At 40.8% G+C, this 109218-nt stretch overlaps 2 protein-coding genes across 5 annotated transcripts; one reads left to right on the forward strand and one right to left on the reverse strand.

The window, feature by feature from the left end:
- The first annotated feature begins 328 nt into the window (after positions 1-328).
- daw1 (dynein assembly factor with WDR repeat domains 1) lies at positions 329-7752 on the forward strand. The gene is made up of 13 exons (XM_058634191.1): positions 329-777; positions 883-955; positions 1562-1706; positions 2196-2254; positions 2674-2796; positions 2937-3036; positions 3218-3325; positions 3873-3979; positions 4047-4149; positions 4959-5073; positions 5157-5233; positions 6668-6830; positions 7011-7752. Exons 1-13 carry the CDS (start codon positions 738-740, stop codon positions 7043-7045), a joined length of 1248 nt encoding a protein of 415 aa, XP_058490174.1. The 5' UTR covers positions 329-737; the 3' UTR covers positions 7046-7752.
- An 82-nt stretch (positions 7753-7834) lies between these two features.
- sphkap (SPHK1 interactor, AKAP domain containing) lies at positions 7835-97159 on the reverse strand. 4 transcript variants are annotated; one of them, XM_058634186.1, is made up of 13 exons: positions 97052-97159; positions 52915-53009; positions 32613-32715; positions 30938-31048; positions 20252-20299; positions 19742-19882; positions 18846-19110; positions 14604-17976; positions 13300-13461; positions 11796-11879; positions 10964-11013; positions 10358-10542; positions 7835-8826 (listed from the first exon to the last, which is right to left on the reverse strand). In XM_058634186.1, exons 1-13 carry the CDS (start codon positions 97076-97078, stop codon positions 8674-8676), a joined length of 4797 nt encoding a protein of 1598 aa, XP_058490169.1. In that variant the 5' UTR covers positions 97079-97159; the 3' UTR covers positions 7835-8673. The 4 variants fall into 4 exon arrangements, with proteins under 4 accessions (XP_058490169.1, XP_058490170.1, XP_058490173.1 ...); XM_058634187.1 differs by lacking the exon at positions 97052-97159 and adding an exon at positions 88116-88198; XM_058634190.1 differs by lacking the exon at positions 13300-13461.
- Positions 97160-109218: the final 12059 nt, after the last annotated feature.

Raw genomic sequence — 109218 nt, forward strand, 5'->3', positions numbered from 1 at the left:
ATACAAGCCTTACAATCTGTCATAGATTATATTAGACAGATTATATTAGACATAAAACACAAGGTAATGATTAAACACTGATTCCATTTTCCTGCATTTAAGCATTATGGGGATTTCTTTGGAAATGATATAAGGTGTAAACACCACTTTAATATGTACAGCTGTTTAACTGCCTGTTAATCTAAATACCTAAGTAGCTAATCTAATCACAGGCCACGTGGCTTGTAAATATGGTCAAGCCAACCTGCTAAAGGGGGGAAAGATGATTTTTGAATGTGTCATGGTTGTTGGTGCTAGACTGGCTGGTCTAAGTGAACTGCTGATCTACTCTGGGATTTTCTGATCTATGATTTTCAGACAATGTTTGAAAATAGGAAATAACCAGTGCGTGGCAGTTTACTGGGAGATTGATGCCATTCTAGCCCCTTCACGGTGGTGATCTACTGTACATAATACAGATATAACCAGACATTGGTTTAGTGAAGGGCTTTAGATACATATTAGATTACATACTTATGCACACGGCATATTGTACATTATAAACTTACTCACAGATCAAACTGCAACTCTATCACAAGATTGAAGCAAAACGGCTTCAAATGCTTCCAGCATTCCAGCGCTGAGTTGTTTCCCTAACACGCATGCGTGAATACGCGCGCCTACGCACTGCGCTTCTGTCGCCGTGGCAACTCTTTGTTGACAGGTGACACGAGGACGGTTGTGAAGGAAATTAAACGATGAAACTTAAGCGGTTCCTTCTCCGATATTATCCCCCAGGTAATACACTCACTCTGCGTCACTTTTCATTCTAATGGGATTCGTTTGTATGGGAATGTTTTTAACTCTTTGTCCTGCGTTTACTGTGTTACTGTTTTCACTCAGGTATAATCCTTGAATATGAGAAAGGAGGATATCTAAGGACCAAATCAATCGACCTTTTGGATTTGACTCCAAAGTGCGTGAGTTGTATTAGGGTAATATTAACAACAGCATTAATGTGACCCACTAACCAACTCATAACCAACATAACCAATTGTAAATATTGTATTGTATTGTAAGTAGGCTCTTATATTTTATATTATTTATATTTTATTATAAAAGCCAAATTGCAGCCTATAGACAGACAGGACATGTATCATGTTTTGGTGTGAACTGTTACTGATACACACAACCACAAAGCCATCAGCTCAGTGTTGTGGCTGCTCTTACTGTGAGGGTAATACTTAAAGTTGTACAGTAGTTCCTTTACATCATTTACCATGTATGTCTAATGTTTTATATTATATTATGTTTTTTATACATTTTATTGGCAGCCTACTTTAATTCAATTATCTTCTATTTTATATCCCATAACAAGCTCTATGGTGAAAGGCTTGATTGAATCCCATGCCTATATTAATCGGTCTATGCCCTTTGACTTAGTATGTGCTTAAATCATCATAACAATCTATTTTTTCATCATCATCATCATCATCATTATCATTATCATTGGTAATATTTTCAGCTGCTAGTATCCCATAGCGGCTTAAAAGTGTAAATCTTGCATTTTCCCACCGTGCAGGACAAATCCAGACGAGCTGGTGGCAGAGATCAGACGATCAGAGGCTCTGATCACAGAGTCCCGGGCTGATCAGGTCAAACAGCTGATCATTCGACTTCAGGAGAAACAGGGTCAGCAGGACCACCACAAATTCTGTTTCTTCAAGGTCAGACCGTCTAGACACAATTAAATTGTATACTGGTACCAGTACCACATTTTTGACACATCCACGTTTGCTCTAATTCAGTGACTACAACTATTATGGGATGGAACTGTTCTTCATTCCACACAGGGGCATATTTAGCATGATGACATTTGGGGCTTTATCAATATCTATATCACAGTAGCTTGTGGAGTTTTGCTCTGTATTGTTGTTGGGAAATGTACAGTAATATCTCTGAAGAGGCACTAGAGAGTAGCAATGATAAGGTAACGAGTGCAGTAATAACAATAGGTGCTTAAAACACAACATCTAATTTATGAAGTTAAATCCTGCGGAGAATCGTTTTTCTTTTTACTCAATGAAGAAAGAAAGTCGCTGCACCACTGCTGGACCAATGATATCATACCCAGATTAATATATATGGACATTTCATGGGTAATCCTAAATTCAAATCTATCTTCCTATCTCTCTCTGGACTTTTTTTTTTTGCAGGAACTTAAGGCACACATACTGCCACTGACAAATGTTGCCTTTGACAAATCAGGATCAAGGTAGGTTTATGTGCAGCACTTAAAGGACTATACTTCACCACTTTGCATTTAGCTTTGTATTACTACAATAGCTGTAGTATTTTTGAAAAATTCTGCTTCCCAACCTCAGTTTCCCCTGAGTCATCTATTCTTTTCTTTGTTACGTGCCCACCAGTGACACTTGGTCCTGTTAGCATAACTGGGAATGAGGTCCTGTCCCTGTACGAGTGGGTCTAAAAAGGGTGGAATTATTAGCTTTGCAGTTTCAAGCCTCAGACCAAGTGTCACTGGTGGGCACGTAACAAAAAAAAAAGAATGAAGATATTTCTTGAATCAGGGGAAACTGAGGTTGGGAAGCACAATTTTTCAAAAATACTCCCCAGTATTCCTTTGAAAGAGTTCAGGCAGGTTTCTGATGAGGCCTCTCTCTCACTCTGCAGGTTTATAACTGGCAGCTACGACAGGACGTGTAGAGTCTGGGACACGGCCTCACGCACAGAGCTGCACGCACTAGAGGGACACAGAAATGTGGTGTACGCCATCGCGTTCAACAACCCCTATGGGTAAAGCTTCAGCAGCACCTTTAATGACACGTTAGGACTCTGTCACTCTGTTTGACACTGAACTATTTGGACACGCAAGCGAGCATTTAAACCTCGCGGTTTACTCTCTCTCTCTCTCTCTCTCCTTTTTTATACGACAGAGATAAAATTGCCACCGGCTCTTTTGATAAGACCTGCAAACTATGGTGTGCGGGGACGGGCAAATGTTTTTACACCTTTCGTGGACACACGGCAGAGATAGTATGTATAACTGTCTGTGTTACAGGTTTTTATTTTAGCTTGACTGAGCATTCGAATTGCACTGTGACATTTGGGTGTTATGTTCCGTGCCGTCGGAGACATAAATAAGTTGCTGCCAAATATTTTGGCTTTAGAATCCATAATCGCTAGTAACTGTAAAAGAGAGTTTTGTGTTGTGTAGGTGTGCCTGGCATTCAACCCCCAGAGTACACTGGTAGCTACAGGCAGTATGGACGCCACTGCCAAGCTGTGGGATGTGGAGACTGGAGAGGAGGTGGCCACTCTCACTGTGAGTTTTTTAATAGCTTCTTATTTGCCAGTGCCTCTCGTGTTCGCTTTCCTGGTATCAGGGTTCACGTCCATTCATTATGGAGACAGTAATTACTTCTTAATGTAATTATTGCAAATTCCCAGTGTCTTTACCACTTCATACAGTGCAGAGTATACAGCCACGGTCTTATGGGGAATGTCAATGTTAGACTCATAATAACTCGGAGTGAGTCCTCGTGATGTGGAGACAACTCTTCTCAGCTTTGTCTTTTAGCACTTCACACCAAGTGGAGAGTCACTTAGTGCAGAATCTAAAGCGTGGATTCATTTCTATTTATTTCACGCCTGTATGTTTATTGTCCCCGCAGCCTTCAATAGGGGGGGCTTAAGTGTGTCCATCCATCCATCTGTGATTGTATTCTCTTGCAGTGTAGAACATGAAAGTACATTTGGATTCGTCTTATTTCGGATGCTTTCCCTTTGTGATGTGCATTTCCATATATCATGGGGCACAGGCGGAGAAGGAAGTGAGAACATGTGGGGTAATGTCCTCTCTTGCTATCCAGGGCCACACTGCAGAGGTCCTGTCCGTGTGCTTTAACACGGTTGGAAATCAACTCGTCACTGGCTCCTTTGACCACACGGTCGCCATATGGGACGTTGCTTCAGGAAGGTGAGACAGCATCACTGTATATACTGGATGTATAAAGCGTAATACTTTACGTTCCTTCTCTTCTCAGACGTGTTCACACATTGATCGGCCACAGTGGAGAAATCAGCAATGTCCAGTTTAACTGGGACTGTTCCCTCATCGTCACGGGCTCCATGGACAAAACCTGCAAGGTAAACTATTGTCTGCCCGGAGACCCAAAAACAAACCTAGATGTGACCAAGTTATATCAGTTGACACATGGTGGAATAGTGGCTAGCACTGTTGCCTTGCAGCAAAAAGACACGGGGCTTTGCGGCGTGTTGTGTGCGTGGGTTTTCTCTGGGTTCTCCGGTTTCCTCCCCCAGTCCAAAAAACATTCCGAAGTGAATTGGACACAATAAATTGACTTTGAATGTGAGCGTGGATTGTTGTTTGTCGCTGTGTGTTTGTGCTGTGACGGACGGGCTATCTGTCCAGGCTGTAACGACGTCTTTCACGCCCCATGTCAGCAGGTGGCCCTGCGACCCTCTTGGGGGATAAAGCGGTGGACGATGAATTAACCTATTGCCATAGATAGTTGTGTGACATGGATGTCTCCTCTTCTTGTTCATATTCAGTCTCCTCCGTTTCCTGTCTCCTCCTACTTCTTGTCTCCAAGGTTGCATCATTTACAGAGCGAGAGAGAGAGAGAGAGAAAAAAAACTGAAATCCTAATTCTTTAATTATGCCAAGATGAGTCATGTTCACATGAAAGAATTATCCACCTCACCGCCTTTCTCTCGGGGGCATATGGTTAAAATAAAGTCCTCTATAAGACAGCTACCACCAGTATCAGTGTCAGAACATGCAAGCACATTTGTCTCATGAGACTATGTATGTGTCTATATTGACGTGTGTGTCTACAGTACGTTTGTCCCAGTTTTGTGCTCGTGTGATTCTTACTAGAATGCAGGAATGAGTGCTATTCTGTCACTTAATTGTTATGATTATGTATTTGCAGCTGTGGGAGGCCGCCACTGGCAAATGTGTGGCCACGCTTGTCGGGCACAAAGAAGAGGTGCTGGATGTGTGTTTTGATTTAAGCGGTCAGCTCATTGCCACTGCCTCCGCTGATGGTGAGACTTTTCTGATTTTTCCTCTTTTCTTTCTTGTTTGCTTCCCTGCGTGTATTTGAACGACCTGCACTTGTCTCTGTCAGGCACAGCACGAGTGTTTAGTGCAATGACACGGGAATGTCTCATCGTCCTAGTTGGCCATGATGGAGAGATCTCAAAGGTAAATATCACTGGACTGAAAATGGATATTCACCCATATTCTGTGAGAATTGGATTTAAATCTAACCACACGTCCTCAAAACAACGTTTTACTTTTCCATCACTCGTGTGTGTGTGTGTGTGTGTGTGTGTGTGTTTAACGCCGCATAGATTTTGTTGTGTAATGGCAGTGATTTGACCCATTTACTGTTTACGAGGACACAGAGTGTGTTTTCCTGCAAGTTGATGCTCAGAGGCTTTCTGTGTATGAGCGGCTGAGGAGCTATCGCTGTTTACTGTAGCACATCAGGCCGTTAGTAATAAATAGGCTGGATCAGGGATGATTCCAGGGGATTATGACACTAATCTCTCTTTAACAGGACACACTCTCCCTCCCCTTCCTGCTTCTTAACCACGAGCATGTTTATTTTTCCACTGGTCTTTTCCTCTTTTTCACTTCTTGCCGTTTATCTGCCTCTCATCCCCACCCCTGGGCCCTAATTGAATTTTTCCTCTTCATATGTTGCATTGCTGTCTTTTGCTTTTTTTAAATTGAGGTTATTATTATTATATTATAATATGCTAGAGTATTAGGGCCACAAAAAAAACCCCAAAAAACCCAGAATGAATTCAGAGATTAAAGTCAGAATTCCTGCTGTTTTCTTTTATTTATTTATTTATTTACTTATTTATTTATTTTTTACATGTGGCCATAATACTGTTCCGTAACATTAAAAAGACTTATCTTCTTTGCAAATATTTTATTTGGAATTTTCTGGGGGCAAACAAAATAGTTAATGTGATGGCAGATAAAACCACTTTGAGGATACTTATTTATTGTAACTTTTGCAGCGTGCCTCCATCCATCCATAATATATAGAAAATGAGGGTGGTTTTTGTGTATGTTATGGAAGCTATATGTTATAGCTTTAATTGTGTTTGTTTAAACATTGTCCCTGGTATGTTTCAGCTTCATCAACTATGTCAGTCTGTTTTCTCCTTTGCTTTTTTGATCTTCCACTCATCTCGTCTATGTCAGCGTCTTCCCTCTTCATTTCCTGACTGGATTTTTGGTTTAGAATTTTAATAAAAGCTTACTTTATTTTCATGGCCATCTAGAGCCAGCTTTATTTAATCATCCTTGTCCTCACTGTGGGGATATGAAAGCAGGGATGAAACGATAAACCCAAGCTCTAACACAATCAGCTTCAGCCATGATTTCCATACATAATACTCACTGGAAAAGCTGGTCACTAAGGTGCGTCACCTGTGTCTTTAAACCCATTCATTACTGAACGTGGAATGACATTTTGTGGAAATAATGCTGCAGTTCCCCTTAACTTTGTAATGTGGGACATTTTCTGACATTATCTCTGACTCAGCACTCTCTCTGGCCGCTCTTGTATCACACCTCTGAATAAGACTTTATCACCTCTCACTATAACTGTCTTGGTAGGTCTGTTTCAGCCCGCAGGGCAGCAGGGTCCTGACTGCCAGCTCAGACAAGACGGCTCGCCTGTGGGACGTTCAGTCTGGAGTCTGCCTACAAGTCCTGGCGGGGCACACTGACGAGATCTTCTCCTGCGCCTTTAACTACGAGGGCGACACCATCATTACTGGTACATATGCTCCTTCTCTTATTTATGCTTGTTTTATTCCACCACGTTAACCGATTTCCTCTCACTGTCTTTTAATGTTAAATTCCTTAGTTCATGTTACAGTTGGGTGGTTAAATGAATCTGATGCTCGATCACGTCGTCCTGTGCAAACCATCTGTTTGCATTTGTGCTTCCCTGCAGGCAGCAAGGATAACACATGCCGGATCTGGTACTGACTCTCGACCTAGCGGAGGTTTCACACCGACAAAGATGTACCCACCATGAATCTGTCTGTGTATTAAAAAAAAAACGAAAGGTTATTTCAACATTAGTCTTTCTGTAGTCTTACTGAGTTTGTTTGATGCTTCACTGGATCTGTATTAACCATATAGTGTGTCTCGCCTTTCATTTACTGCTAACAGGATGCAACATTGGCTTCATTAGTTTGGATTCTTCAACATCTTTGGCTTTGATATTTACGCTGTTTAGATGATAATCACACAGTGGGAATTTACACACATACAGAATTTTTGTCGCAGTTCAATACAACATGTACAGTTACGGTATGAATGGTATGAAAGCCATTAAACATTATCTTGGTCCCAACCGATCATTGATTTCCATGTTTCATGAGCACGTTAACAGTTTTGTTTCCACTGCGATTGCCGACCACTTTCTCCTCCACATGAGCCGACACAGGGCGCGAGGCGGGGTACACCCTGGACAGATCGCCAGTCCATCACAGGGACAACAACACACAGCTACAAACAAACATTCACACCTACGGGCTAGTTAGAGGGTTCAATTTACCTAATCCCCATATTGCATGTTTTTGGAGTGTGGGAGGAAGCCGGAGAACCCGGAGAAAACCCAAGCTCACACAGGGAGAACATGCAAACTCCATGCAGAAAGGCCCTTGTTCCAACCGGGTCGCGAACCCGGGTCTTCTTGCTGCAAAGGCAAAAGCGCTCTGTGTTAATTACCCTTTGTGGTAACTGCTGAGGAACGATCCAAGGGTGCTCATATTTCACGTCACACAAATTTATTGATGTCAAAAGATAAATACATTCAGTTCTACCTTGACGTATTTTACAGTTGATTTGTGTGCTTTCCCACACTACACTACAATACCACTAAGTAGAGAGAGAGAGAGAGGGAGAACCAGACCAAAATTCACATACAAACATTACAAACCTTACTCCGTCTTTCTGACACACAGTAGTAAAAGCTAAAGGGAGCAGCTCCACTTGTGCTACAGTTCCAAATCTACAGTATGTACAGTACTGCTATCCAAAAATAAACAGTTCTCAACTAACATGAACAAGATAAACATCCTCGGAGCTGAAAGTCAACGTCCACTGACCACAACGAAGAACGTTAAGCAAAATGTGCAGTGAGAAGAAAGTGAGCACGTCTGCTCTGACATTTCAACTGCCTCCATTTTTACAACAGAAGGTTTGAGTGTGGGTGGAGCAGTGGGGAGAACTGAAGAGAAAATTTAAATATATTTATATACATATTTATATGTTCTGGAGCAGTTAAAACCTGCTGACTATAATCTTAGGAAGGCCAGTTTATTCCTGATAGGAACGACTCACCTGTACACCCACAGTTTGTCACGCTACAAGTGAATCTGAGAACAAAACCATGCTTTTTTTTTTTTAAAGGGAGATTGGTCCATTTATGGCTGTGGACAGACAGCACAGAGCAGTGTGAACATCTCAAACACGCTGATCACATTGTGCTTTCAGTTTGCAGCTGGCGACGCTTGGTGTGATGACACAGGGGAAGTCAAACACTTAGTAACATGTCAGCAGTGCAAGTGGATGAGTTTTTGTTTGCAGCATGGGGACGCTTGTCTGGCCTACAGCGTCTCCAAGAGCCAATCAAATAGGCTGGACAGAGACCTGCCCTCATCTTCCTCTTTCTTTTGGAGCTGACAGAACTGGACCACTGTGCCGAACAAGTCCGCGACCCGCCACCCTTTCTGAGACATGAGATGGACCACTCTCTGGAACTGAGACAACACACGATTAATATTTTCCCCAATGAAATTACAGATACGTGACAAATTAAAGGAAGTCTGTAATGCTGGACTCACACGTGCGCAGTCGGAGGCGTCAACTCAAATATTTTCATTGACTTTGAACGGAGCACTATCGAGCCAAACTGACTTGTGGGTCCATAGTCAAGGGTGCATCCTCCAAGTGTGCAGCCGAAAAGGTGTCAGCTGCACATTTGAAGGAGACGGAAGTCAGGTGCTGTGAGAAATGAGACGAGACCAATTCTCCTTCTTCTTCTCCGAATAAACTCCGGCAGGCTGCACACCCAGAGATTAAATGCTGCCCTCCACAGTTTGAAGTCCGGAATCACAGTTCATCATACTAGCCTGCTGAGTTAACCACTAATAGTAGTATTCTTTAGTTAGTGATTTGTTTCAGTCAGTTCTAGTTTTGTGTTATACCAGGTTTCATTTATTTTTGATGGATATTATTGTATGTAATAGTAGACGCTGACAAGGCATCAACACTGAAGTCTGCGTGTGATGCATCTCAGGCTGAGAGACAATCATGGACAAGTCATTTTCTCTCTTCATTCCAAAAACAAATGTTACTAACCTGGAATATGATTTTCCACACATTTGTTAAATAAACCTGGTTAAGCTTCTTCTTCTTGCAAATCTTTAAACCACAAATGTAATGATCTAATTATATCTGCTTTTTGAATTGTTATTATTTTAGAGTTGATTTATTTATTCATTGTTTGCATTTGTTTCCGTCTCCAGGCTCCACCAAGCCCTTATTCTGTGTTGCTACAAAAACATGTATTTGTGTTGTGTGGTTTACAAAAAAACCAAAAAGAAAAAAAGCTTCTTCTTCTTGATGTTGAAAGGTGCATTGCCGTGTCTTTTATTGCTCTGCTGCTGGTGCGTAAAGAATTCTGGGATATGGTCGGCCGTGAAGGATACACCAGAAGTAACCTTCACGGACGGACGATGATTCCTGTGACAATTGGGACATCCCACGACACGGTGCTGTGATGCACTATGACAACAACTGGACGACAAACGCACACTTGTTGTGCTAGGGAAGTTGAACAAATGTTCAACTTCCCTAGCATCAGCTCAAACCCCAGCCAATCAAATCAAATGGAGCTCTGGGAGAGGTTGTTGTCTCAGTGACTTGATGTTTTTGTCACAAACGTGCTGGTCAATCTTGTCTGTGATTCCATTCCGTGGAAGTATAATGACAAGTATATTTGCGCTAAGCTTTGCGGTGTTTTTTTTTTTTTTTTTGGAAATTTCTAGATATCACATCGGTCTAGGAGTTACGGTAATGAGAAGTACGCATGCCAAATCCTGTCGGCGACAAAATGCACACCTGTGAGTCCAGCATAAGGCAAATCTAAATAGACAATACAAATTGAACTGAAGTGATATAATCTCACTACTGGGTGGCAAACAGTATCAACGCAAAGGTTAAAAATTAGAAATGAGCAGCAACAAGAATGTGATCAATAGAGGTCTACTTTCAACTTTCTCCATCTACCTTTGCAGCCCTCTTCTCTTTGGACTTCATGAAGCACAGCGCAGGAAGGCCCAGCTCAGAGGCAGCGATCCACTGCAGGGCCAACCTCAGCTCAGCGTCCACACAGCCGGGCTCCAGGTCACAGTTTACCACCAACAGCTCCCTAAGTTTTCCGCCGCCGCCTGCCTTTCTCCCTGAGCTGCTCTCTGAAAGATCAAAAGGTAACAGGTAACATACTGAACCAGGTAGCTCACCCTGTGTAACACACCTCGAACTTTAACAGTGTTTTTAACAGTCACTTTTTTTTAACGCTTGCACGGTCAGCAAGCTCAGTGTTGCTTTGGGATGCTCTTCATTGGATTCTAAGTCAATAAAAAGGTAAAAGTGTTTGGTGAGAAACTTCTGATTTCTTTTATTAAGAATTCATGGCTTTCTTTAATTCATAGAGCAGGGTCGTCTCTGTTCAAGCACATACAGTACATTTCAGGGATTAATCACACAAACCCAGTCCTGTACCGCAAGTCACTCAAGAGCTCCTAAAGAATAGAAGGAAGTTGAAGCCAAACTAATAAATAACTGGCAAGTTGATAACATTGAGACGACATGAGAATCCATCACTGCACTTACCAAACACACTCTCTTTGGTTCCTGCCAGATGGCCTTTCTCTGTCTCCTCACTGTGAAGAGGAATCGAAATCCAGCAGGAAGTTACAGTAACATACAGCAACACTTCACGCAATATTTCAACACTTTATGACATGAGCCTTCCTTTCTGTTCAGGGGTTACTCTAGATGAGAAATATGACAATACTTTCAGGTCTGATATAAAGCTGCTGACAAGAGCTGGTTTGTCCTGATCTCTGCGTAAAGCCTGGAAAAGACTAATCTGCCTGTAAAGTAAGACGTTGCGGTGTTCGTGTCAGACAGTTTGGACAGCTATCAATAAATAAAGTTATCTGGCAAAAGAAAGAAAGAAAATCCAAAGTAATATAAGACGACTACGCCACATCTAAATCACCTAGACAGGTTGGTAAGTGACAGGTAGGCCAGTTAATTTATCTGTTCAATCCACTGATTGTTTTTTTATTTCTGTAGTTTGACAGCCATCAGATTTTTTTTTTCCCTTTTGAAATAAATGTACAGCATATAGAGAATAGATTAAAGGAATTGCAGTAGACAGCAGACGTATCCATGTGTCCTAAACAGAACTAATATTTCCTGTTGGGATATCAGAAAAAGTGTAATTGGCTGTAATATGATGTCATGTAAGTATAAGTCGAGCAGCCTGTCACACTGCCTGCCTTCGGACTACTGTGCTCAGTGAGAGAACATGTGAAGAACCAATATAGTCTCTGTCATATACAACTAAAACGGTTGATTATGATCATCAGAGACAACAGAGACAAACTATCTTCGCAAGCCGAAAGCCACATCACACGTCACTGCCTGTGACAGTTACCTGATTAATGTGCTCTGAGTGGGGACATCAGAAAACGTATCCAGGTCTGCGAGACCTAGGCTGGATGCGCTGCTTGTTCCGGTCCTATAATCCAATAAAAAAACAAGAGGCGTCATTTGCATGTTCTCTAAAGACACAGACATGGTTGCCGACTTGTGAAGAGAACAATAACCAGGCGCAGCGATGCAGATCATGTTGTTCGTTAGCTGGTGATTAACATATAAATAGCAGCTGCAGCAGAATCGGGTGCTCAGGGTGGAAGAGCCGGTGATTTTTGCCTGGCAGCGAGGCTGTCCGAGTATGACAATGAGGAGAGTTGGAGGCAGTTTAGGAAGTGTAGGGTGGACACAGGCAGAGCCAGCAGCCAGGCCCTCACGTCACCACATGGATCAGGGATGAGGTGGGCTTTAAGTAAGCAGGTAGATGGAAAGGTTGCAAGGGGCAGCAAGTGTTGCGGTGGTGCAGACAGCAACTCTTGCATTTAATTAAGCAATAAGCTGGTATTTCCTATCGCTGCCACACTGGACATATAGAGCCCCCTAGTCCCCCCCCCCCCCCCCCGTCCTTGTTAAGCTACATGTCAACACCTACAAAACAAAAAACCAAGTTAAAGCTGTAACTTTTGGTGTTCTTGTTGTTGTTGATGTTAATATTGTGCCTCTGTTTGGTCTTACTGAATAGAAATCGTTTAACATTATTTATATACTGCATCCTTGTCAAGCAATACTATCAGACAAGTTGTAGTATACACCAGGCGCGGGAAAAAGCGTTTAGTCCATCAAACTGCCGAATTCACTTCTAAAACATGGGCACTTCTTTCTGTTTTCATTCATACGAGAACATGTTGGCAGCCATCTCACTTTACTAGCCTTTATACACCACAGGAATGTCGGTGGGCGATATGAGATCTAAGCGGCGTTATACTGAGAAACACAGAACAAACAATGACTACATTCATTGCCGGTAACATTCAAACAACTTATGCTTTGAATGTAACAGACATTTATTGAAAAGTTACGCACTACAGTTTTAAACATGCAAGATAAAAGGCCAACAATAATATTAGGTCTGACGTTATTATTAAAGAAAAGAGAAATAAGGTACGTTTGTTTAAAAATAGTGAGCACAAAGCAGTGACTCCACACTATTTGGGGAAGGTTAGTTTACTTGGGTAAATCAAATGAAAATTGAATGAAGCAGACAATGGTGCAGCAAATGTTCTGGACAAGAGGGCTCTTGAAGCAAGTGAGTATGGCCCTGCTCCTCTGCAGCCCACCTCTGCAGGTGCATGGGGGTGCAGGCAAAGTCTGGCCCTCTATGTGAGCTATGGAGAGGGATCAGTGGAGTGACACCTCTGCCATACACTGCTTTAGCAGGAGTGGTTATTGCAGCAGGGAATACATTGGCATTAGCAAAGAGGAGCACAAATGTCAGTAGCGATGGGCCAATGAGAGTGCGGTGAGCGTGGTAGTGTTAGCAGTATCAAGGCTAGATGTTTACTGACCCCTCACTTAGCTGGATAAAACTACTGGTCTCCTCATGGGGGTCATCCTCAGGAGTTATATGGGACCAGCTCCCCATGCTCTCTTCACTGCTAGCACTCATAGAACGCTTGTCCCTCTTCACTACTGCAGCCACTGCCCCAGCTGGCCTGTCCCTCTCACTGCTGGGGAAAGCAAACCGCAAGATGGTGGGATTGACCCATAGATTGTATGTGCACAGTGTCAGATAATTGCTTGACTTTTAACAATGTTGTTTTAATAATCATCCTCAGAAAATGTAACTTAGTTCAAAATAAAATGCATGACACAAATGGTGGGCCTTTGGAATCTGAAATAGCTGCACTATGTAAAAAGAAAGCAAATTCATTTCAATTATCTTTAATGCAATAGTAAAACTGCAATCTCCAGAGCCACTGCTTAATTTCCGTTGTTTTGTTTTTTTCCAGGAAACTGATTAAATTAATTTATAATCAGATGACTATGCCATCCTCAACAATTCCAGAGGGAAATCAGGTGATATTGACTAGTTGAGTGATTGAGTTCCAAGGGACAAAGATGCACACCACTTGTTTCTGGATTACATTTATTGCTAAAAGTGCAGGGAATATAAAGGAGTGTGTGTGCAAATGTCCTGAGGCTTGGGAATCCTTTAGCTCTTTACCTCTCATTCACTATTGTGCAAGTATTCCTCAATGCCTTTTTTCTTAAACTTTCACACTGCCCTCTTTTGCACATTAGCAACTCTTTTCACAAATATTTTCAGAGGGTTAATTTGATTTAAGTGACATGCACCATGCTCTGAGATTGCTCCAATTATCTTTACCCCAGAATATCCATTTAAATGTCTTCTGGCAGACCCAAACATTTTGCTTTAGTTGTGTAATTACAATATAGATACCAATACATGCCCCACAGTAGCTAAAACATAAAGGAATTAAAAGCTACAATAGATTAGTTGTTCCCTGTAAATACGTACTATGTGTGCTTGCCACTAAAATAGCTTTAGTGTGACTGGAGAGTTGCAGGGCCTGGAATTCATTTGTTTATCTTAAAAACTATCCATGTCATCCTTCATTTTTTTTCTCTTATTGTGGTCAGATTAGTTTGCACACCCCATGGCCAAGCAGAAGGGAGTTGGGCTTGTAACAGGAGCGTTGCCGGTTCGAATCCCTGCCAGGTAAAGGGCTGGGGTACCCTTGACAATGGTAAATTGGACACTCTAAATTGACCCCAACCACAGGGGGCATATGAAATTTATTTTTGAATGAGGAGTCGGATTCTCACAAATAACTGAGCACTGTAATACCTGCTGCCATTGTCTGCATCTCTTGCTGTATGCTTGGGGGCGGACGTATCTTGGGGGATTTCCTGTGGTCTTCCATTAGGCCTTTCATGGTTTAAAAGATCCTCCTCCTCCTTCTGATCTCCCTCAATGTGTATCAGTGGTACGTCTCTGGGGCCCCTCATGTGTGTGGCGCTGAGGTCGCAACTCCCAGATCCTACTCCAATACCACTTTGCTCCTGGCTGGACCTACTGCGACTACAACTTAGGTGAGATTGTTTGAACCCCCTCCTCCTTTCACCAACAGGTAGTGGGTGTGACCCACACATGCCCCCAGCTACATCTTGCTGGCTCCCAAGTGCAGACTTGCCAATATCTACTATGTCAGCTGCCAGGCGATTGGCAAAATGCTGCACATGAGGCTGGTATTCACCTGCAGCCTCCACTTCAATACTGTCCTCTGCATCAGCTATGATCTTGTTCTTTCTCATCAAAGACTCAATGGAGCTGGTCCAGGTCTCATGAATGAGCATATCAGTAATCTGGTCAGTCCTACCCCTTTTGTAGAGGCAGGAGTCTGACTTACACAGTCCCATGGCTGACACCGAGTTAGCGGGGTAGATATTTAGCGTGTCACCATGCACGTTTCGTGCAAATCCATCAAAAGAGTTGGCTTTAATGGGAGAGTTGACTGTCAGCCGTGAGTCGGAGGAGCGCCGGTCTGGAACAGAAGACTGTCGTATGCAGAATGGTGTCCGCGGAGAAGGGGGAAACAGGCTGTTGCTCCATTCCTTAGTCTTGGCAATGCCATACTCTTTATTTTCCTTATCCATGTCCTGAAGCATAAACCTGTAGAACTCCTCTGTGATGCTCTCTGTGCTGGACTGTTTGGAAAGACAGGATGAGGTCCTGACATTAAGGTGACCATTTTTCTTTGATGCAGCCTGTTGCACAGCTGCAGCTAGAATGTTGCTAGCATTTTTCCCTGCATAGTAGTCCAACAGAAGGTCAAAACCCCTGCCCTCAGTCTCCATCTGGTTTACCATGAATCGTGAGAACTCATCAGTGATGCTCTCACAGCTGGATTGCTTAGAGATTGAGCTACCACGACTCAGGTTCTGACCTAACCGACTGCCAGGTCCCAGTGTGTTGGGAGTGCCTGAGGGGTCTGCATCTTCTTCTGGAATGCTCTCGTAACTAGATGCCTTCCCACGACTCCATCTTTCACACTGCAACCTGCTGCGTGGCTGGCCTGTTTTAGAAGTATCTACCACATTAAGCTCAGGGCAGTTCATGATCCTGGCTGTGACTTCTGAGGCAAAAAGGGCAAATGGGTCCTGTGGTTCGTCAGGATTGACTGACTCGTCCACCACCCGGTTTACAAGCCGCTCCATCAGCTCTGGTTGCTCCTCTGTTTTCTTCTTGATCTCACTGAGGCGTGGTGCCCGATGTTTCTTGGAGGCAGCATTGTTGTTCTGAACCTCTTTTCTCCTGAGCACTGTGCGGCAGGCTGGAATTAAATACGTTTCTGGCCCTTCAGTGGATTCCCCTTTGAGGGCACAGAACCACGGTTGTTTACCAGTGGAGTTCTCCAGGCAGATGGCTGCCAGCTCTGTGGCCATTGACACCACTGTAGCAGCCAAATCGTCTGCGTAGCAGGTGATAGGTGTCCTAGATTCTGAGTCCATTCTAAAAGACAGCAGAGAACTGCAAGAGTTGAGGGAAGACTGGGGTGTGAATGAGCCCTGTCTGTTGTCACTTCCTGTGATCAGGCGTCCCCTTCTCTCTGTGTTGTGAACTGGGATTTCGCTCAAGGGTTCTCTGATGGCACCACTGCCCTGCTGGATCTGCTGGTAGTCAGAGAATCCCCTGGTCACCAAGGACGTGGATTTTGATTGAGTTTGTCTGCATGATGGCTGCTGCCGTTGCTCTTTACCATATGCTATAGAGGAAGTTCCAGTGAGATCACTTTCCTCAAGCATATATTTCTCCTTCAGTCCAGGAACCATGGTTAGTTTATCTGTGCTCTGCACTGTACCACTGTGGCTGTCACTCTTACTGGGCTGGCTATGGTCAACTAAGTACTGCAATTGACGGAACTGATCCTTATTCTCTTTTGTCGTTGCAGAATCCAGAGAACAATTACTATCCTCTTGAGTCTCAAATGAGCCTTGGTCACATTTAGAGATGTGACTGATTTTCTTCTGTGTGAGATAAAGGATATCAAAAAGCAAATTGTTAACACTGTCCTGCAGACAGACCTGGAGGCTAAGTGCATCTTTTCCAGTCCCCTCCAGTTCTTTCTTCTTTTGTGCTTTCTCTAAAGCATGCTTAAATAGACTGTCTGCAACTTCATTTATTAAGTCATCCACCTCTCTTTCATCCGTGCAAGATTTTTTGGGGCAAGTAATGCCATCTACTATCTTGTTATGAGTGGCCTCCAACAGGTGAGCTACACTCTTATAGCCTTGTGGCTGAGTCAGCACTTCTGCTGCTTCCTTGTGTAGGACCTCAGCGATGTTGGCACGAAATGCTTCAACACTGATGCCCTCTGCCACACTGCAGTGCAGTGTAAAGGCTGCTGAGGCTTCAGCAGCAGACATCAGACATCGAGGTGCTGTGAAGACTTCAGCAGAATGTGCGTCACAATCGGCACTCTCTCCTGGATCCACTTGTATATCCACAGCAGCTACAGCACCAGCTACCTGAGCCATGCCACACATGGCTGAGGAGAGGGAGAAGTCACCTCTTTCCTCTGGGTCTTGCACCTCCTCCTCCTCTGTTTCCTCCTCTGAAGCGGAGTCCATGACAAGCTGTTCTGTCAGTTGTGGGGTGGTAATGGTGCCAATGACACTGGCAGCACAGGCCAAAGCCACCTCCACATGTTTGGATGTAGAGGTGTGGGGAATATAAGTGTGTGCTCCATTCTCTGACATCTCTCTGGGTTTGGCTGTGGTATCCTGGTGGGGCACGTGAGGCAACTGAGTCTCTGGCCATTCTGCAGTGCCATCTGAAGTGTCTGGGCTTTGAACTATAACAATCTTGGGGAGTTCAAAAGAGCAGGCGCGTTGCTGGAAACGATCTTTGGTCTGTGAGGAACAAGTGAAGTTGGCTGGGCGACTTGCAAGGGACACACTTACAGCAGCCTCAGAGACAAAGGAGGTCTCATCTTGAGAGAGGCGTATGAAGGCGTCTTGCAGTACTGATTCAGCCAAATTGGTGGCATAGTGACCAGCTGATTCCTTAGTATGGAGGCTTGCAAGGTGATGGCCTTCACCTTTCACCTCAACCTCCCTGGACTGATGATGGGCCAGCTGCCCCCTCTGACATGCAAGTCCGACACAGTGTTTCTGAGCAACCTCCACCAAAGTCTCTGCCGGGTCACCACTCTCTGGCTCTGTGAAAAGAAAAGAAAAGAAAAGAAAAGAAAAGAAGACAAAATTAAAAATGTTCACTCTGATTAGAAAGTGGCTCCATCACTTTCCGAAGGAGGAGCAGAAAGAGATTATTACTCCGTTTTACACATCACTGAGCTTGGTTATGTCTTGTTTGTCCCATTCAATTTCCCCTTGGACAAAATTTCAGATAATTATTTTCATCAAACTCATCATTCATCACTCGTGCGAAACAGTGGCAATAAATTAATAATGTACTTCTCACACATTACACAGTCGCAGTCACCAGTGTAGTAGGGTGACCGTCACTTCCACTGCTGTTACCATTTGAAAGGCTAAGACCTAACCGATGGTGTCAAGATCCAGAGAGTGGTACCCAATGGATTTGGATACGTGTTCCTGTTAAAGGTAGCATTAAAAATGAATCCTCTACTTTTTCACAAAAACACTGAGGATATTCAGGAAGTCCATTGTGTTCACATGATGTGCAGATGTGGGAGGAACTCTTTGGAATTAAACAGTTAAGCCCTGTATTACTGTACAGTGGGTCACAAAAAGTTTAGATAATATCCATTAGGATAATGTACAAAATTAAAATACAGGGACACATTTGCAAGTAAAAATCGGTCCCTGTTACTTTTATTGAAATAAAATAAAATCTTGACTATCTAACAACTCTTTATCCAATAAAGAGCCAGAAAACCATAAAAAGGTCGTACTCTTTGGTTGTGAAATTAGACAGATTAAATGCCACCTCAACAAATGGACAGGAAGTTTTGCTAGAAAAAAAGCACTTTTCTAAGATAAGATATTCAATAATTCAGTAGATCACAAATATTGAGCCTCAAAGGTAACAGATAATGAACCTCACCATTCCTGAATCCATCATCCTCGCTGTCATCTCCAAGGTGTTCTGAAGCGGTCATGAAGTCTTCTTCTATGGATGAGATGGAGCGATTGGTATCATCTTCAACCCGCTGCCCAGTCGCTCGGCCCTGCTGATGCTGTTGCTCTTTTCCCCACTGCAAACCGATCAGGAACTTGTTGATCTCAAAGATGATGCCTCCCGGCTGGGTGGATCGTCTCTGCCCCGAACACTGAACCAGACACACGCCTGTGCTTCTCTGCTGTCTGCCCTGAATAGAACACGCACAGATACCCATTACCCATGCTCCCACAGAGACACATATATACATCCTGTTCAACTACTTGTAAAGGCAAATCACAGTAACTTAATGTTTTTAGACCTGTAGACATGTGCCGAAGTTCAATCCAAGCATTAGAATGGAAAGACAAAGGAGATTTAAGAGACCCTGAGTGTGGAGTGGTTGGTGGTGCTTGACAGGTTGAGTATTTCATAAACTACTGATCTACAGGGATTTCCACACACACAACCATCTCTTTACAGAAAATGGTCCGCAAATGAGAAAATATCCAGTGAGAGGCAGTTCCCTCACTGAACCTGGCTGTGTATTGATTCCAACTGAAGTGAACTTTCTCCATACTTCATATTCTGTTCTGAAGGTGTTATTTCCTGTAAAAGTGCTCCTATGCTACAGAAGGAGAGATGCACGTTTAGAAGAGGACAGACTAGCTACAATTAATGAACTGCAGTCTGTGGAGTTTTCCCAGTGCAAAAGGTTCAGATCTAATCACAAAATGTCAAAACGTAAGGACCAGCTGGCAACGTCTGCCTCATACTCTCTGCCACTTAATTCAAAGGTTAAAAATGGTTGCAATGATTTGAACACATCAGTGCAAAATCACCTGAGGGGGTAAGTGTGGGTGTGTTTGACGGGCGTCTGTAGCTTCTAGGCCACCGAACAGTAGGATCTCGTTTTCTGTCGGCTGGTGGACTGTAAGTAGTTCAACCAGCTTTGGCAGATCTGGTGAAACCGACGCCAGTTTCTGTAGGAGACATGCCAAGCAGACAAAATGCTAGAACAAAAACAAAAAAGCTTTCTTCACATGGAAATATTGCGTCTCTGAGCCGCCGACACAGTGAAACATAATTATAAAATCCTTCCCGTGAGAAATCTTGAGTCACACGGAATGAAAATTGATCATAATCTAGCCGCACAAGGGCGCAAAATCTGCATATTTTCTGAACAAATCAACCCTCTAATTCGGAGTAATATTGAGATTCCATGGCAACTGAGCCAAAAGGTAATATGTGGAATACAAAACAACTCCTGGGTGATGGCGGGAAAGACGGGAAGCATACAGAGACGTCAGGCCAAACGGGGTAACATTAGAGTGGATGAGGCGGTATCTCACCTTGAGATTTTTGTCCGTTTTCTGAGAGTCCAGGTTTACAAAACAGATCTAAGACAAACAGGGGGAGGGAGAGAGAGAGAGAGAGAGAGAGAGAGAGAGAGAGAGAGAGAGAGAGAGAGAGAGAGAGAGACCCCATTACAGTGATGGACAGATTATGCAACAAAATCTGAGCAGGAGTCACAAAAAAAGACCATAAAGATATTTATTTGTCACAAATCCTACAAACCAAACCGGTAGATGTTTCTTTACATGACTCACTATTAAAAAACTAGTCGTGTCTGAATAACCACCATAAGGCACTGTTGTTCATGTTTCTGAGAACACTCTCTTGTCAGGGCTGATGAAAAAGGCAGGTGAAAAGCAACAATTCACCCACCCACACCCACAACCTATCACTATTTTTCCTACTCTCCTCTTCCTCTCCCTCCACACCGTCACACTCAGTGTGCCCTTTTCTCCCCGTCTCACCTGCCGTTGCCTCTGGCTACAAGTGTAATGGCCCGTGATGGAGTCCATGTGTCAGCGCTGGGGGTCCAGGACTGACCGACATCTGACGTTCGATTCTTGAGCACACGACTTCTGATCTCAGCCTAACAGGATAATGTGTAGCACCAACAGCATTTGAGGGGGAAGAGTGTCGTTCCAGCTTGAGCAGCCATAATCAGCGTGCATGCTGGGTGCACAGCACTGTGCTTTAAAAGTGGTGACATTTTTGTGACTGAGTCACAAAGACATATTTTTATATATATATATATAAAATGTCAAACCTCTAAATTCTTCCATGCTTGCCATTACTATAATAATAATACATTAGCACCTTTCAAAACTCTCAAGGTCACCTATACACCACATAAATTAAACAAAGCTAAGATATAAACGGGCAAAATATAATACAAATTTTCAAAAAGTAATACGAAACTTAAAAAAATACAGGAAGATGGGTGACTGTTATGGTAGTGTGGGGGTGGAGGGGCATATGGGGTAGGCTTATTCTGTGTTTTGAGATGTGATTTGAAGGTGGGCAGGGATGTTATGGTACAAATGTCTTGTGGGAGTGAAGCTAAATCCCATAGTGGACAAGCGGGCGGGTGGTGTGGTGTGGAGAGGAGAGGAGAGGAGGGAGGCTGAGGAGGAACAGAGTGTACAGGACAGTGTGTATATTTCAAGGAGCTCAGTAAGATATGAAGGAGCTATAGGTTATGGAGGGATTTGAATGTTAAGAGAGGGATTTTAAACTCAACCAAACCTTTAGTCGCATTGTAAGTGTTTTCGATATATATAAAAGTACAAAAGTAGGATTCTGCCGTCTCTCGGTCTCTTTGCCTTTGTCCTATTAGTATCTGTTCTACCTGCTGCCATCTTCCCACTTCCTTTCTTCGCTAGGGCTGCAATATATGTAGTTTCAAATAATCCCACCGTGACACACATCACTGCATGAGATCATTTCCCTTGAAAAACCTGACGTGTGCTTGGTTATTCCTGCCAGGCTTTGACACAGTGTTGAAGCTCATGTGATAATAGGATTTTCATCTTCTTCTTCCTTTTTTATTTTTTGTATATATATGTCACAAAAGATACTGATTTAAGGTCATGGCATCAGTGTGTTTTATAGCTGTAGATTTAAAAAGGAGTTCATATTTTAGCTGCAGCACTTTCTCTCCATTAAAAAAAAAAACAACAACAACTGGGTTTGCTGTGTCAAAATCAAAGCGAAGATTAAGAAGGAACAATGCCGGGGGGGGGGGGGGGGGGACAAATACTGTCTGCAAAGTCAGATCACATGAGACATAATGTCCTTCAGCTGCAGCCATAATGCCTGCACTTTCTAAGCAGGCCAATTTTCTCCTCACCTCCACGCTGGTATCCTCCAGACAAACATAATATTTTCCAAACTATCACATCTAATGCGGGGGAAATTGCATGTGGGAAAATGGAGCCAGTCAAGTATAGCAAATGTGAGTCAATGACAGGTGACAATGAGAGAAGATTTGAAACAGGGTTCCTGTGTGTGTGTTTTCCACTACTGCCCTTCACGTCACCTCTAACATTTATCTGAATACCAAAGAGGCTTCAAACAAGCACTTTGTCATTTGCTTGTCTGTTGTTCCGATCAGCGTAGTAGCGCGTGTCATGAGGGCCTTTTTTGTCAGAATAGCTGTTAAATGTCAATGAAAAACACGTAGAACCTGGAATTATTATATATTGTTTACTCAAAACAAAGAGTAAACGTGGCCGTAAAAAGGTCTTTAATTTTGTTTGCAGTTATTCTATTGCAAACTCGGACTGGATGGGTTTTAATTTGACTCTCCATTTTCTGTCCACATCACAACAAGAGCAGGAAATGTGACAACCTTGCATCTTGGACCACTTATGCTGTTGGCAATCATCCTCCTCCCTACACCTTGCCTGCAAATAACACACATTTTGTTCTTTTTAAAGAAAAAGTGAGGTGCGTGGTCCAAGATTTTGATCTTGCAAAGGGTAAAAAGTAATTTGACCCTATCAGACCGCGCGAGCCAAGAGGCAGTTGTTCTAAATTTGGGACACAGAGGATGATACTCATCTCGGTGTCCATGTGTCAGATGAGCCTGGGGAAACACTCCTGATTGCATCACTTTCACACACACAAGATGACACAAGCTTTCATCGGCCCCTTCTCAGAGGGACAGACCATTGAAACGTCAGCGGGGGAGCAAAAAGGGGGAGACAGGAAACGATGTAAGTGAATAAGATAAATTGATGAGGCCAAAACAACATGACTTCACTCGAGGGCTTGAAACGGGGTCCAGATGAGAGAGGTGTGCCAAGTAGTAGCCAATATTTGACCAATTGTTGGTCAATAATTCCATAATGAACATTCAGCATCAAGTAATCTGAGAGAGAACAGCTTCACACTAAATCCTAAGCATCCTGGGAGGCTTTGAGTGGCGTGGATGACGGTACTCGGTTTGGTATCAGGCACCTCGTCTTCCATTACTATATATCATGGATGGGGTCGTCATAGCACGGTTGCACAAAACTGTCCTGATGTTGTTTTATACGCAACACAAACTAGTGACGAGCCTCTGTTATATTGTTATATATACGGTTCAAATATTGAGATTTTAGAAATCGAGGACACTAAATGTTGGAAATTATCGCATTACTGCAGCAGCAACTTATATGTGGCAAAAAAAAAACTACAAAAAGGAAAGAGGCCAAACGACAGTAAAGAAATCAGATGAAAATATTAAACATTCAAAAAAAAAACTGTTTTCAGACAGACATAAATATAAAAAGAAAACACAATAATTAAGCCAACCAAGGGATGTCACTAGTATACAGTGATGCTTAAAATGTATTACACTCCTTTGTTCTTTGAGGTTATGATCAAGACATAGACATTTAGTTAAAGTTGTGTTCAGTGTTCTCAATTTTCAAAATATGGGTCCAATATTTTTGGCATAAACATCCATATTTTCTAATTGCATCATGTTGTATTTAACCTACAGCTGCTGCACAGACTTTGGTGTCTCTCCAAGCTTTCCTGCATAAATAGCTGCTGAACTCATCTAAATCTACAGCTGTGCTCAATATTTAGTGCAACCAGCCAAAGTGAAAGTGGCGGTCATTACAACCGGACTGACAGCATCAACACAGACAGAGGCAGGTTTGAATTTAACCCTTAGGCAAAAAAAAATGTGTATTCTTATTGAAGCACTTCTGGGAGATGAAGATAAAGGTTATCCTAGTCTTCTAAGAGAACATCATGTAGGTCAATCACTGTGGGCTCAACCTAACACCTGGAGCATGCAGGCACCGAGCCTGACTCGTGGGTCTTCAGCCGATTCCATTTTCCTGTCCAGTGCTCACATTGTTTAAACACCAAACGCACCATCTGGTCCCAAAAATAAACAGCAGTCAGGTGCATTTTGGGAACACAGCAACACAAAAACTGTGGAAACACAAACTTTTGACCAACAAAATGGGGTCAAAACATGAAGTCACCAGTTACTGTCACTGTTACATTCGCCTTTAAAAGCATACATTCCTCGGCAGACATTTGTTCTCCTTTACAATGGCAAACATCTTTGTAAAGGGAAGCCACATGACAGCAAAAGTCAATTTGGATGTGTTTTACAAAAGTGGACCATTTATGTTTTCTGTTACTAGCACAACAAAACAAGGAGGTCACATGAAGCCCACATGCTGCAATTTAGTGGAAGTATAAAAGTGGATTTATTTGAATTCCTGACCTCCAAAATATTCCTAGCCAACTTCAAAGCTTTTTCAACCATTGCAGCTTGCACATTTCAAACTATCTTCCTCATTTTTCATCAGTGTATAATGTTTTCTCAGTTGTCGTTAATAATAGATCTGTAAGCTCAGTAGCTGTTTTTCAACCAATTGGTCGATGCACATGCAGAAATGCCAGACTCCACTAGTTCAGTTTGATTTTGTTCATGAAGGAAATATCTCAGGCATTTTCTTTCTTTCCTCTGAACGTGCACACACACAGACACACAGACACACACACACACACACTCACACAAAACAAATACAGCTAATGTTAATACTTGTCAGTTTCACTACAATGTCATGTGCACAGACATAGTCAACATGTTTCAAACATCGCTGCTTCCTTTGTCCATCAAAGCTTCATTCCACCGCAGCAGCCCTCCTCCTCCTCTGATCCTCCCACACACATCTGCTGCTCTCACTCTGTCTCCTTTTCTCCTCACCTTTTTTTTTTTTTTTTAATAGACTGCTCATTTGAACCATTTTAATACGTGCAAAGTGGTCTTTCTTTCAACAATGAATCACGTCTGGTTCAGATGAATACTGCAGTTTTTGGCAGCAGGTAGATCGGTGACAACAAACAAGTGCAGGATACGGTCATTTGATTTATTTTATTTTCCTTCAGCCCTGCGTTAGTACTGTCCTAAAAGATCAAATCCATTCCCGCCCCACCACAAACTCGTGCTGCATGAAAAAATGCTGGTACACATGGGGGTTCAATTACACTCTGAGCTCACCACACCAAACGTGGCCCCCTCCGTTGTAAAATAGTTTGACTTATCACAGCGGCTGACGGCTTTAATCATTAAACCATTTTAAGTGGAATTTAATTCAAATGGAGTTGAGTTGGGAACAGCAGCAGGGCTCAGTGACTCTGCCACATTCATTTTGTGATGCTACCTACAAGCTACACAGCGCTGGTGTGGGGAGCAGACAGGCACGCGGATCTCACGTATACTCGTGACTATAAAAAGCCTCATGATGTGTTCATAGATTCAAGTTCCTGCTGATAAAAAGCATAACATCATCTGCTCAGAAACCATAACAGTAGATACTACATGATGGTGCGCAATGAGGCCACTCAGGTGGAGAGAGCTGCTTCCCATTTGTCTGCTAGATTTTTACCATTTAAAGAAAAACATGCTGTAGGACGTACCATCCTTGAATACAGATGTGCATTTGATCCACAGATGTGCCTTTATGCCACTTAAAATGTGGATATTAGTGGAGTCATGAATATCCAGCACACGCACTTGCATTTTTTTTGTAAATGAACGCTCAGTGTGGAGCCTGAGGCTACAGTGAACACCAAGAAGCTGATGTTGTCCTGGTTCTTCTCACAACATGTATAATATTGTGATAATGCTATGGGAACTCTATACTGTATCTATACAGTGGCTGTATAATGTTTCTGATGTGTTTATGTTTATTTCCCAGCACCAGAGGAGTCAACATTTATGTGCAGAAACATGTTAACATAAGAGAGTGTATGTTAGGAGCTGATGACACTGAGAAGCTTCTGTCGTCTTTGAAATGCATACATTTGAACATTTGGAGAAGTGTTAAAATGAGTTTTTGATGCCAATTTTGTCAGATGAGCAGATTGAAAGGGAAAACGTGTGAGAGGTTTAGGTGAAGGAGACGGTTTGTCTTCCTGCTCTGATCCTGCTGTAAGTAAGCACTCCTGCTGCAGCTGATGACATATTTATTCTGTTTTCTCTCCCTCTGTGGGCTGGATAAGGACAGGTCAAGACACAAAACACTACCCAAGTGTGAAGTGTTTGAATCCAGTGATGATAGATCACTCTCCTCCAGGGACAATAGGTTCAAAGTACATGTGCAGTACTTCATTACCAATATGCACGTAGTTAACGCTCCTATTGCTTTGTCATGTTTTTATCCATTTTCTAATCACATAAAATAATAAAATGGCAAAAGCAAAATGGAAATCATGATGCACAGATGAGGTAACTTTTAACCTTGCAATGAAAAAGGTGCCATGTCTTCTCTCCCTGTCAAAACATGCACCCTGTAAAGTCTTTCAAGGGTGTGATGAAACGCAGTGTGACTATCACAGGAACCTCACACTTCTCTGGGACCTCATGCATTAAAACATGCGTGAGTGATCAAAAGTGACAACATGATGCATTCAGAGGTGCGTGACAGGACGAAAGCACGGACGATCCCATAGCTTTTATCTTTTATCTAAGTTAATGTTTTTGGCACTTGAAGAACACAGACTTGATTTTTGACTGTAATGTATAACATTTCTAATGCATTGATTAATTTGGGTTGTTATGGATCATATAGTTATAGAGTGACGATTGTGGTGATTGGTGATTGACGATTGTTGTCATAATCGATGAATTAACCTGGAAATTATGGTGATCTTGAATGTCTTGTTTTGTTCACGAACCAAAATGATTAACTTTTAATGACTTATTTGTTATATGGAGCAAATAAATGAAATGAAATGAAAATTTTGTTTTAATAATGACAAAACCTTCAAACCTTCATCTAATTATGAAAGTAGTTGACGATTAATTTAGTAAGTGATTAATCAAGCAATTGTTTCAGCTCTAAGTTATATTACTGAAATTAAAGCTTAAAAATGGCATAAAACAATCTCATTGCCGTTGTATTTTTGTTTGTTTTTTTCCCCACTAGCACACCTTCTTGTGTGGTTTACTCCTCTGGATCAGCATTTTTCCGTTCCTCTTTTTTTTTTTTCTTTGTTTTCCACTCTCAGCTATCTTTCTGCCTACCTGTACAGTTCAGGCCAGGGTGGAAATCATTTATTTTCCAACTCAGTGCCATCGATTGTAGTCATTTGAATGGCTGTGTAAACCACAGAAAAGCACAAAGGACTGAGAGTCAGAAGAGGAATGTTTCACGTCAGCGTCCAAGAGCGATGCTGCGGGAGGACAGGCTGCATCTACTCGCTCTCACACTAGATTTATAGAAATGAGTCCACCACTGACTTGCTCACACACAAATTATGGAGATGAAGCTGCGTTTGTGCTTTTTGTACAATTCATAAAATCACAACAATAGCGTAAACCTTAACACACGTATGGACTGAACTGATGTCTTTGTTCTCAAGCTGGCACTTGTCATAAACAAGTGAAGAATGATGAAGAGAGAAAGTGCTGAGGTGCAAGGAATAAATCCAGTTTTGACAGCTGGACATTTGGGGCTGGTGCGCAGACCATCTGCCCTCCAAAAAAATCCACTAAACTTTAATGACTGGGCGCTGCACACGTACATCAGCGGCTGTCTCAGAAGAGATCTGTGGAACGCTGCTGCATAGCTTACACACAGTTGTTTGCGTCTTGTGTACATCTCTGTCCTAGATAACACACAGCTGGTGTCTGGGGCTTTAAGAACATTCAATTCAGGCGGCTCACACTTACAAAGTGTGACACGAATGTGTGAGAATGATCGCTCTTTGCTAAACGCTGTTCTTCTTACGTTGGTAGTGATTATCAAACACTTGAGGCATGTTTTAGGGAAGAGCATTGGGGAAAAAAACCCTGCCTTTTTCGTGTTAATTGTATAATATGCAACATTTCTGCATTAAAATACCCAAAAACGATCACTGGTTTAGTAGAAATCCATATTTCTATTCTTTTCTTTAATGACATCATCTGATTATGCATCAGTACTCTCTCCAGTAACTTTGTGTGTATTTGGCACTAATGTTTATGTTTATTTATTTGGATCCCCCATATGATGTGCCCTAAAGCGCTGCTACTCTTCCTGGGGTGCATAAACTAACGGATCACACACTTTTGCTGCAAGTTCTGCTGTCGAAAAAGAAAACCAAACAATGGCCCTGATCCCACGCTGTTTCCCGAAGTCATCAAACTAGGTCATTTGTTCTCGCTCCAGCTACAGAAACGACACACTGTGTCATCTTGACGTAGATCTGCCTTTAAAACGTGAACTGTGCTCCCAAACTGGCCGCGTTAGAGCAGTCAAGACGGGCTGTCCGTGCTAAGCCTACGAGTGTGTGAGAGATGAACGCATGCTGTCTTCATTTCTGTGGGAAGATTTTTAAGGGCCGCACTTAACGTGAGACTGACATCAGCGCTCTCGCAATTAAACCTGGATCAACCAAGTTGAGGCTACGATCGGTGAAGTGAAGGTCGTGGATTAGAGATTCTGAAAGTCTGCAGGTATGATTTTAGAAAGGCAAAAACCAACAGAAATCGCAAAGAGAGAGGAAACGTGAGATAGGCCGCAGCGAAAGGTGATATAACCGACTTCCCTCTTTGAGGGAATGAAATTCAGCCTCATTATTAGGCTATGACTGAGGTGTGGGTGAATATGTCACCCCTATGGAGAAATGGCATTTCAGATGATGCTATTACAGAGAAGCAATAATATATTCCAGGTATGTTCTTTAATGCAGCAAGCAACAAATAGACTTGTGTCTAAAAAAAAAGGCTCAAAGGGTTTTCTTTTATTAGCACAGTGATGTGGTGTTAATCGCATAACATAATACTCCTCCTCCTCCTGTTCTGAACCTTACATATTTGCCTCTCCTTCCTCCTGACAAACAAGTGCCCATGTGACACAAAGCCGGAATGCAAGTCATGCTTATCTTGCTATTAAAAATGAACGAGTGATCAAAGCTGACACCACAGAAATGGGCGACAGAGAGAATTAAGCATGCGTAGCCGTAGCAGCTAAAAGCCTCTCTCTTTTAGGCTTTCTCTCCTGACATTTTATAAAGTGCCTCATCCACAGTGACCACAATACCCTTGTTCGACGTCAAGTTCTATCTAAAGAAAGAAATTCGGAGGACAATAAATGAGTAATTTGTGTTGACAATCTTCACCCTTCAGTTTTATACCAATGTCATATTATTTATTTCACTCTTAAAAGTTGGTTGCAGTGTGTTGTGCTCAGCACAGTTGTGATACAGGACAGCATGTAAATAACATAAATGTAAAAACAATGCTACATGGAGTTTTATTATAAGATACGTATTCACAGTCAAAAACTTTCTATGTAATATAGAAATCTACAAGATTACAAGATCAAAAAGATTCCACTCCTCTATACCAGCTTGAATAAGCCATTACAATTTCATCAAAATGTTTCAGAGAGGGAAAGGGGAAGCCTCAAAGTCGATTTTTAACAATAACACGACGGTACTATTTGTTAAAAATGTAGTTCTCTTTTATGACATTATATTTACAATTTCTAACCTATTTAGTCTCAGCAGCTCACAGGAGTTTTCCTTGAATAAAGCTGCCTTAGGTTGGAGCATGTTAACCCAAACTAAAGTGGGTATTTATAATGCTTATTAAAACAAAGAATCAGAGTAAAAAGGATGCATTTTCAAATTAGGTCTTAAGTCTTGGATATTTTTTTATGTCACTAACAGTTCCGGGTGTATTCTTGCTGGATCCCTGACATAAAGATGCTGGTAAAAGCACAGGTGCAAAGATAATAGCATCGTGAAAGGAAATGCTTAGAAGGGAATACATAAAATCACAGATGCTGTTGTTTTAACACTTGACAGGTTTCACATCGCAATGACAAGTTTGGGCCACAAAGTTGTCTCTTCAGCTTTTGAATGTCACGATACCCTGCTGACTGCTGTATCATTAACACATCGTTTAATAACTGTGATTGATTCTTTAAACAAATGTGTCCAGTAGTGTAGTACTCTTACTGCTTTCATTCATTTATTTTGTACCGTGTTATCCTCCACACGAGGGCTGCGGGGGCCTGGAGCCAATCCCAGCTGACATACAGCAAAAGGCGGGATCACCAGTCCATCGCAGGGCCAACACTGAGATGAACCAACATTCAGTGTCCAATTAACCTCTGCCTGTTTTTAGTACCCAGAGAAAACCCATGCACACACGTGGAGAACATGCACATGTAATCGAACCAGGATCTAAACCGGTGACCTTTTGCCGAGAGGCAACTGTGCTAACCACTGTACCACCGTGTGCCTACACTTGTTCTCAGCCAAATGTAATTCAGTGACATTTACCTAATGTTCCTTGTAGCCGAGTTGGACGGGAGGAGAGAGTTGGTCTATGACACACAACAGAGATACACCAACTACAAAAAAAACATCCTCAGTAAATACTGAGACTTTTACACCCTGATGTAGAGTATTTAAGCAGCACTTAAGTACTTTTACAACTCATATACACAAATGCAAAACAGTAACCCTAACAGAAGTCACAGAAATCACACTAATGCCAAATGAGCAACTGTCTGTGAATGTGATGGTGCACTGACACAACCTGAAGTCTGCAGCGTGGCCAGATGTGGACGTGTGGAGTGATATCCTTGTGCCACTGAAGCAGACTGAAGGCAAGCGAGTGAAGAGAGTTTGCCAGCAGTGTGTGCATGTTTCATCACCCGCAGTATGCTACTCACCGTGGTGCAGCTGCCCTCTGCGTCGTCTTCCAGCAGGCCCAGTCTGCACAGAGCTTTCTCATTCCTCAGCCAGTACTCAGGTGAGTCCAGCACACTGTTACTGCACAGCACCTGCAGCACACAGTTAAACACTGCTCAGGTACAATAGCGCTGCAATTATAACACACACACACACACACACACACACACACACACACACACACACCTCCTGAAACACATTGACATTTCTCCTTCAGGATAAGTGTTGCAGCACAGGATCAATAATGTGTTAGTCAGACATTATATTATATACACTTTGTGTGTGTGTGTGTGTGTGTGTGTATATATATATATATATTTATATTTATATATGTATATATAGATATGATGAGACAGTTGAGACAGTCACTGTCTCCTCCCTGGAGGGACACTTTTCAAGGAAATTGTCTCATATGAAACCTGCAGTCATGCAGCTGTTTCTCTCAGTGACAAGGCAAGCATGTTCTTGATTCATTAGGCCATGGTACATTCATCGTCACAGACAATTGACTTCTCTGCTCTAATAATCACACAGTTATCGCACCAACCCCGATGCTTATCACAATGATAGGATGTGATGTTATGGTATTTCCAGTATATCTGGTGGTTATTTTTGGCCAATTTTCTTTCCTTTTTTTCCCCCTCTTTCTCCACCTGATAGAAAATAACAAGTTAATCTGCATTTTATGTCTTCGCTGTAGTGTAAGAATATCAAATGTTGCGTTTCAATGACTCAGCAACAGAAATATGTTCACTTACATAAAGAAGTAATTATAGATAGATTACATTTAAAAAAAAAAGCCAGACTGATTAATTGGTCTTTCTCTACTTGTGACTGCACCGACGCTGCAGGATATTGAGCGGCCTTGGTGGAGGTTTGTGCTCTCTTGGTGCCGTCTCAATTCTTTGAATTATTTGTTTGTAAAAGAGGGCTGTTTCCATGTTATAATATTAAAATCAAAGGCCACTATCTTTGACATATATTGGATAGTGGGTGTGCAGTTTTTAGTGACATCACCCGCCCTTACACTTGCACCCACAGGAGCAGGCCATCTGCTCGGGCCCTCGGCCAGGTACAGGTGACGCACACTCAGCTGATCTCGCTGAGAGCGATCGCGTCAAACGCTGCATCCATAGGTCAGCAGAATACGAGACGTCACCTTGTGTCTCTACAGACCACTGGAGTGGAAGTCAAGTAAGATCATGAGGGGTGGGCTAATTAGGAACACACACCACCTGCGCGCACACACACACACACACAGACACTATACAATAAAGGACACATACACAAATAGAGCTGCACACACATTGAAAGGAAATTCAATCTAGCCTCCATCTCAGCCCACTGATCTGCACCATTTCCCCTCCTGTCTCTCCAGCACTGGGGGAAGATAAATGTACTGGGCTGACCTGATGTCCAGGGCTGTGCCTCTTATTACACAACCCCTGGGTGTCACTGCCACCTCAGAGGAGGAAATGAAAATCTGTTGCAATGCTGAAAACACATAACACAAATGGATAATGTGACGGGTGAGACAGATTTGACAGACAGGTGTGCATGTACCTGAACAGAGACCAAAAACAAAACAAAAAAGAGAGAGCAGAAAACAGGAAACCCAAAAGGGTTGACGTACACGAGAGGCAACTCTGTTTTTACCTTCTTACAGGCGCTGATGGATGAAGCCATGGTGCTGTCTGTGCTGCCTCCCTCCACCTCCACAGACTCTGAGCCTTCAAACACGGCAGATGACTGGAAGTTACTGCAAGGCAATAAAGAGCACAGAGTTGACTTTGTCAGCGCGGGTTCTCGTCAAATGCTCAACACCTCCCATTTTTAAAATGTCCAAGAGCTAATGTGACAGGTGTGTAGCATGCTCATAATGTACATCATGTGTGATTTGTGGCAAAGTGGCATTACTGGTTATTTAATGAAGGTAGAGTTTTAGGTCTGAGGTCAAGACCTTTTCATTACAGGAAGCCAGAAATGTAGATAGTAAATTTCCTTTAGAAGTCTTTGATGTAGTCCATCTCTGTGTGCATTCCATAAACACCCTGAGGACACAAACTAGCATGGAGGCAAAGCTGAATGTTGGCCCCATAAGAACATTTCAGCTTTCTGCAAAAGACGATGTGTGTGCTAACCTTCAGTCAATTTCCAGTTTCTGTATGAAACTGTAAAGTGCGTTACACCAGCATTATATTCATCACTACTTCATGAAATTTGACGTAGGCATCAACGTCAAAGACGGATTGAAGCAGGACATACAGGGAAACATCAATTATGACCTTCAGTTGATCCACAAGACAAAATCCTCTGACAAAGAGAAGTGATGAGAAATGAACCCAAAGGCAACATAGCAACCCTAAACATGTCAGGGAGACGTCCTTATCCACCGTGCGTGTTCTCACCGAGATAAGTCAAATCGAAGCTTATCTGGAATGGCATTAATGAGGATCAATTTGGAAAATAAAGAGGCTGGGGATGCATGTTTAAATAGGAGCAGCTGTTTCTCTGTAATCCACATAGTTCAAAGCACATTAAAAGCATTTCACTTCTTGAAAGCCCACAGGGAGGGAATCACACAGCTACATCCTTTTTTTTTGCAGGGGATGAACATGGATAATGTAAATACTGGTGTCACAGGAGAAGTGAGTTTACAGTGAATGGATGGACCTGGGAAAACAACAACAAGGACTTACTGGATTTTAAGTGGATGTGATGTGCTTTTAAAACAGGCTGCTGTTATCTGCGAGACACACACTCACACACAGTCTGTGCAGTGATATTGGATGCATGCAGGGATTTTGAAGCAGAGTTAACCGTAAAAAAAAAAATGTAAAGATGAAAGTGAAAACACTGTAAAAACCATTAATAGAGAGAGAGTGGTGTATGATTATCGAAGGAACCGATGAAGATAGATTTGTCACGCATCGCCTCCTTTCTAATCAGTGCTGTTAACGACCTTTCCATCACGACACAGCGATGACTGACAGGTCCCTGCGCTCTCGGAGCCCCGGGTATCCAGCAGGCGCAAACCTGATCTGATGTGAGTGAGGACGCAATTAACCCCTGATATGTCTGCCTTTTCAAGGACATGTCCCCGGGTCCGCTGGAGTCATTTAACATGAACGATTGTGTGGTTGAGGGTTTTCTCCAGAGACTCCAGAGCCGCACAACAGGCCAATTTACTGGCGCACAAACGCACAACTTTAGGCACAGCATTCGAAACGTTCAACTGGATAAAATCGTGAAAGTTAAGATAAGTTTGAAACAACAGGAACAGAAAAGACAACATTTGTAGGCGACTCTTCTTCTCTGCTGCACGTTTCTGTCAGAGAGCAAAACATAAACAACCCGTGACACCTGCTCTGCTGTATCACTTTGCATAAATATTGTTGTTTTTTTACACTGAACTCAAACTGACACATTTAGCACAGTCAGAAATAAAATACATAATTCAATGTAACAAAATATTTTGTGTAAATGCTACATTTTTAAAAAGGATGCAATGAAATATTGCAGAAGAAAACGAAGTGACACTGTAGATTGTAGACACACTGTAGAGACACTATTAAGTGAACCTCACTGTTGGATATCAGACACATTATTTCCGTGCCAAGATCCACTACGGAGATTTCGTTTGGGAATATGTGACAAGGACATCTTTTTCAAGCAGTGCCTTACCTCGGCGTCTTCAGAAGGCACTTTGCAGCCATTCTGTCACAATTAAGGTGAACTGTCCTTAACCGGTGCAATTATTCCCTGTTGTGTGGGCAGAGGCAAACAGAGAAGTAGAGCGGAGCGCCTCCACGCGTAATCGTCCCCGGGACTCTCTCCGGTCCAGATGCGCTTCCACGAACGAGCACTGAAGGAATCCCAGAGTCAGACCGCTTCACCGTGACTGGGTGAGGAAGACTGTGATGTAGTGAGCTCCGTGGTGTCAGCAGCAGCAGTAGATTACTGGCTGCCCTGCGCGCATGTCCGCCAAGTGTTGAGTGCAGGCGCAGCGCAGAAGCTCCGTCCGCATGGATCAAACGTAACGAGCTGCACGACGCAGGCAAGGGCATGGGTAGGGACAGTGCGCACGCGTTTTGACGCACAAGTATGCGTGCACAAGCAGAGGCGCGCGTTTGTTTACGTTGTTGTTTATTCTGAATGCACATCACACCAACTCAAACCACCAAAGTAATACACTCAAATGCTTAATTGCCATCAACATGTGCGATTGGCAAAGTAATCAGATTAATGAAGCTACAACTAGAGAGATTGTATATCGAATTTGAAAGCAAAGGAAAACATATTTCTCATATCTCATTTCATCAATTCATTTGTAGCTAAACTGAGATTGTTATTAACAAACACGTTAAAAAGAAATCCTGAAACATGGAACACTGCAACTCACAAAAACAATATCAGCAAAAACATGAAGGCCTTGGACAAGATAATGAACCACTTGCAGCACAGTATACAGGGGAAGAGAAGTGAGGAAATAGATTCAGACTATCCATCTTCTATCACTATATCACACACATGAGGGTTGCTGCCATAGGGCAAAAGGCAGGGGACATCCTGGACAGGTTGCCAGTCCATCACAGGACCACATAGAGACAAATAACTAACCACTCTCACAGTGGGCACTTTTATTTAGTCTGCAGCCCTTTCTAACTCCCAGCTGCAAGTGAATCTCACCCCCATTGTTTCTGTTCACACTGGTGCTCTACATCCTGTTAGAGCAGGTCAGTAACAGTAACCCCCTCAGTGAGCACACAAACAGGAGCAACACACTGTAATTATTCACCAGCAAAACAAAAGAAGACCACTGGTATGACTCAGCAATAGGAGACCCACTTAGGTCATGTTGCAGTCACCATGAAAATATCAAAGACTCCCATTTGTGTCCTTTGGACCAATTATAGACTGTCTGTGTGTTTCTGTATTACAATCAAATCAGATCATACACTGTTGAAAGTAAAGAATAAAATGTGAAAGTTGGTTGGGGAATGTGGAAAAAGTGCACCCTAACCCTAACCCATGCCATATTTGTCCCTAACTTACATTACGTTGGTTAACTAAGTTGCATTTTTTATCATTTCAAACCAGTCTCACCTTTCCCTCTAACCTCTGCCGCTCACTGGATGTTTTACCCCAGATGTGTTTATTAGATACAGTATGTGTTGACATAAAAAAAAAAGTTTAAAAGCACATGTTTCTTTTACTTTCACACAACAGCAAAAGTCAGTCATTAATCATGTGAGATTTACCATTTTGGCCATATTGTCCAGCCCCTGTGTCGTTGGTCACCAGAATGGATTAAAATATTAAAATAAAATATTAAAAATGTAGATCTACAGAATATTAGGGCCCCATTGAGAAAAAAAAATAATTCACAGACTTCGAGAATAAAGTTATAAATGTCAAAAGCAGTGATTTCCTCCAAGTCCGGCTGGTTCTGTCTGCAGAAAAGATGCATTTCGTTGCATATACCTTTTAAAGTCCTGATACAATGTGATGCTGATGTGTCAAAAGATTAAGTCTCCCCTTGTTTGTGAAACCTATTCTAAAGTAAAATTCCACAAAATGCTCCACGGCCTTCATTTTAACAACTCTCCTCTTCTAAAACAACAGGTTAGAATATTATGACTTTAATCTCGTAAATCTACGACTTTATTCTTGAAGTCTGTGAATTTTTTTTGTCTGAATGTGGCCCTAATACTCCGTCGTACAAATCTGAGTTTTCTTAAAAACAAAGTTGCAGAATTTCACAGACAGCCCTCTGAACTCTGGTGACCTGTGCAAAATCGCACATATACACAAAAATACAACTCCACTGCCCCCTGCTACTCTCCTGATTGCTACTTGAGACTCCTCTTGGCCATCTTAAGCAGTAAGTGAGCCAATGTAGATAGCAGAATATGTATACTCCGTATCTGTTGGTGACAGTAAAACGTCCCTCCTTGGTCCATTAGGGAGGTCATGGAAAAAGAAATCAAGAAGACCTGACCTTCAGTTCTCTATTATCCCACAGAGCCCGTGTTGAGGGGAATATGGACAGAGAACAAGGAGCATGGTGGATATTTACTAGAAGAAAGCAGGGGTCCTGATGCGATCTGTATGTGTGGCTGTGCGTGTGCATGAGTGAGACAGAGAGATTGCTTTTGTGGATGACTATGGTGGCCAAAGTGTGTATCTTCATTCTGCCAAAGAGAATTCTTTTTTTTTTTTTCTGTGTGCCTTTTCCTCAAAGAAAAATAGATCTTTACATGACGTTATCAGCTACCATGTGATGTCTCTCTATGTTGATGCCATTCGCTTCCACTCCTAACAATATCAAAAACCAATTTCGGGGGATGGAGAGAGTATGTGTTTATGAAACACTTCCCCAATTCATAGATATTTGAGCATTTAAATTAATAAAGAAGTTTAATTTGTTATGAGAACGTCTAGTTCCGGCAAGGAAAAAAAGCTTAAGCCTCACCACAGCCAGGATTATTACATAAGCAACAAAAGCAGTGTGTAACACCACAATGAATCATCCAAGTTTCCCGTTTCTCAGAACCTTCCGAATGCCTCAGAACGATTTTCAGAACAGAAATGTCACCCACGCCCTCTCCGTCATCTGCCTTGGTCTGACCGCAAGAAGGTGCGTGAATGCTAAAAGCAGGTAAGGTATGTGTGCCTACATTTGCAGCATTGAGCAATGACAGACATTTTTATATGAATGAATCTTGAATCTTCAATGAATGAAAAATGTGTGGTTGTATAGAATATGTTTCTCCAGACAGATATTTAGGAAATATGACACGTAGCATATGCATAGTTGGTGCTGTGGACTAGATCTCACTCTCTGATGAAAACACTCATGCATGGTCATTGTTGTAAGTAGGTTAATGGCAGATTAAATACTCTGCAATGGCTGCAGTAGTTATCAGATAACCTTGGTGGATAGCAAAGCAAGAAAAAGCAAATAACACCAAGTAAAGGAAATAGAGTTGCAGAATATTTTGGTTTTTAGTCAGAGTATATCAAAAACATGTAATGTGTTATTACAAGTGGACGTGTCCATGTCAGAGCTCTTCATGCAATAGCATTTCAGACTCAGCCGAGAAGAGCTGATCAAGCTGGTTTGAAACAGTTAAATAGTCGCATAGCAACAGTGAATTACTTTTTGCATTTTCTAAAGGAAACTGATAATAAACAAGCAGCAACATGAAAACCAAAAAGACAAACACCACAAACGGATGCACATGAAGCTGTGCAGATGTTGAGAAGCCAAGACCAACAGCAGTCAAACTTCACTGATGTTTACTCTGGCATACAAACATCATGCACACCACTAAAAATAATCCTCTCTTATCCTCCTTCAACTTCCTTTTGCTCCTCACACCACTTCCCTCTCCTCATCTTGTCTTTCCCTCCTTATGACTTCTATCCTCCTCCTTCTTCTACTTCTTCATCCTCTTTGTTGCCCCTCTGCACATCTTAATCCAAAGGGCTTTTCAGGGAGGGGCTTACTAATCCACTGCACACTTTCCCAAAATAAAAGATGAAGGAGATGAAAGCACCGACTGTTCTCATGAGCAGTGAAGAGACAAAGAAAATGAAGAGAATCAGTGAATTAAGTCTTGCCCTCTGTCAAAAACCTTGTTAAAGTGGATCTATTTTTAATTGAGTAACCGACAACAAGACGGAATCACGTCACACGAGAAGAAGTGGGGGACGATGTGATGTTAAATCTGAGTGGTTGTGATGTGAGAAGATATTTATAGAACATCGGGAGGCCAAAGGGTTCAGGCTTGCACTTGGGGGTTCAGGGAAGCTTCAGTCGGTAAATAAGTAAAGGTCTTATCAAAGTGAAAATAAGTCAGAAAGCTCAGAAGCAGCATGTAATTCTACCTGCACTGTGCTCAGTTCATGTACCTTTGCTTTGATGCCTATCGCAGCATTTCCCACACAGCACTCAGGCCCACGAAATATAAACAGACCTTGTTTACAGTTCAAACTTCTTTCGGTTGTGTTGTCATGATGGTCAGAGCTCTGAGAAAATATGACAGACAGATATTATCTATTTATATTGTTTATACCACAGTGTCGGACCAACTCTTCAAACTCTACCGATGCCATAACGAATCAAAAGTTAGTGAAAGAAGTCTGAAAACTGGAAAACTGAGTAAAATGGCGAAGACAATCCTGTCTTCTGGCCGGAATTAAGTCAAAGTATATGCTGGGTTCACAATAAGCCACCGTCTGCTTCAGTCAGAAAAGAAGACTGGGATGAACACACTCATATTTTTAAAAAAATACAAAAATGAATCCATTTTCTATATTATTTAAGTTCAATAAGTTACTACAAGTTACATAAGTGACACCAGATTACGTCAGTGTTGACACATTTGACATTCATTGCCGCTAGCTTTGGGGATTTTTTTTTTATGTCTTTCCAATCCAACTTCATCTATAAAGCACTTTAAAAAAACAACAGCTGAAACAAAGTGCTGTACATCAGAGATAAACAAAACAAATAAAATGTAAAAATGCGTGATCTAATAGACCCAAGTATGAGTTTTTTAATTTTTTTATCTCTGATTAAATATTGATAAATTCACCCAGCTTACTTTAAGTGGTTACATTAATCACGAGTATTTTCACTCTACAGTACATGCCCGTTGTCACTGAACTCTCATTGACGATTAGATGCAGAAACTCTATTCGAGGTTCTCTCCACAGAAATCAGAGCACGCCACCATCGGCCCTCAGATACAGCGGAGCCTGAACTTATCATTGCAGAGACAGTTTGTGGGTGACGGTTCTAATCAGGTCACAGACGGATGATTAAATGTATCAGCCTTGTCAAACTACTCGTCAGACGCCCGGCCACTCATGTCTGATGTTACCTGTGTTCTCCTCAGTACCGAGGTTCGCCAGTTTACAAAACCCTGAGAGAAAACTCTGCAAGAAGAGTTGTCTTTTTAATTTTTTATTATTTTTTTTTCAAATGCAGGCAACTGGGTAATTTTTCAAGGCTCCTTTCCACACCAATATTGACTGTAAATGTACTTTCACATGCACAAAATCTGATTTTATAATGTACCGAGGGACACCATTAGTTTCTGTCTCTGAAAAAACAGATACTTTGACAGATCCTACTGGAGCTGTAATGAAAATTGCTCTCAGCATCTGGTACCTTGCATCCAGAAACCCACCTTACTTTTCCAAAAAAAAAAAAAACAGTGGAGAAGCATCTATACAAATGACCTGGCAAACAGTCGCTGTCGACACACGAAGCGCAGTTTTTGCTCACTGACAGCAATTAAAATTAATGGCCTTGTTAATCAGAGTAATCACAGCCCCCTCTCTTCTGCCGTTATTCCAGATTTATTTTTGTTTAACCTTTCCATCTATCTTCCTTCCCACCTGTGCTCCCATCATAATGAGAACATATGATTGTAGGACCTTATCATTATAAATGCATAAAAATGGTGGCCTGGTGGACAGTCGTTTAATTTACAGTTTGGCATAACCATGAAAAATAAAGAAATAGATAAATGCTAATCTACACATTTTACACAAATCCCCTCATAATGCTTGTGTTAAAATTGATAACATTATATATTGGGGTTTCAGTGAAGGCTTTAATCTGACATTCAGTGACTTATAACTTTAATTTTTCCTACTTATTTTCTTTTTTAAAGTCACTTTTATTTATATTCACTATTAGTGCAAGACGGTTGACATGAGCAGAGAGGATGCTGTGAGGGTCGAGGCAGTGGAGCCGGGAGAGTAAAGGTTGCAGGAGGGAATTAATAAAGGCTGCTGAGAGATGGAGGATGACAGGAGAGGTGATGATTGTGACAAAGAGCCGTACTGTACTACAGTCGGAGCTGGTGCTGCTGGTGACAGATTGGGTTTCAGGTCTGCTACTGGGTAGATGCCTGCACCTTTGGGCCAAAGCAGCAAGTGGCCTTGTTCGAGCCAAGACGGTGACAAATCTGCTGGGCAGTGATGCAATAAGCGGAATGCTGATAAAAATGAAAGTGTATGCATATTTAAAGGAAAAAAACCTTCATATGACCTTAGTGGTGATAACAGCTGAACACAGATTTGACTGCAACTCCACAAACACCTTTGAAAACCTGAGCAGGGTGAATTGATTTCTTACTTTCAATTCTTAGTCTTTCACTGTCCATCTGTCCATCACTTTTGGCCTCCCATGGCAGGTAATTATGTTCTGTCCACCCTAATCTTCTCCATGTGACAGAGAAATGGCACACAGGACCACGTCATTTAAGTAAACAAAATATAAATGCAAATTAAGAAACAAACACGTTTAATTAATGCACAGTAGTGAGACATGTCATGTTGGTGACATACTGCATGGCCCCAATTTTGGCCGTAAACAACACCACCTGCCAGTCATTTGTTATGAATGGGTTAGATAGATAGATAGATACTTTATTCATCTCTTGTCTATTCATCATCTTGTTGTTTTATTTTCAAGACATTTCAGACGTGTGAACCTGTTGTTTCCTGGAAACAATAAACAACTTGAGAATGAATTTTCTTTTAATGCAACCCAACACCACACCACATCTCTACAGCCTCAAAAAATGGTGATGGCTTGAATGAACTATGCTCTGCCTCGGTCTCAAAAACTCAACAGGAAAAAAAAAATCTGTCAACACGAGGGAGCCACTGAACTGTTCAGCTATTACTGGTGTGACTTCGTTACACGAGGCACATGTGTCAGCAGTCACTGGCTTAGAGTGGGACACACGGCAAACACTGAGGGAAGACTTAATTATCATGGAGAACAAATGGACTACAAGGTGCTTTGACCCCACAATTCAATTATTGCCTTTTCTGTCAAGAGACGCGGTCAAGGATTAGCACGTGGATGACGTATTAAATAGCACCGAGAATTACTGAATGACAAACGACCCTCTACGAGAGCTGAACCATGCCGCCTGTGGGCAACGTTTGTCCAATTAAGAATGTTCAACATCATCTGCTATAAAATGTGATGCTGATAGATATAAATGAATGTGAAGTATGCAATCTCTCTCTCTCTCTCAACAAACACTGTGAGAAATCCTTCTCATCTAATTGTCATGACACCCTCACCGTGTTTTTCAGATACTGATTGTTATTTTTAAGTAAATAATGTGTGGTACAAGTATACTGTGTCCCTTTTCTTCCATAGCACTTGACAGACTGCAATTTTCACAGCTGTTAATATTTTCTTGTAAGTAAGTTTAAGTATATATTGAATGACTATGACTATATTTATTTATCTGCACTGTATCTCTAACTTGTCATTGTGTTAATGTGTAAATGCTCTGTGTGCTTTTAATTGCCCCCTGGGGACATATAAAGTTTTTTGAATTGAATTAAGTGGAACCATGTTCCGTGCCTTTTTGTATCACATTTATAGATATTACAGTATGCACATTATTTGTGAACCACTGATTAAATTCCCACTTCACATTTGGTGAGAAGATGGCAAACTATTGTACTAATATTAGAATGAAATATTGGCATATTAGCACATTATAATAGTGTTTATATGCTGGCGATATCACTGCAGTACTATGTACACACACATACACACACTATGAACTCATGTTAGTGTTTTAACTAATGAGTCTAAATAAATCTCATGCTGCATTTATATCTGAATTCTTTTGAAATGTGTCCATACTTCTCACCATCTCCGTGTAAAAATAATCCAAATACTGTTGTTCAGATTGTGTCTTTGACAGATGCTGAAGTCCTTGGCACTGATGAAGAATTACCATTTAATTTCTCTTGACTCAAAGGCACTCGGTAAAAATAGCACCAGAATGAAATGCTGTTCCGCAGCCGACCTGGAAATCACACATAAAAGGCTTTTGCAAAGTGCCCATATGAAGTAAGAACAAGAACTATGGCAAATTTCCCAGACCTGAATCCCCTGTTACTGTGTCAAATTTAAGCCACATCCATTTGGAACAGTTCCACGCACCTTGCTGGGAAAGAGACAAGTAAAAACAAAAGCTTTCACCTTTGCTGGATGAGGTAATTAGGTATATTTAAAAACTTTAAGGGAATTAGGTAGATCTGAATTTATAAGATACTTATCAGAAACTAGGTAATCCAGTCATGTCCAGGACCGTCTTAGAAACTAATGGCTAAATGGCTTTCACACACAGACGTCAACATTTGTGAAATTTGATCAGCTTTATTCTCAGGCTGGCAAATGACCTCCAGCAAATCAATATTTCACTACTTATTTCTAAAGCCCACTCAATTACCTGTGGACAGGAAAAAAAAAAAATACCCAACATACAACTCAACCAATAGAAGTCATGGAAACGGTGATCCATAATTTATTGCAGCATAAAAAATCAATTAGACCATAGTTAATGGGGGGCAGCTGTAATGATTGGTTGCTGCTGCCTCATAAACAGTTGCAGAGTAAACTGTGACCGGTCTGAGAGAGACATTAGTGGTAAAGATTTACACATTTTAAAAATTCATGAAGAAATGGAAAAGTCATGAATGGCACGCGACGAGCCTGAACAGAGATCAATGCTCGCTCCTTGTCGGGCTACATTTAGTCCTGCCTTTACACAAGCCTGGTTTATCAGTATCATTTATTAAATTCTGTGACAGCGTTGGACATCATGGCAGCTGCTCTGAAAAAAAAAATGCCTTTCTGGCTGTTCAGGAGGCATGAAATCACCTGGTGAGAGTGGGAATAACACGGATGAATAAACGCTGAGTAGGAATATTAATCTTGGCGAAACATCTGTCCTCTACAAAAGGAGAAAGTGAGAGCTGCTGCTGACTCATTCTCTCTTTCTGTTCACCTCCTCATTGCCTTACCACTCGTCTACCTTTCTCTCCTCGGCTCACTTTTGTTGCCTCTCTCGCTCTCACTTCATTCTCATTATTTGTCTTTCATGTTTCAGTAAACACTCAGACACAATGTTCTTTGTCCCTGCCACAGTAGGGCGAGACCTTTTTTTTTGTCATTATCTTTCTGCTTTGGTTTTGTGTATTCATAACTTCCAATCCATCAAGAGTCAAAGCCTTGCGAACATTGGCGATCAACTGTTTCACGTGGAGACATTTTCATCAACATAATGTGTCAGAACTACTGTGTCTAAAAATGGCAACCTTAAGCTGAAGAGGAAATAACTGCAATGAAAATGCCACATCAGACACGGGGGAAGGTAATTCTGAATGTCCTTACTTTGTCGGTCCACCTTATTTGCTTTTAAATCAGACTTAAACACCAGGTGATGACCAGGAAATTTGGATTAGACACTACTATATTAACACATGGACACCATAAGTAATCCAAGTGAGGTGTAAAATGAGAATATTAAAAACAAATATAGACTTATATAATTAAATACTGTAATTATAATATAAAATAATATATTATTCCATCTCACTTTGCTCTGGCACAGTTGCAGTTTCCACACCAAGTTATAAAGCAGCCAGCGCTATCACAACAAACATAAATTGGTCCTGAACCAAAAATACACGTTTTCAACTTGCGAACCGTTACGTCAGCAGTGGTCGTGTTAATGTAAGCTGTAGCCATTTACGACGTAGGGCGGTTCTGCTTAACAGGTGTGAATGTGGGCTGATTCGTGGAATGCACCAAGGTTTTGAATGAGATTTAAGCCCAAAGGGAACTGTGCTGGCGCCTGCCAATGACAAACTCTATCTTTGGTGTTTATGAACAGAAATGATGTAAAATATGCTGCATCCTTCGTCTGAAAACCAGCTCTGTGTGTGTAGAGTACTGTAAACTGGCAGCACAGAGGAGTTTATCCCATCAGACTGCAGAAGGATTGAGCAAGAATCACACAAGTTCCATACATACACCTACACAGATGTGGTACATGTACCACCAGTGGTGAGCTCACTCATATACCCGCGTATGTAATTGGAGGAATTTTCACCAGAGTGTGTAGAAAATGAAACAAGTAACAAAAAAACTAATTAATTAAATAATAATAATCAGTCACCTTATCTCCCACTCCATCTTAATCCAATTTGGCTATACCAGAGTGTGAAGTATATGTGAGGAAGAGGAGGATGATCATCTTATTGGCTATAAATCTGCCTCCTGTGAAACGTCTGCAGCTGACTTTGCTCGGCCTACTTACACCACTGTGTTTTAATGTGGGCGATAACGGTGTTACCTCGAGAGCTCAACATTTTCTCAGGTGGTACTTGGTAGAAAAGGTTTGAGAACCACTCTCATAGAGGATCCATGTGGAACAGGAGTAAAACTCTGAGTTAGTCACGTGGGCCAAAGCTTGACAAAACAAGAATGACTAATAATGTGCCGTGTTTTGATGTCATCGTTTTCCCCTAACCCTGTCTTCTAAAATTACATTCTACTAAATGTCAACAGAAGAAATAGTTGGAAACACTTTTCAGGGTTAAACATGGTCTTCATAATCATTGGTAATGGTAAATGAATGCAGTAACATCATTTCAAAGAAGATCATGTCTGCTGTTCTCTGCAAGGTCTTTAAACAATATATCTTACTGATTTACAAACCTATGTTGTCAGTTAAGGAACAGCGGGTCTCAAACTGTCCAAAATGAATTACTAATACCAACTGTATAAAATTTCGTCTTAATTTTTTCATGATTATAGCCGTGTGAAAACCCCGACAGTTGTTTGCTGAACAAACTGATGCTCTCTGTAATAACAGTGTGTTTTGAGCCAGTGCAGTCTAGTCTACAGTTCATCCCCAGTGGAACGACTGCAAACATAGTGAATGAAAAATACTCACTGTTGTTTAGATAGGATGGCCCCCCTCCTCCACCTCTCCCTGCTCCCTTGCTCTTCCTGCTGGAAGCTACTGAGTGCTCCTAATCAGCAATCATTTGAAAGGTCATGAATGAGATGCTGTGGAAGGAGGCTGCAGGCTATAAGCGAACAGTTTGTCTCAGTCAGCTGCTGCACTGAGCTGGCACTTGCTGGGCATTAGTTTAACTAAATTGGCTGGAAACTCGCTTCACTGTGCCATTCGGTTTTTTTCCCCCCCTGTCATTCTGTCATGGCCAGTTCTGCAATTTTTTTCATATAAGGGGGGGAAATCCTCTCTCACCATAATGGGGCTTCACCTCTTAAAGGAGGAGGGTTTATTTGCAGTAAACTGAATATACTACCTGTGTATGTTTATGTGAATAATGGCTTTAGTATAAAAACTGCTGGGTTCTTATAGCATTAGAAAAAAACTTTTCATATGTAGTAGGGGGTTGCTTAATGCGTTTCGTGTTTTGATGCAGAAACTTAATAGAATGGTTCCAAATCTGATGATAATCTAAATAAGATAATAACACTTTATTGTCCGTTTGCACAGAAAATCGTCTTGCATTCACCATTATGACAGTCTATAAAAATACATCTCGTCTTTCTGTGATTTTTACTGTAATTTCATAATTTCTCTGTATCCCTGCTATATTTGCAGCTGGCCATCAGACAGTGACCATTCCATAGCAAGAAGGTGGTAATTTATGCTGAGCCTGCTAAAAAAAAATAAAAAAAAACAATAAATCAAGACCTATATAGATACATAAAAACAAGTGTACAAGTGTAGGATCAACAAAGACCGTAATCTAAATATTACAAACAAATTATTCACAAATGCTTCGATTAAAAAAAAAAAGACCCATCTTGTGTCTATCCTTTCTATAAAAAAACCAAAGATAACCATCACCTCACTCTGGCTATAGTGAGGCTCTAAAACCTTCAAACAAATCCCACACTGTGTCGACACTGCACGTTTCAGAGATCTTTACCCTCCACCTTAGTGGAGAGTGGTCTCAGAGTAGGTCTGTGCAGAGAGATGCAGGGACAGATGGCCGAAGGCAGATCCACTGAGGCGTCTCACTGTCTACAACCACAACTCTGTCTCCCTCAGTGCAGATACAGTGTCCATCTGCTCCCTACAATCACACAGCATCTGTTGGAGCATGCTGGGCCGTGTGCCACGTAGATGTACACAGCGGGGTCGATTCCATTTAAGTGAGTGGGAAAGGGGTCTCAGACTTTTGGACAGCTACTGTCGGGATTTATAAGAATATGAAATGAGAGAACGGGAGCAGAGAATTCAGTGACCAAAACCACTTAAAAGTGTCCCAGTGAAGCACCACTCAGTTAACCCACCACTCCATTAAAAAACACTTCAAAAAGGTAACAAAACTGTAGGTCGCGTTCACAGCTCAGCCCTGAACATGACACCCCATTAATCCCTCATAAACTCTCACATCTGTAAGCAAACCGTGCTGGCAGCCACCAGCGTGAAAAACACTCACTTCCTCCTCGTCCTCCTCTGACCCTCAGCTTTTTCATCTTCTCATTATCCTCCTCCATGTGGCAAACCTGGCACACCACAGCTCACCACACAGTGCTCCATAAATGTTAATATAACACACATCCTCCCATACCAATACAGTACAAAGTAAAAACCTGTGACTGAAGTTTTCACAGCAGCACTTTTCTATGTTCTCTGTTGTGGCAGAAGATGAGCCAAGTTAAACATGTTTGGATAACAGTGGATACCTTTCCACTGGCAAGTCAAGAAACAAAAAGATGAAGTCAGTCTGACCAAGGCTCAACTGTAGCCTTAGAAAGTGTCTTCCTGCAACATACTACAGGAGACACCAAATTCAGAACATTTTAGTTCAGTGTAAAAACAAACAAAACAATCTCACAGGTCTCAACAACATATATCACAATTAAGTCGTATATCACAATATAAATGAAAAAAAAAAACACATTTATTTTTGCTATCCTATCTCTAGATAAAGATGCTTTTCCACCTTTGTGTGGACTATTTGCAAAGCTGGTTACTCCACTCCAGTAGCCCCCCACTGAGGCAAAGTGTAATACAATCTCAACATTATTTTCCTCACCCCACAGAAGACGGTTTTCACTGCATTTCATTGGGCAAGCAAAACACAGTGTGTACGTGACCTGCATCTGCACAGCTGCTCCACTTTCCAGACAGTTTTCAAAACCGTTTCTTTGACCCTGGTGGTGTGATGTTGACGAAACACCCATAACTGAGTCTTTCTCGCCTCCCACCATCGACATTAAAAGTCAAAGTCAGCTTTTTGTCCCTCTCCTGAAAGTCTCCTGAAAGATTTCAGAGTACGGGGAAGACAAAGGCAGAAATACAGTGAGACTCAAGAGAAAACTGCTCACTGGAATCACAATTCATCTTGAACCGAGCCTTCGTTTGACATCCAAATGCATCTATACTGCTAAATGTTTCAACATAAAAGGGAAAAAGGGGAAAGTGAAACATGAGATAGAAAAATGACAAAGAAAGCCATATGAAACCAGAGTAGCTTTGTTCGGCTCAACAGTCGGTTTATTCATCCACAGAAAGAACGTGAATAGGCTAAGAAAGAAACAGAAGATTGCTGCTGATTTAAACCTGCTGTTACAGGCACCATCTTCCCTCTGATTAGTACACTTCAGACATAGCCCCCTTACAACTAATTACATGCTAACACCTGCACACCAAGCGTCGACTCCAGCCCTGCCTACCACATATGCATGAAGAGCTCTTGATTTGAGGCTGTTTGTGTTTCCGACAAGGCAAAGCAAGCATGCTGTTCGCTAATTTCTTGAAAACTAAGCAGGGCTCTCTCTCTACGACTGCTGAGTGTGACTGTCTTTTCGTCCACATAAAAGCAAGACTGTGATGATTGATATATCTTTTAAGACTGCATGCTATATACTCTACTCCGGATATACAAAGAGTGCTGAGTCCATGGCTGGTTCTTGTACACAAGACACTACGCATGTTTTATTTCTGGAATACCCACTTGCAAATGGCTCATTGTGAGCAAAGGGCAATGTTCAATTAGTCAGATACAACATAGTGGTTGAAATATTTTAAGTTTGGAACGGCTTTGTGTGCAAAACTAAATTCATGTGGAATTTAATATGCTGCCATTATTAATGACCATAGACTATCATTAAGTATCCATCACACAAGTGAGACGGACACTTAATTAAACAGCTGAAAGGCCTTTTGTGTACACTTGCCGTGACCTTATTCCCTCCTGAACTTTACAAGAGATAATTACAGTTTAATTGGTATTATTTCATTCCGTCTGGTTGTTGCCATTAGTGATAGCTGTTCTCGACTTCCTGAGCAGATAACACCAGGTCACAAAAAAAGATGACCGACAGTAATCTAGTGTAAACATTTTGTCCAACATCTTGTGGTAAATTAAACCTAAAAACGTTGAAATGTTTAATGAAAATACTGTCTTATAAATGTCAGCATTCATAATCTGTTAATGCTGTTTTTTTGTGTCTTTGATAGGCCACACACCATTTGTGCACACATAAGACCAGTGATGCCAAACAAACCCACACTCGAGCATCTGTACACTCATACTCATCCATGTTCTCCTCCCAAGGTACATCTTGACCTACAATAATAGGCCGCCCTACTCGTCTGTCCCAGGGGATTCAACCAGTGCAGTCTCGGCACATCTGCAGCAGGTGTTTCTGATGCCCTTCACCATTTATCGCCTCTGTCGCACAGAGTATTCCGGTGGGCTGGACTCGCCATCAAGAATTGGTCATGTTGCAAAAGTGATGTCAATGTAATGTTTGCAGTGTCTGCCGTTGTTGAGTAAATTCTAGAAATGATCGGCAATTGGGAAAACAACGTACGTGTGGACAGAGTTCACCCGCTGCCTTTGTTAGACTTTACGAGAATTAGGGCTCGTACGCAAAACACCCTTCAATGGAAACACCTGCGAGTAGCAATTGTCAAAATTTTACAAAAATCACATTTATTTGTGAAAAACTGCAATGGAAACACATATAGTTTGGCCTTGACGTGTACGATGCTGCTGCTCATGCTAATGTTTGTTGTTATCATTATTTTACATGGACTCAACATGAATAATGCGTTGTGTGATTTGTTATTGCTGGAGAAATTTGAATGACAGCTACAGAAATCAGAAGACAGTTGTTCATTAAGTGCTGACTGAAACTCTTTAAATAGCTTTTTCTTTTCCAGACATCACAGAATTTAATCATAATATCTTCTGGCTTTTCATGGGCCACATGTAGGGTGACCAGGTGTCCACACAGCATTTGATTCCCTTGTCCCACTGCATATTGAGACATTGTCCAGCATTTTAATCGGCTCAAGACTGAAAAGTAAATGTTTACATCTAATCCAATGACTGTAAAAAAAGGAGGGCGGCTATCACCGCGGAGCTGCTACACTGACGTCAATCAAACTGTCAAACACAACCTTTTGTGGTGGGAAAAGTTGGAGTCAGTCACAAACTACACTTGATTTTTGAAAGCGCTTGAGGAAAATACAGCAAAGAAAAGAAGACACAGCTACAACAAAGAACAGGGAAACTACTCACAACTGGGTGAAGCAGCTGAAGGACATTTTTCAGAGTTTTCTGCCTTTTCTGATGCAGTTTTTTGCATCAGAAAAAGAAAAAGCCGCAGCCATAGTTACAGGTGCTTAATTAATCACCTTTTTCTTGCCTGGACTGGTTCTATATCTTATTTGCCGTAGCTTTTATAAAGCACCAGTCATATACACGATACGTACAGACAATCCTGTGTTTATCTTTCCAGTTAAATAGACATTCTACCAACATTTTGCACTACCTCTCAGCACTGGTAACGGACGTCCCACATTGTCCCACATATTGTCCCTCATTTACTTTGTTGGGATCTGGTCTCTTGAGCCACATGAAAGGCACAAAAACCTTAGGAAAGTAGATGAAAATGCATCATCAACCCACAGCACGTCATTTCCACCTGAGCTGCTGCCAACCAAGCATCGGTTTCTTTAATATTACATAACACCCCCTCTCTTTTCAGCATCCATGTTATTTATTTTTCTGTCTGGCTCTGGGGTTGTGGCACCTGTTATGCAGTCCTGGTGCAGTTGCTGATGATGAGGTATCTCTTAGAGGCCTGTGCTCCCTCAGCAGCCTGTTATCCATTAGCGCTTTATGACCAGCTTGTTGCCTGACCAGTGCTCGGTGTTTTATTCCTCCTTCTCTTCCTCGCTGTCCCTAACCTGAGTTGCTGAGGGACACCAGCCTGGGCCTCAATGATGAATTAGCAATTAAGCATTGTAATCACCCGCTGACTGGAGACAGATGTTAATATGGTGGAGAAACAGTGAGTGCCCCCATGTGGAGGGGAGGTAAAACTCTTAAGTGGCACAAGGGGATGTCTATTTAATCACGATTTATTTAGAGCAGGGGTTGGGAACCTCTGGTCTCCAGGCCAGGGTCATTTTATCTAGCCCAATAGATAATTCTAGTAATGATAATAATAATAATCTGATTACTGCAATGAGATTTTTTTTAGCAATGAATGAAAACTGCAAAATAGTTCAAACACTGAAAGATTTTTTTTCTCTGCAATAAAACAGACATTAAAATTAGTCTTTTGGGTTAGGGTTTGCAGAGGCCGAGTTTGACACTCAGGATACATTTCTTTCTTTCCAAGGCATCAATGGCACTTTTTGGGAAGGTAGTTTTTTGTGGCAAAAATCAGCTAAAAAAAAAAAGAAGAAAGAAAAGCGTGGCATTTAACTAAAGGTTAATTTGCATGATTGCTACTGCAGAGTAGACTGGTCCAGAAATGGATACAGAGTTTAACAAAGAAAAAGATTAATCTTTAATCAGTTCACAAATAAAAGCCTGGCCGCTGGTCCATAATATAAACTAGGTCAAAGAAAAAATTTGTATAATTATTTTCCATGAATGCACATTTCATTTCTGCCACTTGAGAAAACCTCCCCTTTTCACGTAGACAGTTTTGAACTCAGAACTGCTGTAAAAGCATCATTTATTTCTATATTCCGTTATTTATTCACTATTTTACAGTCAGCATGATATGTCATTAATATATATATATATACATAGTGCTCAATAAATAATAATCACTCCACCACCTCTAGATGCTTGAGGGTGAGTGAAAGAGTGCAGGGACAGTGCTGCTGAGTGATGAGTGTGATAAAGTCTGCAGCAGACTGTCTCCTCAGACATTTATGGAAATTATTGGGGATATTGAATCATTTCAGTCCAGGTCCACTTATATGGCCAATACAGACAGAAGAGCGTCATTAAGTCAGCGTCCGTGCCATTCCTCTGTGAACTATTCTAGAGGAGGCTCTTTCAAACTGAAGATCCACAGCGTACACTTGAATCATAGTCATTCATTTTAATATCATAGATCACACGGTTACCCTAATGTGTTAGTTGACTACTCACTATTTTACACTTTAAAAGGAGCAGACTGCTATTCGAGAAGATTTTACTATTGGGGACCCGCTTTTTAAAGATGGCAAACTATTGTGACCAAAATCACACTATAAATCATGACAAAATGTGTTCACAGTGTAGAAACAGCTAAAATATTTTTTTGAATTGATAAACAAGTCATTTCCAAGAGATGTTTGATACACAAATCACAACTTCATTTTAAAACAAATCCACATAAATCTTAGCTAAAGGTTAGGTAGCAAATTTGTTTAGGGACCCCCAAAAAAATCTCATGTGACCCATCTGTGGCCCCCCAACCCAGTCTTTGGGAATCACTCGACAATCAAACTTTTACTTGGAGTTAATCTAAAGCTGGTGATTAATAATAAAGCGGATATTCTCATTATTTTATATAGATGGTGGAATGAATCAAACCATATTTTATAGGCTGTTATCTGCCTGTTCTTGACAGTTATCACTGTGACCTAGTTTAGTTAAAAATGCTGAGGCATCATATAGATAGCAAAGGCTACACATTGTTATTTTTTTCTCAACAATTTCTTACAAAAAAACAACATATTTTAGCTGCAATAACCACCAAATGTTGGTACTGTAATGTATTCTAAGTATATGCTGCTGTGTCTATAACAGAAAACAGTGTTGATCTTACAGCTCAGTGAAGGTCCGCAGCACAGTGAACAGTGATGACAACATCTTCATTCTGATGATGAGTGTGGTGCTAAAATCTCCGCCCACGTTGTTTACCTGAAACACATAAAGACACTTACTGTCAGAAAGTAGGAATGTCTTTCTTTCTTTGGGCATCTTCATCTAACAGTTTTTTTTCCCCCTCACATCATCTGGCAAGTGTGCTGTGGCACTGCCGAGGTAAGCAATCTGAGCAAATGTGCATATGATCATGTATATTCACGCTAAAAACACCAAGATATGAACAGGACATTGCGACTGATAATTACAAGTTGTCTTTATCATATTGCAACACCGATTTCTTTAGTCTTCAGTCTGTGGTCACCATTTATCATACTTCCTGTTATTTCATGGGTCAAACGATTGATTCGTTTGTGCCCGTGTGACAGCACACGATGTCAACAGACAGTTTGTTGTCACAGAGCCATCATGAGGTCATGGAAAATTGTAATGAGGTTGCAGCACACATTAATTAAGTTATTTGGACATTTTAATGAGGTCAGAGCACACGGGGCAATGAATTTGTACAGCGACGCAGTCATTAGACTTGTCTTGATGCTTAAGTTAATTTCATATATGTACACACATTAATTGCTTCCTGTAATACAATAAGGACACATCCTCCTGATGACTGCTGAAGAATGCAAATTTGATTCTCGCTAATGGACTTTATGCAATCAAACGAATTAGAATAAAACACGACTTGAACCGAGTCACAAAAAGCCGCTAAGTCATTATGAGTGGAGAGGTTAAGATAAACAGCCATACATATACATATACATGTATATGTATATATATATATATATATATATATATATAGACATACTGCACGCACACAGTATATAACTTCAATAACTTCAAATGAAAATCAAATGTATGATGACTTAAACACGTATTCTTATGTTCTCAGCATCAAATCACTTCTGCAGTATATCACGCCCTGGCCTGTGACAAACATCGCAGCATTATCAGACAAGACAAACGGCACGTACACAGGTCCTAATTAGCCCTTTCACTCCCTCTCTCTTTCAAGAAGATCTACAACAACAAATAATATTATTATTTTGATAATTTGCTCTACACATAAATATATAGCTACAAAGACCTGCAGCACAATAAATGCTGCTTTCTTGTTTCCTGCCAGTGATCTTCAAAGGCTTGTTACATCACCAGATTATAAGTGTTTTGGTTTTTGTTTTTTTTTTACTTTCTCTGTCTCACCTCTGCATAAGTAATGTATTCTATTAAGACACACAACGATACGTCATCAGAAATTAAGGAATCATGCTTAATTGCAATTTCGGCTTCATTGGTGCAGCCAGTAATTAAGAAACTTCATTATCATTTGTGGGACGCAAACTGTGTGTATGTTTTAGTTTGATGGCGCCACCCAGCCAATAACACAGATAATAGCACTTCAACACATGGAATGTCAGCAGAGTGAGCAGAGAGAGAGAAAGAGAGACGGACGCTTTGAACTGATCCAGTGTCCACAACCACTTTTAAAGATTTGGGGAGAAAGACAGAGGAATGCCGAAGGAGGAAAACCAATTTCAAGACCCTCTCATTACTCTTGTGCACCCTCTGTCTACCATCAGTCTGTTCAGACGTATATTAAAAACAACATGCGAACAGATTCGGTCTTTGTGGTGGTAGAACACCCGTCTGATGATGGACCAGACTAACAAGATTTGTGCACATGTAATGTGTTCTTCTGTCTCTCGGAGGGGATCATTAGAGAGGCTGAAAGAAACCGTGCAATAAAAACAACAAAGGGGATTATTCCTTCTCACACCTGCCATTAAATATGACCGATGGCTGTATCTTTGCATTTTGAGGTCAAGAGGTCTGTCCTGACGAGACCTGACTATGTGCATCACTTCTGTTAGAATCTATTCAACACACACTCAAAGTGAGAGATCACACGGAATATGAAACTCTAGGCGCACATAAGGCCGGCAACATACATAAAACATGAAAAAATTATTTTACACGGCTGATGTAGATTTAAAATCATTTGTTGCACAGTGCTGACATAACAAGTCAGTTACACCAGTCGACCGTCTGAATCCACCTCCTACACTGGTGATGGATGTTCGTGCATGTCATGCATTTTCACACATCACAGCTGTGACCAGCTCTGTGTGTGTCAGGTGTTATACTGCAGTGGCACAACGGGACATCAGCACCATACTGAGACAAAAGGGAATTGCAAATAAGACATAGCCTCTCTTTTGCAGGCTTGGAGAGCCATTTAGGTGTGATGTGCTGAGTCAGTGTGAAGTTCACAGTAAATGTGGATTACATTAATATTAAGAGGAAAAGACAGTGTCTTTTTTGTCATTTCTGAAGAATAAGAAGGACCTGAGGTTAATGAAGTAAACACCACTAGTGCTGTGTTTTCATCATGTACGGGAAACCAGGGTGGCAGCTCGACATTGCTGAATCAGCCCTTCTGGCAGGTTTCCTGTTTGCTGGACCTCAGTATGGCACCGACCTCTCAACAGTACCTGACAGAAAGCCTCTCCTCGCTCTGATGGATCCAGAGGGAACGAGAAGTGAAAGGGGAAAGGGGGAAATGGAAATTAGCAGCATGTTTAAGTGCCTGGTCCTGACAGTACAGCTGTGTTTAAGCTCCACTCTCGCTGTGTAACCTCTGAAGACTCAGTCCTGATGAGGTTTGATAACCTTCATCCCGCCTTTCTTCCCACTGCATACATTTCCACGTGCAACTCCTTCTGTGCACTGTCTCACTCGCTCATGTCTCGCTTCGCTTGTGTGCAGCAGCTTCTTTTCATAACTTGAACAAGACAAGACAAATGTGCACACAGAGAGCTGCTCTTTGAATATCTTAAACCAAACAACTCTCCCAGAGGAAACAACCTTCACTGTGGAACTACCACTTTCACGAACAGTGATATTTTCTGACTAATTAATATTTAAGTCTGTTTAACCTCACGGTACCAGGAGAATCACATTTGCAATAATTACACGGTTTAAATCATTATATCCCTTACATGTGATTATAAAACTTTTCTCTTTTTTGTCCTCATATGGGGGTATTAAAAAGTACTTAACTTGATGCTCAGCAGGATTATGTGGATATCAAGTTAAAATCAATTCTGTATGTTCTCAGGTTGTCAGTAAGTGACAAAATGTCTCCAAGATGCAGCAGGGGGTGGACTCTAGAGGGGAGGGAAGGTGGTAACAAGCACATGAGTCATCGAGAGGAATAACCTGCACATAGAGCCTCGGAGCATGTTAAATTGACAGACAATACAAGTGTGTGTGTCTGTGTTGTGTGTCATGAGTGACAGAGAGAAAGAGATTGAAGAGTTTCTGTTAGTTCTCTGAAAAGCTGTTTGTTGTTGCTGAGTACTGAGAACTGTTACTTCCATATGTTTGGTTAATGGCTCGTCATTTGCTCCGAGGTGCAGAGCGACGACTGTCGAAGTCTTATCAGAGAGAGAGAGAGAGAGACACACAATGTCTTTGATTGACTGGATTCACAACAGTGCTTTTCATTACCACAGAAATCGCACACGGGTTTAAAAATAAATAAAAATAGAAAACAATGTGGGAAGTAAACAAAAAGTGAACAATGGATTGTTTCCACAGCTACATAAAAAAGCAACACAAATATACACACTTGCTGAATAACATTCTGGTTGTAAAAAGGCATAATAAGGCAAAATAATAATAATAACTCTTTGCATTTCAATAGGGTTCTACACACCTTGTGCTCAAACCCTAATAAAATGAGGCAAGAGCCGAGCCACACAACTGTTTTACAATTTCATCTTTGGCGTGAGCGAACATTCTCCATAAATCCCTGCAAAGAAGCGAAAAGGAGAGGAGGAGGAAAGATGATGCTGAAGGGAAGGAAAGGCAGAGGGCAGGGACAGATGCACTGACATTTCCCACCAATTACCATGGTCCACAGACTACACTGGTCCCTGTGCCCTCAGATGCTGCTGCATGTGCATTGATGTGGAATATGGACAGGCTGCAAATGGGCAAATATTTGCAGAGCAACTTAAGGTAACAAGACCCCGACAACAATTTAAAGAAAAGAAAGATTTGCCTGAAGCAAGATTTAGTTTAACACCACAGGGCCCCACATTGCACATTTACTGTCTGCTGTTGTAAGAAAGCTATGCACCAGCAACGTGCCTAACCTACACCTCAATTACACCAAAACACCCATGGGTGCTTAGATAGCAGGGACATGGTTTGTTATTTTTATCAGTGCGGGTACTGGACGGGTAAAAGTCAACTTTGGTCAAAAACTAGGAAAGTTTCCTATTTGGCACCGTTTAAATGTGAGATAAGACCCAACGTTGCTCTGGGCAGGAGTTTGTAAAGGTTGATGTAACATTTTAAAACTCAGGAGAAACATCCGCCAATAACCCAAGAGTTAAAGACGCCATCATAGTGGATGAGCCTGCATCAACCAACATGTTTGCAGGTAAATCAGGGCAAATTGTGACAAGACTAAGAAGTGAGATATCATATATACACTGTATAAGTAGGAGTTAAAGAATCATATAACTCTATACTCAGAATTCTCTCTTAAATGAGTTTTTGCTTGATATTCCTCCTTAAGTAATGCTCCCCACCTGTCACATGCTCAACCTGCACCCCAGTCGTCCTGGTTACTATGGTCCTCTGTATTACACAGCCATGCTGGGAGCTCTTTATGTCCAACAGTGAAATCTAACATATTTAAAGTGCACCAAGAAGTGGAGAGAAGAAATAAGTTATATTAGAGACGATGGAGACTCAGACTTGATGTGTACACTTGATGATTGTCAGTGTGAAGACAGTTTTGGAGTCTGAGACGCTCACTTTTGATGTATTTCATGCAAATTGCCGATACTACTGAAGATCAACTGACACGATTCTATTTGGGTTATAAGGGATACCTTTATACTGTACTGTGTTTCATTTCTGCCTTCATGAGTGTGAACACAAAAAAAAACCTCATCAAGGAACCAACATTTTGTTGTTGCCATTATTTATTACAGCTGCTTATGCCTTACATTTTCTAGGTTGTGTTTCTTTCTTTCTTTTTTTAAATGCCACAAGGATCCTTGAGGCATAACATTGCATTACTACTGGTCCACTACCAATGTTTTAAGGAGCTGATCACTGATGCGTCATCTATGAAGGCTAGCGTTTTTTGAGCTCGTGTCTGACACAGTTATGTCACTTTCTGTATCAGGGGCAAAAGCTAACTGAATAACAAATGATTCGTTGAACAGTTAGACAAAGAAACAGACACAGGGATTGCGTCTGTAATGTTTCTTCTTTATCTCCTCTCCCACTTGTTTCACTCCCAGCCCACTCTCTCAGTGGGAAGGAGGGACGAATGCTGCTTAGCTAATGCTCCTGCTGGCTCTGTGTTGGCTTTGGAGTCAATTTTTACTTGTAATTGCAACCACTTTGAAAGAGACAACCAGATCTGAGCCTATCACTGGCTCATGGTGGGATGTTTGGAGAATTTGACACATTGTAACTCAACAGTTGGTCTGGAAAGGGCACTGATTTGCAAATTCAAACAAGTCAGATTTTATCTGAAGAGACTTTGCATCACTTTTTGTTTCATGCATGAAAGCTACTTAAGACCAGTAGCTTTCATTTGAAATGACATGGCTCAAACAAGAACAGAAACTTTCTTCTTTGAAATGCAGTTTGGGAGGGGTAGAATTGCCATAAAAAAACATCCATCCATCCATCCATCTTCTACCACTTTATCCTCCACATGAGGGCCGTGAGGGGTGCTCTTACACCCTGGACAGTTCGCCAGTCCATCATAGGGCCACATGCAGCGACAAACAACCATCCACTTTCACACTCATAGTCAATTTAGAGTGTCCAATTGACCTACGTATTCCCCATATTGCATGTCTATAGACATGCCGGAGAACCAAGAGAAAACCCAACGCAGAAAAGCCCTCGTTCGAACCCAGGTCTTCTTTCTGCAAAGGCAAGAGTGCTAACCACGGCCTCATCCGGGACGGTGACGAGTCTGCATACAGACGGGAGGTGGAACAACTGGTCCTCTGGTGTGGTCAGAACAACCTGGAGCTGAACACGCTCAAAACTGTGGAGATGACAGTGGACTTCAGGAGTAACTCCCCTGCTCTGCCCCCCCTCACCATCCTCAATAACACTGTGTCTGCTGTGGAAACCTTCAGGTTTCTAGGATCCACCATCTCCCATGACCTGAAGTGGGCACCAAACATCGACTCCATAGTCAAAAAGGCCCAGCAGAGGCTGTACTTTCTGCGACAGCTCAGGAAGTACAACCTGCCCCAGGAGCTGCTGATCCAGTTCTACACAGCAATAGTCCAGTCTGTTCTCTGCACCTCCATCATCGTTTGGTTTGCATCAGCCACCAAACAGGACAGAAACAGACTGAATCGCACCATCAGGACTGCAGAGAGAATCATTGGTGTTAAACTGCCCACCATCCAGGACTTGAACACATCCAGAGTCAAGTAACGGGCAGGTAGTATCTCTGCAGATCCATCACATCCCGGAAATAACCTGTTTGATCTTCTTCCCTCTGGCAGGCGTTACAAAACACTGTACACCAAAACTGCTAGACACAAGAACAGTTTTTTCCCCCAGGCCGTCACACTACTGAACACTTGACCAGTTTATTTGTTTATTTATTTATTCACTATCTGCACCTTATCGTTTATATATATATATATATTTAAAAATAAACCGGACCTCTGGTCACCTTTTTTATTCACTCTTGTCAAATGTATGTTAAGTTATGTTGATGTCTACGTTTCATGTACAGCGTGTGTTTGAAAAACCGGAGTCGAATTCCTTGTATGTGTTACATACTTGGCCAATAAAGCTGATTCTGATTCTGATTCTGACACTACACCAACCGTGTGGAGCGCCATAAAAACCAATGCCTCTTGAAATGTTCTTGAATTTCAAGAAGCTAAACCAACTTGTGTCTTTCCTCTTTGGCAAGTTTCCATGCCCTAGTTTCTCTAGCATGACATGAGCCAATTGTGTCTTAAGTCTTAAGGAAAAAACTAACTCTGCAGTCTGTTGTCACTGAAGCAAGCACAGCTTTGTTTGTGTTTCACTTCACCACCATGAATAGAGCATATACCGTATTTAGGATAATAAGGATTTTGAGAACATTTTTCTACCTTATGAAACCTTTGAAAAGACTCCTTTGCCTTTGGGATTTACTGTATCCATGATGACTTTTTGCAGCACATTACCACTCGTGTTGATATAAATAACTTCCCACATGTGTGCATGGTGTGCATGTATGTCCTTGTGCAGATGTGTTTTTTCCTTCTTATGTGTGAAAATAGCTAATGGCATGAACAGAATGCTTTACTTTTTATCTTCTTTTTTTTTTTTAAAGAAATCGCTGTGTGAGTGTGTTGTAACCAACATCTTACATTCCATTAAAAGTAAAAATACATTAAAAAATGTATATTTTTTAGGGGGTCTTTGTTACTTTCACGTTTGCGGTTCACTATTACATGTTGCCTATGGAGTGTCAGTCACTGAATTTCACACACTTTTGGGAATGTGTGCTGTAATAATATATGTATGCCAAAGTAGACTGTACTCCATATACATGTGATTATATCTTGTACAGCCCTTCACTACTGTAAATTGGCTCTCTGGTCTAAATGTTACTCTTAAAGGTCAGAATCCCACTGAGAAGGTAAATGCACTTGTGTCACACAGAAGGACACATGGGTGTGAAGGGTGCCAGTCTCAGTGCTTAGAAGCAAGGTGACTGACAGTCATACAGTGAGTACATATACAGTATGTAGAGTGAATGTGCAGACATTTTACAAGACTAATCTTACTAAACTTACTTAACGTCCTGATGGAATGCTTCTGCATTAGAGCTGCAACCAATGATTATCATAATCGATTAATCTGCCGATTATTTTCGAGGAATCGTTTGGTCCATAAAATATCAGATTACATTTAAAAAAAAAAATTGTCGATCAGTGTTTGTCAAACCTAGAAATGATGATGTTCTCGAATGTCTTCTTTTGTCCACAAAACCAAAATGATTGAGTTTCAATGATTTCTTTGTCATCTGGAGCAAAGAAACGAAAAATAATATTCACATTTAAGAAGCTAAAACAATCAGAAATCTTGTTTTAATCATGACAAAAGCTTCAAAATGATTAATTGTTTCAGCTCTATTCTCAGGCCCCCCCTTCCCTCTAGTGCTGAGAGTAGGCAGTAGTGCTCAATGACAACATAACTAAACCTGAAAGACAGACTACACTTTGTTGTGGAAGGCTTCGCGCCACCAACGTCGCCCGTATCTGGACCCGTAAGACTACATATATATATGTGTGTGTGTGTGTGTGTGTGTGTAGGTGTGTGCGTGCGTGTGTGTGTGTGGAATGATGCGCAATGCAATGCCGTGGTTCCAGCTGAGGGAGCAGAGGCCAGAAAAACGCAGGTCGATGGCGTTGATGGGTTTGAATGGTACACCGGGTTGGGGTGGGGCAGAGCATCAAAAGAATCATACGACACTTGACTGGACACATCTTGTACTCGCTCAAGTACAAGATGCGTCATCAAACATTTCAAAGGGGAGTCGAGGAGGCAGCAAACAAACATCAATAGAAAATCCAATGCGATTATTTGGGAAAATGTTTTTTTTGGATATTTTAAGGTTGTATATAGGCATGTAGGTGATTCATAGAGTGTATGCAGTATATACATCTTCTACCACTGGATGTATATGGTACCAGTAATCACTAGTTTTTCATTGGATAACACTAACATTTGCATAAAAGGACAAAGAAAAATGACACCGCTAGAGAAAGGTGTATTTCTGAACCGGAGTAACTTGCAATTTGCTTTTGCTAGTACATATTCAATTCATGTATTATGCATTATCATTACTCATTGAATTGGTGATACTACATTCCTAATATGTTTAACTCGCCCTGCGTCTCCCAAGTCAACTCACTTTTTGCTTAATCCTTGTAAATAAAAAAAGTTTTTAAAAAAGAATTTGGGCCTTTATTCCGAGTAAATGAACAGAGAGAGAGAGAGAGCGAGAGAGAGCTATATTAGCCATAAACAGCTGTTTCTATTCTCCCAGAGCAAGAGAGAGCGTTTTCATTAGCAGAGAGCCCAAATAACAATAATTATAACTAATACCCACTGTGTTGGAGTATGAAACGGGTAGTTAATGCATCATGAGAGAGGGAGAGAGAGGGAAATAGAAATGGAGCGCTGGACTATTTACACAAGCAGCCCAATTAGAGTCTATAATACACTGTATAAAGAGAATACGTTCTATGAACACCCCCATAATACCTGTTTTTTTTGTTTTGTTTTTTTATAAATGGCATGCAAGTCTTGTTGCAGCTCAGCAAGAGTGACGATCAGTTTTTTTTATTCATATCTGCGAGGTCTGTCTCGTCGTTTGTTGAATTTGGCTGAATGATAAGTTCTATGATCTAGGAGGAGTCATGGACTCTTTTGTGGAATAAGCCTTTTAATTGCAGCAGAAATGTTTCTGTAACCATCCTTAGATCTGTGCCTGAACATATTCTTGTTTTTGAGCTCGGCGGGAAGTTTCTTTAGCCTTAACCTTCTTTAACTTTTCCTGAACCCTTTTGTCCCAGTATTTGTTGTTCGGTGTGAGACAGTTGAATTTACCAAAAGCTAACTCCAGGTGAGATGTGCAAACATCCCGATGATGACCGAGAGAAACGTAAGGCTTCCTAAACTTTTAGATTTTACTTTGTCACTATGGGGTGTTGAGGGTAAATGTGTGACAGGAACATTATATTAAAAGAAACAAATCAACAAACAATGACAATGAAATGAAAAGGGCGATGGGATATGAAATCATTTCTATAAGGACAGTATGAACTGTGTATTTATTTTATCTATTCTTATATCTGTTGAACGATGTAAAATAATAAACTCATTAAGATAAGATAAACACTGTAATTTGCATATTGTGTTTCATATTAATGATTATTTTAAACTTAGCGTGACTCTGAGATACCCACTGATTCTGTCAGAGAATATTTACAATCTGTGTCCATCTGTCTGAGTCACTTCCACTCGCATGACACACATGTTTTAAAAGATAAGGTCTAGCGTGGGTGTGTGTGTGTGTGTGTGTAAAGTGAGTGTCTCTCTGCCTGATGTGGCCTGTCAGGTGTGACCATGCAGTGCCCAGTGGGAGAGGATAAAGGTGACTCAGAGGGACATCATGGTCTTGTTTCTACCAATGGAAAATGGCGAGGTGTGGACAAGAGACGAACGATGCAAGGTCTGAATGCTGTGTGTGTGTGTGTGTGTGTGTGTGTGTGTGTGTGTGTGTGTTTTTGTGTGTGTGTGTGTGTGTGTGTGTGTGTGTGTGTGTGTGTGTGTGTGTGTTTGTGTGTGTGTGTGTGTTCAGGGAGTTCCTCTGGTCACTGAGCTGCTTTCCACTTTACAGTTTGGTTCGGCATAGCACAGTTTGGGTCGTTTTCCATTACTATAGAACCTCCTCAACGTGAGGCGGATTCATCATAGCACGGCTGCATGAAACTGCCGCAACGTTGTTTTATACGCGCCACACAAAGTAGTGAGTCTTAAAGCAGTTGGTTTCGGTGTACTGAAATAGATTTGTTCACAGTTTGGCATTGTTCGGTTTGAGTCTTGTGTCGGACGTCGCCCCCGTTCCTTTTACAGTGACAACACTCTGACCAGTCAGCGGCCAGCAGTATGTCGACGTTACATTTAGTATCGGCTCAGCTCCCTTGGAAGCTCGCCAGAGCAGGTACTAACAAAAGTACCAGTTACCAGGTTACCATCACTAATGGAAAAGCAAAAAAAGAGAAAATCTATTTCTTTCCGTCTCCCTGACGGATGAAACTACTTCATTTGTTTTGCTCCAGCTGCTAAGTTGCCACAATAAAGTGCAAAAAGTGAGCTTAACATTATGCACATGTGTTTCTGTGGTTTCATGTGTGATGCCAGGAAGCGTTGGGTCTATTTTTAGCTCAATCTGATGATGTATTCATGTGCCGGTCAGGGAGTTCAAGCAGTGTCAGTCTGCGAGGAAAACGGGAATAAACAAAATGTCACATCTGGGGAGGTATTACAGAAGAGCCCAGAACACATGTGTGATGTGTGAAATTGCACTGAAGGTGAGAGTGCGTTACAATAACACACATATATCAAATTTGTAGTGACTACAACAACCGAAGAAACACAAGCAGGAATAATGACTCGTTGAGGTGCCAGTGTTTTGACTGAAAGGAATATAAATTTTTTGGATGTGACCACTGTTCCCTGAGGGAAGGACACATGTTGCCCTTTTTAAGCCTGACCTGTTCCAATGCACAGCAGCTGTTTAAATGAACCACAGCAGGCTCAAACCTCCAAACCTGCCGGGAGTCATCAATGTTCAGAGGGCGTGAAAGAAATAATATTTTGTGTTGAGTCAGAGGACTGAGTCTTTGACCTTGTATTTCATGTTGTATTAAGTGGATAACTTTGATTATAATATAACGTGTCAGTTACATTCAAACCATTGTCAAATGTGTTCATACAACACTGACTCTACTGCTAAAAAGCCCTGGACATACAGTAGCACTGTACAACACTAAACAACTGGCTGACTACATGCCTACGGTCTGCAGAAGTAACATTATATTAAAAAGACATGGACGTATGCATGTGCCATGCCAGGCAGTGTTTTGGTACTCACAGAACTTCTCTATGGATCTATTATAGTGTGAGACACATACCGCTCACACTCACATTTCCTGCAGTTTTCTTGAATTCATTAATTCCCTCACACCTGTCACCGTCCCAGCTACACGTCTCCCCCCTCCTCCATCCGGTTTCTTTTAGCCTTCTAATGGCTGCTCTGCATTATTTACATCACTGAGCTATTTTCAGACACCTTAAATTATGTACATGCAGTTTCTAAATGAGGCTGACGAGTAAGCAGAGAGCGTTGTATGTAGCTTTACTGATCTCTTGCATGCAAGTTGAATTCCAGCAGAGTGCGTTTCCTGCTAGTCCTCTGAACAGATATGTGAGGCCCGAATGCATGCAATAATAAATAGAGTCAGTAGATTATGTGTATAAGACATTACTGTGTTTTTATGTACAGTATGCAAATACCGGTGTGTGTGTGTGTGTGTTTGGGGGTGCCTGGTAGCCTAATGCCATACATTCCAGTAATACTGTAGAGATCAATTCTCTCTGTGTCCATTAGTGAAGCAGTCTGACCCTCTGGGATAAGCATGGAACCAGATGCCAGCAAAATAGCAGCCTGGCATAGTGTGTACACCATTTAATACTGGTCTTTGTCGTTCTCTCACTCTCTCCCTCTGTTTCACCTTTTCCTCACCCTCATACAATCTATATCACAATGCATTTATTCTCTTTTAAGATTTGCATCCTCACTTATGCTGATGAAATGTCGCTCCCCCTGGGCTTTACAGCTTTTAACTTGCACATGAATACCTGTATAGTGTGGTACACAATCACAGAGCAGACAAAAACAAAAAGTTGTTACTTGTAAATACGTGCAACTCCTTGTCCAAAAGTTAACTCAACAAGGTTTTCAGTCCTGCCCAGTTTTTGGTTGGACCTAAACTGTGAAACCAGCAATGGAAATCAGTATCAATATTATAGCATCATTGCTAGTTGTCTTGCCAGCTGTAGCTATATGCCTTCAAATCTGTTTCATGTTCAAACCTGATTTTTCTTTTTATGCAGATGTGCGATGTCTCAAAGTACTTTTACATTAGGGACCGTGAATCACAGGGTACCTCACGATACGATACGGAATATGATATATGGTCCTTGATACTAATCAGGGAGTATTGTAAGGGGGTCTGGGAGAATCCCCTTTTGGAAAATTTTGAAATTTATAACCCTCTGAAACACTATTTCCTGCATTTTGAGGACCAAATTTTGTGAAGTGAAGCTGTTATTACGACGGTATTGATTAAAAAAACAATAGAAAAGGCTGAAATCACAGCGTGGGGGATCAAAATCACAGTGTAGGGGCCCCTTATGCTCAACTGTGCTGGCGAGAACCCAGCCAATAATATCACAATACAAGGATTCTGTGATAATCAATATATTGCAAGGCAATTATATAGCGATGCATCACAATATCTGTCTCAACGAAGAAAACAAAATGTCTGTTGAAAGTTAAAAGCGCAGGATTCCTCCTGGATGGGGCATCTTGTCACATAGCTTTCACCAAATCGACATTTTACATTGTATGAGTATTTTTAAATTGTTTACTTAGGTTTAGGTATGGGGGCCTCGTGATGTTTTAAGGTAAGTACAAGTTTCAGTGACTCTCAGTGAATGTGCGTGGCAGTGCAATATGACTATGATGGTTTCATAACTCAAATGTACCTGTGTCTCCTATCTTCAGAATCACCCCAGTGTGCATCACATTCACTCTCCTCTCTTTTTTGTTGTTTGTGTTGTCATGTCTGTGCCATGTGGAAAAAAAGGCAAAGGGACAAGTGTTGCAAATTAGCATCTGCTACAAAGGCTATGGTGCATGCATTGGACACCTGCTAGCAGTACTGTCTATGTTTTTGTATCTGTCCCTATAAAAATAAACCATAAATAAGTAAATAAATGAAGCACTGTTGATATATATATGTTAATATCATTGTACTCGCAAGCTTGTAAATAGCAGTTTAATGCAGATAGTGCAGGTATAATTTTAAATAATAATAATAAACTGATTCATATGATGCTGGATGTTGTGAAAATGTCCTTTGTGCAATTCAGTAATTCATTTTATTAGAGTGTTTTGAAACTGTGGAATACTGGGAAGAATCTTCAGTGACCTCTTTTATCTTGTGCACTTGCCGCGCAACTTAAATGAGTTTAATGTGGTGGCCACTTCACATAAAATCATGGTGCATTAAATTGGCTGAGTGATAAAACAGAGGTGTCCTGCAGGAGTGTGTTCTGATGAGGTGAGAGACAAAAAGAGAAAGGAAACAACATTACGTGTGTGTGCAAAAGCTAGCTTAATGTTGACAAATAGGTCAAACCATTTGAATATTAAGCTTCACTTAAAAAGACAGAGGAAAGTAGCATACAGAGTGAAAAGGAAGAAGAGGAGAGAATAAATTTGCTGTTTCTACTGCAAATGTAAGCGTTTCCCAAAAGATTAAGCAACTGTAAGCCACTGGTTAAATTGTGTCAATTGTACTCATTTATTATGAGGTTGAATTGCTATACTCATCATAATTTACATCAAAAACATGTTACTGTTACATGTTACACGTGACTGTTGTCCTCATTATGCAGAGCCTCCCGCGGCAGAAGACGCCAACATGTTTTTGATTTCTGTACATCTGCCGGAGGACATAAAAAAAAAGAAGAAAATAGGGCCAAGTGAGTGTCACATAAAAAACAAATACAATTCAGTCAAGTCCCCACTCGATTCCCTTTCTCTGGATCCTCAAAGAGATTAATTGATTACAGAGTGCAGTTTTGGCTCATTAGAGGACTACTTGGGCCACACATGAGATTTAACGAGCTCTGCAACAGGGGAGCGCAGCCAGGAGCTCATTAAGGTTTGTCAAGTCCTGTGTTAATTGCGCCATCACACTGTTTGTCCGGTTTCTGTAGTGACGTGCTGCTGCCGCTGCTGCAGTTGACTCATTGAGGTGCCAGACACGACACTGCCTTAGTGTTTCAGCCATATCTTTGGTCACATTTACTACTGGATACATTTGTAAATACTAGAGCTGTCAGTAGATAACATCACAACAAAAATATCCACCTGAGAATGTCCTTAGAAACTCAGAGAGAGAGAGAGAACGAGAACGAAGAACACAGTCAGCCATGCAGGGTAGGTGTTCAAATGGAAGTCGCCGGGCAGCTGGGAGCATGTTACAGACACTATTGGTGCCTCGAGTGGTAAGTTTGACACTTACTTTGCACTGGTTGGCGATGTCGAGGTCGCAGCGATTAGTCGCGCATCTGTGTTTTTTTGACAGTCACGGCAAAGGATCGCCACTTCCAGTCACTGTCAATAAATTGTGCCGTGACACCCAGGTAACTTTTGTTCTATCGATGGATCCGTCGCTCAGCTTCTTAAAATGAAACCTTCCGCCCAACAACCCCTCACCTCTCTCCACCTTCAGCCACTATCTCTCCGTCTCTCATATCAGTGGCTTTCATGTCAGAGGTCAGCGCACACCAGAAGTAAACAAACTTGTGTTAATTGCATTAGATTATTTTATCGGCCAAGTAAATACACAAACATATAAGCACATAAGCATCCACACACACCCACAAATGCAAACTGCAGTCTGGTGAGATAATGTTTTGGCTAAAAAATATGCAAATATCTAATGATGCATCACAATGTACTATGTAAATTATGGTTAATTTGACGTGAGAGTTTACCCTGAACACTGTAAATGCAAAGTGGATTAGACACTTTGGCTGAAAGAAACCAAAAAAAACAAAAAAACAATAATAATCACCCAGTGGCTGAAAGCCCAGGACTGGCTCAATATCAACAGCTAATCAATCAGACTTTTGGGGAAATGGCTGTCATTCAAGTCTCAGCTGGGGGTGTAGGCCTATTATTATTATTATTATTTTTTACGTAAGGTAACATCTCCGGTGTACAATTCCCAGGGTTTTATTTGAGTTCAAATAAATGTTCATTACCAAATCTGAGAAACACCAGTACTTCTGTTTTCTTTCCACTAGATGAGACTGGTGCTCATGGCATACCAACTTGAAAAAGAAAAAAAGGGATTAACTGCAGGTTAAGGAGGTAACTGATGGACTCTGATTATGAGTCAATTCCTCCATGTTACACATTGCTGTAGGGAAGCAGGATTAGTCCCATTAAAACTGTGATTTTGATGCATTCATTTCTGCAGTCTCATTTGTAAACAACTGCCACATTTGCATTAGATCAGATGAATCAAAGCAAGTGCAGCTAATTTATTGCCCAGGGCTGGAAAAACATCGTACTAAATGCCAAGTAAAGAACTGGGAACAGACAGGACTAGCACCGTGATAGAAGCAGCCGTGGTAGATGTTTTTAAACCTTTACACACACACACACGCGCACACGTGCAGGCAAAAGCTCCCACTAGAGTTTAATATACATCCCTGTAGAAATAACTGAAAATAACTACAAATCAGAGAAACATAAGTGTGTGTACACTTTCCAAAAGATACTCTTAATATGACACAAGTGACAAGATGAACATACTATATACTGTTGTGTGTGTGTGTGTTTGTGTAATGTATTTGTTGCCTTTTTAGGACCTTTTCTGGCATAAACACTGACCTCGTCAGGACCAGCAGTCCTCATGGAGATGCTAATGCTTAGTTCAGGCAACAACAACAAAAAAAAAAAGGATGTCTTGCTGCCTCAGCAGAACCACAACAGAAATGACTCTGAGCACTAAAAACTGATGGAGAGCTCATTTTGTTTAGTGTAATGATTCAACCACATGTTTTAAAGAACGATTCCAAGACTCAGCATCCCTGGATACATTTTACTTGTTCAAATGTGATGAAGTACTGAGCCAATGGCAATGCTTTCCAAAATCCTACCCATTATTTCCAGGGCATACTTTGAAAATCCAAGCATTAATAACACATTCAACCAGTGCAGGCTACAAAGGTTTGTTACCGAGACAAACAAAAACACATTTCCACATCTTCACACAATCAGAACAAATGTGTTGACGTTAAACAACTGAAAGCAGATTTAGAAAGTGTTCTATGAATAGCAAATGGCTGAAAAGCCATAAAAGTAATACAGAGTATTTATTACATCTCCCAGGTATAAATATTAACATATAAATTGTTTTTCTTCCAAAACAAAGGTTCTGGTATGAAACAAAATATTATTTAAACCTTTTGAGACCAAACCTCAGTTTATATCCTCCAAAAAAAAAACAAAAAAAAAAATTAACAACTGCCCCCTCAAAGCATACATACGTCTGATAATGTCATGCATTTTTACCTACTGTGTCAGTTCTACACCTTGTGCACTGAACACCATGTACAACATTTTTAAACAAGAATTTCTTGCCTTCACAGAGTGTGGTTGCTTGTCAACAGCATAAAGAGGTCACAGCATACGGTCAGCTGCAGCTCTGAAAACTAATTTGATCCTCTTGAACCCCCACGACACACACCCTCTGCACCGACACACAACTCTGGGAGCGTGCTTTTTGTGCTGCACCTGAGTCTTGGCGCTAAAGCTATAAATCGATTTAGCATACCCACGATGCACCCAAAATCTTTACTAAACAGCCTGCAAGGTCTGAGCTTTTGATCTGCCACTTGATCAATTTTCCGCCCTGTCAAAGCCCATTAGCCTGTCACACACTCTTACACTGGTGTCAGGAAGCAGAGAGGAACACTGGACACAGATCACACACCAGTGTAAACACACAGGCAAGACAGACGTGCCATGACCAACACATAATCACAAACAGAGAGTGGAGCATTTCTTCTGCATGCTGCTGTGTTTGAGCTTTATTTCATCCAATATTTGAGAGAAAAAGCACAAGTGCAGGGTCAAATTATTACCTTCTCTGATGTTGTTTTTGTCTCATGTCTCGAGTTTCATTCTTAACACTGACTTAATATTATAATGGGGCTAATTATTGAGTAATACGTTTCAATATGATATCGACATCTTGACTTTGAGACCAATGTCTTAACAATACTTTTTTGATATCAGTTTTGTTAGATCAGTTTTAACGAAAACATCTCTGTCAAAGAGCATGCTACACTCCAATTGGCTCACTGATGTGGATGATATGATATCAGTCCTAGTTATTAATACCTTCACCCATGAGGCTATGAAAAATATTGCATATCCACAAAATCCACAAAAATCAGACACTGCTGTCCTTTAGGGACATGTGACAAATAGACTTAATGCATATGCTGTAATTATGATCCAGACAAAGTGTTGTGCATAATGCTGCTCCAGTAACCAGCACTATACTCACAGCCTTGCTGCTTGATACGAGCCAGAAATACATTGTTTGTTTGTTTTTTAATATTATGTGTGTATTCAAAGGGCAATGTTGATGCGCACCTAAAACATAACTCTCCCCCACACAGTGGGAGTCCATTCATCAACCACAAGATTAATACTAATGGTGTATTGTACTTAGGAGTAAGCTTTAAGCTTCCTACTGGTTTAGTGGTGAGGACACATATGCTGTGACTGCCTGCCAGTCACAGCAATCATGGTTTGATTCTTACCACATACTCTTTTTTTTCCATGTCGTCATTCTGTCTTAAGAGATGATGAATAAAAGGATTTAATTATGACAACAATAATAATAATTAAAAAAGTGGTCAGAAAAGGTATTTAAATAACACAAACTTTCAAATACCCCATGAAAACATAAATATTAAGGTTATAGTTTTCACAGTATTGAGTAAGGCGGAATTTTGAATAAATATCTAAGTGCGATTATTTTGACAGGAATTGTGATTGCGATATGATTGGTGATATCAGAGGGACCGGTCATTTTTACATCATTATAGGAAAAACTTATTTTAAATGATTACTGGGTGATCTTTGTGCAGATCTGTGAGAGACAAAGATGCTTCTTTCAGTCTGTGCAATAAGATGTGTGTATAGATCAAGACGATAATTCATCTAAAATGATATATTGCGCCTCCTGCGATATGAAAATTGTGGAAGGCTTTGATGATTGCCCATCATGATTGAGTCAATTGATGACTCTGATGAAGACTCAAACACTTGGTGGGATTTGTTATCATGCTTGGCTTCTTTATAAACTGCCCGAGACTAGACAGACTAGAATACTGTCCTTGTCCCAGTATACAAGTACTAGTGGGGAATCAATTAATTGACTTCCTTTCACCCCAAACCACCCGAGGCAGATGGCTGCACCTCTCTGAGTCTGGTTCTGCCAGAGATTTCTTCATGTTAAAAGGTGAGTGTGTGGATAAATGAGAACAGAGCCAGTCAAAGCCATTACCCACAAATAAATGAGTCTCCTGTAGTGAGACGACTATGTTGTCATTAGTTACAGTGGAGCCTCTTCTGGATACTGACCAGCGAGAAGCCTACACACGCCGAAAGATTGCATGTTTAGTAAGAGAGGAGTGCACATCAGCTGCACTGACAGATGTTATTATACATCCTCTGTACACAGGGAGCTTCTCTGTGTCATCGTTGGCACACTATAACTGTATTGATGTTCCAGCCTAATGCGTTTCCATGCGACTCCGTTTGCATGTATACAGAGGAAAATCATGTCAGCCTGCATCACAGCAAACTGCAAATAGCTACGGCTATATTTGCACTCTGCTGGCTGCATTATGTATACGAGTCTGCTCCCTCTGCCGTAAGCAATGTCACGTTCGTAGGTATACATTCATGTATCTGTGAGTCGGAAAAAATAAATAAAATACAGCTGCACGTAGAGAAAACTAATTTTGCCCTCATGTCTTCTGACGCAAATAATGCAAGGTCAGTGCAGATCAAATCCATTGAGTCGCTGAAAATACTGTGTAATTAACTGCTGTAATTAGGGATGGTGCAGATGACAGGTTGTAAGATGAATGGGAAGAAGGGCAATGTGGGTGTTTGGCGAGAAAGATCCACTGAGAGAAACAACATATAGGAAAGAGAGAGAGAGAGAAAACGAAGGGAGAGAAATGAAGACCAAGGGAATTGTGAAACGTAGTTACATGTGAGTAACTAGTACGTAATGAGAGAGAAAAAATACCTTCAACAAAATATACGAAACAAAAAATGAATGGGAACGTACTTAAAAATACAATCACACGGAAAAAAAACCCAACCTCCATGGCGGAGATAAAAAATGTATCTGTAGAGATAAAGAGTCAAGTTACAAAGGAAAACACCCGAGAAGAACAAAGTGTAGAAGAAGAGGGCAGGTATGCAACATTACAGCTGTCAACTGCCACAACACACTGAAAAAGAACAAGAGCTTTGGGGATGAGAAGATTCAAAGGTATAACAAAGCATTACGGATGTCAACCGCTGTAAAACACCAAAGAAGAAGAAGATGGTTCAGTATAACATTAGAATAACCCTAAAACTGTTTTGGGGACAGAAAAGTGATGAACGCAGCTTTAGAAGCTTCAATAATGTTTAACAGCAGTCATTCGATCCAAACCTATTTTCTTTTTTGGATCAGTGTTGGGATGGAGCCCAGGGAAATGAATGCATTTTCAAACTTAACATAGACAAATTAGGAAACTGATATTTAGACACACCTCTCTCTCTCTCTCTTTCTGTGTCTCCATCTCTCTCACTCAGCTGTTATTTGATGCCAGCGTCTCGTCAATATAAGATGGGTGATGTGGGAAAGGTGACCCTAATGGAAAATCAAAATGCTGCCACTGTCTGCGTACAATAGAGCATCTAAACCCCTCAATCTGATTAGTTCTATCAGGCCCCTGATGATTGATGGGTGGAGTAATGTGTGTGTATTTTTTTTCACCATGATACATTTGTCACAACATCTGAGTGATCCAGAGAGCAGAGGAAAAATAACTACAGTACATAACAGCGAGGAAAAGAGCAGACACTTTTACCTTCATACGTTAGGTTCTGTCATCATCCCCATCCCAACCATGATGCTCACCACATCATGCATTAGTGTGCATCTGCTTTCCATGAGCTTACAGTTACACTCGGCTCAGATGCGCATTTCATTAAATCTGCATGCTGGCATCACAATAATGCAAAGATGCACAATGATGATAAAACAGCCTATCCCTCCCACCCTCAATTTGTCCATCAAGAACATCCAAGGAGCGAGGAGTGGAAAACGCAGGGTTTTAGTTTAGTTTAGCATTAAAAAAAATCATCTGTGCAAGGTAGTAGCAACTACTACAGGAAAAATCAGATTTCTTTACCACAGTCCAATATGACCCTACAAAAGTACTACTTCACACAAATAACTTGCATCAAGTATATTTTTTTTTAATTAACTGACAATTGTTTTCTTGATATTTTCTGCAATGCACTAAATGTAAGATATAGCTCTCTATATAAAATCCACTATCAGCTCTGTCATTTTAGATTCAGCGAGCCAGAAATCAGTACGTAAAGATTGCCGTTATTGTTTCCTCGATGAATCCTAACTGGCCAATTTACAGTCGAGAACTGTAGAGGCCTGATTACAGGCCCCTTCTCTCTTGTGATAACAGCAGCACATTGCGTTTGTGTGTCTCTTCCAACAAGCACAGCATGAATCTAAAAATGTCTGACATAAAGCTGGAACAAAGCAGGGAATGAAAAATGCCCCCATTTCTGTATCGTGGCTGACTCATGAATTGTTTGACACGTATATCCTGGGAGCACAAACTGTCAGTGAGCTCTGCAGGATGGGACATTGTTGTTCTTTCTTGAAACAATGTGATCATCCTGACTGTATGATCTGCAAACGAGACACGGTTTCCCTGCTCAGTTTCAGCTGAAACAGAGAGCAATTAAAGAATCAGCTCTAGTTTAAAAAGGTTTTAGTCTACATAATTATGTATGATAAGGCAACATGAATTTGCTTCTTATACCTGACAAAGACATATAACGTTCAAGAAAAACATGTTTTGTGACACTTCACGTGCGTTTACGTGCATGTTAAAAGTCAGATTTTAGTCGGACTAAGTCAATAATTCGGTTTTCTTAATGTCATGTAAACTAAAATCGATCTAGTCTTAGTCAGACTAACATGCCTGGATAATGCGATTCATAGTCCGATTACTGCTGCATGTACACACTTAGTCGGGCTGGAGTCAGTCTTTGACCCGTAAGTATAAACTGTGACGGCGGTGCAATCTTTCTTGTATCTTTTGTATCACAATAAACAAGTACAGCAGGTCTGACACATACAGGACCACAGCACGATCCATCTCACTGTCCATCTTGGTGTCGATCGTTTTTTTTTTTTCTGTGACGCAAAGGTCAGCGGGAAACTGATTCACTATGCACTAACTTATGGAGAGACACAGCGTCAAGAGTCAAACGTAAACGGCCAGTACATCGATTCTCTCCTCCGCATGTATACACCGACTCTGCAAGTTGTCTTAGTCAGACTACTAAGACTACCTAAAAACTCATAGCTCTAGATTCCCATTCTAGAGCTATGAGAATGGAAGGACAACATGAAAACATCAGTGGAAGGAATTGACCATAAAAGGTTTCCTCTCTTTTTTTTGCATTGGCAGAGAACAGTTTACGAATATGACCAGTATAAATCTCATTCTCATTATGTTAAACAACTTAATCAGGGTGGCATTTTGTTTCTTTTTCAAAACCCATCAGATGTACAGATACGTGACCTTTAGACAGAGCTGCTGTGTGAGTAACGTGGCACAATTAGTGTTCTGTATTAATATAATAACACAGGGAGACAGGATGGCGTCTCACATTTATAGACACTGCACTGCCTCTCATTACTTTGAGTTGTTTTTGATCAATGGTGATGGAAAATAAAAGTCACACATACTGTGGTGAGGATCAAGGGCTGAAACATATCAGACAGCTCCAGAAAATTGGATGGGCATCCAATGTAAAACCTCAAATCAAATTAAAAAAAAAATGTTGGGGTATATCAGTCTATATCTAAAATTATAACGGAAGGCAAATGTATAATCAATCTCAAACAGTGGCTCATTTTTTACTCACACAATTATGTTGAAGAGTAGCATAATGCTGTCATGTCACGGACAGCTGACATTTTTTTCATACCGACTTTGACGCCTTTAGACAGATGTGACACCTCACACAGCGATTTGTCATGATGACTTTTCCAATTACTGTGTGAATGAGGTTAAAAAGGCATGAAGAGCAATTACAATCAAGATAGGTGGATTGTAAATGAATGACTTTTACTCATGATAATGGAACTAAATAGTGTTGGGTTTAGCCGTTTCAAGAATTATACTTCACCGTCTGTAAAGAAACTAAAATATATATTTATAGCAATATAAATGACATATATATAGATATATATATAGATTTTCAGAATCCAATTCATGCCACCTTGCGTTTTCCTGGGATGGTTTGCACTTAGAGGACATATTATACCTCCCTAAATATTTAATGTTGTCAGGACGTGGAGACCAAAACCCAGTCCTAATGAAAAAGAGCTGGATGTCTGACCAATTGGTTAAGTTTAGGACTAAGATTTCAATTACTGATATAGGTTAGGATAAATATTCAGGTTAGGCTTATCCACTGCTGGCTCACGCTCTGATCTGATTGTGTTGTACCTTGTGCGTCTGTTACGGTGACGGTGACGCCTGTGTGTTAGTGCAATCCAGATATGCTATGGTAAATCCACACCTATTTTGACAACAAATCCTCACTTAACAATGGTATCCTGCAAACACCGCCATTTTTACTTTCACTACTGTCTCTTTGAAGTGTTACAAAAAAAGAATGAGAGATGAAGGTTGTTTTCATAACGATAATAAATGGATGGTGCTATATTCTGTATTTCTAAGTGTCAGTGATCAATTTCTGTGGATTTCTTTCTAAATTTTAAGGTCATTGTAGTCACAGAATATGAACGGACATTCTTCCTGCTTTTTTTTTATTCTACTCTTGCACACTTAACTCAGTCACTGATGGACTTGCAATGGGATTGAAATAACTTCAATAACTGTTTTACTTACTCCCCAAACAATTGCCTAAGCCATGAATAAGAGCTGAATAGGTGAGCGTTTTTTAATGTTCTGAAGCTTTTTTATCATTGATGTAATGCTTTTGTGCCTAGTGCCTTTTAACTGTTGAAGATATTAATAGTGTGTCTCTGGTTTGTGTTAAGGGATGGAATGGAAAGGACAGCTGTATTTAACACGAGAGCCTCGACTCCCGAGGGCCTCAGTTAAATCAAGCACATTGGCTGTGAAATTTAGAAATCTGCAGGCCGATGTTGGACGACTCAATCCAACAAAAAAAATGTGACCAGGAGCCAGGATAAGCTAATCTGGTGTATCTGCTATCACCACGCGTAGTGTCCCCATGTGTCCAGTCTACTTTTAATTATGAAGAAAGATTCTGTGTTGCATGAGAATATGGGCTGTGAATTTTTATTCAAAATTCAGATATCTGAGCAAACTTCAGGTTAAGAGTTCAAGTTAAAAAATGGGGCCTGAAGTAATCACCTTGTGGTTAAGCAGAGAGTGCTGGGAGCTCAGCTGAGCCATATAGATCCACTTTTAAATGCCTTCTTGAACCACTCAGAAAAATAGCATCACAGACAATCACTGGACAATGCATGTTCAAACTTGTCTGATAGTTACTAATTAAGAGTAATAATAATGTCATCACAAACTGTGTCGGATCTAATAAGTGGGGCTGTGCTAAAAAAAAACAAAAACCATATTGCAGGATATTGCGTGGTACATCTTTCCACTGTGTGTATTAATGAACATGTTGCTGAATTGTTAGAGCAGCAAATGCTGTGATGGTTGTCTTAAAACAAACAAAAACATCCCCTTAGGTGCAGTGCTGATTAAAGCCAATGTGCAACAGACGAGGTAAATTAACATGATGCAAAATTGATCTTAAACATGTCCATTGCCCTCCCCGTGTGTGCGTGGGTTTTCTCCGGGTTCTCAGGCTTCCTCCCACCGTCCAAAAACATGCAGCTTTGGGGATGAGTTCAATTGAACACTCTAAATTGAACATAGATGGTGAGTGTTAGAGTGATTGGCTGTTTGTCTCCCTGTGTCTTACTAACGAACTGTCCAGGGTGTGACCCCGCCTACTGCCCTATGTCAGCTGTGACCCTCATGTGGAGGATAAAATGGTAGAAGATGGATGGATGTCCATTGCCCATGCTATTAAAAGTTAATAAGGGAGCTGTTGTGGTAAATTCTGTGTAGGACATTGTCTTTATTTTGTGTATGGTAATATGTATAGTCTATGTATTACAGTCTATGTACTGACATGTGTCATATCATGAGGTTGTAGGAAATACCCAGCTCCACTCATAATAAAATATTATTAAGAAATGAAGGCAAGCAGCATTGCTCTTTGCCTAAACACTAAACCTGATGCTCATCATCAGGTTGTGAATGGGTGAATGATACGGTATACTGTAAAGCATTTTGAGTGGTTGAGAGCAAAGACAAGTGCTTTATAAATGCAGTCCATTTACCTCAGTACATTTAAGACCTGATGTCCCTGATGTACAGGGAGCTAGGACCATTACATGCCTACTAGTGACAGAGAGAGGAGGAAAGGTCGTGGGGGGGGGGGGGGGTCTGAGTCTCCTTTTAAAGCTTGGTGATTGTTTATGTGTGTTGAGATGGCGAATCCACTGGGAGCAAGAAAAGCCTATTCTGACCTTTTACTTAAAAGACATGCCTTGTGGTTGGCTTTTCCCTCTGGTGCACTCACACAGGAAAATAGACCTCCGAAGTCAATCCCCCAAGTAAACTCTCACTTCTCCTAACACCAAATGTTCCAGGGAAAAGAAGAAAATAAAGAAATAACATTTCCTTTGCAGACAGGTGGTAATTGTTAGATGTTTTTGCTTACTAAAACTAGACAGGCAGGGTAAACATGAAAGGGAAAAAAGCTGATGGAGAAGTTGCACAAAAATACATGTTTTAAATTGTAGCAAGCAAATTGTGCAGTCTCAAATTACAAATGGACGGGGGAAAAGAAGTGACTGAACAATGTCCTATCAAAGAGCACTGATTACTCATCCTACATCCATTGCTCTGACCAAGTAAAGCGAACACATGGCGAGGGATGTAATTACCTCAATCCGTTTCCTTAATTTTAGTACTTCATTTTACACTTCTCTTGATGCATTTATGCCTTAGAATCCACATTTTAACCCTTGGAACAGAGAGCATTTAGGCTGCTTTTTTTCCCATTACCATATTAAAACGTATATACAGAGGCTCAGGCTATATCCCTTTTTTTTTTCAGCACAAACTATAGGCAATCTGATATAAACCACACCTGAGTAGAAAGTACTCAAAAGTTTTGAAATCGAATTGAATTTGTGAAATACATCACATTTAAAAAGGTTCACTTGACTCGTTTTTATGAACAAAAATAGAAGAAAAACTGTCTATTTTGTGACTTCTGCACTAGTATCACTACTCCCATTTTTTAATAGAATTAATCATAACTTTGACTCAACAACACATTTTGTAAAACCTGAAGATGTGACCTATAAACACACACACCCAGGATGTCCATATAAGGAGTTGTGTATTGTCCCCAAAGCAATTTACCAAGTTTGTGCCTGCGTCACACATCTGTCATCGGTTAAGCTCATTTATGTCAAAAACTGCACAGTGAAAATGCACAAAAAAAAGACATTAAGATTAAGACTACGTGTCGAGTCAACCTCTGCTCTTGACCCGTGCGGCAGGCGAGGTAGCTTATCTGCGTCAGGAAGAGCAGCTCCACTGATATATTGCATTGTTTGTTCACCATATCAGTTTAATTAAATGTCATTGATTTCACTGACTCACTCTGGCAAACACTATGTGTTTGAGTCCCATCTGAGCCAGCTTAGTCCTTAGTCCTTAGTCCTCAAACAGCATCTACCTCAGTGCACAATGTAGAGGCTTCTCACCATCTGAGTCTTATCCATTTATTCTCTGCACTCTGCAGTAGAACAATCAATAGTTCTGACTCCAGTTTACGCAGTCGATTGCATCCTGGGGTAATGTATTGTAAATCATACTGTCTATATGCACTTGACATTATTGAGAACAGGAAATATAAAATACATACATAAATGAAGAAAAAAACAATCCAGGTAAGAAGAAATGTGTTGATGATTTGTGGTGACATTTTCATGTTGTTGAACTTGGTCCCCTGATGCTGCCTTTATGACACATTTATAGTGTAATTTTGACCAAGCGGCCAGAGGGTTACTGGTATGTACTGCTGACTATTGCCATCTGAATTGTTTTATTCAATTTATCTTAGTTGGAGTGAGATCAGAAGATCTATATACTTTAATTGTTACAGTTATATTACTTTAACCTTGGCTAAAAGAAAGTGTGGATGAGCCAACTTCAAAGAAGTAAAAGTACACCATTCACCACCACTAACAGCTTAGAAACCACTGCTGGATCGTTACCACCCTAATCCAAAATCAATAATGAGTCAGATTTTGAAAAATATTTCTAGTAATCAATAGTATAGTATAATAATATTTATAGTCTTCAAAATGAACTCCCATTTTGAAGACTATTTCCACCTCTCACACACAGTCTATGGGGAAAAGCGACTGAAAACCATAAATCCTGAAAAACAGAAAATCAAATTCAAACTAAATCACAAACCTCTAAAAGAATATACCACATCTCATTCCATACCAAAGTCCACACAAGCAGCATCTTTCAATTACCCTGTGAAGAGAAACATATCTGCTAAGTGTAAAGAGCTAATTGTTCTAGGCTCCATGACAGATGCCACTGGCACGATCACTATCACTAAGTGCTGTGTGTGTGCAAATAAAATCAATTCTTCTGCATCTCCTTGTTCGAAGGTTAAGATTGAGACTTGAAAACAAGTTGAGTGCAAACTGAAGGGGGGGGACTCTTTTTCCCGTCCAAATGCAATTCAAACTGAGTTGAATTAAATTGCTTTGGCTATGGCCTTTTGTCACATAACTCCACAGTGCATATTAATGATCAGTGGCACAGGGTGTAGCACTGCACTGCAGGAATCGCACAGCAGCACAATCAGACATTCACAGTCGATATCTGTGACTTGTCAGCTTCATCTCTAGCCTGCTTGTTTTTTTATTAGCCTGCCATCTCGTTCTCTTTCATTGTGAAGGCAAGTAGCATTCATATGGCTGTTGCATGTGTTTCACCTTTAGTGGCATTGTACTAAAATCTTGCCCATTCTTCCCTTTACCTCCATTAGGGCTGTCACTTTATCCAAACGTCAGAGGAGTTCAAACTACTGACCCCTGCAGGTTCAAAACAAACATCCTTGAAGAAACAGCATGTGACGTAAAATATGTTTGAACTTGAAACTACTGAGAATAAAAAGCTTTTAACATTTACAAAAACTGTGACTCATCAGTGCTAAATACCACAGAATAGTTGCGTAGAAAACATGAAACACTGCTCCTAATTCTAGGATGGGTCAAAATGCAGAGGAATACTTTCCCTAAGGGGATTAATAAAATTAAACTTTAAACTTTAAAATCACTGTGGTGAACGTGGATGCGAATTCAGTAACAAAATAGTCAAAAGTGAAACAGCCACTCAGATTCCTACAATTTCAATGATTCCCCTCAAAGTTGGTGCACGTACCAGCGCTGAAAGCACCATAACTGTTTCTACAATCTGAGATAATATAGTGGAATATTAGTGTTCATGTGTCTCAGGAGCAGTGCATTTTACTGGGGAAAAGAATCCAAACTATGAAATCGACCGCTGAGTGAGTTATGAATATTACAGCATCTCTGCTTGTCTTAGTGTCACTGCACAGGATAAGCAGCACTAAAGGCAAAGAGAAACACAAATGCATCACACATGCAAACTATATTGTCCTGAGAGAGAAAAAAGAAAATCTTTCTCTTTGAATGACTTTTCAGCTCTGTTGCTTCCGTCTCAATGAGGACATCTTGCATGTTCTTGTGGAACAACAAGGACCACACATTTGTCTTGCCAGTATTGCCCATTGCCCTTCTTCAGAGCTGCTGAGTTACTAAAGCTGGAGAACGGCAATCACTTCACCACACACATGCACATTACATTAAACACTCACACAAAGTGTGAATTCTACAAGTCACTGAAGATAAGACAATTACATTCAAAGACTCTTGCCCTGTCAGTGACACAAAAATGTATACATGGTTTTAGGGCAGATGCAATATTCCTGTTTTTTTATTCTGTTATTCTATGAATTCTATGTTATTTACTGGTTGTTTGTTGGGCCTGTTGTACTTTGTACTGTCCTACACAGTTCCATGTGGGATTATTTACGTTTATTTGATTTGATGTGAAAGTATTATACCGTATTCCCCTCTGACAGACCGGTGTCTCACAAGAATAAGACAGACAGACAGACAGACAGACAGACAGGTAGGTAGGTAGGTAGGTTCCCTCAGGGAAATTAAAAGCGCCAACATCCACACACAGCATTGTTAAAATTAGAGTCACACTTTACAGGAGACAGGAAAGAAAAAACACCCCAGGTACTAAACACCCTAAAATATAGAATAAAAAAATGTAAAATAAAATACAAATATGAGAGGAGTATAAGGGAGGTGAAAGAAAGATGAGGGAGATGGGTTACAGTTGTCAGTGTGAGTCCAGAGTAAAGAGTTTCGGTATGAGACAACCTACCCAACAACAATTTGATGTCTTTCGTTTTTTCATGTCAAACCAGTGTCACTGACATTTTTCTTAATATGTTTAGGAGCCGGCCATGAGTAGACAGACAAAAAGAAAGACTAACAATCTAATTCCATGCCGTTGAAGAGTGAGGCAAAAGGACAGAAAGAAATACTGAATAGTAGAGAGCAGAGAATAAATGGTTTCATTTATCATCAAGAGAGGGGGGAAAAGCCCATTCAGGTATAATCCATTAATCTAGGACACTTGTGAGAGCCTCAATCATGTCTCTCTCTCACTGTCATTTGACAAACGGAGCTAATCACTCAGAGCAGAAGAGAAGAATCAGAAATCTCGGCTTACATTTTAAAGAAATAGTGTCATACTCTCTGACAGGCAACCAGGAGAGTAGACAATTGACCAGAGGACATGAAGCAGGTCGTCTACAAACCAACAGCACAGTTTTTGCTGGCTGGATGGATAAATGACGGTATTGTGTCCGCTGGAGGAGACGAACACACACACAGACACACACACTTTAGTGCAGAACAAAGCAGGTGAATGTCACTGGCCATGGCGACAGCGAGTTCCCCCGGTGCCATACCCTATGTGATAGATAAGTAGATGTATATATATATATATATGTGTGTATATATATATATACACACACACACACACACACACACACACACATACACATAACATATTGAGACTTGACTTGGACTTGCAAAAAATGACTTATCTCTGAGTCCTGAGAGAATGAGAATAAAATGATGTACAAAAGACTGATGTCTACACACTGACTATACCAGGTGGGTGTAGCTGGGAATTTAATTTGCTGATAATCAAAATGGACAGAAAACTGTTGTTTATCCTTCACTAATAATTATAAATCAATACATCTGTGATTATAAATCTGCATTTGTTTTCTTGTGCATCACATTTGTCAACAGATGGAGTTTTGAAACAATTGAGCACATACACCTCCTGTGTATGTGACTGACAATTACACTGACGTAGGGAGCTACATCCCATATTGGCTTGCTCCATTCTTCCTTGTGTTAGCTTCTGCATTGTGGAGCTCCATTTAACATAGAGTATCTAGTAGCTTGGCTCACTTCATTTTACATCACTGTTTCACACATACCCTCCAGTTCTTGCTTCATTATTGCATACCATGTTTGACTTATGCTGACATTACTGCTGCCCAATAATTGTCAATCTAAACACAATTAAGGCCCCTGCCTCATTGGCATGCCTGGACTTGTATCCTGATTATTCCACACTTTCCAATCAGATGCACTCTGGAGGAAGTTGTCAAACTGCTGCTTACACTAGTAAGCTCCTCGTCACAGTCCAGACAAGCTTCCTGCACAGCCCTGGTCCCCTCTGTGTGCCACTGTGTCCCCAGGCACACGCGCACACACACACACACGGAAAAACACACATATGCTACTGACACACAAGTGACAATGTCAAAAAATGCCTTCCAACCATAGGTGGGCAGATGAAAGATGGGCCTGTGAGGAACTTTTTCCACCTCTGAACACTTTTCTTCTAAACTGTGAAAAAATACACACTGGTCACATCCAGTCAACACAACTGCTTTTTTTTAAAAAAGGAGAAAGAAACAACAACACACCAACCTCACACAATAAAGGTGACATATGACATTAACAACATTTTCTCTTGCACTGTAGAAATGTTGGTTAAATTCAATAAGTGTCAGTCATAATATGAAATCTTATTTGATCTGGACAGTGGGCAAGTAGATTAACCGAAAACAAAATCAGAAAATCAATACAGTACTCTGGGTTTCAGTAAACCTTACATCTAAAACCAAATTCAGAGAGAAATGTGTTCCAAAAAATCAATATGGCTGTCAAAGGATTAGTCTCTGAGCTGCTATGGCTCCTGTGTGCTATGTCAATATGAAAGCTACATTTAAGGCCCTGGTATACTTCTGCACACATGCCACGTGTGCGTCGCATATTGCGGACCCTGGTACGCTCGTGTGTCAGGTTCCTGTAGTATCTGACTTTACCAGCGGGTGGCGGTACAAGTCTGGAAGCAGGGAATAGGACGCATTCATACCAAAGAAGAAGAGAATGATGCTACAGCTCCCTCGGACACGTCTGGTTCGAGTAGCTCATCAGCTGAGAGGTTCGTCGGGCTTCGCTTATACTCCACCTACCGGTGGGGCGGACATTAAGTTTGCGCATGCGCTGTCCACGCACACCCATGATTAACATTGTGATATTCATACATTTATTTTTAAAAAGTGGCATGTTTCAATTTCATTTGTATATATTTTGTTACTGAATTTGACGGTGACAACTCATTTACAAAAAATGTAAATGAGATTTATTTTTTGGATCACTAAAAACTATTTAAATGCAAATTGAGTCCAAAGAAATAAATGTCAATGAAGCTATCATAAGGTGTCTAACCAGTACATTTATATCTATATATACATAAAAAAGACAAGCTAACTTCACGTGCAGCTTTTTTTCAGTATAGCACTGTAGTAGTACACACATGATCCAGCAGCACCTCATAACCTTATAAACACACACTAACAAACTATTTACACCATGACAGAAAAGAATCCAAGCTTGGCCTTTGTACTGGTCCAGCAAAGTCTAAAAATAAACATGTGAATGGAGCCCTAATACGTTTTGTGCTACGACGATAGCGACTTTTTACTGCCAGGAGCATGAATAATTTAATAAACTGCACATTCCCACTCCTGGTGTCAAGGCGTGTGCGGGGGGAGAAAAAGAGACAGTGATAAATAACCAGAAAGAAAAGTGAGAGAGAAATCAGTTGAGAGCATCATAATGACACAAAAACAGTCAGAGACAAAGCAGGACAGAGATGAAAAGACTCCAAAGACCAAAGATTGTTGTGCACTCTCGCCATTATCCTCCAGTGCTGAGAACAATGCAAGAGCACGGCACATGAGCAGCGATTGGCCAGAGGGTGGACTTGTGATGTAAGATGCCATTGTTTCCTCACTATTATCAATTCATTGTTCCCGAGATCCGCGGGGGACATTTCGTGCATTATGCGGTAAAGCAGCATATTATTGGCCTACTTTGTAATTTCCCTATACTCTATAATTGAGTCAAAGCTTTAATTAGGTTCCTGCACATTAGTCGCGGCTCCAGTCTTTACATGTGGAAGCTATTGTGAGAATGTCGTCTTTGATAATGTGCAGTTGACGGCGTGGCTCATATACAAAACCACGGAGCTCAGTCATCTGGGTAACCAATACCACATTTTTTGTGACTATTTAGTGCATATCTGTGTACCTTTTTAAAAACCTATTTCAATATTTCATCACTGAGGAAGGGACATGCACCTTGAGCAACGTGTCAGTGATTAATAAAGCGGCTACAGTATAAACAATATTTTAACAATTAAAATGTTTAATTGTTTTTACTTCGAAATAAGTTCATATGCCATGTCTTCAATGAGTCTCAAGTGTTTAAAAAAAAAATCACTGTAAACATCACAACCTATTGTCCATTCCAAGAGTGATGTTTGTTTTTACATAGTCTTGTTCTCTCCAAATCCACATCTTAAACTCCCCATATTACATTCCTTATGTATTATTTATTTAATTATTCATAACAGTAGATAAGTTCAATAAAATCAGCCGGTAGAAGTTTTGTTTTCCTCATGACAAAAAAAAAAATTTGAAATGGGAAAAAAAAAAAATCTTCTTTCCTCCTTTGAAGCTGCTGGAAGCAAACTTAACCGCCTTACACTAATCCTGTTAGCTCCACAATAATTCCTCCTTGTGTTAAACAGTTAGAGCAGGCATCAGCCATACAAACATCCAGTTCACTACGTTAAAGAAATACACACTGTCAAGGTCACTGAAAACAGCAGGCATACTGTATGCTGTGTCTCATTCATACACATGTCAATATATGTGTATAATACACTAATCACCATGGAAAACTGCACTTCACTGCATATGTTAAAAATCATAAATCCAATGTACTTTTTGCTGGAAAACACGCACTGATGGACATCAGTCAAACTGTGGCTTGGGCACAAATTAAACACAAGATAACATTTCTTCAGCTACAGAAGAGTGTGCTGTGTGGTATTAAAGAGCACAGGTAACACTTTGACAAAACTTCAAGAATGAACACATACTGCAAGAAGTACATAGGACAGGTCATGTGACAAAAAGCATGTGACTATACGCACTCCACATCCATTTGGGGTTTTTACAGTATGCGTGGCATATTGCGGACCCTGGTATATTCACTTCACTTCACCAGCGGGTGGCGGTACAAGTCTGGACGCATTCCTACCAAAGAAGAAGAGAACAATGCTACAGCTCCCTCGGGACACGTCTGGTTCGAGTGGCTCACAGTTGAAAGGCTCGTCGGGCAGGGGAGATGGAGTGTCAGCCGGTTCGAGGGTCGGATGACTATCCTTGGTGACTACTTCTTCTGTTGTGGAAATGTTTCTGTGAGCTTAGTAATTTAAGTTCAGCACTGTTCACGTGCACCCAACGCACTCTTTGCGCTGGGCCGCAGATGCAGCCTGCGCATTGATGACACAATTCACACCAGGTGCGCGCATGCTGTGTATAAGCATGCTAAGTATACGAGGGCCCTAACTCAGAGCCAATATCAAAATATGATCAGTGTTTAAATGTGAAACTAAGGGAAAACACTTGATCTTACATATTTGTCATAAGATGCATAGCTGAGAACGACAGGTAAAACAGCACTCCATGGGTCCTGCTGCTCAAATCTGTGCATGAAATGTAAAGTAATTATACTCTAGGTATGAAGGAGAACACACAAGTGTCTTTTTATGAAAACAAGTGCCACTCCAGCATATGTTTGCTGCCACATATTCATCAGTTTGAAGCAGAGACAGGAGGTGGGAGATACAGTGTGACTGATAGCTATTTGCCTGTCAGACAAGCGCTGTGGCAACAAACTTAACTTGGCACTTTGCTATGGTAGAAGCCACTTAACTGTTTCATGACATGACAAGCTGCCAAAAAAGCCCAAATACACTCACCACGTTAGGTACACAGAACAGCTACTAAAGAGGCAGGAACAGCAACCAGTGTGGTCTTCTGCTGCTGTAGCCCATCTGATTCAAGCTTCAATGTATTTTGGATTCAGAGATGGTCATCTGCATACTTTTGTTGGAACAAATATTTATTTGAGTTACTTTCTGAAATACTAAGACCAGCCCATTGGGCATTAACTACTATGTCATGTTTAAAGTCACTTAAATCACCCATCGTCCCCATTATTTTACTCAGTTTGAACTTCAACAGGTCGTCTTATCCATGTTACATTACATTACATTACATTACATGTCATTTAGCAGACGCTTTTATCCAAAGCAACTTAAAAGGGAATTGAGTACAACCTGCCAGGGGTGGAGTTGAACTTGCAACCATGAAGTCGTGTGTGTGGTGAGTGTGTAACAAGACATTTTATACAATAAGGTGTGAATGGAAACCATGTGGGACCATGAGGTTTAGCGTAACATGAGCCAACAGAAGGCTGCTGTCAATGAATTCATGCTGAACTGTGTTTGCCTGGATATTTCAAATGAAACCGCTGGTGTGCACGAAGCCACTGTTGCATGAAGAAACAAGTATTACAGCATTGTTCTCAGAGACCTTTGATTCACACACCTATATAAAAGGCGCATGGATCCACCCACCGTCCACATATTGTACACATCAACAGAGGAGGTACATCAAACAGCAATAGGTATTATTACAACATGGCCAAAAGCACTCACCACACTCAGGAGGGTCGATCACATTGCTTTTGTAAAGAGGCCAGACTGCTCTCTCTCTTTCTTTGTAAATAGTTTGTTTTTTTAGTCCTTGCTCTCCCGCTGCTTCTATCACTTCAGCCTCTCACTGAGGCTCAGGATTGTTTTGTGTGTATGTGTGTGACTGTGTGTACACGCATGTATGTGTGTCTTAGTGTCCCTAATCCCTGCTGAGTAGAGTGGGTGCTAGGCAGCAAATGTTCACTGGAGAGTTGGACTCACAACAGGAGGTGGATTGGGATTTGTTATGTGGTGGGGACCTGTTTTTTAACAGTGGCTGCCAGGGTCGTGATTGCAAGTCAGCATTACAGAAGGTACTCTAGGTCATTTACATAAAGAATTATGCAATATTAGTCTATAATTAATGTATAACTGTATTACCCACAATCAACATATCGGCAATGTCTGTTGGTTGCTTTATTTCTTGTTTTTTTTTTATTACATCTTTTTGGTCATTACACTAGGTTGTTGTGCTATTAGTGGGCTGTCTTTCAACCAAAAACATTTGGGGCTTGAGTCTGTAGTCTACAGGTTCTTGGGCAAAACACTTATCCCTGCATTGGCTGGTAGCTGTGGATGCAGTGTGTGAACAGTGTGCATACAGCTGCACTGTATGAGTGGGTGTGGAAAAACTGTAGTGTGTGGCAGTGCGAGTGCTCATCGAAACTACAAAAGAGATTATGCAAAAACAGCCCATTCACCAAGTTCATTTGAATAACACATTTTAAATATACCAGTGTCTGTTCCTGCCTCATGGTATTAATTTGTGCCCATGACCTCAGATAACCTTTTTTCCCCGTTTAAGCCCACATTTCTATTCTGACGACCACATTGAATCTGTGCCAAGTAGCAGGTCGGTCACAAACTGCAATTTAGAATTTAACTGATTGAGAATTTCTTTATCAATTAACCCACATTATATTTTTCCTTGTTTGTGTCATTTCTCTGGATCTCAAATGCTGGCCGGGTTGACGTTTTGCAACCAGAAGTTGAGAGGTGTTACCTGCAGCAAGGCTCCTATTGGATTACCAATTTCATTTCATCATCTATTTTCCTCTTCCTCTTTCCATCATTTACAAAACTGACATTCTGTTCTGCTGAAGACCTGACTCTCATTAACTCCTCTGGAAATGTTTACTACTAAGTAGACGTAGAACTTATGACTTAGGAGCAGGGGTGTAGTCTACGTGGTAAATGTAATGGTACGCACCTGGGTATATAGCCGTATAACCAATTAAATGAGAGCATTGATACTCATCAACTACGTTTTTTGACAGAAATTGCACTTATGTAATTTGTGTTTGCAAATAAAAAGCAGAGATGACTATTTTTTTTAAATTTTTTGTAGGTTATTGGACCACTGGTCTAGAAACCCATGCTGCTTTGAGTGTGTGTATTTTTTTGTATGTTTTATGTGACTGGGGAAAAGTGGTCTGGTCTCGACATGGCTGACTATTGCACTTTACTGTCCCTACACGCAAATGCATCACAGTTACAAACACAGACGCAAGGGAAAATGAAAAGGAAGCAAGCAACACTTTTGAGTGCTTTCAACAGCCTGTTCCTGAATCTACAGAGATTTTAGAGCAGTGTCATTATACCCACTACAGTAGACCACACTACACCACTGCTTAGGAGCAAAAGTAGGCAATCAAGAGGTCAGACGTGTTAGGGGAATGAAGATGATTCATTTGTCGTCTCATTTGCCAGCGACAGTTCAATTGTATCAGACACAAATCTAATTCTCTATACGACATCAACTTTCCAGCTCTCCAGGTAAAGCCATTCATAGCAAGCACAAAATCTCTCTCACCCACATGCACACACATATACACACATGCACGTGCACCTTGAGCATTTAAGTAGATTAATGGACCACAAGATGAGCTTCTAACAGGACTAGTCCTTGACACAGACAGCAGAGCAGGACAACAAGCCAAAGCCTTGACAAGGTGCCAAATTTAGTCTTGTGACTAAATGCCTAACCTGTCATGATAAACAAACAGTCTTTTAGGTGTCTTTGAATAAAGCGTTTCACTTTCCCAGCACAACAAATAGAGCATGCATTTGCAGAAACTGAAGTCTGATCAAGCATAAACACGCAAGCATCTGAAGTCTTCACACTTCGTATCATGTGTGCTTAGTTAGCCTTTGAACAACTGGACAGCTGCTGCTTAATTTTTCTGATTCATGAATCAAAATAAATAAATGAAGCTTAGCCTTTTGCTCAGTTGTTAAGCATTACAAGAATAAAAGTGCAACACAACAAAAGTTTCCTTTTATGATTGCTGTCAGAGAAACGGTACTTTGAAGACACAAACTTTTAGAATAATTATTTTATATTATGTAAGGAAATGTATCTCTAAATGACACTTTGTCAAAATGGAGATAGAGTGTATGAATAACAGCAATGGCAGATATATTAAAAAGAAGCATTTAAATCAGTAAAAAACAATGAGCAATGAGTAGTGGAACAAAATATTGTTCACTGTAAGTGATGTGGTTTTGTCTGGTTTATTTATGGCATCTTTTATAGAACTTGAAAACAAGACTCAGGTCGTTGTCCCTGAATGAAATAATGAATATGAATAAATTAATTGATCCAAAAAAAAAAAAAGGTTTGCAAAAGTTTGATCTAAAACTTAATTGGTTAAGACACTTTTATACATGGAGGAAAAATACTCATCAGGCATTTTTAATTTCTTTTTACAAAACAGAGACAAAAAAAACATTATTTCAACAAGGAGCATTTTGTACTCACTCTAATGAGCCGCCAGTCTCTGTTCACCAATTATACAAATTCAATGTAATACTCAATAAAATACTAGAATGCTGTAAGGCACAACTAACTTCATTTTGTTTACATATTGTGCTGAATAACTACCAATACCCAACTTTGCCTTATACTCTTTTTTTCATAAAGATATCCATCACTTCTTTAGGGATTTACATAAACCCCAAGATAGATTAGTTAATGTTTACATTATGTTTATCTAACAGCAGCCAGCAGAAGCTGCACACAATTCCTCTAAAGTCCTGGCTTCACTGTGTAGATGCCACTTCCCTAAAACTACAGATCATCTTTCTGAAATCTGGCTTCATCTCAAACTGCAGAGAGGCTAAAGTCAGAAAGCTGCGGGTTTCTCAAAATCAAATAAAAAGGTGAGGAAATTCTTATCTGGTAAACGACGCACACAACTGCATGTGTCAACACAAAAGGTCTCCTTTCATTTTATTCAGCCTTATCTATCCAGGGCAATTAAGATCATTTTGATATATGCAATTGATCCATTTCACACCAGAGACATTCAAGTTCAAAGATGGGCTCTTTATCTCCTTTCCTTTAAATAAAATACACACGGTTTTTGTCAACCTGGGAAGAGGAAAGCGTTGAGCATAGATGCTCTCAAACCAAAACACTTCTTGACCCGAGCAAACATCTCATCTGCTGCAGCCATCGCCTGCAGTGTTTATATGTTAAAGGAACTTATCAGACATCTGTCTCTCTCTGGCTGGAGAGCGAAAACACACACACACGGGTTACATCCTTCTTAGTTAACTGCATTGACTTCCATTCATTTGGACAGCCTCAAAACAAAGCCTTATCCTGAACCTAACCAAAAGCAGTCTGTGTCGAACCCTAACCTTAATACAATTCAAATCTTGGCCCTACATTTAACCAGTTCCTCAGGAATGAGGTTCTGCCTCATTAGGACCAGGTTTATGCTATAAAAAAGGTAAAAGGTATAAGTATACGCACACACAAAGAAAAGTTAGGGGTGCGTCTATGAGGAAATGTAAAGAGAGGCAGTGGGGGAAACAATCTGGAGGACAGAAAACCATTTATAAGCTGGGGGAAGAGGATCAGAATCAAAACACACTAGCATATTAGCAAATGGTGAAGAGGCTTTTTTATTGGCACCATTTTTCTTCATCTGTTCAACCAACTGAGGAAAACTAGCTTTTCCTATTAATTTGCCGTTTCGCTTATTTCCCCAAAAAATTCTTGTTGTGCCTGCTCAATGATCAGCAGTGCATGTCCTGATTGTTTCTGGTGTGACCATTCTTCCCTGCCTAAATGTCACATTACACAATTAAACAAAGACAAATTAGACAATGGGGTGCGTGGATTCATTCATAAACAGCGTAAATTCACAAGTTCTGGCTTTAGATTTACCAATGTCACTGAGCAAACACTGCAGATAAGATCTGAGCATAAGACTATGGGCTAATGCAAAGACTGTGAGATCCCTCAAATGAATATGAAACAAATACAGTATATATACACACTGTATATCCACCAGGTTCCCTACATGAGTTTCCAGTGTTGTGTCAAACATAACAAGGCTTTCTTGCACATTGCTCCAACCCACATCATCTTGCAGACTGCCCGTTGTGTGTGATGGAGCACCAATCCTGCTTTTTTATCCGTGCTTTAATCAAGCACTTTGATGTGCAGTCTACAATACATTTTAGGAGAGCAGACAAAAGGTTTGATGGATGTATTCTTGGTTGGATGCTTCATGATAATATAAGGGGATATAATGTAAAATATGTATGATGGCCATCAACACTGCACTGTAATATTTTATAAACATTGACACTTATCACTTCAATTGCCACGTGTTAGCAATGGGCAGAGATTGAAAGTCAAGGTGTGTGAGTAACCGCAGTGTCGCATCAGCTGAGAAATATCACATGATGATCCAGGAGAAAATGTTTCACGTTCATATCCATCATCAAATTCCCCTCCATTGTCAGCCCTCAATATTTTAATGCATCTCCAACACAGATGCTCATTTTTCTTCTCCTCTGGTTGAGATGCACAAGGGGAAGTGAGGCTTTTTAACTTTGGTAATGTTCAACACATCGCAGCAGACTAAAAAAGGGTTTGAGGGCTCAAGTGACAATAAAATTGTAAATAAACTGGCTGTACCATCATCAGTTTTTCAAATTTAACATGTCTCCTTGTGGCCCCACTGAAAAAGCTACAGACACAGAAAGAAATGCCACCAGAGACGGAAGTCAAAAAGCAAAAGGAGAGGATAATTAAGAATCAAGTGAGTGAGTCACAGCAGCATCTCTGAAACCAGGTGTGACAAAATATTTATACAGACTACTAAAAGGTTTATGAAAGGAATCAGGGATTACGAGTGAGTGACAAAGAAAGGTTGTGGCCATAATTGGGGCCATCCATCATGGGACAGTTTTAGCTGTGTAGGTGTTATGTGCCACACGTGCAGTGGCTCTGAGTGACTGTTGATAAGACTGTCTGGATCCGGTCCAGTCTGCAACCATTTACTGCTGCATAAAGCTTCAAAGGCCGCTCATACATCCACACAGTGCACATTTCAGCATGTGTTGGGCCAGATCCAATTAATATAGCCATTCAATTCCCTTTAAATCGAGACAAAATCCAGATGAGAGACTCACAGCAGTCATTGTTAGTATACAAGGTCACTGTGAACTATTGATATTTTTTGTACCAAGACTGAGTCTGCAGGCATAATACCGATACATATGTGATGGGCAAACTTTGCAAACAAATAAAATTAAAGTGTGTTTTCTTTTCTTTGTAGAACCCAAAGGTCACACTAACAGGGAGGAAAAACCCACAGTTGGCTCCTTGGGGGTGGCACAGGTTGATAAATAAAACACTAAATTACAAAAGTCAAATCAATCTTTTCAACTCGGCGGAGGACAAAGCAGTGAATTCTCCTCTGCACTTTAAGCAACACTGCTTTAAGTTTTGGAGCGAGAAAAATGGAAAGAGAAAAGAAAACTGTGCTATAAACTAACCAAAATATGCAATGCGAGGTTTTATCTTTAATATCTTAATGTGCTCTCAAATACTGGCACAGAATTAAAGTGCCAGTATGTATCTTCTGTCGCAAAAAGATTATTTAGCAACATGCAAACTGATTAAAAAGTGTAGGTTTTACTGAGACCAAGACAGTAATACCAGCCTCTTGATTCAAAAGGTTTATTGTCATTCTGCTACATTCAGAGCGATAACATAAATAACAATGAACACAGACAGGTAATCTACAAACCTCTTGTGCATCAGAGGTTATCCTCACACATACATGCCCACTATATTCACCCAGAAAAAATAAATTAATCGTTATTCATGGAGCCTATATGTGTGCTATACATTCAAGACAGAAACCCTAGGTTACATTTCCAGCGTAATGCAGTTCATGCCCGTGGGCTGCAGCAGTTCAGCGTCATAGCTGCCATGCACAGGTAAAGTAAGATGTTAGAGCTCTGCCAACAGATTCCTGCTCATTATTTCATGGCTGTGAGTTCATTTCACCATAGGACTGTGCAATATTCACAAAAGCCACATCCTACGTGTAATAACTGACAGCTGTTCTCTCCTATTCCCATGACTTTGTGCATATGTTTTGTTCGAGGTTAAAAAGCTCCCGCTGCCTAGTGTGGGATTTGTTTTGTTGCATTCGACTGTACTTTGTGGCTTTCATCCAGAGACTCTCAGCTGTTTGACACAATTCCTGCATACACTCACAAGCTACTTTATTAGGTACACATCTCATTAGTCAGTCACATGGCACGGACCCAAATTCTATCTTATCTCAAGGTACTGTACAAAGTAAGGCAGAAGCCCAACAGCTCACACAATGAGCAAGCACCAGGCCTCGGTGGTGTGGCTAAAAAATTAATCAAAATGTTCGCAATATGGCCGACTGCAATATTTATTAAAGCCGAAATGTGTGTGTGTCAAATTACCATTTTAGATTAAATATTGTCCCGATCTACACACATCATATTCTACAGACTTTGTTTCTCACAGATCTTCACAAATGTCCCACAGTATTCATTTTTAAACATGTTATAGTTAAATGAAATTGAGAATAATTATGTAAAAATGACCATTCCCTCTGATATCGCGAATCATATCGCAATTTCAGTCAAAATAATCGCAAATTGATTCATTCAAAATCGTTCTGCCCTAATCAGTGGAGAGAAAACAGGAAGAAATCTGTGGCAGAACCAGACTCAAAGATGTGCAGTATCTGCCTCGAGCAGTTGGGGTGGAAAAAATGGGGAGGAGAGGAGTGGTAGGGACAGAAAGGGGGAGAGAAAGAAAGAAAGAGAAAGAGGGAGGTGAGGTAGAGACAGAAGAGAGAGACCAGGAGCAGATATATAACAGTTGCCCTAAGTTATTGGTTTAGCCAGGACAGTGATGAATTAGTTTTGACTGTTTATATTACTACAAAGACATTAATACAAGCAGTAGCATAGCAACAATACTGATGGCAATACTACTATTGCTACTGATAATATGATAATAATGATCCCACAGTGTGCAAGATGAGGACAGAGAGATTTTTTACCAACAACCATCGTTATAGAGTTTACAAAGAACAGTCCAACAAAAGAGTAAATATCCATAAAGTGGCACTTCTCTGAATCAAAAGGACAGAAATGCAGCATGCAGAAGACAAACTCCAAAAGCAAAAAAAACACCGGAGCAGATGGACGAGAGCAGCATAAGACCACGTCTGTCGTTTTACGAGGTGTCCTTACTCTATTATGAGGATAATAGAGCAAGTAAGTAAACATTTGAAAATGTAGTAAAGTGGCGACAAACAAAATCCTCTGTGGTTACTCAAAAAGTAAACAACAGAAGTGGAAGCCAGCGGAGCATAAAGAGATGTCTGACCTCGGCAACGGCCCCGAGTTCATGTACATTTAGCTGGGATCTCCAAAGTGCAGTGATGTGTGTGTCACACCCTTGAGATGTCCTAGTACATGGCAACGCACTTCATTGTGTTCCTCTGTTGTGGTGTTTGCTGTCAATTAAGTTTCAAATCTCACACAGGAGCAAAAGTATATTTAATTTACTGACAGGGCGATTTGTAAAATGTTTTATGCGATAATGTTTTTCCATCATTTTGCCCAGTCCTAATAGGATTACACGTCCTACGTGGATTTTAAAAGCACCTACTTCACTGGATACACCACTGAAAGTGATTCTTGCTCTCACTAAAAACATGGCTACCAGTAGGGACCAAAATATAGGCCTGCATTCACACCATTTTTTACAGCATTTCCTCACTAGAAATTGAAGTTTATGTCACTTTCCTGACACCAAAGTAAAGAATATCATAAAGAAAATCAACATTGTTACATTACGGATCAGTATTCTATTCATTTGTGACTTCAGTATTTGATATCCTGCATTAGGATTTACATTGCTGACACAAACTTACTTAACCTGACAGCCGCACACCAGCAACTCCTGAGCTAAAGAACTTAGCCTTGTCTCTAGGCTTTGATGCTAGCTGGCGAGTGAGCAGTATACAAACCTAAATTTCCAGCCAGAAAAGGCTGTCCAACAACAAGATATAGCACCAGCATATTCTTAAGATAATGTAGACTTACACAGGTGAAAATTGAATAATGATTGCATTTTTTTAAGTGGCTAAAATCTGTTTCCTTAAGTGAGGGTCGACAGTCAGTGTCACAGGCCGGGTCTCATCAGTAGTGGCACATTCATTGTTGAAAGTGTGTCAATACCTCATACCACCACACTTTAAATGTACTGAACTATCCCTTTAATACCACACACCTTATGTGTTAGGTTTGTGTTGGGCCAAGTGTAGGATAAAAGGCACATTTGCACCTGCAGTAGCCAATAATCATAGCATCCTGTAGTTGTAGTCCACACAACATAAACAATGGGAACAAAATGAAAACCAACTCAGCACTGCAACATATTACTGCAACAGAGAATTACACAAACAACAAGAACAACAAGAACAGCCACATGCAGAAATGGCCTCATGTGTAGCTGCTGTGCTACCTCACAAATCATACAAACACACGAAACACAACAGTGTCACAATAAAAGAGCACAAGCAGCAGATACTCACTCTGTCTACGACGTGCAGGAACCTCATGGGTGAGTAAATCCTGTGGGAGTCCAGTTTTTTTTGTTTCCAAAAGACGGTTTGAAGCCCACTCTTGGCATTTGTGTTTGTTTGTTTGTTTGTTTGTTTAAAGGGGCTGCGTGGAAACAAATATATTTCTTCCATGAAGGTGTCGAAAGCAACAGAATCTGCTGGAAACAGGAGCAGCAGGTGAGGAGATGTAACAGGAAATTACGGACAAGGCCAGGAAGACTTTAAACTACCCGCCTCTGGATATTGCCCCCCAGTGGGCATTATGGTGAATACAGTTTTTTGGCACATCCTCATTGACTTTACTCTCTGCGCTTGGAGACCATTATTTATATATAGGAAGGAAAAGTACAGTACAATACATCATTATTATTATCATTATTATTATTATTATTATTATAGAAGAATAATATATATTATAATAATAATAATAATAATACTCATTTTATAGGAGGCTCATTAAAGGAACCTGAATTCACAGGTTTAGAGCTCAGCACAGTGGTTGCCATAAACCTCTCCACTCTCTTTAAAAATCAAAATAAATCCTTTTTTTTTTAAATCGGCACTGGTGGCATGAATTTCCGGCCTTTTTTGCACGCTTCGTGGAGTTTGACTAAATGCAAAAAGACTGGGTACCTGGGGCTGTAACCTCAGACACAGTAATCAGTTGTGATTGCTTGTAGTGAGAGTCAATGGTAGAGTGGGGGGAGTGGGGGGTGTTGAGGGTGATGGAGCAATCTTGTCAAGAGATGAGAAATCTGCCCTCAAGGATTTCAGGATTTCATTAACCCTTAAGTTGAGGTCTCGCCTCTCTTGCCTCTGTGTTTTCAGTCTTTCTCCTTCTGGCTCTCTCTCCACTGCTGTGCACCTTTCTGGCTTCCGGGCCTCTTTCTCTAACCATGTGGATGACCAAATGCACCGCTCAGCTGGACATTTTAATGGCTTTTCATGTGGCGTGTGTTGGCTGAAGTTTGTACGGCACAGCGCATCAGCTCTTTCAACAGTCCTAATTCAATCAAATCAAATCCAATCTGCATTACTTTGTAATATCATAGAAGAAGCATGGATCTAAATCCAGACTGTAGAGGTAGCAAGTGTCGGACAACAACAGTAATACAAAAGTAATCAAAGCACACAATCAGGCCTTGCAATTGGTGTTCTGCATGTGTCTTGTCCTCAGTATCTATCTATCTATATATCTATCTATCTATCTATCTATCTATCTATCTATCTATCTATCTATCTTTTCTAAATATCTATATGATCCATCCATGTTCACCATCATCTCTGAGCTCAGTGTGCTGCCTAATATCTTATCACTTACATGGATTACTAGACATGATCACTTCAAGTTGATCGCTTAACTTTCAAATGGAAGTTAGATTAATTAGACACGTCAGTGATCAATCCAAGTCTGTACCGCTGAATATTGTTTTAATAATGTCAATCATACTTCATGCGCTTCTGATCTGTCTTCTATGTCTTAGACCAACAATATGGTGGTTGTACTTCTACCTATAGGTGGTATAATAAGAGGTCTAATGTTAACCGTAATGCTCTTGCATTAAGCAGTTTTACGCTCTTGGCTCTTTCATTGAGCCTCCTACTTATTAACGAGCCCACCAGTCATTTCATTATAAACTAAAAGCGCACATGATTTTTCTCTCATAATTTTTCTTCTCATAAAGGACGAGTGAATGACCCTTCACATGAAGCCACTGAAGAATGGAGGCATGCCGTGCACTTTAGAGTCTGATGCTGTCATGATCGAACAGCTGTGTTCATTTTAAATTTGCTTAAGTGTGTGTGTGTGTGAGGGGAGGATAAGAGAGAGGGGAGTGAGTGATGCCAGGAGCTCACGTCTTCCCTCTGCAGACATGCCATTTGTTCCATCCGCACCTCAATTTCTTACTCTTATCAGGACTGAATAGGACATAAAATATAAGCCTGGCTTCTGGTACAGTAGCTTGAGCTTTGAGTCTTCACATAAAACCTCAAAGCATTAGAAATATTAGAAATGAACAGCAGGGAGTTTTCTTTTTCTTTTTTCACAAAGTTTTTAAGTGCATATGAAAGCAGTGACAGCCTGCAGATACTATGGAAATAAATATATGAAACCTGTTCATTTACATTCACAACTGCACATTAGACTCAAATCATCAATATTCATATTATAATAGATTGTAATCAAATATGTTTTTAAATCAAGGATTACTTGTATCAAAAGTGTCTTCCTTCATATACTCATGTAATCTTTGAACATTTTATTTTTTATTTTATTTCATTTTGAATGGATGCAGCACAAGCACAAGGATTCTTGTTAATTCTCTTAATTTAATCCAAGACAAATGGCTTTTTGAGAATCTTGGAAACATCACCTCACTTTACACACATAGGCAAATGATAAAAGGTTATGATGTACTTGTAGTGGCAGATAAAGTTGTCTAGGCTAAAAATGTAAACACCCTGAAAACATGTCAGGAAGAAACACTATTATAATGCATCATGTCTTATAAGACTACAGTATTTGCTTCATTTGACCTTGTGAATCTGAAAATACAGTACGGGGCAAAGGAGGGGGAAAAACAAGCATGAATAAAGCTTATAGTTATCATGACCTGCCTCATCAAAAGTACATGGGTAATTAAACTGGAAAGCAGCTTCCCTTCCTTGCAGCATATGGAATAGGATTTATTTATTTATGATGATGGTATGAGAGTGACTGTTGCTCAGTGGTAGAGCGAGTTGCCTTGTCAAATGAACAGTTGTGGTTGTGGATTTGATTCCGGCTCCAGTGCCGATGTGTCCATTGAGCAAGACACTTGACCCCACATTGCTCCAGACGGCGTGTGAAAGACTAGAAAGGTGAATAGAGTGAATGAATAGAGAGCATTTACAATTTGAATTGACACTGAATTGAATTGAATTGAGTGACAAAGCGTTTTTGGCTCTGTAGTTCAGAGGCATCACTGAAGGTTATACAGTTAATTACTGTGATCCACACAACCTGTGTGGATCTTGATTCTGAGTGATAGACTCTGCAAGATCAGACTCTCTGAACCATGTAAAATCTGTCAGTCACACTCAGTGAGAATAAATTGTTGCCAGTGAATATCATAGATGTCGCAACACGGAATATTTCTTACATAACCAGTATGCATAATGTTTTCTTAATTATATTGTTAGCTTAAACCTATCATTTAGCTGTCATTGGAAATCACTGAACTCAGCTAATAAATAAATAAATAAAAAAGACTGGATTTGCCAAACTTTGCTGTTCTATAATCAAATCAGAACATTTGAAGAGACTTATTTCACAATGTATTTATATGTTCATGCACCAGAGTAAATCAAAACTCCATGTATGGTGGTTTCCCATCTTCTGTGTAATCCATGCGATGATACACAGTGGGTAGAAAAGTAAAAAAAAAAAAAAAAAAAAAGTTAAATAAATCTTTGTATACAGACAATTTCCTGTATCTTTTATCACTTTGGCACATGGCCCTGTCAACTGGACATGCTGCTCTCTAATGTTCCCAATGAACTGAGGACGTGTACATTTTCAGATGCAGGCAGGTAAATAGATATTCCCCTTCACTTCACCAGTACAGTCATGATTTGAAGACAGGCCAAAGTGCCTCCTTTGGCCTCTGAACTCCCTGGCTTTATTGTTCACTCCCGCAAGGCCTGTAATGAACACAGAGGGTTGGCAAGGAAATGTCAGCACACTGATGGGGAATTGTGATGTAATCATGGAAAAAGGTCAGGAGACAGTAGTAGGGAAGCGAAGTATCCAATATTATTAAAAAGAGAAAGGATAGTAAGATAGATCAATGTAAAACTGAAGAGGATGTGATTGTGATTGGCATTTGTGTCTATACTAAAACAAACACAGCTGATTTTATTTTACTGTTCAATTTCCAGCTCTGGATCTTTTTTTCACGATCTGCCACAATTTTAAATAGCAATATATAGAGAGTATGTAGATAAAGATGATGTACATTTTCATAAATCCATGTGATGATGGTGAGGTTTCAGAAAGGCCCCTAACACTGCATTAAAGTCGCTTTACTGCCAGAAGTGAAGACATCTTTTTCCGTTTGATAGGAGATTTGTCTTTCCCTGTAACCTAAATTATCCACAAAGACATATTATTATTCATGAGGAGAAAAAGTCCATTTGGTTCAAGTGCCTCCCCTATATTTCTTTGTCATTGTCTTCTCCCCTGAAGCGGCTTCCATGCCTTATTTATTCATGCATTGAGCAAGCTGGGACACCTGGGGACAAGTCCAAGGACAATGTCTCGTAATATACTGTAGTTGTACGTAAGGTCAAGAGAACTCCACAAAGAATCTGTCTCCATCAATACAATGTGTCGATCCATTACAGAGATGGAAGCGGTGTGAAATTTGAGGACAAATGCGTCAGTCAGTCAACAAGGTTACCTTGACCTACCTTGACCTTCACTGACACATATTTAACACAGTGTCCTGATCTGTTGGAGGTATTTGTTAGTCTGACTGCAGGTGAAGTAAGCAGCCAATGTGCACCGTCCCCAAACAGCATCGAAAAACCACCATTTTCTGCATGCTGATGCAGAGTAAACACAACAGGGCTGTATTTTAGGACATGCGAAGGACATAGATACAAAGATAAAAAAAAAAAAATGGGCAGTCTTCCAGTTTCCATAGTGAAGTCAATCATGAAGTATGAATATAGCGAATCGCACCCAGAGGGGACACTCCACTGGTTACAAAAAACCTCACTACAACCTCAAACATTTAATTTAATAGAACCTGATGCCACTTTTGTAATTTATGTTCCTAGTTAAAGGGAAATAGATGATCAAGTACAGCGTGTATGAGTGCCTGGTTGCAGGTGATGCCTCTGACTTTCTGTACATGTTTAGGACATCAGTGGACATGTTATATATTACAGGCTAATCTTAACCAGAGCCTCAGAAATTAGGTTCTTGCTCCATATGACCAAGCTGTGGCCCCCATGAGGACTGCGGGTCCTTACACTGTCAGCTCTGTCAGACACAAAGCCTAGTCTCCAGTTTCATTCAAAGTGAACACAAAATCTCTCTCGCTCTCTCAGTCACACAGACACACACCAAAACCTCTGGAAGCAGCTCATCCCCTGGCAGCAGCCTGCAGCACTGCCACAACAGAGCTGTGGTAGGATGTGACGTGTTGACAGGTAAGACAAGGTAACCCAGAGGAGACTGATCCAGGAACTGCTGAGAAACACACACACACACACACACACACACAGACGGACACGAATGAAGGAGAAAACCAACTAACAAGCGGTTACAGAGCAACTAAATGTGCTTTCTAGTGACAGCTAATGGAAACAGTATGAAAATACCTGTACATTAACACTTACATCAAGACACCCTGTCATATATATGTTAAAATCCACAAGCAAATACCAAGCTAATATATAACTTGCAATGATGCTGAAAATTAGAAAGAAAGCGTAAAACGATCAGTTCAATATTATAAAACATTAATTACTAATAATTAATGTTCAAGGTTTCGACGTGTGAAAACACACAGAATTCCAATGCTCCTTTAGGGAAATACTGATTGAGCTAATGAAAAATTCCTAATCAATAACTCGACCAGTAACAAATTAGTGACATCAATCAGTTTCCTCACAGGAATCATTTTCCTTCATTAAGTAAATCAACTTTAATTTGTGTGATCGTGTGCTATGTGTATGCTGTGTGTGTCTTTATGTGCAGGTGGTGCATTCTGCTGTTCTACAGACAAAAACTAAATTAAAGATGCAACAAAGTCAAGCTTCGTTTTATGGGATTCTTTTAAAGCTACAGTGTAAAAACATAAAAGGGTTACTCACCCTTTTCCTTCCAAGTGTTTTGGACAAATTATGTAGTCTTCATTTACCATCAAAGCTAAAAATAGGTATCATTATTTGTATCTTCATTCATTCATTTACTTTTGCACATCTTAATTCATCATATATTAAAGCTTAGTGCTTGATCAGACCTCAAAATCACCACCAGAAAGTGTGTTGCTGCGCTTCAGCCAGTCCCCAGAGCTGTGTCTGAGACAGATAATGGTAAATATTTAAATTGGACACAGTCACAAGACGCACACATCTGCAGACTTTGAATATTTTACACACGTCCCACACGCACGCTGGACATTTATTTATTTTAAATCACATGTGTGCATGCTCAGAAACCAGCCTTGAGCTCCACAGAGCCACACAATCACCAGCTGAGTGAGCGCTTTATGTCTTTCACCTCCACATCCAAACACCCTGGTCTCTGATGATTAAAAACAGGCAGACATTTGACAAAAAAAGTGTGCAGTGTGTTTCTCGTACTGAATAACCATACTTAGATTTTAGAAGCACTGAGCGATGTCCTGTCTCTCAGGTGTGTGGACTGTGGGCAGAAGCTTTAACGTATAATAGTCTCTCCGAGAACTCCCGTCTCCTGAGGACATAATGCGGGACAGACGGATCATCATATTTCAGGCGACAGACCGACTCGGCTGCATTTGAATTTTTTACAGACACCAGACAACATAATTTCCTCATTTCAGAATTGAATTAGCTCAGGTTCATAAACATCTCCTCTGGTGAACTGTGAACGACCTTGGAACACGGCTCCAGTGTTTGCACAGAAGGTGTAAAGCGCATCTAATAGATGAATGGATGAATATGATATGATGCAGTTTTCCAGACTGAACAATAAATGGTAGCTCACGTCACTCATAGTCAGGTAATGAGACATTTATGCACGAATAACACCTTTAAATGCATTTAATTGCTTTCTTATTTAACTATTTTAGCAGAATGACTAGCAGTCAACACTAAATAACATGAGACTCATTGCTGCTAGTGCAGTTTAACTTGTGTAATGTTTCATGTATTAATAAACTATGTTTAGTGGGCAACACAAATGCAATAGAGCGTTATGTAAACAGCAAACACAGAAAAAGCCTGAGATCAGAGATCTGTACGGTGCACTGATGGTGACAGGAGCGATGGTCCTCAGGTTGTAAATCCAGGCATTTCAGTTCCACGGAGTCTGAGTCCCCACCCTCTCCCACACACACACCCACACACACACACCTCAAAAGAATGAACTGTGACCTTTTCATTCCCATGTGAAGGGATAGGGTGATTATCCACCATGAAGTGTGCAGACAGACGATGGGGAGTAACATTATTACATCTGACAGCACTCTGCCAGATGCATGTTCTGACAGCAGACATCATGTACTTGATTACATAGGAGTAAGGGTGCATTTGTTTGCACTCGGGCTCTTTTCGGACCACATGGCTCTAAAGTGAAAGTCTGTGATGGCGTGATGATATCGAGTTGAGCTGGTTTGCTCAGTCACACTCAGAGAGCCTACATATCTGCCACTCACTGCGATCGACTTTGAATCTTGATTGCAACTCGTCACCTTGTTATACAGAAGTTTCTGAGCCATCACCTATTTATGCAGCGCCGTCTTGATTGAAAATGGCAGCAGAGGTTGTGTAGCTCGGATGATTACACTTGACACAACTCAGTCATCTTCAGCTTATCCGTCTGAGGGTCGCAGAGGCTGGAGCCAATCCCAGCAGACAGACACAGTACTATACTCCAGCAACACAATGACAAAACCTTCAGTTCTGTCCTTGCAATCAAATTATTGGTAATCACTTGTTATCCAGTTGCTGCCACTTTAATGTGTGTAGACAGTAATAAGAGGGAAAGTTCCACGAGATCACACCAGACACTGTGTACAAAATAATGGATGTAGTTTGCTGGTTTCATCACTGAAGCCAACCCTGGAATAACAATCTCATGAATAGCTACTCGGGGCAACTCTGCTGGTTTATGCGATAATTACCCTGTTTTTAACATTAGTGAACATTCCCAGTATAAGTGAATGATCTCAATCTCTAGTTTTGGGTCTTCTTCAACACAGCATGACGATTTTTGGTCCCATTTAGAGCAAAATAGACAATATAATGACGGGACATAATGTGGACACCAGTGATTGACAGCAATAGGAGGAGTCACAATTCTGGAGGCTTCAAAACAAGGAGTTCAGATTCTTAGGGCTCTGGTTCACACTTGGACACACAGACCCATCACTTTATTAGTAACCATACTAACATAATGCTCTGGTCATCAGGAACGAACCAATGGAAGCACAAAGGTATGGTACTTCAGAAGACAGAGCTGAATGGAATGGCAAAAAAAAAAGTAAATAAAAAATAAATCCTGTTTCAGTTATAGAAGCATCAGAGGCAGACAAATCTATGCCCCCTTTCACTTCACAATATAGCTTATATAACTAAGGTTCAATGGTCAGTGATCTCATTTTGTGCCCCTCTCAGAGCCTCTGACATGTTAGAGAGGAAGGAAAATGTGAAAGGGCATCCAACCAGAAATCCTGACATTTTCAATAAAGAGACTGAAACATTTATCTCAATCACAGAGTGCAGACATTCAAGGGATGCTATTCAAACAGGCTGCACATACAGTATCTAGTCTCAAAATTAAAAAACAGACAAACAAACAAAAAATGTTTACCAAATTCCTTTGTGTGAGTTATCATCATAAAGTCAATCCAACTCAATTTTGGAATTAAAAGCCAGGTTTTCTGTATGTCATTGAAGGCAGTTCATTCTTCAAATATGTAGGAGCCAGAGCTTCCAAATGCTAAGCTACAATGACACCAAGTGGACAAAGTGGGTAGGAAAAAAAAAGAAGCTGCACGTTATGAAGTTGTGTTATTCACAAAGAAAACAGTGTTGTCTTTTTTTTCTGTCATCTCTCCATTTGTGTCTGTGATCTCATCCGCGATCAATGAGACAGTCTGGCCTGTTGTTTATTTTCTGAGCTGTTATTCCCGCCCAGCCTGCAGGATGTGACAAAACTGCAGCTCTTCCCTCAACATCTGGGTGCAAGATGAGCTGCGTGTCCTCTCCTGACAGCTATTCATCCTCTTTCTTCCCCTCCACATGCATTCTTTTTCCACATTTTTTCTAGTGCATCTACTCATGTTGCTGTCTTCATTCGGAATGTAGTAATTAAAGATAAACGCAAATACAGTTGTCTGCAGCTCAGGAGAGGGCCTAACCTTGTACCCACATTTGTGCATTATTTAACTCAGTTACTCTCTTTTTTTTTTTTTTTTTTGCATGTCAAGACTTCCAAAGTCAATCTGGAGGAAATCTATGTCAAAAAAACAAAAACTTTATTTTTTTTTTCTGGCAGTCTGTACAAGGCTAGTGTAGCTGAAGCTGGCATCTGGTATAACTTTATTAGCATGACCATGCCTGGCTGTGGTGTAATGAGCATTTTCCCAAGACATCAAACTATTCTTTTGATGTATAAACCCCCGCAAATCGAAATTTAAATTTAAATGTGCAAATTTCTTGTCACATCTCAATTTATCAGTGATGCTTTTCTTGAGTCCAATAAAGAGACACATTAACTTCAGCTCACTTCAATATGCTAATGTTACTGGGTCTGATGAAACAATACAGGTTAAATGGAGCTGCAGGAACTTAACGGGGTAAACCTATAGAGGCTGGTGCAATGCTAATGAGTCCCCATGTGGCCAGAGAGAACTCTGAATGGCTCAATCTTGATTTATTTCAGCTTATAAGAGTTGGTAAATTCTTAACATAGCTAACTTTGGAAAACTAACAAAGTCAGATTTTTATTTTCATCTATGTCCCCTTAAAGTCAACTCAAAATGGAGATTCTTTTTTAAAGGATTTTGAATTAAACCTGTCCAGGTTGTACCTTGCCTTTTGCCCTGAATTACACAATGGAAAACATCCTATTTATGTTTCCCATATAGAGCAATTCAAGGTCATTTTTGATTGACGTCCACATTAAACTGTATCATTGCACAGTAGGACTTTGAAGACAAAGCCACTGACATTCTCCCGGGATCTGTTTTCGTTTGTTGTTCCCTTCCCTTCAACCCTTGTTCCTGACAAACCGGCTCCTCCTGAATCACAGTCCAGACATTTCCTTGCATGCAGGGCCCCCATCGTGTGTGAGATTGCATTGCAGCACGGATGTGCACTGAACTCTCGGGGCTTAGACGAACAGGAGACAGTGATTTTGCAGAGCAGAGCACCCCCTACAGTTAGCCTCGCCTCCATCTACATTCCAGTTCCACGTTTCATGACAACAGGAATCTTATTTGAGTATCGTACAAAGTCTTCAGGGAGCAGTCCAGCAAGAGAACGAGAAGGGGGTCTGGACATGATCAGAGGAAATGCTTGGGACGTCACAAAGGATGAATTGAACTGAGGCGCTTCATCAATCATCCTCAGTTGTGGAAGGTACATTAACCTCAGAGCTAGCTCTCGTTCCATCGTGGAAAAAGCTTTTAATTCATGGATCCGTTTTAATTTTCCCCAAATTTCTTTCAGAAGTCTCTAGAAGTATAAAGAATCACTCCCAGTAATAAATGAATCATTATTTTCCTGGACATTCTCCTCCAGACTGGTACAATCATCCTGTGTTCCATGCAGGAAATTGTTGTGAAATTATTGCAAAATGAGAAACCACTAAAACAGTGTTTCACATGTTATTTCACTCAACAACAAGCCTTTGTCATCTCAGATTCTCTATAATGCAGGTTGTTTTACACCACGATGGCTCCAGAACTCGCACCAGAGTAAGTTTACGCACAGCGCTGGATGTCATGCTTGCACACAATTAGCAGCTGTTATTTATGCATCTATAACAACCAGTGCCAATAGAAAACTTATGCTTTCTCCCTTTCTTTGCATGTTGTCATCTCGACTGTTGTTTTCACGATGCCGGACCATCTTGAAGTGTTTGAAACTCTTTCCAGTTAAAAGCGTGCTTTATCGGTCGAGCCAGGAGCAGGAAAAATGTGAACAGCTCCTGGTCCATTTCACACATATGTTACACACACACACACACACACGTTTACAGTACTCCACCACGCTGGGCTCGGGCCCCCTGCTCGAGGAGCAGCAGCAACTGAGAGAAAAAGACTATGGCAGAGATAGTGACCAAATGTGAGGAGTCTGATCAGAAGCCAGTGTTAGCACTGCTCCGCGCTCCAGCCAGACCTCAAACGTGTGGGCCCTTGGCGGGCGCACAGACAGACAGTTTCGAGTCACTGAGGAGGAAGAGCAGCCAGCTGGAGCGGTAACAGAGTGGTATTGTGAGCTGATTGACGCCTCAGTGACGCAGAGATGCCTGGCTGCCCGGGTGGCCTCCTTCTGGGCCCCCACAGGGCCCCACTGTGCTGATGCACTGCTGGAAGTGGGTCAGACGCAAGGGCTCCGAGACAAAGAGGCATCGAAACAGTGAAGCACAGTGAGCTGGAAGAGAACGGGGCAGCAGGGCTTTGTTGACACTGCATAGCAAAACTTCCACTGCAGAGATGATTATCAGTATTGGAGTCAAATGACTCCATGTGATCATGGGCGATGGTGGGCATTGAATACAAATGCTGCATGTCTTATGTTAAGCACTGCTTAAAACACACTTTCTATACAACGCTTTCAGGAACAAGAGCCCATGACACTGCAGAGGCTGTGTCTCGACTCGCCAGAGGGAGGCAGTGTTCGCATTAAACGCACATTAACATTCTTCACAGCATCCATTTTGCCTCCAATTCTCTGCAGCACTTAAGCTGCAAAATGATAGCCAGTCATGGAAGCAGAGAGCAGCTAGTTATCTTGTTATTGATGTGGGCACTTTGAAGAGAAGGGGGTTCGCCACATTCTGGCAGACAAGAAGCCAGACCACAACAACAACAACAACACAATAATAAAAAAAAAAAGATCTGAGGAAGTCAGTGGGAATGTGAGAAATGGGAGAGAGTAAAAGCCTCCTCAGGAGGGCTGACAGAGCTGTAACTGTGTCACACGTAGACCTGAGACATGCTTGGAAATACCATAACATTTTTATGGGTGTTTTAATGTTTTGTGACCACACACAGCAGGGGTGAGGGGTGATTGTAGGAGGGGAGTGTTAAAACGCACAACAGTGGTCACAATTCAGTACGGAAAGTATTTCCACCCGACCCGTGCCTGACAATTACGATCCAAACAAATTGGAGAATGAACAGCTATTGTTTTTAAATTGTAGATTTCAC

The sequence above is a fragment of the Solea solea genome, chromosome 7, assembly GCF_958295425.1.
Source record: "Solea solea chromosome 7, fSolSol10.1, whole genome shotgun sequence".
Classification (NCBI taxonomy): domain Eukaryota; kingdom Metazoa; phylum Chordata; class Actinopteri; order Pleuronectiformes; family Soleidae; genus Solea; species Solea solea.

Excerpts from the sequence above, each read along its gene's own strand:
- daw1 (XM_058634191.1), top strand. The coding sequence starts at position 738 with ATGAAACTTAAGCGGTTCCTTCTCCGATATTATCCCCCAG. Across the intron at positions 1,707-2,195 it reads ACAAATTCTGTTTCTTCAAG|GAACTTAAGGCACACATACT; the intron begins GTCAGACCGTCT and ends TTTTTTTTGCAG. Across the intron at positions 2,255-2,673 it reads TTTGACAAATCAGGATCAAG|GTTTATAACTGGCAGCTACG; the intron begins GTAGGTTTATGT and ends CTCACTCTGCAG.
- sphkap (XM_058634186.1), bottom strand. The coding sequence starts at position 97,078 with ATGAGGTTCCTGCACGTCGTAGACAGA. Across the intron at positions 13,462-14,603 it reads GATGCAGACAATGGCAGCAG|CAGTGAGAGGGACAGGCCAG; the intron begins GTATTACAGTGC and ends TGCTTTCCCCAG. Across the intron at positions 11,014-11,795 it reads ACTCAGAGCACATTAATCAG|TGAGGAGACAGAGAAAGGCC; the intron begins GTAACTGTCACA and ends TCCTCTTCACAG.